This window comes from Canis aureus, chromosome 26 (genome assembly GCF_053574225.1).
Source record: "Canis aureus isolate CA01 chromosome 26, VMU_Caureus_v.1.0, whole genome shotgun sequence".
NCBI classification, from domain to species: Eukaryota; Metazoa; Chordata; class Mammalia; order Carnivora; family Canidae; genus Canis; species Canis aureus.
The window spans coordinates 10,378,634-10,511,752 of NC_135636.1; the positions used below are offsets into that span (position 1 = coordinate 10,378,634).

At 44.5% G+C, this 133,119-nt stretch overlaps 3 protein-coding genes and 1 non-coding gene across 8 annotated transcripts; 2 read left to right on the forward strand and 2 right to left on the reverse strand.

Annotated features, from left to right (window-relative positions):
* Nucleotides 1-4,028: 4,028 nt before the first annotated feature.
* On the reverse strand, nucleotides 4,029-39,284 carry KAT14 (lysine acetyltransferase 14). The gene is made up of 10 exons (XM_077872077.1): nucleotides 39,026-39,284; nucleotides 36,961-37,079; nucleotides 32,038-32,159; nucleotides 25,827-26,008; nucleotides 23,162-23,578; nucleotides 22,460-23,028; nucleotides 10,455-10,591; nucleotides 8,764-8,939; nucleotides 7,230-7,420; nucleotides 4,029-4,733 (listed from the first exon to the last, which is right to left on the reverse strand). Exons 1-10 carry the CDS (start codon nucleotides 39,282-39,284, stop codon nucleotides 4,560-4,562), a joined length of 2,346 nt encoding a protein of 781 aa, XP_077728203.1. The 3' UTR covers nucleotides 4,029-4,559.
* Nucleotides 39,285-39,588: 304 nt separating this feature from the next.
* Nucleotides 39,589-42,896, reverse strand: PET117 (PET117 cytochrome c oxidase chaperone). 2 transcript variants are annotated; one of them, XM_077872082.1, is made up of 2 exons: nucleotides 42,691-42,896; nucleotides 39,589-39,738 (listed from the first exon to the last, which is right to left on the reverse strand). In XM_077872082.1, exons 1-2 carry the CDS (start codon nucleotides 42,784-42,786, stop codon nucleotides 39,589-39,591), a joined length of 246 nt encoding a protein of 81 aa, XP_077728208.1. In that variant the 5' UTR covers nucleotides 42,787-42,896. The 2 variants fall into 2 exon arrangements, 1 of the variants encoding a protein (XP_077728208.1); XR_013364771.1 differs by lacking the exon at nucleotides 42,691-42,896 and adding an exon at nucleotides 42,276-42,678 and having other exon boundaries at nucleotides 39,601-39,738.
* Nucleotides 42,897-42,922: 26 nt separating this feature from the next.
* On the forward strand, nucleotides 42,923-121,025 carry OVOL2 (ovo like zinc finger 2). Of its 4 annotated transcripts, XM_077872079.1 has the most exons (7): nucleotides 42,923-44,700; nucleotides 90,004-90,182; nucleotides 90,854-91,681; nucleotides 91,880-92,005; nucleotides 92,325-92,545; nucleotides 105,633-105,822; nucleotides 120,342-121,025. In XM_077872079.1, the coding sequence occupies exons 3-7, from the start codon at nucleotides 91,582-91,584 to the stop codon at nucleotides 120,650-120,652; spliced, it is 948 nt and encodes a 315-aa protein (XP_077728205.1). In that variant the 5' UTR covers nucleotides 42,923-44,700; nucleotides 90,004-90,182; nucleotides 90,854-91,581; the 3' UTR covers nucleotides 120,653-121,025. The 4 variants fall into 4 exon arrangements, with proteins under 4 accessions (XP_077728205.1, XP_077728204.1, XP_077728206.1 ...); XM_077872078.1 differs by lacking the exons at nucleotides 42,923-44,700; nucleotides 90,004-90,182 and having other exon boundaries at nucleotides 90,619-91,681; XM_077872080.1 differs by lacking the exons at nucleotides 42,923-44,700; nucleotides 90,004-90,182; nucleotides 91,880-92,005 and having other exon boundaries at nucleotides 90,626-91,681.
* On the forward strand, nucleotides 106,947-107,078 carry LOC144298959 (small nucleolar RNA SNORA43). Its single transcript, XR_013365791.1, has one exon. It is a non-coding gene; the product is annotated as a small nucleolar RNA SNORA43 (small nucleolar RNA).
* Nucleotides 121,026-133,119: the final 12,094 nt, after the last annotated feature.

Sequence of the window (133,119 nt, forward strand, 5' to 3'; positions counted from 1 at the left end):
TTTCCAGGGATTGTGTGAGCCATTATTAAATGTGGAATTACATGAAGTTAAAATTACATAAATCATGTTAAAAATAAAGCTAATAAATTCTCAAAACTCACCATAGGCTGATTTTACTGCGTGGCTGTTCCCTCTGCTGTCGAGGTGATTTCCATCCATTCTATCTATATGACAGCAATGCTGTACAATGCTGTGTGATGTGCATCTTTCCAACTCTGGGTTCAGTGACATCACACTGGTAGCTTTGGATCGGCCATACCACTGGTAGTGGTTATGCCATGGAAGTCAGCAAATGCTGCAAATCAGTCCTTGACTTACTGCCCCTCTCTCCCTGAACCTCACCCCATCAGTGGTCAAACGTTTATCAGCACACCTTTGGCTGCATGCCACCGGAGACAAACACCTAGGGGCTCCAGCTACCCTAGGGCTGAGGGCATTCCACTGGAACCACTAGAACACTGGCACATGCTGTAATGTCACCCACAGTAAGAAATCATCTAGTGAAGCCAGACGAGAAGGCTGAGCTGCCCTCCTCATACGTGGGCTTGTCCAAAGCCATACCACCCATGGCAGTACAACCATGAGCCCCTGCCAGCTCTTACCTGAGCAACCTTAGTCTTCTCCTTTAGCTCATCAAATCCAAATCTGGTTATGGTCTCTCGTTTCTCTAATAGGACTCCCCTAGCCTGGTGGAAACTATGTAGAGTATTGTGAGGTTCTAAGAGGTAGGAGCCGCCTTTACCCATCCAGGCAGAGAGAAGGGGCCTGTGGCTCACAGACTCTAAGAAGTCAGAAAATTTTATTTTGTGATAAACAGATTCTGTATATGTGAGACTTGGAAAGTGGAAAAAGAAAAAAAAAAAAAGAGGGACGCTTGGGTGGCTCAGTCAGTTAAATGTCTGCTTTCAGCTCAGGGTCAGGATCCCAGGGTCCTGGGATAGAGCCTTGTGTTAGGCTCCCTGCTTGGTGGGGAGCATGCTTCTCCCTCTGCCTCTGCTGCTCCCCCTGCTTGTGCTTGCTCTCTGTCAAATAAATAAAATATTTTTTAAAACACCCCATTATTATTTTTTTTAATTTTTATTTATTTATGATAGTCACACAGAGAGAGAGAGAGGCAGAGACACAGGCCGAGGGAGAAGCAGGCTCCATGCACCGGGAGCCCAACGTGGGATTCGATCCCGGGTCTCCAGGATCGCGCCCTGGGCCAAAGGCAGGCGCCAAACTGCTGCGCCACCCAGGGATCCCAAAACACCCCATTACTGAAGTAAGCCCAGATGCACGCAGAAACACACATTTTCTCCTCACTCACCCAAGCCTCAGGGGATACCAGGCACTGGGGATGGCTGTGAACAGAGCACATGCTGACCCCTCCTGGAACTCCTTAGCTATCACCCCTCATCCCTGGGCGGGGCCCAAGCAGGGAAGGCTGCAGGCTGACACAAGACCACCTGACTTTGAGTTCAGGGTCCTCCATTAGTGATTTTCTTGGCCTGTTGTTGCCTAGTGCTGCAAAGCTGCCAGGTGGGTCTTACAATGGAACAAGCTGAAGTCCAACATTGTATGAGTTAACTTAGGATGTTTCTCAGAGTCCAGTATATGCTATGAAGCTCAAGAATGTAAGTTAAGTGTGTACCAGTTTAGAGTCTTACAACCACTCCATGGCCAACTTCAGTACTGAGATATACTTTTTTATCCCAGTCTCCTGCTAGTAGATACCAGAAGCACATCCTTAGCCACAAAGTGTTCTATGTAAACTGACCCTTGTGGAGTGGACCTGGGATGCTTCCTGCTAGGGCTTAGTGGAGACACCGAGCCCACTAGCAGGAGACAGTTCCAGGGAAGGTCCCAAGAAATATGGCTTTTAGGTGATGAGCATTTTGCATAAAGCATGTTAACTAAATTTTACAAAACTCAAAATTATGGTTTTTGTTCTCAAATATCCTGCTGCAAAGAGCTCAACCTCCCTAGAAAGACTCTGGGTAGATAAGGATATGGTTAATTCTGATCTCACTCCTACCTGCATGGGGGCCCTGAAGGCCCACTCGGCTACCACAGGCCACCTCCCCAGGGGCAGGGAGGCCTGGCTACAGGTCAAGGACAATCCAGACTCCTCAGGAACACACAGCTGAAGTGGGTTTCCTAGGCTTTTTAGTTTTTAAAACTCACACCCACTTTTGGAGAACAAAAAATAGGCCCTTCATCTTACTTGGGAATTTTGAAATTTCAAAATACATTATAACTGAAAGTCCACCAAAACACAGTAATTTGAGAACACTCTTCCACACCTTAACCCCTACCCCATGCATTGTTAAGTAGTTCATTTGGAGGGTGGTTAGAGGTTTCCCATAGCGTTAGCCTGGGGGAAGGCCAATGGCAGATCAAAAACCAGCAGCTGCTTGCTGGACTGGGGCCACTAGGCCCATCTCTGGAAGTAGCCCAGCCCTGATGCCAGAGCAGGACTACAGCGGGACAGGACACATCTACATGAATACACTGTGGAGACAGGGCCATCTGTCACTTGTCACCTATGTGACCCCCACTTGGACGCTGATCTAAACCAACCAACTGTAAAGGCATTTTTGAGACAACCCATAAGTATGACTACATACTGACTACTAGCTAATTCTGAAAATGGGCTCACCTTCTTGTGAGGGGTAATAAGCATTAAAGTTATCTGAGAAGGGGATCCCTGGGTGGCTCAGCGGTTTGGCGCCTGCCTTTGGCCCAGGGCGCGATCCTGGAGACCTGGGATCAAGTCCCACGTCGGGCTCCCGGCGTGGAGCCTGCTTCTCCCTCCTCCTGTGTCTCTGCCTCTCTCTCTCTATCATAAATAAATAAATAAATCTTTAAAAAAAAACAAAAGGTTATCTGAGAAAATATCCCTAATTTTTTAGAAATAGCTCCAAAGTAGGTGTGAAATTATATGATATCTGAGATTTACCTTAAATACTTAGCAAAGGACAGAGGAAGCAACTGGCAAAAACCTTGATAATTACTGAATATGAGTAGTGGGCGAGTGTTGCACCATAATTTAAAAATGTGAGGCACATGGCTGGCTCTGTTGGTAGAGCAAGTGACTCTTGATCTCGGGGTTGAAGTTCGACTCCCACATTGGGTCTACGTAGAGATCACTTAAAAATCAAATCCTTAAATAAATAAAAGCAAAAACGTAAGACAAAAAGTCAATTAAGGCAATCACAGAACTCCTCAGCTCCTTGAAGTTATGGAGACAGTTGCTTCAGCCAGGTTTTGCAGCAAATGCTTGATGTTCATGTACAACAATCACAAGCTAGTTTCCAAGTTTGGAAAATATCACTTCCTCAGTTTTACTTCTTGGGGTCATAATCCCCAAATCTCTAAAAGGTACAAAAGCTCTCAGGAAGAAGGGAAGGAAGAAAAGGAAGGAAGTAACGCTGCTCCTGGCTGTCACCTTCACGGGCGGCAGAGCCTGGGCTGCTTTCCAAGGGCAGAACTCCCAGGCAGCCCTCAGGCAGAAGAGTAGTGCCTACCTCCTGAACAGAGGGATTTGAGCTGGCTCTGAGTACAGCCCCTAGAACAAAGGATCTGACTGTGGTCAGATCTCCGATGCAGATTCTAACTGTGCACACACAGTCTTCTAGAGACTATTAGGCTTCCTTTGGATTCTCACAGGGATCCGCATCCCCACAAGTTAAGAATCATTGCTCTTAATTAGATTGAAGCTCTGGCCATAGATAGTCACAAGGAAAGATTTTTGAGAACATCTGATACTTTTGGAAAAGCTCCTGCTCGATCCAAAAAACCCCACCTGACAGTCCATCTCTAACACTCTCCATAAACCAAAGAGCCTGGTCCTGCAGACCACACAGGCTCTGTCCCCAGCTGGCTCTACTTCCACCACCCACACCTCCAGCCAGGAGCAGAGTCTCACTGGCAGGCAGCTCAGACACTCCAAGCCCAAACCAACTTCCCAGACATGGGAAGGATGGGTCTCCACCCTCCGGCCAAAGCTCCTGACAGGAGATGTAACAGAACAGGTGACACACATGTGGACACACATACTCTGTTTATTTGGACTGTGGCCAAAGTCAGTGAAAGACAGCAGGATCTCAGTGCCCTAGAGAAGTCCTCTTGGGTTCAACAACAGCTCACTCATGGCTGGGAGAGTGCTGGCCTCCCCTCGTGCGCTAACTCTCCCATCGGCCCTGACCGGCTAGAGCATCAATCGTTCATGGCTACCACACTTCCTCATCCTTTCAATGAAGAGATTCTCTCGAGGAGGGTATCAGCTTAGATACTCCTTTGTTCTTGCAAGCTGTCGGATAGACAGCATTGTTCAGTTCCAGTGAACTGTGGAGTCCTGAGACAGGGGCCAAGGCCTGTGCAGAAGGGACAGGTTTGCTGAAGGGCTGCTCGCTTCTTGATTCCACTGCCCCACCACCCATCTAGCCTTGGGTGAGAGATTGAATGGCCGTCTGATGGCAGAGATTAGGGCCCTGGGAGACAGGAGCACCTGCCTGTGGGCCGGAATGAGGAGCCACCTGGAACAGCACCTGCGTCTCTGGAGCGCTGCATTCACCTCAGCGCCGGAGCCTCAGGAAGAATGCGTGTTTACACTCTGTACTCTCCAACGGGTAATATTTATCATAGAAATCTAAGACGTATTCTTCAGTCTTGAATCCAAACTTCTGGTAGAGCAGCATAGCGGGGTTGCTTGCTGAGACGTGAAGGGTCACATCCTTGCCCATGCAGGTCTGCCAAAAGAGTGGAAAAGTACCCGGTGAGAAGGAAAGAGCCTGAGGGAGATGAGTAGGTGAGGGAGTCTGTGAAGTGTAGGTAGGTGGTTATGACAACCGGGGACAGCCGGGACGGCAGCTGGGAGCCACAGCGCTGGGGACAGCTGGGAGCCCAGTCTGTGGCCCAGCCACACACTCACTGAAGTGTTCGAGACTAAGGAAAGGATAGTGTGCTGCGTGTTTTTGCTCTCTGGGACAAAGGGCCCAGAGGGATAGTTTATTGTCAACAGATTATTTTATTTATAATTCAATTACACTTCCAAATACCAATACCTAGCACTGACAATCCTGAAGGAGAGAACAAGACGAGAAGTTCTGCTTTCTAAAACCGATGTTAGCTTGTACTCAAACTTGTAAAAATGCCCTTCCTAGACCCACCAGAAAAGATGCTAAGTATGAGGCTGGATACAAGGTATTAGGACTTTTAATTAGTTATGAAAGCTGAAGACTTGGTATGGACCTTTGGAATCCCACAGGCCCCCTCCCATCCATCCCAAACTAACATTACTGGAGTAATCTTCATTCTATTAATATGAGGCAAGTTCTTAAGATTCTTTAATTAGCTACACAGAAGAAAGAACTCAAAGTCATATAAATATAAACTAAGACCTAGCTTTCTAATGAGGAAGGCACTGAAGTACTGAGGTTGACAGGGTCCTTGAGATTTGGTAACCCACAGTTCCCCCAGGCATAGATTTAAGTAAGGGACTCTCAGGTAGACAACTGCACTCTTTTCTCTGCTTCTCTTACGTTGTGCGCCCAGTGGGACTGCTATGAGTGCATTAAATGAGTTTCATGGAGTGACACTCATGTTCCGATGCATGGTCTAACCATGGCACCATCAAGGACTACTGCCTGACTGAGCAGTACCATCGGGGCCTGGGGCTTACGGTCTGGCTGAGGGCCGAGTCCCACACACAGGATGAACACTTCTGCACCCACCTGCTGAGCCCTCAGTAAGCACTGACCCTGCACCAGACCTTCTATGAGACACAACCTGGGAGTATCACCCCTGCTGATGAAGGGAAAGGTGGCAGTGCTGCTGGTGAGGACGGCAGGATGAACAGGGGGCGGTCGAGCCTGTGAGTGGGGTGGGGAATGGGGTGAGGTACAGATAACTGAGACTCTCAACACAACACAAGGGAGTACATGCTAACTGCTGTATGGAGAGAGAAGAAAGCAATTTCTAGAAAATTGTTCTAGGTTCTTGACGGCACTGGGAAGTGCTGAGCAAGTTTCGTTAATAATTGGAAAAATGATATTTTATCTTCTCCTTCCTCTATTTAAAAAGAATCTTGCCCACATAATACACAATCCTCCATGCCAAATGGTTTCTAAATTAAAGTTAATTAAAGAAATAAATTCCTTACATGTTTTTCGATATTAGTATATAAATTTTCTTCAACAGTCATACAGATATATCAAAGGATGAATTATAATTCAATATTAAAATCAAGTCTCAAAGGCTTACACAGCTTATACAATGACAGTAAAGTCAATAATAATCAGCAGTAATAGAATATGTAGTCCTGGTTGATACAGTTTTGCTAAGATGTTTAAAAATACCAAAACTTTTGCAACAGCATAGGTGGTATCATGCTCAGTGAAAGAAGTCAGACAAGATACTGTATGATCTCACTTATATGTGGAATCTAAAAAACAAACAATGAAAGGCTGAACAGACAGATACAGAGAACAGACTGGTGCGGTTGCCAGAGGCAGGGCTGGGGGGTGGGTGAACTGGCTGAACGGGGGTCAAAAGGTACAGATTTCTAGTTTATAAAAGCAGTCAATCCTGGGGAGGTCACGTACAGCATGCAGACTGCAGCTCACAATACTGTACTGTATATTTGAAAGTTGCTAAGAGAGTAGATCTTAAGAGTTCTCATCCCAAGAAAAAAAATGTTTGTAACTAAGTTTGTAACTGTGTCTGTAACCATGTGTGGTGATGGATGGTAACTAGACTCACCTTGGTGATCACTTTGCAACATAGTCAAATATCAAATCATTACACTGTACAGCTGAAATGAGCATGTTTTGTAGGTCAGTTATACCTCAGTAAGAAAAGACCTCTAGAGATCACAGTTCCACTTCTACTTCTCATAGCCATGGCAGTAGTGTTTCTAAAAGCAGAAACAGTTACCAATATGGGTCATACAAGTGCTTTGGGGTCTCACTTTTGATACTTTCTCATTTTTACTATACATGTTTACAAACTGGTTTCTTTGAAACCTGGGCCTGAACAGTGATCTTATTTTAAAGGGGCAAAGATTTTTTTTGGTGTGTGTGTTAACAGCCTCAGGAGGGAAGGTGACTGGTGTTTTCTCACTGGGTTTCCGAGCCCGCCCATTCGGTCGGGCTGTGCTGGGAAGGCTCAGCTGGCGTCATCCCTCCATCCTTCCTCCAAGTCTTCCAGGGGAGCCCAGAGGTAAGCTGGTAGCACAGATGCCGTACCTGAATCAGATGATAAATCATGAAAGTTGCAATCCCTGCTCTTCTCCATTCAGGATGGACAAACAGAAATGAAATGTAAGCTTCATTGTACTTCACATCAGGTACCATGAAGCCAAAGGCAATGATGACTTTTTTATAAAGGACAACAACACTGAAGTCTGGATACTGTAGGCACTCAGACAGGTCAATGCCTAAGGAAAAGAGATATTTGGAGAGTCAAACTGTGTGCCTTCTGGAATTAAGGAACATCAAGCTGTTCAGTCTGTACTTACAACTACACCTGCATGCTAAAAACTAAACCAAAACAAAAAACCAAAAACAAAACTGAAAACGAAGATATATGCATAGACATACCTTCAGATCATAAAAATAAAAATGAATTTTAGAAAATATCAAAACTAACACCATTTTTTCTAAGTCCACATTTTAAGAGAAGAGAGGCAGGGTACGGTGAGTAGCACAGAGCACACAGGTCTAGAACTGGACATACCTGGCTGTGAACCTAGCCTCCTCTACAACATGTGTCAGCCAGCACTTTTCTAAACGTGGGCCTCAGTGTCTGCACATCTAGACTTCCGAGGGTGGGAGCAAAGACCCCGAGAGCCCATACTGTCCTGTTCTTCACCTTATACATATACAGCTGACAAGCTCTTTTGTACAAATGCTACATTTTACAATAAAGGGGATAAACACAAAATAATTGTATGCATAATGTTGGAGGCACCCAGAGTAAGGTCAGAAGTAGCAGATGCTTCTGGAATGTTCCTTTTGGCCCCCATACCACTCCTAAAAGAATGAGCACAACTCTACCACCACGTGCACTATTACCTGACTATCAGACAAGAAAGATGACACAGCACTAATCCCTATGATATCTTATCTAACATCTAGAAGACATGTAATATTTCTCTTGCGTTTCAAAGCAGCGCAGTAAGGCAGATCCACAAAGAACATGTTTATATTTAGTGACGAAAATGCATTCATTCCTTTACTTGGTGGCTTGGGTCTTCAGAGAGACAACATATTGAGGCTGATAAAATGACAAATCACACTGGGTTTACTCTTATTTTCAAAGTCTGCAATTGGGGTATTTGGCTTTTTAAAAATGCCTTTTGGCTGTACTAACACTCTCCCCAAGGAATAGCTAAATAAACAAAATCACAGAATTATTAAGCAAAAAATCAAAAGTGTCCAGACATGCCCAAGCTACCAGTCAGTGTATCACTGGTAGACATTATTTGGTATCTAAACTTATGTAGAAGCAAAACAGGTTGAAACTTTTATCCTGGAAGCAGAGACAGGGAAGAGAAACATACAAAAACACTATTTATTACTTTAATTGCTTGCTTCTTTTTGATCTCAGAAAAAAAAAAAAAACGTGTTTATATTTTATTATTTCTATCTTAGTAGAGACAAACTAAATGAAATCATGAGTAAAGGTTTTAGAATCACACGACATACATTAATTAAAAAAAAAATCAATAAAGTGAACTACACAAAACACTGATTTGCTTAGTTTCGAAGGGGAACATACCAGGCCAAAAAAACTCCTGACACATAGAGTTTATCGTTGGGATGTGATTTGGCCGGACATAACAGTAATCAAGAGGTGCCTCGGCTTCCGGCATCCAGTGAGGGTCACTCCTGTGCAGGTGGGAACGAATCTGTGACAGGAGCTGCAGTTTGGGTGGCTTTGTTTCATAGTCACGCCTCCAGGATCACAGAAAACAACAAATTCAAGTAAGAAAAATATCCGTTATTATTCCTAGCCAAGATATTCACATAAACTATTCTGCCTGAAAATTTTAAGCTAACTTGTGCTACTTCCTATGGCAGACAGCTTGGTAACTTGATAGCCTGACAGTTTTCTGGAATGAAATTTAAAATTCGCTCTGTTAGGGGTGCCTGGGTTGCTCAGTCAATTACACATCTGCCTTCGGCCCAAGTCATAATTCCAGGGTCCTGAGACAGAGCTCTGCATCCAGCTTCCTGCTCAGTAGGGACTCTGGCTTCTCCTTCCCCCTGCTCCCTGCTTATGTTCTCTCTCACTCTTTTCTATCTCAAATAAAACCTTAAAAATAAAATTCTCTCTATTAACATGCATCAGACCAAAGCACTCTGTACCTGTACTCTGGAACCCTACTTGTGCTGGTGAGCCTTAATGGACAGAATGAAGGAACACACAGCAGCCTGATTCCAGCCTGTGTGCTCTGGCCCAGGAAAGAGCCTGAGGAGGGAGGGTGCAGGTCCAATGGGGCTGCTGGGGCAGGCTTGCATGCGGCCTCTCACAGGCTCTGCCAGGGATGGCGGTGCTGGGCAAAGAGGATCAGGTGATCTAGAGAAAGCATGGTCAACAAGACAACACAACTTTCTCAAGACAGCACTAGGGACCTCTCTAGTTAGCTTAGCTTCCACAGCACTGCCTAGACAATGAGACTCATCATCACCCTCAAATATGAGCCCAACTGAGATGTCTCTCCCATTTTTTTTTTTAATTTCACAGACTACTGAATATATATAACTTTAAAATTTAAAGAAACTCAATAATGAGTATAATACTCATAATGAAGTCTAATGGAGTTAACTTATCCTTGCTTTTTAATTTCTTCTATTTTTATTTTTATTTTTAAAGATTTTATTTGAGGGACGCCTTGGTGGCTCAGTGGTTGAGCATCTGCCTTCAGCTCAGGGCATGATCCTGGGGTCGTGGGATCGAGTCCCACATCAGGCTCTCAGCAGAGAGCCTGCTTCTCCCTCCACCTATGTCTCTGCCTCTCTCCATGTCTCACTCATAAATAAATAAATAAGATCTTAAAAAAAAAAAAAGAAAAGATTTTATTTGAGAGAGAGTGAGTGAGGGAGAGAGCACAGCCAGGGGGAGGGGCCGAGGGAGAGAATCCCAAACAGACTCCCTGCTGAACGTGGTGCCTGATATGGGGCTTGATCCCAGGACTCTGGGATCTTGACCTGAACCAAAGGCAGATGCTTAACCGACTAAGCCACCCAGGCACCCTGCTTTTTATATTTCTTTCAAAGGACCATCATTTCTGCAAAAAACGTATAGTTGAAGCAAACAAAAGACTGAACACAGAACACAGACTCAGTCTGTGTCAATGCCTGCTCACAGGGGTTGGTCTAGACTTGCTCCAATGGGAAACCAGGGCACAGAAGCCACAAATACCATTCCTCACAACACACTCAACATCACAGCTCTTTTCCACATACCTGATATAAGGTTTCAAGATCCGAGAGGTGTAAGGGCTGACAATACTCTGGTCCACAGCCATATCTTCCGATCCCACCAAACGATATAGAAACCTAGTGGTCTGGTGCCGAAATCCTTTCCTGGATGGCAAGGCAGTCTAAGAGAAAGAAACGCTGGTTATGTCAAGATAAAGTCACTGAAAGGATTGGTTTGATTTCAGAGAATTAGTATGTACATATTCTAATGTGTCAGAAAGTAGGCCTTTTTGTGTTACTTATTCGGAACGCTCAGATTTCAATACAAATCTCACAGGTACCACATAAAATTAGATATGAAAAACCAATCTTGGTTCTCACAGTTTAAAATTGAAATAATTAAAAAAATTTTTAAGTTAAAGATCTTAAGTCATTTAAGTGAGTGAAATTCAAGACTGAGCACTGGATTTACGGTTTCTGTAAGTTTCATTCTACCTAATAACATCTCCAATCCACAGTCATCAGATATTAACACACTAAAAACGTGGGTTCTGCTGCAGGAGTATTCTGTTATCCACAGAGCAGCAGGGACCAATTACAGCTGCTCCTGTATACAGATTTATTAAAAAAATGCCTCTATTCCGAGGAGTAAATTTAACAGGTGTAGGACTATCATTCCTATGACAAATCATGAAAGCAGAGAGGCCCTACCAGGGGTTGAATGAGGAGGTGGCTCTGTGTTCCTTAGGTGGGTGTCCTGATAGAACAGGTGGGCTTCACCCTGGAAGCCTGACTAGAGATGCCTGCTTCTGGGAGTGCTGCTCCAGGGCCCTCACCATGTAGTAACAGAACATGTGAAATTAAGGTTTTATAGCAAAGAGCCCAGATGTAAGATTAAAAGGCACATTTATAAAGTGGTTTGCCAAGGCCTGGATGAAGTTTAGAAACTTGAGTTGTTGTGGGAGAGTCAGTTTGCTCTTTACCCTAGAAAATAACTTTGTTGTCAAGAGAGCAAGAATTCCTTCTTTTATAATTTGCTCTCATTACTTTCCCCAACTGGACACCAAAACTTTCAAAGGATGACTCTGAAATTCTTCTAAGACTTTCCAGTTAGTTTCAGAGGGAAATTCAGAGCCAGGCATATAATTTCCAAACACAGCCTCAACACTTCTTCCTGTGCCTGTGGGTTCATATGGCTCATCATGTCAAGCGGCAGAATCTGTTCCCACCCCTTGAATCTGGGTGGGCCTGACCAATCATAAGGCGTCAGAAGCAACACTCTGGGACCTTGAGCCGAGGCCCTAAGAGGACCAGCAGCTTCCACCTTCTGTCTCTTTGAGTCCAACTGCCATGGTGTCCAGGCTGGAGCAATGAATGTCTACAGGCTACAGAGATGGGCTCTGGAGGAAGGGAAGCCATCCTGGTCATTCCAATCCTGACTCAGCTACCTGCTCAAGGCAGCCATGTGAATGACCTCAGCCTTCAGCATATGGGATAGAACCACCCCCCAGTTGAGTCTTAGTCAACCCACAGAATCAGAAGAAAGTTTAAATATTAAACCTCTCAGTTGTAGAGTGGCTTATAATGCAGCAAAAGATAACTGAAACACCAGCCAACAAACCACTTTCCCAGAATAGACAATTTGGTTCATGTCTCAAGGGGAGTTGTGTGGAACTCCATAGACATTATCTAGTACCCTAACTTCTTTCCATCTAGCCCCTCCTCGACTTCAGCTTAGATCACTACCACTGCTTCCCATCAGTCTCCCTGCTCCCACTTTCACCCCTTATTGACCATTTTCCACACAGAGCTAGATGTTTCTTTTAAAAATAAATAATTCCCTTCCCTTCGTCAAAATTCCGACATGGCTTCCTTACAATTCATAGTCCTTACCTGCGACTGCAGGATCTGCCTGTTAACCTCTGTGGCTTCATCTCCCACCCACTTCCTCTGCAGTCACCATGCTCCAGCTCCAGACACCAAACTATCTGGTGCTTTCCAGTGTGCACCTGGGCCTTCTGCCTTGAAACTTCCTCAATCTGGGTCTCCTTGTGGACCAGGATGGGGTCGAGTGAGACCTTCACTGAAAGGCTGTCCTCAAGCACCCTGTCCCAAGTGGTACTACTGCCTTCTGCTCTCCTACCTGTTGCCACATCCACCTTGCAGGAAATGATCCCATTTAGTTAGTCCTGTCATCTCCTGTTCATGGGAGTATCTCCCTGCTCCATCTAGCAGGCACCTTCTGCCCTTATTCACTACAGTGTCCCCAACTAGAGGAGTGTGTGGCACACATCAAGTACTCAACTTATGTTTGCTGAATGATGAAATGGTATGGGGCGAGGAGGAGGGAAGCATCCCAAAGCTAAACAGTTTTGAAAATGTTACATGGGTTTCTTCAAACTTCTAAACAAAATGGAGCAGTAGGTGGGCTGCTGGGTCCCTTTCCCAAACCCATCCTGAAAGATGCCACAAGAGTGAGGGAAGATGGAACAAAAAGGCTGTGAGAAACCCCAGGAGCAACCGAAGATGGCCGGGTAGGTGAGGCAGCAAAGGGCAGCCTGGTGCAGAGAAAGGCTCTCCATCACAGGTAGGGATGGGGGCACTTCCTAGTTAGGCCATTTCCTCTTGCAAGCTCTGCTCTGAATGGATCTCTGCCAATCAACTTGCCAGCAAGTGTCAGCTGAAGGGGTCACAACAGGATAGTGCTAGAGCCTTAAAACTGCCAAGAGGGTGACAAGCTAAGAACCAGACTTTTGCCCTTTCCTCAGGTGTATATACCAGCAAAGGTACCTGGTTATACTAAGGGAATATTCATTCACAAGGGAAAAAAAATCAAGATATGTCAACAAGCAGTGCAAAAGAAAGTAAACAAACTATACTGGAAAAGGGCAGAATTAATTTACAAGTCAACTAAGCATTTTTATTTTTATTTTTATTTTTTTTTTAATTTATTTTTTATTGGTGTTCAATTTACTAATATACAGAATAACCCCCAGTGCCCGTCACCCATTCACTCCCACCCCCCGCCCTCCTCCCCTTCTACCACCCCTAGTTCGTTTCCCAGAGTTAGCAGTCTTTACGTTCTGTCTCCCTTTCTGATATTTCCCACACATTTCTTCTCCCTTCTCTTATATTCCCTTTCACTATTATTTATATTCCCCAAATGAATGAGAACATATAATGTTTGTCCTTCTCTGACTGACTTACTTCACTCAGCAACTAAGCATTTTTAAAAAGCAAATAAACAGTGATCAGGGAAGTGCAAACTAAGACAACAATGAGATACCACTTGACACCCGCTAAGATGGCTATATCAAAAAGATGTATCAAGTCCTGGTAATGACATGTGGAGAAGTCAAGGTCTTCATAAAGTGCTGGAGCAAATATAAGATGGTGCAGCTAATTTGGAAAAGTCTGGCAGTTCTTCAAAATGTTAAATATGTTACCATTTAATTGAGGAATCCCACTCCTAGGTATATACCCAAGAGAAACAAAAACTTATGTCCACAAGAAGACGTTTACACCAATGTTCAAGCAGCACTATTCACAAGAGTCAAAAACTGGAAACAACTAAAGTGTCCATCAATTGATGTGTGGATAGACAAAATGTAGTGCATCCATACAATGGGGTATTATGTAGCCATAAAAAGGAATGGAGTGCTAATATATACTACAACATGGATGAATCTTGAAAACATGCTAAGTGAAAGAATACAGTCAGAAAAGATCATTTATTATGTGATTTTACTTATGCAAAACGTCCAGAATAGGTAAATCCATAGAGGTAAAAAATAGATTAATGGGGGCTGGGTATGGGGGTTGGCCAGTAATAGCTACACCATTCAGGGTGATGAAAATGTTCTAAAATTGATTATGATGATAGTTATACAATTCTGTGAATATAGCAGAAACCACCAAATTGTACACTTTGAATGGGGGGAATTGTATGGTATGGGAGTTGTATCTCAAAAAGGCTGTTAAAAAAAAAAAAGCATAAGTAGACTCCAAGATAATAAAGGAACCTGGGAACAGGAATGAGTATAGTTATGAAGAATCTCTTATTCATTACTGGATATTAAATACATGATCACTGAAATAAAGCACTGAGTGAATGAGTTAGGGATAGATTGAGGAACTCTTCAAAGAGGCAAAGGAAGAGATAAATGAAAGAATTAATGGTGTCGGGATCCCTGGGTGGCGCAGCGGTTTAGCGCCTGCCTTTGGTCCAGGGCGCGATCCTGGAGACCCGGGATCAAATCCCACGTCGGGCTCCCGGTGCATGGAGCCTGCTTCTCCCTCTGCCTGTGTCTCTGCCTCTCTCTCTCTCTCTCTGTGTGACTATCATAAATAAATAAAAAATTAAAAAAAAAAAAGAATTAATGGTGTCAACATCCATATAAGAAGTCCAGAAAAAGAGGGGAAAAGTAAAAGAGGAATATATTTAAAGAAGCAATGATGAAGAATTTCCCAGATTAAAGAACACGTAAAAGGCCTTCTGGTTTCCCATCCAGCATATAAGGAGAATGGAAGTCGTCACTGTATCCTAACAAGTAAAAAGTTGAACAAACTGAAAATCACTCTTCGTAGACCCATCAGAGAATTGGGAGCTCAGAGAAAGACAAACAGGTGAATACAGGGAATCATAACTTAGCAGAGTAGAAACCTCCAGGAACCAGTGCTGGGGTAGGAAAACCTACCCAGCAATGGACAAATTGCTGGAGGCACAGTGTGGATAATGCAGAAAGAAAAAACTTGGGGAAGGGGACACATTTTTGTGACTTTTACCTCCAGGAGCTCTACCAGGTTCTCATTGTAAGGATCAAAGAAAAATCCCCTCGGGCTTCTGGCAGGGAAAAGGTAGCTGTTTTGAAAATATGTCAGAGTCCCTTATTCTTAACAAGGTCTGCCCACAAGAGAAACTATTTTACCAGAGCCTAACCCACTTGTGGAAAGGGAATTAGCCACCTCCAGCTCCCGCCAGACCTTCCATGTCACCTAACTGAGGAGGCAAATCTGAGAATCACTGTGATAGTCACAGCCCAGGGGCACGTGTTCACTAAAAGACTGAGAACTAATCATAGGACCACAGAACCCTTCTCACCCTATACCTCACCACTGTACCACTCAAGGCTGACTTTTCAGTTCCTTTTACCCAAGATATCATATTTGGGAGTTCAATAAAAAATTACAAGGTACACTAAAAGGCAAAACACACCACCTGAAGAGACAGAACCAGACTCAGACATGGCAGAGATGTTGGAATTATCGACTGGGAATATAAAACAATTATGATTAAAATGTTAAGGGCTCTAACGGATAAAGCAGACAATACCCAAGAATAGATGGGCAATTTATGGAAATTCTAAGAAAGAATCAAGAAGAAATGCTAGGGAGCAAAAACATTGTAACAGAAATGAAGAACCGTCTTTGGTGGGCTCATCGGTAGACTAGAGAGGGCTGAAGAAAGAACCTCTGAGCTTGAGAATATGTCAAAAGGAACTTACAAAATTGAAAAGCAAAGAGAAAAAAATGACTAAAAAAAAACAGAACAGGGGGATCCCTGGGTGGCACAGCGGTTTAGCGCCTGCCTTTGGCCCAGGGCGCGATCCTGGAGACCCGGAATCGAGTCCCACGTCAGGCTCCCGGTGCATGGAGCCTGCTTCTCCCTCTGCCTTTGTCTCTGCCTCTCTCTCTCTCTCTCTATCATAAATAAATAAAAATTAAAAAAAAAAACACAGAACAGAATATCAAAAACTGTGTTACAACCACACAAAGTGTAAAATACACTTAAGAGGAATACCAGAAAAAGAGGAGAAAGGAACAGAAGAAATAACTGAAGTAGTAACGATGAAGAATTTCACCAAATTAATCAGACACCACACCAAAATCACAAATCCGGAAAGTTCAAAGAACAAAAGTAGGATAAATGTCAAGATGAGTACGTGGAATATAAGAAATAGTGAAAGGAAGGAAACTGAGTGGGAAAAATTAGGGAGACAAACCCTGAGAGACTCCTAACTCTGGGAAATGAAAAGGGTTGTGGAAGGGGAGGTGGGAAGGGGGTTGGGGTAACTGGGTGATGGGCACTTGATGAGAGGAGCACGGGGTGTTATACTGTATGTTGGCAAATTGAACTTAAATAAAAGCAATGTAAAAAAATGTCAAGATGAAACCGCTTAAAAGCATAAAGTTGAACAAACATCAAAATGGTTGCACTAACGCTTCAGTGAAGCTCGATTTTAAAGTAACCTTCTCCCTCTCTTCCACACACCTCTCCGTCTCCCTTCTCAGCCTTTTGTTTTAGGGACCCAGTATGATCCTGAAGACATGTCCAACAAGGCTGGCAGCACATACACAAATCCTGTCAAAACCAGCTAGATCTTTTCTCTAGGCGGGCTCGCAGTTTTAAAGGCCTTGGCCTGCTGCAACCTCCTTTGCCTAGTAAAGCAACAAAACAATTGTTCCTTTCTTATCCCAAACTCTGTCTTCGTGCTGTACTTGGCTCTGAAGCATAGAGGTTAGTGGTTTTCGTCAACAAATCAGCATATAAGACACTTGTGACTGAAGGTGAAGTGGTGTCAAACAAAATAAAGGAGACCGAAAATACTACTTTAAATGCACAAAAAGAATTAAAGATTAGAAACAAAGACAAAATTCTGAAAGCTTCCAGGGTATGGGAGAATAAAATAGGAGACCACCTACAAAGAAACAAGAATAAGACCAACAGAGGGGCCCGCTCTCAGCAACACTATATATATAATAGAGTAATAATTTCAAAATGTTGAAGGAAAAACCAAAATGATAATTTTATATCCAGCTACACTATCATTTAAATACAAGAGTGAAATGAAGGTATTTTTAGGCATATAGGTATTCAAAATTAACCTCAAAACAACCATATTTTTAAAAATTGTTAAAGGAAGTAGTCTAGCAAGAAATTAATCTAGGCTTATATTCATTTATACTGTGTGTACATATACACATATTTGGGTTATTTTTATTTCATTGATGTATATTGTACTTTCTATGCCAATAACACATTATTTTAATTAATATATTTTATAATGTATTTTGACATATTAGAAGGCAAGTTCCTACTCATGATCGTTGTACTCACATAAGAGTAATAAACAAGTAAGTGAGGTTTACTGTTATTTAAATAAATACAAAAGAAAAAAAAACAGATAAAAGCATGCAAAAATATCCTATTTGGAGGGAAGACTACATGATACTATTAAAAAATCAATAGAGAAAAATATGTCCTGAGTTACAGCCTATTAAGAATAGAAGTAGAGCACGTAACTTTCTTTATAGCAAAGAATCAACATCATATATACTATTTTCTCTGACCACAACATAATTTAATTAGAAATTAAATCAATTACTAAAAGATAGTTTAAAAGTTCTGTATATCTAAAGTCGTAAGTCATAGCTAAATCAGTATTATAGGTACATTTATAGCTATGACTGTATTTATCTGAAAACAAGAAAGGGTATGGGTTGAGCAAATGCATTTATAGCTGTTCTCATGTGTCACCACATTAAAATTATATGAAAATCACAGGTCAGGATGGGGGATTAATCACATAATTTTATTCCCTCCCCAAAACCCACTAAAACTACAGAATCAGACTTAAAAAAAAAAAAAAAAAAAGAGTAGCATACAAAAATAGAAAGATCATGGGAAGAAACATCTGGGAAGCAGATGGACAAATACTACTTTAAAGCCAAAATTCCAAGTTGGCTTTGGGTAAGGTGAGAACCAGACCAATCTGTACTGCAGCACACTCCTAAAACTCTGTAGCAGCGTCAGACTCCTCTGGAGCTAGGGATAAATGGGGAGGTAGAATATGGAGCAGGTAAAAGCTGTGTGCACAGCAGTTCCATCCTCAAATCCTCAACCCCCTACTGCCGGGTGGCTGCCTCCCCAGAGACGTCTGGAGGTCCCTTCTCTAGAGAAGGTGTAACCAACACTACTGAGTGACAAGTGTCACTTGAGGGGCATGCACAATGAGGCCATCATCTTAAGTCCCTGCTGCAGCGCACCACCTTTTATTTAGTTTTGTCATTTTATTTTTTTTCACTGTAAATGCCTTCCTCGCTCCCCATCCTCTATTTCCCCCTCCCCTCTGGCAAGCAGTAGTTTGTTCTCTGTAATTAATAATCTGTTTCTTGGGCACCTGGGTGGCTCAGTCGTTGAGCATCTGTCTTCAGCTCAGGTCATGATCCCAGGCTCCTGGGATCAAGTCTGGCATCAGGCTCCCCACAGGGAGCCTGCTTCTTCCTCTACCTATGTCTCTGCCTCTCTCTGTGTCTCTCATCAATAAATAAAATCATTAAAAAAAAAAGTCTGTTTCTTGATTTACCTTTTTTGCTCCTTCATTTTTCTTAAATTCCACATGAGTGAAATCATATGGTATTTGTCTTTCTCTGACCTATTTTGCTTAGCATTATAACTCTCTATGTTGTTGCAAATGGCAAGATGGCATTCTTATGGCTGAGTAATATTCTACTCTGTGTGTGTGTGTATCTATATACACCTATGTATACCTGTAAAACCCATCTTCTTTACCCACTCATCTATCAATGGACACTTGGGCTGCTTCCATAGTTTGGGTATTGTAAGTAATACTGCAATAAACATCAGGATACACGTAGCCCTTTGAGTTTGCGTATCTGTACTTTCTGGGTAAATACCCAGTAGTATGACTGCTGGATCGTAAGGTATACTGGATCCTCTATTAAACCCAGGGACTTGTAGCTCAGAATATCATCAGTACTCAGCTGGGTTTCACCATGTATTCTAATACTCCTCTATTCCCCCCATGCCCACTCCCTGGATCAGGAGAGGGCCCCACAAATAATCACGTTGGCTTCCTACAAGCTGGAAGGAAGCACATCAGTCCAGAGGCAAGAAAGAGAGGGCCCTGCTGCCCCTGCCCAGATTTCTGCCACATTGTGTGGTACACAGAGCAGCCCTGCCTGATGGTCAGATTGTGAAATGCCTCAAGTTTCCTGGGACTGTCTAATGACCTGGGATACTGACTTCTCTGGAAAGGGGTCAGGGAAGCTGGAGCCAGAGTATGACTATGAGTTTCCCCAGGCTGCTAGGTCAATGGCCCACAAACCAGTAGCTTAAACAACAAACTTCTTCCATAGTTCCAGAGGCCAGAAGTCAGAAATCAAGGTGTCAGCAGGGCGGTGCTCTCTCTGAATTTCTTTTTTTTTTTTTTTTTTTTTTTATTGGTGTTCAATTTACTAACATACAGAATAACACCCAGTGCCCGTCACCCATTCACTCCCACCCCCCGCCCTCCTCCCCTTCTACCACCCCTAGTTCGTTTCCCAGAGTTAGCAGTCTTTACGTTCTGTCTCCCTTTCTGATATTTCCCACACATTTCTTCTCCCTTCCCTTATTTTCCCTTTCACTATTATTTATATTCCCCAAATGAATGAGAACATATAATGTTTGTCCTTCTCCGACTGACTTACTTCACTCAGCTCTCTCTGAATTTCTAAGGGAGATCTGTTCCAAGCTTTCTCTTACCTCCTGGTGATGCCACCAATCCTCAATGTCCCTTAGCTTGTAGCTTCATTGCTCTGCCTCAACCATCACATGGTGGCCTCCCTGGGTCTGTCTCTGTGTCTCTCCTCCTCTTCTTATAAGGACACCAGTCAGATTAGATGAAGGGTCCACCCTGTTCCAATGTGACCTCAACTTAGCTAATTGTGCCTCTCTCTGTGTGTCTCTCACAAATAAAGAAAATCTTTTAAACGAAAAAAAAAAAACCTTAGCTAATTGTATCTGCAAAGGCCCATTTTCCTTTTTTTGTTTGTTTGTTTTTTTAAAGGTATTACTTATTCATGAGAGACACAGAGAGAGGCAGAGACACAGGCAGAGGAAGAAGCAGGCTCCATGCAGGGAGCCTGATGTGGGACTGGATCCTGGGTCTCCAGGATCATGCTCTGAGCTGAAGGCAGACACTCAGCCACTGAGCCACCCAGGTGTCCCAGGGCTGATTTCCAAACAAGGTCACACTCACAGGTACCAGGGGCTGAAATGTCAATATGTCCTTTGGGAGGGCACAATTCCCTCTACAACAATGACCTGGAGGCACTGCTCAGCTTACCCTCTCCTGAAAGCCTTCCTCTAATAGTGGCAAAGTCCTTACACAGCTAGATCAGTGCCTCCTACTTAGTGACATAAAAAACTCAGAGTGGCTCCTCTGAGGAGGGAGTAGGCAGTACACAGAACCTCCAACGTGCTTGTAATGTTCTGTTTAACCCAAGAGATAGACATAGAAGCACTTATTTTATTAATCTATAAATCATACAGATATGTTCTATGTATTCTTCTATTGTCATTGGACACATTTCACAATTTATAAAATTAACTATAGGCATTAAAAAGACAAACCCACAGGAACAAAGAAAAAATGAACAGATGACTGCAACAAAAGACTATGAGTAAGTGGCAAACAGCTGAAACCAGAGAACCAGAGCCTAAGGCAGCAATGAAGACAGACCAGGAACAGCATGATTTACATGAAGGGCCTCAGGAGAGGCAGCAAGGCAGTGGGTCCTGCTAACACTAAGAGTGGGTGAAGGGACTGTGGGTGAGAGTCTCTTTACTTAAGAGGTTAAAGCCTCCGATTACACGCTCACTGCCCACATCCAAAAACGACCTTTTCCTCCATGGGCAGAAGACTAGACTGCCCGATGCCCCAGTGTCCAGAATCTCTTCTGGACACAGCCAAGGGTGGGAGTGAAAACCGGGAGGCTCAGGGAAGTCTGCCAGCTGAATGGTAGGCTCCTGGCCCTCTATACCCACCCCTAGCATGCAGGCAGGCAGGTAGCTAAGTACTTCCCAGGAAAGGAAAGACGCAAAACAGGAGAAAAAAAGAAAATTAAGGGATCCATCTAGAGTAGGGGTTGTCAGCAAACTATACCTCATAGGCCAGATCCAGCCTGTTGTAGAAAATAATGTGTCACTGAGACGCAGCCACGCCCATCCATTTTATCTGGCTTTCACACAAAGCAGAGCTGAGTAGTTACAACTCAGAGTATAATGGCCTGCAAAGCCAGAACCATCTACTGTCTGCCCCCTTACAGAAAGCCTGCTGACCCCTGGTCTAGAGGGTCAAATATCCAAATAATAGGTGTGCTCTAAAAAGACAGGAGAGAGAAAATAGAAGACAGGAAATGAAAACTCCAGAAGAGTTTCAAATTGAAAAGGCCCACACACCACATGCCCAACACAATAGAAGAAAGAGCTCCACACATGGTACATCACAGAATAAGATCAGAACACTGGCAATAACAGCCCACTAGTTTCCAAAGGAGACAGAAAAATGTGCAAATAATCCAAATAGGCAATTCACTGACACAGAAACAACTTGGAAACATGAAAAATGTTTAAACTCATTTGTAAATAAAGACATGTAAATAAAAAATAAGATTTCACTTCACAGCCATGAGATTAACCGAAGTAGTTAAAGGCTGCTTATGAACAAGTGCTAGCAAAGATTCAGGAAAATAAGGCCTCTTGTTTGTGCTGTGGAAAGGTATATTCTTGAAGTTCTGAGTGGAATTAATCATTCTCAGAATATTCCTCTGGATATTCTCAAGCAGCGCTGACATGCACTTATCTACCTCTATGTGTTGTCTCCTACCTATGTAGATGTTTATGTGTCCTCTGATCTTGCTCAGTATATGGAATGGTGTATCATATGTCCTCAAAAAAAAGGTCACTCAGAGCTATGACACAAACCATGTGTAAACTCAGTCCCCGCCAGAAACTAGAGGAGGCAAAGAAAATGTCAAGGCTCTGTCTTGAACACCCAAAAGGAAACAAACAAACCCAGATGTATTAAGGGGTTTTCATAATGAATAATTCAGTTTCAAAAAATAAAGCCCAGTAATTTTTGTATCTTTCTCCCTTGCTGTTTTCCCTCCCTCTCAGAATCACTCAGGATTTTAAGTCCCAGCAGAGCTGTGCACACTTCATGGTGCTGCCTGTCCCACCTCCACTGTGCCCCCAAGAGTCTTACCTGGTATCGGTCAAGGATTCTGAAGTCCTGACAGGTCGTTCTGTATGTGGCTTGTCCAGCTGGAAGCCTAGAAACTCCTCCTTCTTTGGCTCCATAAATCCCATCAACTAACAGAAGAGCAGCATTAACAACCTGATCCAAGTCAAAAAGTGGTAATCCTCTATCTCTTTTTGCTTGTCTGACAATCAATTTCCGCTTCAGTCTGCGAGCTTCTGGTGTCATGGCCACAGCACTGGGACAAGCTTCCAGCCGCTTCAGGAGCAATTTCTCCTCATAGATGCTCACCGGGGTGAACTTGGGCCCTTTAGCTTTCCTCTCCTTTTCCAGCTGAGGCTTCCTCTTCTCTCGAGCCCTGGTTTGCAAAGATGTGTTGGAATCTGTGTCTTCACTGTCAATGTCCATCCTGTCTGGCTTTTCCTCCTCACTCTCAACCTCCTGCTTTATCTGTTCTGGTGCTCTGACCTTCTTCCTGCCCCCGACTACTGCCCCAGAAGCTGCTGCCCCGGCAGGGGGTGGAACGTACTCCATCCCTGGGTCTATGACCCCGTCGCCTTCCATCTCATCATCATCTGTACAGAGGGCAAGACAGTATGATCAAGATTAAGGAAGGAAGGAGTGCAGGGCACACTGCCCACAAGATGAAAACGCATGCATGATATCATGGCCCACATGTAAAGCAAAGGACGCAAGAACAAGTCTTACCATGAAACAAGGCTTGTGGTGGCATCACATCTGGAATCAGATCCGCTTCTGAAAGCAAGCTGGGTGTGGCCGAGTGAGAGGCAGGGGTCCCAGGGGCAGAGAAATCCAGAGATGGAGATGGAGATGGGCTGGTCAGTGGGGTGCGGTCTGAGGAGCTCAAGGATGAGAAGTCAATCACTTCTCCTTTTTCTAGAATCACATCTGGCCTGCGGCCACGGCTTATAAACTTTACAGGAGTTGAAGAAGTACTCCTATCAAGAAAGCCAGCTGCCTCCTTCTGGGCTCTCCTAATGTCCTTTGCTTCCTGAGTACGAGACCTTTTCTCTTTTAATTCCATGGCAGATTCCACCGGATTTCGACTTGCCCGTTTTCGAAGGCCCTCAACAGTAATGATGGGATCTAAAGTTGGCTTTGAGGCTGCCAGGAAAAAATAAATATCTAAATTTTAAAGAATAAATATTTCAACTTCAGTTTCTTTTGCTAATTTATTATTATGAACTTACTATGTTCAAAATAGAGAAATGTCAATGAATGGACCTAAACTAAGTCTTAGAGCTTTCTTAAGAAAAAAGTGATAATGCAAATTTAAATGATAAATATTATCTTGTGCCTATCAAAACTGGTTAATATTAAAAGATTGGTGGGATGCCTGGGTGGCTCAGCAGTTGAGCATCTGCCTTTGGCTCAGGGCATGATCCTGGAGTTCCGGGATTAAGTCCCACATCCGGCTCCCTGCATGGAGTCTGCTTCTCCTCCCTCTGCCTATGTCTCTGCCTCTCTCTCTGTGTCTCTCGTGAATAAATAAATAAAATCTTAAAAAAAAAAAAAAGATTGGTAATGTTAGGCAAGAATATGGGTAAATGGGTACTTTCATGCATTTCTAGTAAGGCAGAAGTCTTATCACAACTTTTTGCAGGATAATTTGGCAATACCAATTAAAATTCTGAATAAATACATCCTTTGATACAGCAACCATTTCCAGGAATTTATCACAAATAATTTACACACAAATGTGTACAATTGTAGTATTATTTAAAATAACAACAGTAAAGCGGAAGAAGTAACCAAAACATCCATCAACAGGGGAATGGCCTATTATATATTACCATATTAAGACCACACAAAGGAACACAATGAGAAAACAAAAAAAAATAAAAATAAAAATAAAAGGAGGTAGATTTACATGTACTGCTTTGGAAAGATGTCCAGGGTATCCAAGTGAGGGGAAGAGGCAACAGAGACAGTATGAGTTTATTTTTTCAAAAAAAATAAAAATAAAAATAAAAAGCTTAAATATGCAGAGATAATTTTTTTTTAATTTTTTATTTATTTATTTATGATAGTCACACACACAGAGAAAGAGAGAGAGAGAGGCAGAGACACAGGCAGAGGGAGAAGCAGGCTCCATGCACCGGGAGCCCGACGTGGGATTCGATCCCGGGTCTCCAGGATCGCGCCCTGGGCCAAAGGCAGGCGCCAAACCACTGCGCCACCCAGGGATCCCTGCAGAGATAATTTTTAACAGCATTCACAAGAGACAGCAGTGGTTACTCTGGGGGAGGGGGACATTGTCAGGCTTTCTACTTTTCAATTCTATTTGATTTTTTTCTCAATTATATTTTTAAAAATTTAAAGCTCACTAAAACCTTTTTTTTTTAAGATTTTATTTTTCATTTATTTGAGAGAGAAGGAGAAATGGAGCATGTGCACACACAAGCAGGGGGAGGGGCAGAGCAAGAGGGAGCCAGACCCACAGCTCCAGGCTCCATCCCTGGATCCTGGGATCATGACTTGAGCCCAAGGCAGATGATCAACAGACTGAGCCACCTAGGCATCCTGCTCTTTAGATTTAAAAAAAAAAAATCAGATCAATGTGTGATTGTAAGGAGTTAATTTTTTTTTTAAGTGTGAGAGTGACATCATGGTTAGGCTACAAGACTCCTTATCTTCTAAAGATAACAGATTGAGATGTTTAAGAATTAAATGTTGATGCCTGGGATCTGCTTCTAAATAATCCAATGGGTGGAGGGTTGAGGGAAGGTACCCAAGAGTCTAAATGAAATGAGACTGGTAGCAGTTAACTGCCAAAGTGAGGTAAAAGGTACATAGGGATTCATTACATTTTTCTATTCATATTGGTATATGTTTAACATTTCCAGAGCACCTGTGTGGCTCAGTGGTTAAGCATCTGCCTCCGGCTCAGGTCGTGATCCCAGGGTCCTGGGATCAAGTTCCACATCAGGTTCCCTGCAGGGAGCCTGCTTCTCCCTCTGCCTATGTCTCTGCCCCTCTCTCTGCATCTCTCATGAATAAAAAAATAAAATCTTAAAAAAAAATTAAAAACCAAACATTTCCATATTAAAAATTGTAAAACAAAATAAGGTTGGAAATAGAGAATCTTTTTGATACCAAAGGAAATTTACAGAACTTGTAACTTGAATGCTCACCTCAGGAGCACATATACAACTAGCCACTTGATTAGGAAATGATAATTTTTTTTAAGAATATTTATAGCATACACAAAACACGCCATAATGAAATGGCCAAATAGAGTAGCTCCAGAGAGGCAGATGGGCTTGCCTAATACAAGCAGGATGTCTCATAAGCTCACACTTGCTTGACTTCAGCCTGGCCAGCACATCCTGTACCACTCTCACAAGAGTACCTTTTACTTTCAGAGTCGAGGCAGACAGCTTCTCTCCTTCAGGCTTCATTGTTGGAGGCTTGTTGTGAACAAGCTTCCACCACCCTGGTTCTCCAAATTCCTGAGCACCTGAACGGAAGAACATCGGACTTCCCACACTGAGGCAACCCGCTACTGTGCTCCACCAGGTCGAAGTCTTTTTCCTGGAAAAGTCCAAAAATTTAAAAATTATTGGCCTTTCCATTCTATCGTTATGTATAACATATATGGAGAATATAACATTCTCCATATACTCTAGGAATCAAAGCCTATGATATGCTACAGAACCTCAAATTTTTTGAAGAAACAAGGCCTAAGAGTCAAGAGAAAGGTTCTAGGGGTGCCTGCGTGGCTCAGTCCATTCAGCCTCTGATTCTTGGTTTCAGTTTGGGTCATGATCTTGGGAGTCATGAGACCAGCCCTGCGTGGGACTCTGCACTGAGCAGGAAGTCTGACTGAGATTCTCTCCCTCCCCCTCTGTCCCCCACTCGGTCCCTTCACTCATGCATGCACTCATACACTTTCAAAATACATAAATAAAATCTTAAAAAAAAAAAAGAGAGAGAGGGTCTGGAGCTTGTCCAGCTTCAAGTCCTTGCTCTACCACCTTCTGGATGCCTCAGTTTCTTCTTTCAAATCAGGATAACAGAACTTACTTCATAAGGTTGCCATGGGGATTAAAATGAAATAATTCAAACAAAGCTCATAAAACACTTATCACAATCATCATGATTATGGAGTTCCACGGGCTAACTAAAATGAACTTGAGTTGCTTTTAAGCTCTCAAGAAAGCAAGCAAGAGAATCCTTAGCCCTGGTAAACAGTTCATTTACCTCAGAAGTTGGATGTACCTCTGTCTGCTCCTATATGCCCGTACGTAGGAGAGTGGAATAAAACTATGTTATGTTCCACAAATAGAGTTGAACTTTGGGGGAATAACCAGCTTGGGGGGGGGGGGGCAAAAAAAGAAGAAATATATAACAAAAAAAAAAAAAGAAGAAATATATAACAAAAATTTTAAATGATACATAAAATGTCAACTATCCAGATTCCTGTTGAAAATTCTTTTAAAGAAAAAAAAAATTCTTTTAAAGGCAACTTTTCTATTTCCACCTTGAAAACATAATTACCAGAAATCCTGAACCAGTCTTTCCTAAGACAACCAGACTTAACTGTTGGAAAATATTGCTAGGGAGGCAAAAAGAAAAAAGCATTCTTAGAGACAAAGAAGTGCTAGAAAACAAAGAAAAACCACAAATATAAACATTAATAGGCAGGACCACTCTTTGACACCTTAGCTTCTGCCCCAGTGTTTTGGTCCCAGAGCACCTGTCTCACATTTGTACCTTTATTATTATTTTTTTTTTAGGACTGAATTTATATATTCATCTGAGACACACAGAGAGAGGCAGAGACATAGGCAGAGGGAGAAGTGGGCTTCCTGTGGGGAGCCCGATGTGGAACTCGATCTCAGGACCCCGGGATCACACCCTGAGCCAAAGGCAATGCTCAACCACTGAATCACCCAGGAGTCCTTGTACCTTTTTCTAACCTTTCCAAGCCCCCTCTTCCCCAAAGGGTTTTGGGGGGGACAGGGCCAGGAGGGGAGGCATGTTCCACTTGCTTCCTCAAACAGTGGGTATGGTAGTCCAGCTGCTTGTGCCCCCTCCTCCTGTCCCTGTCCTGGTCCCTCAGGCTCTGCTAGCTTTTCTTCCAACTTTCTTTCTGTGACTCAGACCACTAGTAACTCCCGCTGTCCTTCCCTCAGATTCGCTTACTCTTTCTTCTGCCCATTCAAACCTGCTTCTGAATCCCTCCCGGGAGATTTTCATTTCAGCTACTGTACTTTTCAGCTTCAGAATTTCTTTCTGGTTTCTTTTTAGGTTTTCAATCTCTCTGTTGATATTTCCATTTTGTTTATACATCATTTTCTTGACTTTTTCCACACCACTTCTCTGGGTATCTTTAACAGTTGTTTAAAAGTCTTTGTCTGACAGATCCACCAGCAGGTGGCTTTCAGGGACGGTTTCTGTTTACTATTTTTTCCTTTGATTGGGCCATACTTTCCTGTTTTTGTATTCCTTATAATTTTTTGTTGAAAACTGGATATTTGAATTTAATAGTGCAGTAACTCTGGAGATCAGATTCTTTTCCTTCTCTGTGGTTTAAAGGTTTTTGTTTTTGATTGTTGTAGGGTGTCTCTGTACCAAAGATCAGCCCGAGGTAAAAATTTAAGTTCTTCTCAGGTCATCTCTAAGCCTGTGCCTTCCCATGGGCATGCATGGTGACTTTCTAATTCCCTCTGTGTGTGTGGTTACTTTTGATTGTCTCAGTTTTCAATGTCTGACTCCAAAAACGGGACAAAGAGAAAAATGAAGGCTGGGAGGAGAGTGTCAGCCTTTCATGTCCCCTCAAGGTCATTTCAGCCAGAGGGAGAAAGGTTTGCAACAATTCAGGGGAGGTGCAACCCACCTCTTTATCTACATTTTGTGATCAGAAGCAGCAATCAGTGATCAGAGCAGATTCCTAATATTTGAAGGACAGGGTCCCTCTGTCTACCCTGATCCCACAAGCTATGTATGAGTTATCTGGGGAACAAGTGCACCGCTGCTGGCTGAGAGGTGCGGAATGGGGAAATGTCACTGTGCTAAGAGATGAAATCCACCAAATCAACTGCAATTTACCTTCCAAGCATCACCCTGGCAGTTGCAAACCTCCAATATAGCTCTGGAGATCCAAGATAGTTACATGAGACAGATTCTACCATTGCAACTACAGTTTAGGTGGGGAAAGACTTCTGGTGCTTCTGACTCTGCCATCCTCCTGAAATCCTTGTCATATCATTTAAAATTTTCTAAATACTATGAATGTGTTTTATCATATTTCATCAACTGTAAGACCCACTGACTTTAAGATATATCATTTTATGTACAACAAAAAAACTAGCCATCAATTATGACACACTACCTCTTGTAAAATTGTATCCAGCTGCCAAAGATGCAAAAATTTAAAATGTGTGCATCTTAAGAATCAATAGAGATTGATAATAATACCAATAATAATTGGTAATAGAGAAAAATATTCAAAGTATTCTTCACTAATCAAAGATATACCTCCTATATGCTATATACCAGAAATTAATAGAACAATGTATGTTAACTACATTAAAAAAAAAAAAAAAAAAAAAAAAAAGTTATACCTGGTGGAAAAATTCAAGGCCAGGATTATAAAAGCAGCTTAAATGATCACACATACAAAGGCAATTAAACAAAAAATAAATAAATAAATAAATAAAACAAAAAAGCAAAGGCAATTAAACTGCACCAATTAATTAAAGCTCTTGTATATGTTTAAATTTGTTTCCACAATAGGTACATAGTAAAATAAATCTTTACATATTTAAACTTCTTAAAGGCATAAAAGAAAAGCCTGATAGAGCCTAAACATCTGAAAGAAAATGTATTCAAATCTTGTACTTCATTACTCAGTATATACTATACTCTTAGATCCTATGGCAAATGAGAAATGCTTATCCTTAAGAATTTAAAGAATGTTCTGTGGATAGCAGAATTAAAATCTTCAGTAGCTATGAAAAAAGTCTAACTGTGCATGTCCTCTGTGGGCTGCTTCCCTGGAGCATAGTGATTCTGTGTATGCTCACAGAGAACCATGAGCACATGGTGACTGCCTCTGGTGAGGGGCTGCAGGTGACTTTTCCAGTCACTGATGTTCACAGCAGTTCCCAAAGTGAAGGACAGTACTGAGGCAGGAAACGGACAAGGAATTACAGGGAATTTTTTTTGAGAAAGTGTGCACGTGTGAGCGTGCAGGCACAAGCACACGGGCTCAAGCAGGCAGGGGAGGAGCAAAGAGAGAATCCACTCCCAGGATGGAGCAGGCAGGGCTGGTTCTTACAACCCTGAGATCATGATCTGAGCTGAAACCAAGAGTCAGAAGCATAACCAACTGAGCCATCTAGGTGCCCCTCACAGAGTAATTTTTAATAATCTTTTTTTCCTCCGTTAGATCAGGGAGTAAGTTTGTTGCTTTAAATTCTCCCTAACACACACTGCTGCCCTTTTAGGTCAAGACAGAGGGCCTCGATTGCCTTTACAGGCCTTGGGATCCAGCTATAATTTAATAGCACTGTTTTATTTTTAGCACATCTATTTTTATAGTGTCATTCTATGTATGGCAAATGATATGGGTTTTCCACTTATGGTAGTATAAAGTTCCTTTTTAAAATGAATGTATTTATTAGGAAAAAAAGTGACTTGATTTAAATAAGTAAATGGTAATTCAAGTGATACACTAACACAGCCAAAATCCACTAGTTTAATGGTTAAACTACATAGGAACTGGAAAGTAATTAATGCCTTTCAGTAAAGTATTAAAAAAAAAGAAAAACGCCTTGGCTGATTCTTCTTAGACGTGCTCTACAAATGAACAAATGAAACTGAACTTATATTAAAATATGACAAAATCCTTAAAAACAGGCAATTTAAATCCAATTTCTTCCAGAAGACAATCTACTAAGCAGAATGGCACTGAGAGATCATGAAAACATTCCAAGATCTAATTTTATCATTTTTTTCCCTTTCTTGTGCCTTATAAATGGGGTATATTAAGCTCCATAAATAGTGCTAAATCATTAAACTAAGACAACAGATTTCCTTTCTTTAAGAAAAGAACCAGTTATACTGTCATTTCTTTTCTTAGTAGCACTAAATAACTCAAGAACAAAAATAACCCCTTTTGTAAAAATGTACTGAATCTCTTCTATTTTCTCCTCACAGCGAGCCTTCAGAAAGCTGCCTCTCTTCTCGTCTGCCCTCCCTGAGCTCCAAACGATGCTGGCAGAGCTGTGACCTCTCAGGGCCCAAGGAAACAGGCTACAATGCCTTCAGAGTAGGGCAGGTACAAACTCCCTCTTCTGATTGTGATCAGAGTCTGTAGCACATCTACACTGACCCTATTAGGCAAGGTTTATGAACCTCACATGGGACTTCAGACGGCAAACTAATAATCAGCATCTCATACAATTCGCCAATGCACTTGCAAACTCACTGATCCCTAATAGCAATAAAAATCTTGTCTGAGCTGCATGGACCTTTAGTTAAAACATGTGGTCTCAATATCTGTGCACTGGAATACATAGGTCTGATGAGCCAAAGCCACCACCAAGGAGACGTGCTCAGCAGTAAGTCAATGCACTATCATGTAGTGGAATGAATGAACAAGGTGTATATGTATTAATGCGCCTAGACTTAGCTAAGTGCTGTGATACTGAAACGTATCTACAGGTTCTACCTTCTGGTTAATAAAAACAAATACTGATAAGAGTCTATTAATAAAGAGCAATTTAAATAGATACAGCCTGTCACTGCCATTGCGTTTCTTCCTCTGACCTTCTGTAAGACACTGATTTCAAAAGGACATAATGATCCTATATCCTTACATTACATGGTTACTCATCCAATTATTAAACAGCCTCGGGCAATCCAACTTTCTGTTTTTTAACTTTCTAAGAATCTCTTCAAATCTCTTCATGCTCAGTAGAAACCAAGATTTTCCTCTAAAGTAGGATGAGAAGGGCATTCTGGGTGGCTCAGCGGTTTAGCGCAGCCTTTGGCCCAGGGCGTGATCCTGGAGACCTGGGATCAAGTCCTATGTCAGGCTCCCTGCATGGAGCCTGCTTCTCCCTCTGCCTGTGTCTCTGCCTCCCCACCCCCCGTGTCTCTCATGAATAAATAAATAATTAAAAAAAAATAAAGTAGGATGAGAAAAGCCTAGAAAGCTATCTTTTTTTTTTTAAAGATCTTATTTATTTGAGAATGAGAGAGCACAAGCAGAAGAGAGGGAGAGGCAGACTCCCAGCTGAGCAGGAAGCCCAATTCGGGGCTCACTCCCAGGACCTCGAGATCATGACCTGAGCGAAGGCAGGCGCTTAACCGACTGAGCCACCCAGGTCCCCCTGGAAACCTATACTTTTATAGTATGTACTTCCACTTCGGTTTTCCATAGTAAACAAGTTATTTAATTTAAAAAATAACAACATTTTCTGGAATTAAAACATTCTTTGTAATTGCCACAAGTACTCATTCCTAAACAGCTTCATCAGACTGTCTCAAATCTCATGTACCTTGTTCTTTACCTGTTCACGCAAGTCTAATATTTTAAAAAATCACATTACCTATTCCCTAGTAAAAAGGTCCAATGTTTCTCAATAAAAGCGCAGATATCTTCTTTCCATCGGAAGTAACCTTGCCGTCCACTTCCTTCCAGGGACAAGTTGTACATTGCCAACATGACAACCTGGAACACAAACACAACAGGGGCTGGGAGAAAAGCATGATTGGGGATGTTGACCTGCAGGGGCATCAGTTCCTTGTTTTTTATTCTGAGTAGAAATGGCAGGGAACACAGGGGGAAAAGGAATATCTTGGAATGGACTCAGTAAAGAATTTTATTTCTTGTTTTGCTTTCATTTGATGAATAGCACTAATCCACTTAAGTACGTGCAGTTGTTGCTGGCATGCTGCACACCCAGAGCTGAGGTGTGGTTGAACTGATGATGATAAACAACCACCATCCTAAGCAACCTGGCCAACACCTCACCCCCCCCCCCCCCAGCTCTGTCCCTGAATCTCTCCATCTTACACGATGCGGCTCTAGATAACCTCCAGCCTGCAGGCCTCTAGACCCACATTTTCTGACTGATGGTGCTGACCTTTATTAAATATTCTGAAAGTCACCCCAGCCTATGTATTTTTCTAAGCTCTTTAGAGAGCAGAAACAACAGACTCTCAGAATTTCAAAGCTGAAAATAATGTTAGTCACCATCTATGCAGTGGTTAGCCATTTTCATATGTGGAAACTTTTCTTCAGACGGTAATAGCATTAGAGAGGGGCCCAGAGGCAAGAGGCCTAGCTGCTCAGCCCACTTTCAAAGGCTCCAAGAGCTCCATGTGAAAACTTCTCATCTGGTTTAGCCTTGCTTGTTTACAGGTAATGAATTCATGGCCCTGAATTGGGAAGCGTTTTCTAGAAATGTAAGTTAACACATGTTCACTGTAAAAGACTTCAATAATGAGAGAAGAACCAAGAAGGTAAAAATCACTTTAGATATACCTTCAAGAAACAATCACTTCGGGCAGCCTGGGTGGCTCAGCAGTTTAGTGCCGCCTTCAGTCCAGGGCCTGATCCTGGAGACCCAGGATCGAGTACCACATCAGGCTCCCCACATGGAGCCTGCTTCTCCCTCTGCCTGTGTCTCTGCCTCTGTATCTCTCATGAATAAATAAATAAAACCTTAAAAAAAAAGAAAGAATGAATCACTTCTGACATATTTAATTACTATCTTTTCAGGAATTTCTTCTTACATCTATATGCAATTCTTTTTTTAAGATTTTATTTATTCATGAGAGACAGAGAGAGAGAGAGAGAGAGAGAGAGAGAGGCAGAGACACAGGCATAGGGAGTAGCAGCCCCACACAGAGAGCCCAACGCGGGACTCTATCCCGGGCCCCCAGGATTACACCCCAGGCTGAAGGCAGCGCTAAACCGCTGAGCCACCAGGGCTGCCCGCAATTTTGAATTACATTATGTCATGTAGATGGACAAAACTATATCACCTATTCAAAACTACGTTTCAACCTAATAAAAACAATGATTGATTTGGGGCCCCTGAAATCACAAAGGGGACAGAGAATCCATGAAAAAGAATCTAACTTGATTCCTCTTTCCAGAAGGAGGATTCTGAAAGTGTAAGGGGGCTAGTAAGCTGCAACTCAGGCTCCCCAGCACCTATACCCACAGCTTAAGAACCCTGATGAACCTCTGACTCCGAGGGCCTGGTAATGCTAACACTTCCAGTAATTCCACTCCCTAGACTCAGGAATCCTCCAGATGGCCAACCAAACAATTAATCCCATCAACAGAGTTTTCAAGTTCTTCCATGCACTCTAGCAACAGGTTCGTATCAGCCAACAAACATCTTCCTTAAAAGAGGTACTGTCCATAGGGACTTACTACTTAACAGATACTGAATTTCAGCTTGGGAAGATAAAAATGTTCTGGAAATGGATGGCGGTGATGGTTGCAAAACAACATGAATGTACATAATGCCACTGAATTAAATGCTTAAAAATAGATAAAATGGGAATGCCTGGGTGGCTCAATCAGCTAAGCGTCTGCCTTCGGCTCAGGTCATGATTGCAGGGTCCTGGAATCGAGTCCCATGTTGGGTTTCTTGCTCCATGGGGAGCCTGCTTCTCCCTCTGCCTCTGCCTACTGCTCCCCCTACTTGTGCTGGGTCATATAAATAAAAAAAAATCTTTAAAAAAATAGATAAAATGGTAAACTCATGTTATTTATATTTTACTACAACTTAAAACAGTTACTATTCAAGAAATACTTTAATGACAGACTGAAATGAGCTGCTTCTGCCTACTCCCAGACCCCTAGAGTACGGGAAGACACATGGAAGACACACGTATTAGCAGCTAATCTCAGGGGTAGAAACATTGTCTGCTACTTTATTTTGTATGTTTGAAATATCTCGTGACTTTAAAAAGTGGAAATTCACATATTTACTTGAAAATAACTTCTTCTATAATGACTTAATATTTATGAGCAAACTGCAAACTCAATATATGAAAGACCTGGTTTTCCTCCTCTCCTGGAATCTATAATCTTAAAGAAATGAATCCTACTTCAGTTTTCTGCTCTCATACTTTGTTTTTTACCAGCCCAATCCCATCAGTAACAGTGTATCTCCAGGGCTGCTGAGCCCAGGGCTGACACAGCCTCAGTAGCTACTTCACAAGTCCCTACTGGAAAACACCTAGAAAAAGGAGTACAGATCATGGTACATTCTTCACCTGCCATGTAAGAATAAGTGTCCAAGATGAGAATGTAACAAGTACCCTATCTTTCCCAAACACAGGATAAAGTTCCTCCTGAATTTCCAACTGTTGTTCACAAGTCACTAAGGTGGAAAGGACACAAAGAAAGGGCATGGAAGAAAGTTCAGGAGACCAGACCTATTTACAAATGGTATTTTGTGATCAAATATGCATTTCTATTTATTACTTTGATAAATCAACAAATACAAAATTTAAGATTTAAAAAAGACAGAAAACCCACATCCCAGTACACCGTTTGCTGACATCAATAGACTCTAACCAAAAGCATCTGATTTTTCTTTCAGCTCTTTCTTGAGAGGCTGGCTTTTTTAGGTGCAACTAGAAAATATGGTCAGTAGTTTACCAAGAACCAGATGTGTCTGATCTACCACTTTATCATACCAGGGTATTATCTCCCATCAATCTGTCTTCTGGTAATGAAAACATAATTTTCAAGTGATGTTGGCCTAATTAAATATACAAACTAAACCAACATTACATCTTCTGAACAATATAACCAAAAGCCAGTTGTCCTTTTCAAAAGAACTTCCACAGACAGAAAACTCATATTCTTGCAAGTGAACTATACATATTTGCTATTTTTCCATTTTACAGCTTTTTGAGAAGCTACTTGCAGATCAAAAGCAAATGTGCCATGGGTATATGCCTCAGAATAATCTGTTAATATCAATCTGACCTTGCCTAGAAATATCCCATGTACATGATGGGAAAAACATCACATTTATAAAATTTGAGACTATATCCTCAGTACAAACTCCCCTTCATTTTCCACTTGCATATTTTCAACTAAGTCAAAAAATCCTCCCTAAATTCACCCCTGACAGATTTCATTAGCACATCTCCCAGTGAAGCACTGATAATTGAGATAACAGTCAAAGCTGCTACAGCAATTGCAGTTTATAAGGAATATCTTAAGTGGCTAAGATCATTTCATCTAATCTCTCTTCCTCATTACCCTGTTTATTTCCTTCATGGCAAAAAAAAGTGCTATGGGTAATTAACGTGTTTGTCTGCTTATTGTCTAAAATAAATGCTTAGAAGGCCAGCTACCTAGCTGCTTCGCTCAGCACAGCAGTTTCCAGGCCTAAGCAGCACCGGGTTTGTTGTAGGCACTATTTGTTAAAGTGAATAAACATAAATACTGAGAAAGTAACATATAATTCGTTCATTTTTAGAACTTACTGTTGACATTGGTACCCTGTTATAAACATAGTAATTTAAGAAAAAAAAAAATTAAGGCAATCTGGGGATCACGAAAAAGCTATCGTTCAGGCTATAGTTGGGTTGGATTAGGGTGCGGGTACTAGAGATGGTTAAAAGGTGGACAAAGGTATACCTCAAACAAAAAATATTCAAGGATATCAGAAAGGGAGACAGAACATGAGAGACTCCTAACTCTGGGAAACGAACTAGGGGTGGTGGAAGGGGAGGTGGGCAGGGGGTGGGGGTGACTGGGTGACGGGCACTGAGGGGGGCACTTGATGGGATGAGCACTGGGTGTTATTCTATATGTAGGCAAATTGAACACCAATAAAAAATAAATTAAAAAAAATATATATATATATTCAAGGGCAGCCTGGGTGGCTCAGCGGTTTAGCGCCGCCTTCAGCCCAGAGCATGATCCTGGAGACCCAAGATTCAGTCCCACGTCGGGCTCCCTGCATGAAGCCTGCTTCTCCCTCTGCCTGTGTCTCTGCCTCTCTCTCTGTCTCTCATGAATAAGTAAAATCTTAAAAAAAAAAAAAAAAAAAAAAATCACGCATGTCTGGGTTTAAATACAGAAAACCTGGATTTATGTCAGTTTCTGCAATTGAGCCACATTATACCTCCCAAAACTATTTCTAATGTGGCAATTTTATATTTTTTAAACGGTTTTATTGTTCTAAACATGGCTGCCAGAAACATGTGGACCTCCTTTTCAATTCCAATATGAAATTCTGTGTCTGAGGTTTTCAAGAATCTCAAACCTAATTCACTAAGTTAGCATTGAGTATTTTTACAAAGAAGTCCTTTCTCCATGTATTTGAAGTGTCTAACTTCATTACACGGTCATTGTGAAATAAACAGCTCAACGACCCCAAAACAGCTCAAGAGCCTAGAAGTAAGCTCCTCATTCTCTGAATATTCATTCCACTAAATTCTTTGGGGGATCGAATTCATAAATTTGAGGGGAAAAGCTTTCTACTCACTTGCTGCCACGTGAGCTTCAGCCTTTCATACTGCTCCTTGCCATCTTCCGAGCAATCAGAACAAGTGAACCTAAAAAAATTATCACCCTTAAGGTAACTGAGCTGTTCCCTCAGCTGACCTAGGAGAAAAACAAAAAGGCACATCATAGGTTTATCTACAGCAGTATTTATCAGTTTATCAACCAGATTTTCCACACTTTCCATGTTTTTCTTCTTTTTCAGCCAACCCATGATAGCAGGATAAGAATAGGGAAGGCAGAAGAAAAGATTTTTATTTTTCTAACATAGTGTATGCCTGTTGAGATCGTGGTTCCCTAATTTTAAGGAGAAAGATACTGGAAAAGCAAGTTTTTATTGCTGTCATTGGATTTTCCAACTGTTAACATTCCTGACTCCTATGGATGTCTTTATACATTCTTTCAAGCAGTATCTGAGTTCCCACTGCATGGCAGGCACTGGTGCAGGAACTGGAATACGAAAGCCTGCTCTTGGCATTTTATAAATTCTAAGGGCCACAGATGAGAAAATAGGTCATCAGAATAGCACAATGGTTCTCCATCCTCACTGTGCATCAGAATCACCCAGGGAGTGTTTTTTTGTTTTGTTTTGTTTTTAAGTGCCTGGGCCTATCCCACACAGAATGAATCAATCTCTGAAAGAGGAGTCTGAGTCTCTGAATTTTTTGTTCCCCAGGTGATGCTGATGCTCTGGGAGACAGGGTAACCTCTGGAACAGAATGTGGTGTGGGCTTAGGGAAACGAGAGGGCACACAGAAGGGAGACCCAAACCATGCTGGGAAGATGGTAGAGCTAGAAAAAGTGGGGTCTACAGGAATCCTGAAGGATGACTAGAATTGGCCAGGTGAAGAGGGGTGCCTGTGTGTATGGCAGGGAGGCCACAGGGGCTGGAGAGACACATATTCCAGAGAAGAAATTAAGAGATGCTAAGATCTTAGGATAAGAAAAGAGTTGTTTGTGGAGAATTAAAAGCTTACTCTAATACAAAGTTCTGGTTGTGTGGGGAAAGGACACCACACAGAGAAGCTGAAGAAGTTAGCAGGGAGACAACTGTGAAGGACAGTTTAAAATACATCCTTAGAGGACAAGGGGAATGTCACTGATATCTTCAGGCAGGTGCATGAATCAATAATCAGAAACTGCTCAGAAACAAACACTAGCTAATGCATAGCAAGTTCTAGAAGGTTTCCTATGACAATGTTAATTTATTATTAGTAACTTAATCTGAATAGTTAAATTCATGTTAGACACATTTCCACGTACCAGAAAATGACCCCCTTCACATCAACATGTGTATACATGTGTGTATGTATATGTGTATGTATATGTACATACATATACATACATACACAGAAATTTCTCTGACCAGTTACAAACTCTATTACACAAAGAATTCTTCTGGTACATATGTCTTTACTAGTCTCTGCCTAATGGGAAAATCCTGTTTTGGTAAGACTCATGATGGCTGGCAAAGCATACTCCTTGAGAGCCAAGAAGCTGGCAGATGCAAAGATTAAGCTGAAAGAGTGTGGTATCAGGGGAATGTGTGTGCATGTATCTCTTGCCAGCAGATCGAGGAGGCCGGCAAGTGGAAAACAAGAATGGTCCCAGAAAAAGAGCACAAAATACTTTTAATCAGCTAACTCTGATTTCAGCATTTAACAATAGCTTTCCATGGGAGTTAAATATTACCAGAGTAACTTGAACTTTAATTCTATACTGGGCCTATTATTTGGTCCCAAATCCATAACATGATCTTGTTAGAACAATGTGGCTAATTCTTTAAATAACGCAGAATTTCCAATTTTCTGATTTTTATTGGATTGCCATCAAAAATGTTAATTTAACATGAGGTTGATAGTAATTTTTATTAATACAAATGTTATCTACGTTTTATATAAATCTGTCATTAGCCAACTAAACTGATGATAAATATAATAATTATCTTTTTATTTAGGTCCATTTTACATTCATGTTTTGTTCACAGGTTAAAAAAACAAACCTTCACATAGTAATTGACAAATCAAAGGAATTAAGAAGCTTCTTACTGGCCGGTATCCATTTTTGGCACTTGTCACAGAAGTAGGACAGCTGCTCCTCCATCCACGACACATCTCCTTCATCACTGTTGAGGGAATCCCCACTCTGATCATGAGACAAGTCCACTGAAGCCTGGTCCTCCGATTCCACGATCAGGAGAGTCTCCCCCTCCACCTCCCCCTCCTCCAGCCCTTCTGAGGTAGATGTTCTGGTGGCTTCATCATCATGCCGGCTTATCAAACTACTCAGGTGGATGTTACTATCCATCCCTTCCTCTCACAGGTTCCAAGGTGCTTTTCACTAATAATCCTAAACTCTAGACACCAAGCTTACAAAGAGGCTTCTATCAGGATCACACAAACTGACAGAAATTCTTCAGAAGAGTGTCTGCCTGATTTACTGACTTTTAAAGCAATAATTTAGAATATATGATCCACTGTCCTTTTCTTTGGCCAAGCTTGAAAGGACTGTGACCAAAGCAAACTTGGAAGACCTCACTAAGCTATTCTCCATCCACAGTGGCACAACCACTCTCAACACTGTCCCATTAATATGTGACATTCATTTCAAGTCATGTTTTTTGAGATCCTTTTGCCAATAACATCTTCTCTCTTTCTGCTTCAAGTTGCTCAGTCAAAATAATCTGTTCTCCCAAAAGACGAATGTTTTCTTTTTTCCGATTTTGTCTCTCAATGTCTCTGATCACTCCATCGTGAAGCCTCTAAAAACGTAAGAAACAGATTTTAGTAACACCCTAAACAGGTGGTTCCCATCCTTGTGCCATTCAATCGGAATAACAGTGCTACCAAAAACCACTAAAACTTTCAGACTCCAAATGCCCAATTACTATTTCAACTTTCTGTATAAATATAAAATGTAATAAACCATCAGATTAATTTGGTAGTGTGTTCCACCAGTAGAAATGATTTCTTACATTTTAAGAAATTCCTGAACTGGACATTCAGTATAGAATTTAATGGGAAATAACATTAATTTAAAAAGAAAAAAACTGCTCCTGTGTTGAACTTTAAAAGTTTAATTGGTATTCTAGGTTTTAAAAAGACTTGGTGAGATTTACTATAGTAACTGTATGAACTACTTTCCTGTCATCAATTATTGTAGCTGAATAATAAAACATCAAAGAAAGAAAAAGAAAAGATTACAGAAACTTAAATAGTCAGGATACAAGAAAGGAAAGATCTTGGCTTCTTCTAGTGTGTAAAGAGAAGTAGTAAAAAATTATACAGAATTACTATCCAATTATATAACCGAGAGAGATGGAAAAAAATACAATGCTACTGGCAGAGGAAAAAATAAAGACCCATCAGTGATACTTTGATAAGCACTAAAGACTGGTAAAAAAATTCCAGAACATGGACCTAGCGCCTAAGGTGAGACTTTTCAAAGCAAAAATCCAGTCATTACTAATAACTACCATTTTATAGTCTTTTAGGTCACAAACTGATGTCTTTAACAGTGGCCTTGTGAGGTAGAATTAATGAGAGTGGGGTCCAGGGCCTGGGTTTTCGTTTTTTTGTTTTAAATTATTAGGTCTATTTAAAAAACTCACAGAATACCTACTTGCCAGACCTCCTTCAGACCTAGAGGTTCATTCATTATTACGGAGGAGTTGGGGAATTTAAGCGTGCTGGAACAGACAACACAACCAAAAATCAACTTTCTGGAACACCGCTCCTTGGCTAGATGTGCAAAGACATTTGCCTCCTCCCTCTCCAGTTCTTGGGTCCTGTGTTCCTTATACCATGACACACCCACCCACACACCCCACCCTGCCCCCCAAAGCGCAGGCCATCCGCTGGAATCATTCTTTCCGTACCTGCCTCTGAGAGCCTACCCTTCCTTTCTCAGACTCCAGCATATAGCTTAGGAACCTGCTTTCCTGCCACCATTTGCTATCTTCCTCCAAGTTTTAATATACGCTGATTGCCTGTGACTTCCCCTTAACGGCCTTACTAACCACCAAGAAGACCTCTTCACCATTACTCATGTACTACTCGTTTCACAGGGTTCCCGTAAGGATCAATGTCGGTGCCTGGTACGTAGTAGGCAGTCAAAAAAAATGAGAGAAAACTATGGTCATTATTTTATTTCTTGTTTCCTTGAACCTTCCAACACACCCACCATGTCAATCATCTGTTTTACTCCTTCCCAGGCAGGCTAGAGAGAAAGTCCACAGTGAATGAATGACCAGACGTAAAATAAACACAGGTTGTTCTGGTCAATCGTTTCTTCATCTGACTTCCAAATATCTTAATCTTTCTGTTCTTCCACTCTCTAGCATAGTGATACTCCACTCTGGCTGCATGTCAGAATTCTCTAGGTAGCTTTTAAAACATACCTAAGCCTCCCCCCATTCCATCTCCAAGAGATTCTGATTTAAAAGATCTGGAGAAGGTTATGTTGTAAAAACTTCCCAGGAACATGAGATGCACAGCTAGTTCAGAACCAAGGTCTCACCCACGCTACCCACACTCTGAAAATTCCTGCCTTCTCTGACCTCAGCGCTACATTGGACACACCATTCTCTGCTCCATCTCAAATTTCTTTTGATAACCCTCATTTCCTTTCACTTCTTAGAAGAGGACTCTCCTGCCTCTACTCCAAAAGCTACCCCCCTAGAAGTCATACTTTATTCCCAAATCTCTAACCTCTTTCATGCTGTCGTCATTCACCTCAATATCCCCTCCCCAAAGTTCTTACACCATCACACCTTTCTCGGATTTCCAGACTTCGGAGGAGGACAAAGACCTCTTCTGCTTCATCTCTGTATACTAAGCACACTGACCAGCTCGATGCAAGAAAAGACCGTTTACTAGTGATTCACCCCGTTCATTACTTTCACCCCGGGCGAACTCGGCTCAACCCTGACAGACGCGCTGGCCTAGGTGCCTGTGCCCAGCCAGCGTTCAGCTCTGCTGTGAATCACTGACAGACTCAGGAAGGCCGGTCCTTATCTTTGTTTCCCCACGTGCCTAGTGTGGTGCCCGACACACAGAGATCGGTCATTACACATCTGCCAGCCAGAGTAAAGAAAATATGACCTGAGAGACACAGAATGGACGGGCGGTCTACCCATCAGGAGGCCACGGCTATTTCCAGAAGGAAGGGCACGGAAAAAAGAAAATACGGAGGCTGGCATCTCTAGTTCCCAGAACAGGATTTCCATCGCAAACTGCTCCTTAAAACACCGAGGGCGGGGGGGGGGGGGCGGGGGGGGGCGGGAATCCACCAAATTACCTTGGGCAAAGGCACGGAAAGTGGATGCGGGAAGCCTCGTTAATCCTGGGATAAAATCTCACTGGCACGGAAACACATTAGGATGGCGCCTCAACCTCGGGGCTGGGGCTGGGGCTGGGGCTGGGGCGAAGCCGACCCCCGGCTGAGGGAACCCACGCAAACCCCTTCCCCGCCGCGACTCCGCAGCGGCCCGGGGGAGACGCCGCAGATGCGCGCCGCTGCAGGCTGGCGGGGGGCGCCGGGGCTCCGGGCGCGGGCCAGGACGCGGCGGCCCGGCCGCGGGGGCGAGAGCGCGGGAGGGAGAGACGAAGAGCGGCGGAGAAGCACGCGGAGACAGACCCGAGGGCCCGAGGCCGCCGCCGCCGCCGCCGCCGCCCCGCGCGGGCCCCGGAAGAGGCGGTCACGTGACACCGACCTGCCGGTCCAGCCGCTGCTTCAGATGCACGCCGGCCACGGTGGCCGCCGTCAGCACCACCGAGAGGCCCAGCACCGCCTTCGAGCTCCTCGACATCCCCGCGCCCGCCGCTGCGGCCTCCTCCTCCCCGCCGGGGGCCCGGGGCCGCGGCCGAGCTAGTCTCCGCGGGTGCGGGTGCGGGTCAGGCTCGACCGCTCGAGCGCAGAGCCCCGGCCGCCCGGTGCGCCGCCGACGTGCCAGGCGCGAGCAATCGAGAGCCGAGCGGCGTCTGCTCCGCGGAAAGCGTGCCTGCGGGCGCGGGCCTGGGACCCGACCGAGAGCCGCTCCCCCGCCCCCCTGCCCCGCCTCCTCCGAGCGCGACGCGGACCCGCGGGGCCTTCGCTCCACAGCAGCCTGGTTGCCCCTTTGGCGGGGCTGGTGCCGCCGGAGGATGTAGTTTTTGCTTGAAGATTCGTAACAAAACGTCGTAGGAACGGCCGCCTGATTTCCTCCTGGTGCTGTGCGCTGGCGGATCAGTCTCTGATTTTCCTTGAAACCTTCCTTAAAAGCCTAAAGAGCATCCGAACGGCCACGGCGCGTGTGATCTTCAGGAGGTCGCCCGTCCACCTTCGCTGCCTCAGCCCTGCGCCGGCAGGACGGGGCTCCCGATTCCCACGTTTCTCGGAAAATGAATGAATGAATGATAGGGTGCGCCATTTTCACTTTTCCTTGTGGTAGAAAGAAGTGTGGCTTTCCAGAAGCTGTGAAGTACCTGGCAGCGCAGGCAATGGAGTGTTGGAGTTAGTGGAATACTCCCGCTGGGGTCCACACGCAGCAGGCTGCTTCCTGTGGAAACAACCGTGGACGGCGTTGAGGGCCGGGGCTCGCTTAGCATCACCCGGGGCTTCTCGGTCGTTCACTGCTGTGGGGCTTCGCTATTCCAGTTTCTGTTATTCCAGCGTAAATGGCACGAGGGGATTATCACTTTTAAGAACTGTAATGAAACAAAAAAATGTAAATACTCTTTTCAAATCACATTTTGTCCATGTCATTTTTCTCAGCCAGAGAAAGATGTACCATTGAATTGGAAACCTGGGTTCCTGCCTTAATGGACTATGGAACGGGAAGCGCTTTAATTCAAGTATATTTGTATACTTTCCAAATAGAAGAAAAAAACAAAACAAACTGCATTAGACTGCTTTTTACTTGTGATGGACTCCAGGTATTTTTCTCTGTAAGCCAGTGAGCCTTCAGCAGACAGACCTACATGGCCTTAGAATTTGTCAGAATTAGATGGCCTTCCGTTCTATCGTGACTGATTTTTCAATTTGTCTTCTTGAAGTGTAGTTTTATTCTACTTTTAAAAATCATTTATATGTTAACAGTGTCAAAACGTGGATTATCTGTTTAATTATTTATGAACCTCAGCAGGATATTTTGTGTGGTCATTGTCACATAAATGACTGGTATGTGAGAAAATGACTGCAGACTCCTATATCCAAAAATCACAACAAAAAAAGACAGGAAAAGTAGGCAAGTAGCAGTAGTTATGGACTCCATGTTTGTGCCCCCTGCTGAGACTCTTAGGTTGAAATCCTAACCCCCTAGTGGGGTGGTATAGGAGATGGGGCTTTTGGGAGGTAGTTAGGTTTAGATAAGGTCATAAAGGTAGAGCCCGCAGAATGGATTAATGTCCTTATAAGAAGAGCAAGAGACTAGAGCTTGCTCTCCACCACATGAAGACATAGCGAGAAGATGGCCATCCGTAAACCAGGAAGGGCCCTCCCTGGAACCCACCCAGGCTGGCACCCTGATCTCAGACTTCCCAGCCTCCATAACGACAATTTTCTGTTGTTTAAGCTATGCAGTCTTCGGTATTTTTGTTACAGCAACCCAAGCTAAAACAGCAATGAACTGTTCCCCAAGGTCAAGTGTGGGTGTGGAATCCTGCTCCAGAGTCACATCTAACATACAAGATTCAAGACCCAGTTTTCTGTCAGAACCTTCTAGCAACTCTCCTCCAGGAGCCAGGTACTTAGTGGTCTTGAATTCCTTGCTTTCTTTTTCTCAGTGGTAAACTAGATGGAAGAGTCCTGCTTAACCATCAGAGAATCTCAGCAAGAGGTGCTCCTGAAATAATCACAGAGGTAAGGAGGGGCAGAGCTCCTACGACAAGTGAGAGGGCGTAAAATTGAGACCCACGGACCCACTGGGAGGGTTAAAGAAAATCACTTCGTAATGTTGAAGGACACTTAGGACATCAGTGTGCTGTGTGCATTTCAAAGCTGTTTATCCCTTTCTCAGCATCTCCATTCCCCCCATTCTACTCTCTCTTCTGTGACTTTGACTTTTGTAGGTTCCACATAGAAGTGAGATCAGATGGTATTTGTCTTTCTGTGTCTGGCTTATTTCACTTAGCATAATACCCTCCAGGTTCATCCATGTTGTTGAAAATGGATTCCGCCCCCCAAAAAAAGAAAAGAAAAAAAGAAAATGGATTTCCCTCTTTTTCGTGGCAGAATAATATTCCTGTGTGTGTGTGAGAGAGAGAGAGAATGACATACTCCTTATCCATTCATCTGTCAGTGGTCACAGTGTTAACATATCTTGGCTATTTTGAGTAATGTTGCAACTAACATGGGAGTACAGATAGCTCCTCAAAATCCTGATTTTATTTCCTATGGATGTATACCCCAGAAGTGCAACTGCTGAATCAAATGGTAGTTCTATTTTTAATTTCTCGAGGAATCTGCATACTGTTTTTCATAATGGCTGTACCACTTTATATTCCTACCAACAGTGTACAAGGGTTCCCTTTACTCCACATCCTCACCATTGCCAATACTTGTGACTTCTTGTCTTTCTGATGACAGCCACTCTAACAGGTGTAAGGTGATACCTCTTTGTGGTTATAATTTGTGTTTTCCTGACAATTAGTGATGTCGAGAACCTTGTCATCTACCTATTGGCCGTTTCAGTTATAAGACAAATGAGTTCTAGGGACCTTAAAGTACAGCATGCTGACTATAGTAAATAACACTGTGTTGTATACTTGAAATTTCCTTAGAGAGTAGTTCTTAAGTGTTCTCACCACACACCAAAAAGATAACCATGTGAAGTCATGGGTGTATTAAAGAGCTTGAGGCTAGCCCCGGTGGCGCAGCGGTTTCACCACCTGCAGCCTGGGGTGTGATCCTGGAGACCCGGGATCGAGTCCCACATCGGGCTCCCTGCATGGAGCCTGCTTCTCCCTCTGCCTGTGTCTCTGCCTCTCTCTCTCTGTGTCTATGAATAAATAAATAAAATCTTAAAAAAAAAAAAAGAGTTTGATTGCAGTAATTGTTTCATAATGTATAGGTATATCAAATCATCACATTGTATACTGTAAATATAAACTATTTTTATTTGTGAATTATGCCTCAATAAAGTTAGGAAGAAAATAAATTGTAGGAAAATTTTAGAATTAAAAATTTTTAAGCACCAAGGTGAAAAAATATATTATGTATACATGAAAAGAAAAGAAGTATTGATACATGCTGCAACATAGATGAACTTTGAAGCGTTGAAAACAGTATGCTAAGTAAAAGAAACATAAAAGACCAGGTATTGTATGATTCCATTTATAGGAAAGTGTCCAAATCTGTAGACATAAAGCAGATTACTGTTTGCCAAAGGCTGGGGGATTTGGGAGATAGAGAGTGTGACTGCAAATGAGTTTCCTATTGGGGATAATAATTATGTTCTAGAATTAGATCATGATGATGGGTGCACAACTCTGACTCTACTAAAACCCCTGAATTGGGCACCTTAAAAGAGTAAATTCTATGGCACATTAATTATTTCACTGAAGCTGTTCAAGTAAGTGAAAAAAGCTGTTTATAAGTATCAACTCATTTCATCTTCACAACAACTCTACAAAATAGGTGCTGTTTGCGTTCCTGTTTTACAGATGAGGAAACTGAGGCACAGAGTGGTACATAAAGCACCCAGAATCCACAGCCAGAAAGTTACAGAGCAACCTAATTGGTTTTTAATTTTATTTTCGAAGACATAAAAGATTAAATGTGCCTGGTTTAAAGTTTAAAACAGAGAACATATATCTTCTGTCAATAGATACAAGGAGAACACGTGTGTCTAGAATCTTCCAATCCTGTATTTTAGCTACTTAAAAAATAGGAGGAGAGAGCTAGGCTGGAGAGGGGGGAGAGGAAAGAGAGAGGAAGACCGGACTAGGCACCTGATGGGAGAGGGGGCAGAGAGAGAGAATGGAAGAGAACAGGGAAACTGACAGGAACTCTCCGTGGTTCTGGGACAATAGCATTCGCCTCCCTGGGATGTTCACTGGAAAATGGACTTCTGAGAAATGTGCCCCATTCATGTAGCCCCTTGGAGTTCTGTTTTTGGGTCTTCTACTCCTCCCTTTGATAAGAGAGCCTTGCAGCATCCAACAGAATATTGTTCTCAGAAGATGGACACTGTGAGCACGGCTCTGCAGGAATAAACGGTGGGGGTGGAGGGGGTGGGAAGCAGGGATTCTGGCTTCACTCAGGGGACAATCCTTTACCTTTGGGGCCTCAGTTTCCTCCTCTGTACTGTGGTGACAATGATATATCTGCTACCTCCATGGCTTTCTGACCGAGACAGTGAATTAGTATCATGGCTGCACCAAAGACAGGCATGTGGCCATAATGCAAGTTGGGGCATTCCTGCTAGGGAGCCTGAAGATGGGAACCCCTCGGCCCTGGAGGGAGGGGGCGGGCTCCTGTCACTACTACTGCTGAGAGTGGCCCCGAATCCTTGCCTCATATATTTGGGCAATATCTCTTTGTTTGTAGCTGAGTGGGCCTTTCGGTGACATCTTAGCTGGGGTGGCAGGGAGGGCTCCCACCCAGCTTGCCCAAACTATGCATTAGTTTCATCATTTCCAAATACTTGGTGTGACTGAGTTCCTTTGGATTCAAAATCCCGTCCCATTATCAGAAAAAAAAAAAAAAAAAGTTAACATTACCGTTGTTAATGGAAGAAAAGAGCTATTAGAGCCTTTATTTATTTATTTATAGCCTTTAAATATAATTTCGACTGCTGTAAATTTGTAAATCGTTGTTAAAAAAATAATGACTTTAACTGACATTACCACATGTTGGCAAAGACCTGGAACGGCTGGAACGCTCTGTACTCCTGTGGGTTGGAAGCACTTCAACTATCTCTGCTGGAGCTGAACAGATGTGAACGCCATGACCCAGCATCTTCATCCCCAGATATAGGCTCAACGGAACCGCATACACATGTGCACCAAAAGACAGGGGCACAAGCATATCTGTATAAATTACACTTCCAGAAGTCTGCATGGTGGTTACCCTCCTGGGAGGGCAGAGGGAGTATCTGCTGTGAGAAGCATGTGTGGGGCTTCTGGGATGCTGATATCATTCTTTAAAAAAAAAAAAAAAAAGATTTTATTTATTTATTTATTTATTTATTTATTTATTTATTTATTTATTTATTCATGAGAGACACAGAGGGAAAGAGGCATAGACACAGGCAGAGGGAGAAGCAGGCTCCCTGCGGGGAGCCCAATGCAGGACTCAATCCCGGAATCCCAGGATCATGACCTGAGCCAAAGGCAGATGCTAAACTACTGAGCCACTCAGGTGCCCCGGTATCATTCTGTTTCTTCATCTGCTTGTGGTACTGGGAGTTCATGAAAATTAATCAAGTGGCACATAGATTTTACTATATGACCTACTTCTATACAAGTCTTACATAAAAGTACGAAATGATAGAAAAAATGGCTTTATGTCTTATCATCGTTGCTTCTTGTGCCAAGGAAATTTTTTTCTCGTAACTATCAAGAACAGAAAAGATTATCATTTAAAATGTCTTAATCAGGATTTATGTGCAGACGTTTTTTCATTTCCTTATTTTTATTTTTTTAAGGCTTATTTATTTTTTAGTAATCTCTACACCCAACATGGGGCTTGAGTTCATGACCCTGAGATCAAGAGTCACACACCCTCTTCTGACTGAGCCAGCCAGCCACCCCTCTGTGCAGGTTTAAACATAAAAATTGGTATAAAAACGACACAGAGAAACAAGCTATAGTTTCATTTAAAAACAACAACAAAAAAATAAAAATAAAAATAAAAACAACAACAACAACACAGAGTTGTTATCAGGAAATTTTACATGGATTCAATATTTAAATCTGCCCCAACATTTTGTTTTCATTTTTCTTCTCATAGAATACCATAGATTTTTTGTTTTTATTTTTATAAGAATATATATAAAGACTATGTAAATAATTATTATCTGTGAGGTTGCATTTAAGAGTCCCATGCTCTACAAACTGAGCTAGCCAGGCTCCCTTCCATGAAGCTCTGTTTAGAATTATCCAAGCTCCCTCAAGTTGATCCCAGTGCGCTATGCAAATATCCCTTTTTTATGTATATCAGGATGGGACAAAGATTTGGAAACATGGCTAGTTTAGTACAGTTTGTTTCGTGGACCAGAATGTCTGAACCTCATGTCTCTGCCTTTCTTCTAGTGTCCTGGTATCCTGAGCTCACATGAGCTCCCACCTCTCACAACTTTCGACTGACCCAGATATGACCAGAGTGACCACTGCTCTCTATTCCTCTCACCATAGAAGGACAACGGTGCTCCATTCACAATTCCTGTCCCTTCAATGTTAGTTTTGATTGAAAAAAGGGGGCTAGTGATGATATTAAAACAGGAAGCCTCAGAAGTATATCTGCTCAAACTCAGGTGTACTGGAGCCTGTGGGTTTCAGGATACTCTACCCTCGCTGGGTTTTCAACCCTTGACGTCCCTTTGAGATTGATTGCTTGCATGATAATTCTTCCTATGTAAAATCACTGGGAGACACAACAACTGCCATCAGAGTGAGCTTGATTTCTAACACAAAAATATAAATCTGACCTCCTTAAAGACCTCTCACTGGCTCTGCATTCCTAGGGGATGAAGCCCCACACTGCCTTCTACCCTCCCCTCTGGCCTCTTCTAAGAAAGAGGGGGCATCAAAAAGAAGTATAGTTGCAAATCAGGGGGTTGGAGAAGAACCAAGAAATGCAAACAAAGTTGGGGAGGGGAGTACAATCATCTCCCTATATTTGAACAATGTGGTCACATAATGCTTGTTCCACCTTAATTCATACAAGGGCGAGATTTGAAAAAAAAAAAATGCCTTCACCACTCAGTGTGTAATTTGGCTCGTGTTTTGTGGGCTTGAATCGGGGCCAGGTCTTTGCAGCTATTATGGGAAAGCCAGGTTTCCAAGTCACTTCTGTTTTAGGGACTATTAATCATCAGTCCTCTAGTGGGAAGTGTTCACAGGAAGACATAGGTATAAAGTGGGATAGATGGGTGGGCACAAATGTAACATGCGAGGCTGGACACCTAAGGCAATGAATGAGAAGGTTGTATGGGGCAGGGCTCTGATAGAGAAAGGAGGCAGCCAGGGGCTGATTTGTTTAGGAAGAAGGTGGAGGCTGTCAGCTGAATTGGTACCAGCATCTGATTTTGGGGTCAATGTTCCAGTCTCAGCACCAAATGACTGTAGAAACATCACATCACATGATACCCCATAAAGCACCCTTAGAACTATTTAAAAAGCAAACGTGGAGTCCTGCCTCGAGTATGGCCCTGTAGTGGGCTTTAACAGGCAGTGTTTATAATAGGGCCCGATCTTCTTCAGATTTAACTTCTAAAGTCAGCCCTCAGCATGGAAAGCATGGAAAGCAAAAATCACCATTGAAAGTGCCCTTGAAAATCCCTTAGGAGGGAATATGTTGGAGACAATAGACTTCATTTCAATAAGCCCAACCCAGTGTTTCCTCTAGCACTGAAACTGATTGCTGTGAATTCAGTAAAGGAGCTGTTTTAATTTATTTGGAATTCTGTGTAGGAGATTTGTCTCTTCTCTCCCATTTAGTAACATATTCAATCATTTATTTATATCAGTATGGATTCACACACATATTTATTTTACACTTTGAGCCATAACGCAGCATCACCTTATCTTGTGGCTCAAATTATTCCAGTTTTGACCACTGAGAGCTCCTTCAGCTGGCTCCTGTACTCGTGACACATCCCTACCAATGTGGGTTTTCCTTTTTTTTACACTTGCTTACTTTCTGGCACAAGATGCTCCAGCATTGGGCAGCCCGGGTGGCTCAGGGGTTTAGCGCTGCCTTCAGCCCAGGGCGGGATCCTGGAGACCTGGGATGGAGTCCCACGTCGGGCTCCCTGCATGGAGCCTGCTTCTCCCTCTGCCTGTGTCTCTGTCTCTCTCTCTCTCTGTGTCTCTCATGAATAAATAAATAAAATATTTTTTAAAAAAGATGCTCCAGAATCATTTGTTGAAAAGACTCCCCTTTCCCCCAATTTCACCCAGCATCATTTGTTATGAATTATTATTAAAATTCACACCCTTATTAAAAATTGACCATACATGTGAGGGGTTACTCCTGGGGTCTCTATTCCATCCCATTGGTCTGTATGTCTGTCTTAATGTCAGACGGAACAATACTGTTTTGTTACTGTAGGTTTATAAGTTTTGAAATCAAATCTGAATCCTCCAACTTTGATATTTTTCAAGATTGCTTTGGCAATTTGTGGTCCCTTGAGATTGCATAGGGATATTAGAACTGGCTTTTCTATTTCTGCAAGGAGTACCAGTTGGATTTTGGTAAGGATTGCATAGGATCTGTAAATCACGTAGGGGAATATTGTCACCATCAGTGCTAAGTCTTTCAATTCATCAGGAAATCTTTTTCCATTGGTTTCTCTCTTTCTGTAATTTGAGGGGGGGGTAATATTTTGCATTTCCAATGTACAAGTCTTTCTTCTCCTTTGTTAAATTCATTCCTAAGTATTTTATTACTTTTGATGCTGTTTTAAACAGAATTGTTTTCTTAATTCCTTTCTTGGATTGTTCATTTTTCATGTATAGAATTGCAGCGAGCAGTGCCCAGGTGACCCATTCAGTTAAGCGTTCGACTAAGCGTTCGACTCCTGCTTTTGGCTCAGGTCATGAACTTGGGATCTTGAGATCAAGCCCTGCATGGGGCTCTGTGCTCAGTGGGGAGTCTGCTTGAGACTCCCTTCCTCTCCCTCTGCCCCTCCCCCACACTCATGCTTTCTCTCTCTCTCAAATAAATAAATTTTTTTTAAAAATGCACATGATTTTTTTTTAAATTTGTATTTATTTATGATAGTCACACAGAGAGAGAGAGAGAGGCAGAGACATAGGCAGAGGGAGAAGCAGGCTTCATGCTCCGGGAGCCCGACGTGGGATTCGATCCCGGGTCTCCAGGATCGCGCCCTGGGCCAAAGGCAGGCACCAAACTGCTGCGCCACCCAGGGATCCCTAAAAATGCACATGATTTTTTACATTGATCTTGTATCTGCGACTTTGCAGAATTTATTAGCTCTGTTTTATTGTGTATAACTTCTACAGAAGGGTCTGCATATAAAAGTATGTTATATGTGAATAGAAATCATTTCACTTCTTCCTTTCCAATGTAGGTGACTTTTCTTGTTCTTGCCTGGTTGCCCTGGCTAGGACTTCAGTATCATGTTGAGTAGAAGTGGCAAAAAGGCATCCTTGTCTTGTCCTGGATCTTAGGGGAAAACTTTTAGTCTTTTACCATTGCGGGTGATGTTAGCTATTGGTTTTTCATACATGGCCTTTATCTTGTTGAGGAAGCTTCCTTCCGTTCCTAGTTTATTAAGTGTGGTTTTCTTTTTTTATTAAAAAGTGTGTTAAATTTTGTCAAATTTTTTTTTGTATCAACTGACATAATCATGTGGGTTCCTCCTCCATTCTATTAATGTGATGTGTTATACTGATTGATTTTCGTGTATTGAACCAGGCTTGCATTCCAGAAATAAATCCTACTTGGTCAAGATGGATAATCTTTTTTTAATATGTTGCTGAATTTGGTTTGCTGGTATGTTTTCTTTAACATATCCAACTTTTTATTTGCATGGCTAAGTATCATTTGTACTCAGTTTGCTAGTATTTTATTGGGGATTTTTGCATCAATTTTCATCAGGGATATTGGTCTGTAAATTTCTTTTCTTTTCTTTTTTTCTTTTTACGCCTGTAAATTTCTTTTCTTATAGTGTCTTTGCTTTTGGTATCAGGGTAACACTGGTCTCATAGAATGAGTGAGATAGTATTCCCTCTTCTTCAATTTTTAAAAGAGTCGGGGAAGGATTAGTGTTCATTCTTTAAATATCTGGTAAAATTCATCAGTGAAGTCATCTGACCCAGGACCTTACTTTGTTGGGAGTTTTTGATTAGTGGTTCAATCTCAATAATATAGATATATTCAGATTTTCTATTTCTTCATGATTTAGTTTTGTTAGATTGTTTCCAGAAATTTGTCCATTTCCTCTAGGTTATCCTGTCTACTGGCATATAAACATTCATAATATTCTCTTACAATCATTTTTATATCCACAAAATTTGTAATAATGTCCACACTTCCATTTATGATTCTGATGATTTGAGTCTTTTATATCCTTTCTTCCCAGTCAATTGAACTAAAAGTTTGTTTAGGGGCTCCTGTCCAGCTCAGGTGGTGGAGCATGCAACTCTCAACTCAGGGTTGTAAGTTTAAGCCCCACATTGAGGGTAGAGATTACTTAAAATAAAATAGATATTTTTATTTATTTATTTTTTAAGATTTATTTATTTATGATAGACATAGAGAGAGAGAGAGGCAGAGACACAGGAGGAGGGAGAAGCAGGCTCCATGCCGGGAGCCCGACGTGGGACTCGATCCCGGGGCTCCAGGATCATGCCCTGGGCCAAAGGCAGGCGCCAAACCGCTGGGCCACTCAGAGATCCCCTAGATATTTTTTAAAGTTTGTTTACTTCATTGATTTTTTTTGAAGAAATTTTAGTTTTAGTGGTTTTTTTTCCTGTTTCTTTCTATTGTTTTTCTATTCTCTATTTCATTTCTATCTCTGCTTTAATCTTTATTATTTTCTTCTTTCTGCTAGATTTGAGTTTAGTTTGCTCTCCTTTTCAGTGTAGGTTAGGTTATTGATCTGAGATATGTGTTCTTTTTCAATGTATGCGTTTATCACTATAAATTTCCCTCTTAGCACTGCTTTCACTGAATCCCATACATTTTGGTATGTTGTGTCTTTGTTTTCATTTGTCTCAAGGTATTTTCTAATTTTCCTTGTCATTATTCCTTTGATCCATTGTTTATATAAAAGCATGCTGTTTATTTTTTCTTTTTTCAAGTTTTTCTTTAAATTCCAGTTAATTAACATACAGTGTAATGTTAGTTTCAGGTGTGGAATTTAATGTAAAAGCATGATGATTAATTTGCAATTATTTCTGACTTTTCCAGTTTTCCTTCTGTCATTGATTTCTTGGGTCATTACATCATGATCAGAAAAGATACTTCAATTTTAATCCTTTAAGATTCATTAAGACTTGTTTTTCAGCCTAACATATGGTCTTTCTGGAAAGTGTTCAGGAAGTCAGTTGAGAAAAATGTATATGCTATTGTTGGGAGGAGTGTTCTATATATGTTTGTTTAATGGCGTTGTTAAAGTCCTCTATTTCCTTATTGAGTGTCTATTACTATTGAAAGTAGTATGTGGAAGTCTTCTACTATTATTATAGAAATGTCTATTTCTCCCTGCAATTCTGCCAATGTTTCCTTCTATTTTGATGTTCTAATGTTTGATGTACATATGTTTATAATTGTTATATCCTTTTGGTGAATTGGCCCTTTTATCAACATATTATGTCCTTCTTTGTCTCTTATAACAGTTTTTTTTTAAGATTTTATTTATTTATTCATGAGAGACACAGAGCACGAGAGAGAGAGAGGCAGAGACACAGGCAGAGGGAGAAGCAGGCTCCATTCAGGGAGCCTGACACGGGACTCGATCCTGGGTCTCCAGGATCACAACCTGGGCTGAAGGCGGTGCTAAACCGCTGAGCCACCCCGGCTGCCCTATTCTGCATCTTTAAATCAAAAGTGAGTCTGTTGTAGATAGCATATAGTTTGATCATGTTTTAAATTCATTCTGCTAATCTATGCCTTTTGATTGGAGAGTTTAATCTGTTTCATTTAAAGTAATTATTGATAAGGGGTACCTGGCTGGTTCAGTTGGTAAAATATGTGACTCTTGATCTCAGGGTTGCAAGTTTGACCCTCATGTTGGGTGTGGAGAGTACTTAAAAATAAGATCTTTTTTTTTTTTTTTTTAAGATTTTATTTATTTATTCATGTGAAACATAGAGAGACAAAGACATAGGCAGAGGGAGAAGCAGGCTCCCTGGAAGGAGCCTGATGCAGGACTCAATTCCAGGACCCTAGGATCACAGCCTGAGCCAAAGGCAGATGCTCAACCACTCAGCCACCCAGGTGCCCCCCAAAATAAAGTCTTTAAAAAATGAATTACTGATAAAGAATGACTTCTGCCATTTTGCTATTCATTTTCTGTAGGTCTTATAACCTTTTTGTCCTTCATTTCTTCCATTACTACTTTCTTTTGTGTTTAGTTAATTTTTTATGTCCTTCTCATTTACTTTGATGTATATTCTATAGATATTTTTTGTGATACCCTGGGGATTACATACAACATCTTATAGTTATTATTATTTAATTGGAATTGATACCACTTACCCCAATTACACACAAAAATTCTATTCCTGGGATCCCTGGGTGGCGCAGCGGTTTGGCGCCTGCCTTTGGCCCAGGGCGCGATCCTAGAGACCCGGGATCGAATCCCACATCGGGCTCCCGGTGCATGGAGCCTGCTTCTCCCTCTGCCTGTGTCTCTACCTCTCTCTCTCTCACTGTGTGCCTATCATAAATAAATAAATAAATAAAAAATAAAAAAAAAATTCTATTCCTATAAAGCTTTATTCTTCTTTATGTTCTTATGCCTTAATGTCACAAATTACATCTTTATGTAATTTTGTGCACTCTAACATAATTATTTTTATGCGTTTGTCTTTTAAGTCCTGCAGGAAATAAAAAGTGGAGTTACATGAGATTCTGGGTGGCTCAGCGGTTGAGCATATGTCTTCAGCTCAGGGCACGATTCTGGGGTCTGGGATCAAGTCCCACATCGGGCTCCCCCCAGGGAGCCTGCTTCTCCCTCTTCCTATGTCTCTGCCTCTCTCTCTCTGTGTGTCTCTCATGAATAAATAAATAAAACCTTAAAAAAAAGTGGAGTTACAGTGTTGCAATTATAAAATGTAAAATGTTAAAGTTTAATATATTATAAAATATGAAATACTATCATGATATGGATTTTATTTTTATTTATGTATTTACCTTTACCATAAAACTTTCTCACCATTGAGAAGGTGTTTTTGCTTGATAGAATATTTGGTTCGTTGCTGAAAATCTTCTGTTGGTTTCTAGAGCTCCTATAATGTTTATTCAGACAGCATTTGGTTGTTTTCTCAATGTTTCTGTAGGTAAATGAGATTCCTTGAAGTAGGGCTTTCTAGTCCATCATTTTACCCATGTCACTCCCTTCATTTCCTTTTGTTGTCTCATTATAGCTTACTTAATCTTGTGGAGCTCTAATTTATGCTCTTGAGCTTACATATGGTCAAATTTTGGTCTACTCCTGGAAGAGCAAAAGCTCTTCATCTACCATTTTTTCCTGTTTTTTTCTCCTTTTTAAAAAAATTTATTTATTTATTTTGAGAGAGAGGCAGAGAGACAGAGCATGAGCACAAGCAGGGGGAAGGGCAGAGGGAAAAAAACCTTTCAAGCAGACTCCCTGCTGAGCAAGGAGCCCACTATACTATGGCTCATAGGGCTAGATACCACAACCCATGAGATCATGACCTGAGCTGAAACCAAGAGTCAGATGCTCAACCGACTGAGCCGCCCCTCTCCTTTTTTATTTCTTTGTGCGTATCTGTATACATCCTTTACCATTTCTTCTTCTTCTCCTGCAATTATTATCATCATCATTTAATCTTTGAAGGAAGTGAGTTCTCTGTGGTGCTATTTGCAGGAGAAATGTATGGAAGAAAGGTCAGGACATAATATAAGACATGAAGAGTTCTACTCATAACATAGGGTTCATGGTTAGTGAATTATTTTAGCCTTTACCTCTCCTCAACCAACCAAGACTGACTACTCACAGTCAGAAATCTCTCTCTATCCCCTCATCCTCCCCAACCTTACTGATAGATTGAATCTGCAAATAAGAATTCTCTGGTGATTTCTTATTCATCTCTGTTCTTATTCTTCATTCATTCACTCCTTCACTCAACAAGTATTTTTTTATTGAAGGAATATTGATATATAACATCCTATTTCAGATGTATATTGATATTTTTATACACTATGAAATGATCCCCACAATAAGTCTAGTTAGTATCTATCACCCTACAAAATTATTACAATACTATTGGCTATATTCCCATGCTGTACATTACATGTCCCTGACGTTTCTTTTGTAACTGAAAATTTGTTCCTCTTAATCCCTTTCACCTATTTTGCTGCCCACACCCCCACTCTGTGTTCATTGGTTTATTTCCTGTATCTATGAGTCTAAATTCATCCAACAAATATTTATTTGGTGCCTACCAAGTGTCAGGTACTGCTTTAGGTACTTGGAATATATGTATATAAACAAAACTGATAAATATCTAAACTTAAGAGATTCTTGTGGAGAAAACAGATAATGTAACATAGCGTATCTGTTGGAATGTAGTAAGAGAAACCAAGCAGTGTAGGAAGACTAGGAGTGCCAGTGGGGAGAAGTCTGATTACAATTACAAATATGATGATCTGTGTTGACCTCACTGACAGTATGATATTAAGCAAAGATGGGAAGAAGCTGACAGAAGAACCAGGTGGCCCTTTGAGAGAAGAGTGTTCCAGACAGAGGGAAGAGTAGGTGTGAAGGCTCTGAGGAGGGGCCATGCCTGACATGTTTGCAGCACAACAAAGAGAGTAGTGTGGTGAGGGTGAAATGATCAAGGTAGAGAATGATAAGAGAGGGAATTAGAAAGGTAATGGTGGAGCCAAATCATTTAGTGCCCTGTAGAACATGGGAAAGATTTTGGTTTTTACTCTGAATGAAATGAGTGCCATTGCAGGATTCTCAGAAGAGAATTGACACAGTCAGATTTACCACTGGAAAGCATCACTCTGGCAGCTGAGTAGATAATAGACTATAAGAGTAGAAGCAAAAGGCCAGTCGTAAGTCATCTTGTTAATCCTAACGAGAAGTGGTGGTATCTTACTCCTGGAAGGCAGCTGCAAGGATGATGAGAAGTAGGTTAATTCTAGATGTGCTTTGAAGATGGAATCTACCAGATTTGCTGATGTATTGAGTGTGGGGTTTAAGAGAAGGAGACCATCAAGAATGACTCCAAAGTTTTCATCTTAATTGGAATGATGAGTTCACCATGGGAAAGGCTGTGGATACAGGACCTTATGGGCAGAGATCAATGGTTCAGTTTGTGCATGGTTATTGTGAGGTGTGTACTAGACATTCAAATAGAGATGTTGGGTAAGCATTTGAGTACATAATCTGGAATTTGAGACTGAAGTCTATTTAGATATATAAATTTGGGGGGTTTTATACACCTGGAATTTGAGGTCATATGATTGGATGACATCACTGCAGAAATAAGCATAAATAGAGGAGACCAAGGAAAGAATCTTCGGACACCCAGCATGAGGTGGTTGAAGATGAAGAACCAGCAAAGGTGACTGAGAATGACCAATGAGTAGAAAGAAAACCAAGAGACCAGATGTCCTAAGGTCCAGTGAAGTAGAAGAGTGATCAACTGTGTCAACTGCTAATAGTTTAAGGAAGAAGAGGACTAAGACTGTATTTCTCTATGTGAAAGTTACTGGTGATCATAAAAAGAACCACTTCAAGAATTTTTTATGTGAGTGTGAAAGCCAGAGTAGAGAGGATTTCAGAGAGAATGTAGAAAAAAACCAAGACAGTTACACAGACGACCCTTCAGAAGAATTTGGCTACAAAGTAAAGAGATAGAGTGGTAGATGATCATTAAAGTAAAATTAAGATAACTTTTTGTTTTATATTGTTTTTTTAAGGTATGAGCAACAACACCTTACTTATGTCCAGATGAGAATGATCTAGTAGTAGAGAGGGAAACACTGATGGTGTGGGAAAGGAAGGAGAGAATCACCGGAGTGATTTCTTTGAATGAACAAGAGAGGATGGGATCTAATGTTCAAGAGGAGGGATTTATTTTAGATAAGGGCATGAATAGTGATTGCAGCATCCATGGCAACAGTATATGAGTGCCAATGGTAAGGGTGGGTAGATGGGGTAGTGGGAGATGTAGAAGCTACATGCTAAGATTTTAAGATCCCTGCAGTAGGAAGCAAGGCCATCGGTTAAGAGTGAAGACAGAGAGGGAGGTGTCAGATATTTGAGGACCAAGGAGAATGTGTGCAATGGCCATCTAGAATAGGGGAGTGAATGGACAAGTGAAATATAGTTTGAATCCTGGGCAGCATCAGGGATCCAACTAAAGCTCTTGACATGCATTTAAAGTGTTTTTCTCCAGCTTGTTCAGCTCCATGGGCACATGGCCAGAACAAGTGGAGAGGTGGATTTAATCAGTTTTGAGGCTTTGCCAAGTGAGTATGTTGAAATTAAAGAGGGATAAGCAAGGGGAGGGTGTGATGATAATTACTGGTCATGGAAAGTAAGCTGGGTGGGGATGGAACAAAAGGCAAGAGGGAAGGTGAACAAGTGGCCAGATTAATGGATTGGGGGTTCTAGTGGGTCAAATGATTGTTGGAGATACAATAAGGGATGGTAGTAAGAAGTGGAATGCATGAAAAGGGATATTATGTCACACTTAAAGAAAAAAAAATGCAGGTGCCTGGGTGGCTCAATCAGTTAAGCATCTGACTTCAGCTCAGGTCATGACCTCAGGGTCTTGGGATTGAGCCCCACAACTGGCTCCCTGCTCAGCAGGATGTCTGCTTGGGATTCTCTCTTCCTCTCCCTCTGCCCCTCCTCCTCCTGTTCTTTCTCTCTCTCTCTCTCTCTCAAATAAATAAATAAAATCTTAAAAAGAAAAAAAAAGAGTGAGATTATGTCACAGAAGCGGTTATTGGTAGTGACAAGGTCTAGGCAGGGTATCTCAAGCCAGCTAGCCAGCTGCAGTGATACAGCGAATGTTTTTCTTTCTTCTCCTTCATGCAATCCATCACAACCCCACCCACCCACCTGATACACACAGCTGGAACAGATGTAGTTTTTTTAAAAGATATTTTATAAAATACACTGACTAAAAAAGCACTGGTCACATGGTTGTATGTCACAGCAATGTCAAATTGCTATGTAAGTATCTAAATGCTTCTTCTAGAATTTCTGGCTTACCTCTTGAGAACTACTGATAAGAATTCCTTCACTAGCACTTGCCCATGGCCCACACTAAGTAGCACTGGTCTAGTGTGTGGTCATAGAAATGAGTGGCTGAGGTTAGATAAAGACCAAAGTTGTTGGAGAAGTTCAGAAAAGTGAAAGACCAGAGGTTGGAAAGATCACCTCCATGTATATTGAAGTCACTCAGAGTTAAAAGTTTTAGAGAGAGTGATTTTGAGCCAAGGTCTAAGATTGTCAAGAGATGTCAAGGGATGGGGGTACACCCAGGGAAATAGGTGATAGCCATAGTGGATAGTGGGTAATACAAGGTGATAGAGGATATTTAAAGCTGAGATTTGAGGAAGAAAGAGGAAGAATGATCTGGAAGCAGCAATGAGGAGCAAGGAGGACACCTACCTTACCTCCTCCCCAGTGTGGGAGAAAAAACAGCCACCCTTAAAAGGGATGAAGGGGATACAGTGACAAAGGGATTACAATGTCCTCAGGGGAAAGTCAGACTTCCACTAGAGCATGAATGAAGGAACTGTTGAGAGAAATTAAGGATACAGGGGGTTTTGTTTTTGTGCAGTAGAAGAGAGGTTTGAGTAGGCAGTAGAGGGGAAAAGGACAGAACAAAGAATGTGCAGAGCTTTTCAGGGACAGAAGTGTGGGTGATGAGGGGTGAGCTAGGCCTCCAGGGCTTCTGAGACATGAGTGAAGATAATGATGTAAGTCCTGGATTCAAGACATGTTGTAAAAGCATGTTGTAAAAGTTGGACATAGATAGAAATGGGGGTTTGGGGATCTTTCCTGATCCTCAGCCCTGATCTTTCCTGAGCCCTGGAGGAAAGGAGAGCTAAGGATGCTAGGTTCTCTCTTGATGCCAACAATGGGGATAAAAAGCCTGAGGAGGAGTGTGTCTCAAGACTTCTAGCTGAAGGGTCCAGGGAAGGTGCTACCAACAGCCTATAGAACTTTTTCCTGCTGTTACAACAGGAGGTTGTTGGTTTTAGAGTCTCAAGATGCAACACTTATTTTAGAGAAGTGTTCAAGGCTGATTATTTTCTAATCTCTGCAGTTGTAAATATTCTTTCTCCGTATCTTTTCTGCACTTTGGCTGTTATAACCTCAAATTTTGGTTTAAGGCTTCAGAGTAGTCTAATCTTTCCTGACAATGAGTTTGCATTTCTGTTTCTTAGCCTCATAGTTGACTTGGGATATTTCACATCAGAAAGAAGAAATGTTGACTTTACTTCATCATTTTTGGACGGGAAGATCCCTTTTTTTCATTTACAAGCAATCCTTTTTTTTTTTTTTTTTTAAGATTTTATTTATTTATTCATGAGAGAGACACACACACACACACACACACAGAGACAGAGGGAGAGACAGGCTCCATGCAGGAAGCCTGACGAGAGAGAGAGAGAGAGAGAGAGAGAGAGAGAGAGAGAGAGGGAGAAACAGGCTCCATGGAGGAAGCCTGACGTGGGACACGATCCCTCGGCTGAAGGCGGCGCTAAACCGCTGAGCCATCTGGGCTGCCGCCCCCCCCCCCTTTTTTAAACAAGATTTCATTTTTCACTTCAATGGGGAACCCTGAATGTTTATATCTATAGGTCTTTTCTCTTATGTTGAGAAATTCTTCAGAAAAAAATCTTCTAATGTCCTGATTGGGAGGTAATAGGTCTGGAAGTCAACATCCTAGGAGCCCAGTAGGAGAAGGATGCCAGGAATCCCCCATTCATAGGTAGACTTTTGTTCAAGTCTGCTATTTTCAGTAAGGCCTCATCTGTGCCTGGTGTCCCTGAGTGATTCAAGTTCTTCATTCTCAGGGCAGGGCAAAACAAGATGGTGGACAGCATGGGACAGGGGAGAGGCCTTATGGTTCTTTTATTATTATTTTTTTTTTTTATTTATTTATGATAGTCACACACAGAGAGACAGGCAGAGACACAGGCAGAGGGAGAAGCAGGCTCCCTGCACCGGGAGCCCAACGTGGGATTTGATCCCGGGTCTCCAGGATCGCGCCCTGGGTCAAAGGCAGGTGCCAAACCGCTGCGCCACCCAGGGATCCCGAGGCCTTATGGTTCTAACAGCACCTTCCTTATATAGATATCCATGTGATATGTCTTATCTCTTATCCCTATGGCAGATTCAATTGCCCCAAATGGCCACATAAATATATATCCCACTCCATACTTTTTACAAACTGATGTTGACTCACCTCCATTGAGAGGTGGGGGGTCTATATTCCCTCCTCTTGAGTCTGTATGGATCTTTATAACTACCTTGACTGACAACAGAATGCATGCAAAAGTAATGCTCTGTGGCTTCCAAGCTAGGTCACAGAAAGTAATATGACTTTATCCTGGAGTTTCTTCTTTCTTGGGATATTTACCATGGAACCCAGATTGAAGGAGCCTGAGCCATGTGGAAAGGCCACTTGTGGGTGTTCTAACTAGCTAAGATCCCAACCAACAGCCAGCATTAATTGCCAGTGCATAAATGCTCAGATGACTCCAGCCCCCACCTTTTAGTCTTTTGGCTGAGTCCCAGACACTATAGAGCACAGACCAGTTGTCCTCACAGTTTGCTGTGTGAATTCCTGACCCACTGGAACCATGACAAATGATATTCTATTTGTTTTAAGCCACTAAGCTTTAGGGATAAATTTGTTACTCAGCAGTAGATAACTAATATACCCCTATCCGGCAATCTCTTGTAGTTCTAATTTGCAGGTTTTTCCAGTGTTCTGATGTTTCTTGCTTGTCCATCTACTTTCCATCTTTCAAAACCGTGTTGACATCTCTTGTCTGCATGTTGTTGCTTCTGTTCTCTGTGTCCTCGTAGGGTTTGCTTAGTTTGGTTTTGTTTTGATTTGGTTTGGTTTCATTTAAATCCTTATGTCATTACTTCAGTGTACTCAGGGATGAATGGGGATAAATATATATGTTCATATATTTAACTTATGTGTTCACATGTTTAATTTACGATCACCCCTCTTTGATTGGGTTAATCCTTTTCTAAGCACTCACAGCATCATATCATTTAATTTTGTGGCAAGAAATAGAAATGAACTCCAGCTAGTCTATACACATAGATATATGAAGCGTGTGAGCTTTTCACATAATTGAAGAGTTGAATGACCAAAATAGGGGAAGGGAAGATGAAAGAAATTTTTCACTGGATAATAAAAAGAAAAAAAAATCCACTGAATGTTCACAGATCTCCCTTTGTCTAAAGCAATGATGTCCAGGAGACAGAACATGAGTCATAGATAACATTTTACATTTTCTAGTCCTACATATATATATTTAAAACAGGTGAAATTAATTTTTATATATTTTATTGACTCAATATATCCTAAAATATTATCCTTTGAACATATAATAATATAAAAATTTATTAATGAGATATTTTGCATTCTGCTTTTGTACTAGGTCTTCAAAATCTGATGCACTTACAGTATATCTCAACTCAGACTAGCCACATTTTAAGTACTTAATAGGCACATGTGGCTAGTGGCTACCATATTGGGCAGTTAGGTATGGAAAATAGTTGTTATTGTCCTTGAAAAAGCTCAGCTCCAGAATTTTTTTTGCCTGCCTCTCTGTTTCAAGCATCAGATTCCAGAAGAGAGACTCTCATTGGTCCATCATGAGCTTCCTCTGGACCAATCAGCCATGGCCAGGCACCATCATGTAATATTGAAGACACTACCGCTAGGGGCCATCTTGGGTATCAGAGAAGGTGGAGCTGTATGCCAGACAGCTATCACAAGAAGGAGCAAATTCATTCACATTAATGATTATCTAATCATTTCACACATTGTGGGAAACGTGTTTTTTTATTTTTTATATTTCTTGATGATTTGACATCTTGCTGAACCCAGAGATACTTCTCCTCCCAGAGCTAGCCATTCCTAGAGCTAGTGAAGGACTTATCAGCAAGTGTGCCTTTCACATGTAAACCACCAATCCAGAGTCCATACCCCAACCACCTCTTTGTCAGGTTTTTACACTCTAACCAGGTAATAGGAAAGTAGGGACAGCCCCTAGGCCCCAGAGCCCACTGAAATAATCAAAGCCAATATCAAGCCTGCTGATCCTACCTCACTGGTTCCTTAGAAACCACAGTAAAGATGCTTGCCCACATTTTCCTCTTGTCTCCCTCTGCGTTTTGACCAACTCTGGTGCTTCCCCGAGTGCTTCCCCTACATGCTGTTCTTCCTGTTTCTAGGGGACTACTAGTACAAATTTCTTCCTCTGTGGAAGTCATTTCCATGTCTGTGTGTCCTACAATAACTGATTCAAACAAATTTCATGTACAAAAATATTTGTTTAAGAAAAATTAAGAAAAAACAAAAAAAAATTCTGTGTACATTTTAAAACACCCTTGTTCATTTCACAAGATTTCCAAGTATAAGAGGACCCTCTGTGAATGAAAGCTATTCTTCCCATTTGTTCAGTTCTCTTTCTGCCCCAGGATAACCTCTGTTTTAGTTTTTCATGAATCTTTCCAGAGTAAATGTATGTAAGCAACTACAAATATTTTCCCTCCTTTTTACCAAAAAGGCAATAAAATAAACCTAGCGCAATCGCTTTTAATCATTTTATATCTTCCGGTATCACCTCTGTTTCTGATGTTCTTGTAGGAGTCTTAAAAAATTCCTATATATTCCTGTGTAGTTTGCATAATTCTTGTATTATTATTATGATTGAATTAGCCACACTTATAGATTTCTTCACTGGTGTTGCATTTTAAATTCCTGGAGGCGAAAGCTGTGTTTTATTTATTTTTGGCAATGTATCATTTATTACAGAATTTACCACATGGTCAGTAAAAGCAAATGAAATTTAAAACGATGATGAAAAAAATAAAAAAAAAAATAAAAGGATGAACCAATCTTTGTGGAATAAATGAATTAATATTAGGAAAATGCATGCAATAATCTATCCTTTTCTAATAGTAACCAATTTCATAAATGTGCTTTTTAAATCATTTAAAAATATAATTGTCGGGGCAGCCCGGGTGGCTTAGTGGTTTAGCGCCACCTTCGGTCCAGGGTGTGATCCTGGAGACCCTGGACGGAGTCTGCATCAGGCTCCCTGCATGGAGCCTGCTCCTCCCTCTGCCTGTGTCTCTGCCTCTCTCTGTCTCTGTCTCTCATGAATAAATAAATAAAATATTTAAAAATATATATATAATTGTCGAAAACATATAATTGTCTTTGGTTCTTTCTGTTTGGAATGACTTTTTGCATTTTAAGGATAGGCTATATTTGGAAGTATTTGGGAGCTTGAAAAAATAAGTGTAAAAATTATATCATCATACAAACCTAACATATGTAAATAACCTCCTCAAATAAAGGATTTGAGGTTTAGTATTTTTCTTACATTTTTATTTGGAAACTTTTTGTGAGGAACATGAATGCATAAGACAAAGAAAGTATAAGTCAGACAAACATGGGGACAAAGAGAAAGAGCAGTATGTTTTCAGGAAGCTCCACTAGAAGCTAAATGGCACACAAAAACCCCTGCTCCTCTCATCATTCTGGTATGAATTCTGATCAGTACTTTATTACACTCTGCGGAAAGTTTTTCCTTTAGAAGTGGTCTGTAGTAAGTATGGTCTAATCCCCTCCAACCCCCAGGGAGGTATTATAGGTACTTTTAAAAACCTTTTCCTCTTGAGGAAAATGGTCATTTGTTCTTCTCCTGCAGCTGTGTTTTCACCAAGAGGGACAAAATGTCATCCTGAATTTGGGGGATTCCAAATATCAGCATTTTCCCCTTTGTTATCAACAGCAAATACTTATCGAGGGCAGGGATGGCATTTTCACTCTGCTGTGTCCCTGGAGCCTAGCAAAGTGCCTGTCCATGCTTGTTAAGTTACCGTAAGAAGTCTCAGGAGTATACGGCTGGCTCAGTTGGTGGATCATGCAACTCTTAGATCTTGGGGTCATGAGTTCAAGCCTCATATTGGGTGTAGAGTTTACTTAAAAAAAAAAAAAAAAAAAAGAGGGATGCCTGGGTGGCTCAGTAGTTGGGTGCCTGCCTTTGGCTCAGAGCGTGATCCCGGAGTCCCAGGATCGAGTCCTACATCAGGCTCCCTGCGTGGAGCCTGCTTCTCCCTCTGCCTATGTCTCTGCCTCTCTTTTGCTTTGTGTCTCTCATGAATAAATAAATAAAATCTTTTAAAAAATAAAAAGAGACATGCCCACAAAGAACCAACAGCCAACAGTGAAGTTTAGCACTTTGTACAATACCACCTAGACATGGACAAATCAGATTAAAATAGTCTAAATCTTTTAAGCAATTAAAAACATATATACTGGGATACCTGGGTGACTCAGCGGTTGGGGGTCTGCCTTCTGCTCAGGGCATGAGCTTGAGGTTAGGAGTCCCTCATCGGGCTCCCTGCGAGGGGTCTGCTTCTCTCTCTGCCTGTGTCTCTGCCTCTCTCTGTGTGTCTCTCATGAATAAATAAAAATATTTTTAAAAAAAACACATATACCAGTAAAAGTAAAAATCTTGATTATATAGCTTAATGACCTTTTACAAGTGAATAAGTTCTTGAAGCCGCCATCCAGGTCAAGATGGTACACAGCATTAGCTCCCTAGACTACTCCCATGTTATATTGTGTATATAAGTGTCCCCTTCCAATGACGTTCCTGACTTAGCTCGTCTTAGATGGATTTTGCTTATTTGTGATCATTATACAAATGGGATTATACAATGTGTTCTGTTTTGTATCTATTAATATTATATGAGATTCACCCACACTGTTGTGCATGCCAGTAGTTTCTTCTTTTTCAGCTCTTGGTAGTATTTTGTCATACAAACATACTATGATTTACATTTCTGTTCTCCTGAATGGACACTTGGGAGGCTCCCAGTTTAGGCTGTCATAAATAAAGTGCTATGACACTCTTATACACATTTTTAAAAAATTCAATTTGTTGATTGATTTTGGGTGGAAGGTGTCATTTTATGAACTTTAACATGTGTGTAGATTTATACAATTGCCAAATAATCAAGGTACAGTCCCATCACCCCAGGGAACTCCTTGCTCTCCCTCATCCCTAGTTCCTGGCAATGACCACCCTACTCTCTCCATCACTATAGTTTTATCTTTTTGAGGATATCCTATAGATGAAGTTATATAGTATGTAACTGTTGAAGGCTGGCTTCTTTCACTCGAATAATTCCTTTGATATCCATCAACATTCCTTTGTATTGTTGACATGATTACATGCCTTTTGTTTTTTTTGTGGTTTTTAAATTTATTTTTTATTTTTTTGATTACATGCCTTTTGATGGGCATAAGCACTCACTTCTCTTGGGTACATGTAACAGAAGAATTCTTGATCTTTGTTTAAGTACAGTCAAGTATTTTCCCAAAGTGATTAAACCAACAATGTAAGAGAGTTCCAATTGTTCCCTGTCTTCACCAGCGTTTGGGAAACATTCTGGTCAGTGTGTATGTGACCTATTAGCCATTCTTATAGGTATGTATGGCATGTATTAGATTTTAAGGTTTGTCATAAATCATGGAAAGAATTAGTCACCTTCTGTAGCAGTTGCTGTTGGTGCCTTGCTGGAATACCCTGGGATCCCTTTTACTCTCCCATAGCTGCTGCAGGTGCTATTGCTAACAGCTCACACCTGCAACTTTATCCAACATTGCCCTTGGGCCATTAGAGCTGCCACATGGATGATGGTCCGAAACACAGGGTGGTCCCAGCCTATGGCTGGCTATAATGGGGTGCTAAAACCCAGTTCCCTTGCCTCAAGGCAGACAGATTCAAAATGTTGCAATTTATACTTCAGAGCTCCCCATGGGATCAAGCGAGGCCAGCTTCACCTGAAACTACATCTGTGTTTGGCTTTTCCTCCTGCCAGGTCCCATTCTCCTTATTTCCTTACAAGATTTTCCTGTGAGCACCCAGACAAGAACCCCTGTTTTCAGCTCTCCTTCGAGGGAACCTGCCCCAAGACAGCTTACAGCTTTGCAGCATCCATGTCTCTATCTTCCCTGCCCAACCGCTCCACTTTCTGTGTACATGCTGAGTTAATAAAAAAAAAAAAAAAAAAACTTGACATTTGACCGAGACTGACAAAAAACCTGATAAGCGGTAGCTTAGACAAACAAATGTTTGTTTCCTCAAACAATATTAACCTCAAAGTGACAAGTGCCAGTTAAATTGTGGGGCTTGCAGGCAGAACTATGAGCTAAATGAAATTCCCCTTGACCATCCCACTGGGTCTTCAGGCCCCTGTGCCTGTATTGATCCTTCCTTCTGCTTGCTTCCCCTACAATGTGTCCTCATGATCTTGGGATGCTCGAGCCAGTCTTTTCCAAACAGTACCCCCTGAGAATTTTCAGGTTCCTGGGGTGCTTCAGCAATTCAGGACACATAAATTAATATTTTATGTTGAATGATAGAAACATTTAAATCCTGAGATTTTATCACTTGGCAAATTAATAACTGGACAGTTAATGTCATTAAGCTTTCCAAGGTGTCCCTCTAGTTATTTCTCTTCATAGGAAGTAATCAAATAAACTTGTTACCCAGGTGTTGATGACATTCATTAATTACTTTGTTCAATTAGTATTTACAGAGGTTCTGATCCAGACTCCTTAATTAGATGGGTTATAAACATAAATAATATATTGGCCTCTCTTTTGAAGACCATGTGTGGGGGGGTGCCTGGCTGGCTCAGTCAAAAGACCATTTGGCTCTTGATTTCAGGGTTGTGAGTTCAAAGCACATGTTAGGTGTAGAGATTACTTAAATAAATAAAATAAAATAAAATAAAATAAAATTAAATTAAATTAAATTAAAAAGACCATATATGTACACATATTATATTTTTCACTCTATTGTAGTTATCAGTTTGTGGTTTGCCTTGTTCATTAGATTATAAGCTTCTTGAGGTCAAGGACCATGTGTTATCCCTGTACTTCTACAACTAGCATGATGGCTAGGAAAGTTCCACACACCTATGTGGAAAGCAGAGTGGCTGGGATGGCTGGTGGAGGATAGAGAAAGAGAGCAGGTAAGGGAGTGGGGTAGATTAAAGATGGCCACCAATTCTTGGTGATTTTCCAACTGGGGAGCAGAGTCTATTTCTGCTCCTCTTGAATCTGGACTGATTTTGTGACTTGCTTTGATCAATAGAACGTGACAGACATGATGCAATTTCAGGCCTAAGCTTTAAGAAGTTCTGGCAGCTTTTGCTTTTGCCCCCAAGGGAAGCCAGCCCCTGTAGGCAATCCAACTATCCTGAGACAACCAAGTCAGTTGCTTAACTGACTGAGCCACCCAGCACCCCTAGAACATTAATACAAAGTTAAAGCTGTAAAAGTGAGATTTGGGGGGCAGAGAAGATATATTTGACACATTCCTCATATCCTAGGAAAGGTACAGCATGCCTCAGTTGGTCGTGTTAGATGCCATGATCAGAGCTAGGAAGGAAGCTCAGGAATTCACTGCATGTGTTGAAACTCAATTATCGGGGTGCCTGGGTGGCTCAGTCGGTTAGGCATCTGCCTTCAGCTCAGGTCATGATCGCAAGGTCCCAGAATCGAGCTATGCGTTGGGCTCCTTGCTCAGAGGGGAGCCTGCTTCTCCCTCTCCTCTGTTGCTATCTCTGTCACTATCTCTGTCTCTCTCAAATAAATAGATAATTTTTTTTTTTTTAAAGAAACTCAATGATTTACTGTGGTCAGGAGGCTAAGGTAATTGAATGAAATGGATCAGTCACAGTAGGTGTAGGGAAAGGTGGGAATGTTGGGTTGGGAGCCACCAGCATTCAACTGCAGCCAGTTATAGTCATGAGGGAGCATGGAACCTTGTATTGCTGGATCTTCCACTTTTTTCTAGAAGCAAAGTAGCCATATTTTTATGTGAAATCTCCAGATTTCATACCCAGGCTACAAAATATGTCAGATTGCCAATTTGAGCTCCCTAATGCTGTGAATGAGAACACTGGATGAAATGTCATATTTGTCATTCATTGCACGTGTGTCTCTCCAAGCATCCTGAGGCTTTTGAAAGTGAATGATGGTCTGTCTATGGTTTGTTTCCAGCAAAGTCCAAATGGATCAGAGTCCATGCTTGAAGTTGTAAGTGTTGGTGGGGATATGGAGCAACCCCAATTCCCACACACTGCTAATGGGTGTGTGAACTGGTACAAGCATTCGGAGAACTCTCTGGCAATAAGCACCAAGACTGAGCATATACCTACCCTGTCCCTATGACCCAGAAATGCCACTCAAGGTAAATGTCCAAAAGAAATGCAATATATATTCACCAAGAGACATGCATTAGAATGTGCATAGAAGCGCTACTAGTAATAGTCAAATACTGGAATACAATGTCCATCAATGGTAGAATGGACAAACAAGGCATTCATCAATGGAGTATTTCCCAGCAGTACAACAAAACAAAACAAAACCCCAAGCAATAAACATTTATTGCTTGTTTGCTACATGCAATAACTAGATAAATCTCACAAATAAAATATTACGAAGGAATATTTTCCAAATGAAAATATTCCAAATGAAGGAATTGAACATGGAAGAGTCCATACAGTATGATATACAGCGTATGAGGGTCCTGGCTGTTGCACATCTCCAGCAACACTTGGTATATAAAGTTCAATCATAGGCAAAACTAATCTATGTTTAGGCATGACAGTGGTTAGTCTTGACAGGGTGGTGGTAAAGACTGAAGCATAAGGGGGTTTCCAGTGCACTTTTAAAAATATTTATTTATTTTATTTTTAATTTTTTAAAAGATGCTATTTATTTATTCATGAGAGACACAGAGAGAGAGGCAGAGACACAGGTAGAGGGAGAAGCAGGCTTCCTGCGAGGAGCCCGACACGGGACTCGATCCCAGGACCCCGGGATCATGACCTGAACCAAAGGTAGACTCAACCACTGAGCCACCCAGGTGCTCCTTATTATAGATAGATACATAGAGAGAGAGAGAGAGAGAGAGAGAGAAAGACAGAGAGAGAGAGGCAGGGGTAGAGGAAGAGAGAGAATCCCAGGCAGACTCCCCTTGGGTGCCTGGAGCCCTACACCTGGCTTAATCCCACGGCCCTGAGCCAAAAACAAGAGTTAGATGCTCTACCATCTGAGCCACCCAGGCACCCACAGTGCCCTTTTTTTGATTTGTGCATTTTTCTTTATGCATGCTATGTTTTAAAAATATTATTTGGGGGCGCCTGGCTGGCTCAGTGATCAGAGCATGCGACTCTTAATCTCAGAGTTGTGAATTTGAGACCCATGTTGGGTAGTGAGATCACTTAAAAAGAAAATCTTAACAGAAAGTATTTTTTAAAAAGCAAAATTTGAAAAATGTAGCACTTCTTCAACCTGGATCCAAAAGGACAGCATTAACCTGGAACATGTCTCTGGGTGCTGACCACAAAGCCTTTGTTTTCTTAAATCATAGAGAATAGGGCAGTGCTCTGGGCAGCCTGCTGGTCCTTCTCTGGGATCTTTCCTCCATCTCCCCAAGTAGGGCTGTCAGACAAGGAGATGCAGTCCTTCAGAACGGCCATGTGGTCTGGGCCTCTGCAGCCGTTACTGTAGAATGGAGCACTGAAAGAAATGACATCATATTCAGTGTGGATGTGGTGAGGTCAAAGCAGTGGTTCTCAGAGTAGGGCCCAAGAACAGCAGCAGTAGCAACAGCACAGGGAGCTTGTTAGAAATGCAAATTCTTGGGCCCTCCCCCAAGATGGAATGACTGGAGACTCTGGCACAAGGCTCTGGCAGTGAGTTTGCTAGCAAACCCTCTGGGGGATTCTGACACATGCTCAAATTTGAGAGCCATTGGCTTAGAAGGGTCGGCAAACTTTATCTGTAGAATGCCAGATAGTAAATATTTTAGGTTCTACAGGTCATATGGTCCCTGTGGCAATGATTCAGCATGCCACTGTAGAGCCTAAGCAGGCATAGGCGATCTGTAAACGAGGGGGCATGACTTGACGATTTGACTTAAGTTGGGTATTAGAGAATCAGGTGAATGCTTGGAGCAAAGGCTTTATTTTATTTTATTTTATTTTATTTTTTAATTTTGGAGAAAGAGAATGTTCCCTGAGTCTCCATCTTCCCTATGGTCAGTCTGAAGTCTACACTAGGCACCCTCTGGCTCTTAGTTATGAGTTCTTTATCGTCTTTGGCTGAGCCCTTCCTTCCAGGTTCCTCATCTTACCTCCTGCATGCTATCTTGACAATCTGTGAAATTGTGTAATAAATTTTCTTTACGTATTAAAGTCTGATAGTAGGTAATAGAGCCACCTATCCTAGGTTGCCTCTGCATTTTGACTTGGGATAGTATTTGTTGGAGCCAGGGGGAAAGTATTGCATCCCAATATCAGCCTGGGCCGATCGGTGGGTGGATGTTTTTGGAGTAGGGGAAGGCTTCCAGTTTCCCTGAAGTCACCTTCAGGGGACAGACTGCTTTCGTGTAAATCCTGATCTGCCTGTTTGGGCTCAGATATTCCTGGAAGGAAAGTAGAAATCTGTTGCCTTTAATTTTACCTGGGTTTAATTGCAGTATTCAGTGGGAGCTGCTGGTAGCTTGTTTTATTTTGGGTTCAGAGAGTCTGGAGGGAGGAGCTTCAGCTGAACAAACTGGCCATCCCTCTTTCCCCTAGGCTGCCGCCCTGGGCTTGGGGGTGCCTGGCCCCTTAGGGACCAGAGCAGCCTATACGGCTTTCCCTGCTATGTAAGCAGAGAATAATCCCCACTATGTCTCTGAGCATTCAGGTACTAGTGCCATAGAGCCAAGGTCAGCAAGCACCTCCTCTCTCTGTTCTATTCAGCACCCCTCCCCCAACCCCTGCCTCCACCAGCCATGGATTGGACGATGCTGCGATGCTGCGATGCTGCCCGCAGTGGTGAGGGCAGACCTCTCAGTCTACTGAATCAAATCCCAATCTCTTCCAGAAACCCCCTCACAGACATACCTAGAAATAATGTTTTACCACCCCTCTGGGCACCCTGAGCCCAGTCAAATTGACACATTACATTGAACTTCAGAATTCTCCCAGGCTCAGTCAGTGAAATGAAAATCTCATCACATCTCATTGGCTCTGAATGGGTAACATGCTACCCTGTGTGACTAGTGAAAGATTAATGCTAATTGGCTAGGTCTGATCCATCCATTGTGTTGGAGCTGGAGTGGGACCATTATGGAAACTGAGGGAGAGAGAGAGGGAATGAGGGAGGTGGTGTTTTTTTCTATTTATATATTGTTTTCATTTGTTTTTTTAATAATAAATTTATTTTTTATTGGTGTTCAATTTACCAACATACAGAATAACACCCAGTGTTCATCCCATCAAGTGCCCCCCTCAGTGCCCGTCACCCATTCACCCCCACCCCCGCCCTCCTCCCCTTCCATCACCCCTAGTTCGTTTCCCAGAGTTAGGAGTCTTTATGTTGTCTCCCTTTCTGATATTTCCCACACATTTCTTCTCCCTTCCCTTATATTCCCTTTCACTATTATTTATATTCCCCAAATGAATGAGAACATACAATGTTTGTCCTTCTCCAATTGACTTACTTCACTCAGCATAATACCTTCCAGTTCCATCCGCGTGGAAGCAAATGTGGGTATTTGTCGTTTCTAATGGCTGAGTAATATTCCATTGTATACATAGACCACACCTTCTTTATCCATTCATCTTTTGATGGACACCGAGGCTCCTTCCACAGTTTGGCTATTGCGGCCATTGCTGCTATAAACATCGGGGTGCAGGTGTCCCGGCGTTTCATTGCATCTGAATCTTTAGGGTATATCCCCAACAGTGCTATTCAACATAGTACTGGAAGTCCTAGCCTCAGCAATCAGACAACAAAAAGACATTAAAGGCATTCAAATTGGCAAAGAAGAAGTCAAACTCTCCCTCTTCGCCGATGACATGATACTCTACATAGAAAACCCAAAAGCCTCCACCCCAAGATTGAGGGAGGTGTTTTAAGGAAATCCAAACCCGGGTGCTGTTCCTGAGAGAGTGACCTGGATGTATCTTAGTTTGTGTTCCCCCAGGACCTGACCCTGAGCTGAGTATTCAAACGCAAGCAGTTTATTTGGGAGATGATTCCAGGGGAGTGGGGAAGCAAGGTAAGAAAGAAGAGAGCCAATAAAGAAAGAACGTGCTATCAAACAAATTCCTTCTGGGGGCAGCTGAAGCCCAATCCCACTGGGGAACTCTGGATACCGTGTAGAGCCTGCCTCAAAGCTATCCCAACAGAGGGGCAAGGAAACTGGAGTAGTTATCCAGCTTGTCTATCATGGATATAGAGCTTCTTCTAGGGTATTAATTCTCCAGAACTTCAGCTTGTCCTACATACCAGCTAACCTTGCTCTTATAAAGCCCACCTCCCACACAAAAAAGTCCTCAGGCAAGAGAATTTTTTTTAAAGATGTATTTATTTATTTATGAGAGAGAGAGAGAGAGAGAGAGAGAGAGAGAGAGGCAGAGACACAGGAGGAGGGAAAAGCAGTCTCCATGCTGGGAGCCCAATGCGGGACTCGATCCCGGGACTCCAGGATCGCACCCTGGGCCAAAGGCAGGCGCCAAACCACTGAGCCACCCAGGGATCCCAGGCAAGAGAATTTGGAGGTGTTTGCAGCAAGCAGCCACAATGTGTAGAGGTGAATGCCAAGGGGATGTGTGTGATGTGGCAGCAGCGTCTGCCACAGGATGCCAGGACAACGGATCTGCCAACCTTCCCCCATCCCATGCTAGGGATCCTTTCCCATAGCAGGTGTTGGGTCCTTCTCGGGATCCCCTGGGCAGGACACATTCTTCCTTCTGACAAATGAAAGAGAACATCAAGCCCATACCATAGAAATAAGAGAGTACCCAGGCTCCCCTGAACATTCAGCACACCTGATTTCAGAGGTACTGCCCTGTACAAGGGAAAAAGTTTGCAGGAAGGCACAGTGTTCTGGGCCACAAGCTAAAGATCTCAGAGTGGCATGGTGGACTCAGTTGACAGGAACAGATAAGCTGAGTTTGAGACATCTCCAACCTAAAGCACATGGACCAGGATTGGGAAGTGTGGACATCCAAACAGAACTCAGCACTGCTCCTGGAATGGGGCTTGAGCTCACACCCTGAAGCTTAAATGAAGAGTCAGATGCTTAACTAACTGAGCCATCCAGGTGCCCCCAAAATAATCTTTATTTTTAGAGCAACTTTAGGTCTACATCAAAATTACAGAGATAGTACAGATACCCTACACCCATTTTCCTTATTATTACCATCTTAAATGTGTAGTACATTTGTTATAATTAATCAATATTGACACATTATTATTAACTAAAATCTATGCTTTATTCACATCTCCTAGGTTTTTACTTAATGCCCTTTTTTCTATTCCAAGATCTATCCAGGACACTGCATTACATCTAGTGATCATGTCTCCTTAAGCTCTTTTTTTTTTTTTAAGATTTTGTTTTTTTATTTGAAAGATAGAAAGTGTGAGAGAGTGCACATATGCGGGAGTAGGGGCAGAGGGAGAAGTAGGCTTCTCTGGGCAGGGAGCCTGATGTGGGACTCGATCCAGAACCCTAAGATCATGACCTGAGTTGAAGACAAATGCTTAACTAAGCCACCCAGGTGCCCCTCTTAAGATCCTCTAGACTGTGACAGTTTCTCAGACTTTACTTGTTTTTGATGGCTTTGTCAGTCTTGAGGGGTAAAAACAGGTATTACGTAGAATGCTCCTTGTTGGACTTTACCTGAGATTTTTCTCATGATTAGGCTGGGGCTATATGGGTTTTGGGGGGAAAGATAATGGAGGTAAATTGCCATTCTCATCACGTTTTACTATTATCAGCACATATTATCCTCATGACTTATCACTGTTGATGCTGATCTTGACCACCTGGTTGTGACAGTGTTTGTCAGATTTCTCCACTATAAAGTTAATCTTTTCTATACTGTCCCCTTTGGAAGGAAATCACACTTGAGGAGTGGAGAGTGATGCTTCATTTTCTAGAAAATGGTGCAGAAGGCAGAATAAACACCCTTCCCAGAACAAGAGGTCTATGTCCTCCTCCCCAGAACTTGCCAGTGGGTTACACAGTGCAGAGCAAATAAAGATGTGCAGGGGTGGTCAGGGAAAGGAGGAATCAAGGATGACTTTGAGGTTCCTGGCTGAGGATGCCGAATGAATGCCATTTATCGAGACGGGGCAGCCTGGGGTAGGGACACCAGGAAGGAGAGGTAGAGGGGGAACAGCAAGATTTTTTCCAACTAACTAGGATATTTTGGGGACATTCAGATGGAATTAGCAAATAAACAACTGGATCTGGGGAAATGGGGAGCTCTAAGGAAGGCGGAGGTTGCACTTATGACTTTGAAGGTCATGAGATTTAACATTAAGGATTAGGTGAGATTTCCTTAGAGAAGAATAGGGAAGATGAAAACAGCCAGGATCAAGCTCTCAGGAAGAGCTGAGAATAGAGGCCAGGCTGGAGGGGGTTCCACGGGAGGAGGAATGAGCACAAAGTGAAAAAGTGTAGGCACTTATTGTAGAATATGGATTGTGGTTCTTGAAATTAAGCAAACATCTGCAGGGGTTTATAAAACTGATATGCTGGGGCCCAGAGTTTCTGACTCAGTAGGTCTACAATGGTGCCTGGGAACCTGCATTCTAACAAATTCCCGGGGTGATGCTGATGCCACTAGCCTGAGAATCACCGTCAGCATGAACTATGCTTGGGTATGAATGGGCGTGAAAGAACCAGCAGGGAGTGGGAGTAAAGGAGAACTTTTAAAAAAAAGATTTTATTTATTTATTTGAGAGAGAGCATGCATGAGAGAGCACAAGCAGGGGGAATAGCAAAAGGAGAGGGAGAAGCAGGCTCCCCATTGAGCAGGGAGCCTGATGGGAGACTTGATCCCAGGACCCTGGGATCACGACCTGGGCCGAAGGCAGACTTTCAACCAGCTGAGCCACCCAGGCATCCCTAAAGAACTTCTAAGGATTAGAGGTAACAGCATATTTGCTTGCTAGTGGGAGCAGCCAATAGGGTGGGGGAGATGGATGGTGCAGACCAGAAGGGGACAAATGAAGGGACAGTCCTTGGCAACGATTTGGATCATTGTAGAGACTTGGCCTCTGGTAGGCCTTGCTTCCTTTACCCCAAGGGAGCAAGTGTGCTGATTTTGAAGATTAGCAGTGGGAGATTGAGCAAGTTTGCTTGTAGTCTTGATAAAGAATGGAGATTTTATCTGCAAGCTTCTGTACTCTATATTCTCAAGGAAGAATGAAGGGAGAGTACAGTAAACGTTAGAGAGTTGAGGCAAAGGGAGAAGGTATGAACAAGTCATTTTAGGGGACAGGATTTCAACTTTCCTAGACTGGCCTAATAGAACTTTCTGTAATCAGGTATTGTTCTATAACCTGTGCTGTTCAATATAATAGCTGCCAGCCACATGACACAATTTGTACTTAATTAAAATCAAATAAAAATATAAATATAGTTCCTCGGCTCGCTAGTTACATCTTAAGGATCAATGGTGTGTTCTTAGAGAGACATAGTTGAGCTGTGGAGCTGTGCGGAGGGGTGCTTGAAGTTTGAGAAATCAGCAGCCCTGGTTTGTGATTTTTTCTCCATCAACATTCACCAGTTCAGCAACAGGCCCAGAGAATGTAGGTGATACGGGCATTTGGGATGAGCTTTTCTCAGATAGGTAGGACGAAGGGAGAGAGGGCTGAAGCATCAAAGGTATTAGGGATGGAGTGATTATAACAGAATTGTTGAATGTCTGCTTTTGGACTCCAGACAAGAGGAGCCATGAAGCCAGAAGGACTCTCAGATGTGTCCTTAAATGTAGAAATGACCCTAACAGAATAAAACACTTATCTTAGATTTTCTATAAATTCCATCCCAGGGATCCCTGGGTGGCACAGCGGTTTGGCGCCTGCCTTTGGCCCAGGGCGCGATCCTGGAGACCCGGGATCGAATCCCACGTCGGGCTCCCGGTGCATGGAGCCTGCTTCTCCCTCTGCCTTTGTCTCTGCCTCTCTCTCTCTCTCTCTGTGACTATCATAAATAAATAAAAAATTAAAAAAAAAACATTTAAAAAAATAAAAATAAAAATAAATTCCATCCCAGAGATAAATTGTTGACAAGGGGAAGTTTCTCTTTATACAGCACTCCAGCTAGAGAATGATAGAATTAGAGCATCAACAATCTTTAAGTCACTGATGAAATAATGCTCAGATAAGCCATGCTCATTAACAGCTGCTAAAACCACAAAAAAGGACAGGATATTTTGTGTCTCTTGCTGGAAGAACCCAATACCACCTGATGTGTCCTTGGGGAAAAAAATCAATGCTGAATCTGATCAAGCTTCTAGATCCAACAACCAACCTACAGAACATGTTAGCATGAAGAAGATAGAATCAGTAAAATCTAGACTGGAAAATTCTACTAAGTAAACAACTTGCTTTCTTCAACAAATTAATTGCATAGAGAGAAAAAGAGATGGAAAGGCACATGTACAATAATGATACAGTGGTTATGTATGTTAGGTATTGTTATATTTTAGGAACACATACTGAAATATTATCAGCTGAAACTATATATCTGGGATGTATTTTAAAATAATCTCAGTAGTGGGAGCATAATGAAGGAAGAGGGTGGGGTGCCGGTTGGCTCAGTCAATGGAGCATGTAACTCTTGATCTCAGGGTTGTGAGTTCAAGCTCCATGTTTGAACATCGCTAAAAAAAATGCTCCATTCTAGACATTACTTAAAAAAAGAAAAAGAAAAGAAAAGAAAAGAAAAGAAAGAAAAGAAAAGAAAAGGGGTGCCTGAGTAGTGAAGTTAGTTAAGCATCTGACTCTTGGTTTCAGTTTCAGTTCTGATCTCAGAGTTGTGAAACTGAGCCCCACACCGACTCCTCATTCAGCAGGGAGTCTGCTTGAGATTCTCTCTGCCTCTCCCCCACCATTCTCTCTCTCTATCTCAAACAAATAAATAACTCTTTAAATAAGAAAGAAAGAAAGAAAGAAAGAAAGAAAGAAAGAAAGAAAGAAAGAAAGAAAGAAAGAAGAAAGAAAGAAAGAAAGAAAAGAAAGAAAGAAAGAAAGAAAGAAAGAAAGAAAGAAAGAAAGAAAGAAAGAAAGAAAGAAAGAAAGAAAGAAAGAAAGAAAGAAAGAAAGAAAGAAAGAGAAAGAAAGGGGGCCATCTGATGATTAGTATAGCTGGTGATGGGTACCTGTGGCTTCATTATACTATTCTTTTCACTTTATGAATATTTGAAGTTTTCCATAATAAAAACATTAAATAAAAATAACCCCTTCTATACTGGATACTCTTTCTAGATCTAAATATGCATCCCTCCTTCATTTAGTAGCCAAGAATCTTGAATTCTCTCTGCTGGTTTTCTTGCATCCTTACTTTCTGCTCATGCCTTTAGCCATGCAGTCCTCCCTCTGCCTGTGTACCTTCCCCAGACCTGCTCAGACCAAGATCCCTGGGACCTGCACTCCCTTGACCCTGTCGGCCACATCCACCTTCCTAAACCTCTGCCAACCAGGATGACTGGAGTCAGACAATGGCTCACACCCAGGCTGTCCACATCCTGGCTTGATTTTACCAGAGAATCCCTTTTATTCTCCATCTTCCCACCTCTAAGATGATGATAATAGTAGTATATACCTTCTTCAGTATTTATTCCTATGGAACAATCCACCCCCAAATTGAGGAATTTGAAACACTGTTTATTATCTCCTATGGTTCTGAGGATTGATGGTCTCAGGTGGGTGGCTATTGTTGGGGTCCCTCAAGAGGCCACAGTTAGATGGTGCCCAGGGCTTGGGTTGCCTTCACTTAACTGGCCCTAAACTGGGGTGGCTGGAGTAGCTAGAACTGGTCAGGTATTTCTCTCTCTTTCTTCATGTGGCCTCCTCTGTAGCTAGCCTGAGTTTCTTCTCAGGATACTCGGACTTTTTATCTGACAGCTTGCTTCCCCCAGAGTGAGCATTCAAGAAGACAGGAAGTGGAAAGCTTAAACTGTAGCAGATATTTTTCTCTCATTATAAAAAATATGAAAAGGAAAAGTTGTAGGAATTACTTTGGTTGCTCAAGTTTGTCTTCAAAGGCCATGCTCTTTCTTTTTGCTCTGCTAACATTGGCATCTGGGCTTTCAACATCATGTTGGTATCCTCATGGTCACAAAATAGCTGCCACACCTCCAGACATCAAATCTGAGCAGGGTTCTATTTAGCACTCATTGGATGAAACTATATGTCACATGGCCAGAATTACCTGAAAGGGAGCCTAAGAAAGAGATAATGGAGCTTGGTACGTTACTGTGCCACACAATATTGGAGGTCCATTATCAAGGAAAAGTAGGGAATGGATATTTAGTTGACAAAAATGGTGCCAGATTATATCGCCCACATTTATGTGTGTAGGTCATTGTTGGGTACATGGTGGGTGGTAGATGTGAGATGGTGGCCATCAAGGATTGGGAAGTCAGGACTCCAGGTCACCTCTACTAAGGGACGTTTCTTACTCTTCATCTTGTAACAGAATTAACAACCACCTCCTCTGCCCAACAATACCCAGTACAGACTTTTATCAAAGCACTGAGGGTACCTGGCTGGCTCAGTGAGAAGACCATGTAATTCTTGATCTCAGGGTCATGAGTTCAAGCCCCATGTTGGTCATAGAGATTACTTAAAAAAATAATAATAATTTGGAAGGCACTAGGACTCAGTTTTTCTGTCTCCTTTTTCTAGATTGTGACCCTTTGAAGTCAGGAACCAGGGTTTGTTCACTTTGGGTCCTCATCACCTAACACAGGTTAGGGAAATGGATGTGATACTGAGTTACAGGTTTGAGGAAAGTTTTGAGGGCAGAAGGCCTACTTAGGAAGAGTGAGGGAAGTCAGAGAAAGAGAAAACAAATCAGAAGAAACAATCAGGATGAGTCAAAGTTTTCTTGAAAAACAGGAACATAAGGGATATTAGCACATAAAATTACTTTTGCTGATTCTGTAAAAAGAATAATAAAAAAAGATACAGAAAGTGGTTAAAGAAAATCGAAATGAGGAGTAAGCACAAAAGGAAGGGAGGAAAGAGAGGGAAGAAGAAAAGGAGGGGAGGTATTTGTTTCATGGGGCGGCTATAACAAATTACCACAAATTTGGTGGCTTAAAACAATAGAAATTTATTCTTTCATAGTTCTGGAGTCCAGAAGTCTGAAATCAGTATCCATTGGCTAAAATCAGAGTGTTGGCCGGGCTATGCTCCCTCAGGAGACTCTAGCCCTCTTGGAGGGTCTGGTGGCCATTGGCATTACTCAGCTGTGACCACATCACTCCAGACCCTGCCTCTCTGGTCACATGGCTTCTGCCTCTCTTTCTGTGTGACATCTCTCTGTCACTCTCCTATAGGGACACTTGTGATGGCATTTAGGCCCCCACTCCAGATAACCTAAGATAATCTCCTCATCTTAATATCCTTAATGTAATTACATCTGCAAAGTCCCTTTTTCCAATAGTATCTCATTCTGGCTTCCCGGGATCAGGGCATGAATTTCTTTAGGGTCGGGAACATTTTTCAGCCTGCTGCAATTGAAGAGACAAAGGAAGAGGAGAGAACATGACTGTGTCATCCTCCCTCCCCCACTTGAAAGGCCACCTTCTTTCAGAACAGTATTGCCCCCAAATCATTCTTTCTGCCATTATCTGTAGGATTTTAGCTCTACGTATGCCACACCTATGTCATCATATGGTGGCCACTAGAATGGGCTACTCACATCTCCGACTACAGGGAGGTGGTCAGCCTTGGGTTCCCACTGCTGCTCTCTGAAATCCATCACTGCATTGGGGGTTTGGCCATGCTTCCCATGGCTTGTTCCAGCTGGTGTCACATGCAACTGCATGAAGGGAGAAGAGGGGTCACTCAGGTTAGAGAGGAGGGCAGAGGTCCAGGATCCAGAGAACAGTGAGGACCCTCTGCTAGAGGTAAGGGAGGGAGAATAAGATGGCTTTGTGGCAAACCCCTCACATTGGGATGGACCTTTGAGTCAAAATAAAGACAATAAAATCATGTCACATCGTCTTCCACCCTGGTTTGTGGATCTGGATTTATATATACCTATAAGCATCTTAAGAATATTACATTGGTAATTTTTAAAAAGAATATTATTTATTTGTTTATTTATTTGAGAGAGAATGAGAGTAGAAGCAGAGGAAGAAGGAGAAGCAGGCTCCCCACTGAGCAGGGAGCCCAGATATGAGGCTCAATCCCAGGACCCTGAGATCGTGAACTGAGCTGAAGGCAGTCGCTTAACCAACTGAGCCACCCAGGCATCCCTAGATCAGTAACTTTTATAGTGATAGTCAATTCACTCCCAAGTCATCCATTTACATTTATATTTTTGTGGTACCCAAAATGATAGAGATTGGTTGTTTCACATGTATGCAATTAATTTACTTGCCCTCTGTCTCACAGAAGTAAGCTGAAAAGTGACTGTGGTCTGGTGACTTGGAAAACCAGCTTGCAGTTTATTGGGAAAGAACACATTGCCTTTTCCATGAATCACGGGAGTATAGAGAAGGAAGGCAGTGTCATTTAAAAAAATGTTTAGTTGAAATTCTTGGCAGCAAGTGAGAATGCATAATTCTAACCGGCTTAAGCAAAAGAAAGAGACCAAGATAGAAGAATTTACTTGACCATTAGACTTGCTCCAGGCAGGCATAGGGCCAGGACTATCATGAGAAACTCGGTCTCTCTCCCATCTCATTGCTTTGCTCTCTCTGTGTTGGCTTCAACGTCAGGCAGCTGCTGGTGGCAAAGGTGGCTGGCTGTCCTGGGCTCCTATCCCATCCTCTCTCAACCTCAGGGAAAGGGTCTCAGTTTGGATCTCTTATGTCTGCCCTTGAAGCAATCACTGTGGCCAAGGTGAAGGTTCTAATTAGCCAGGTTAGATTCCCGCCTCCCACAGAAAGGGTGGAGTCAGCCTGCCCAGAACTGCATGTTCAGTTACTTGAAGAAGGCAGGTGAAAACACCAGGTGTCCTCCTTAGGTTGACTCTTCCCTTCCCCACACTCACAGATGTGCCTGGGACCAGGGAGAACTCAATAGTGTGAAAGATACACTGAGACCTTGTTCTCAGAAAACTCAGTGTGTTTACAAATTGAGTAACCCACAGGCAAGGGGGTGCCTGCCCCAACGGCACATCCCAAACCGACTGGGAGCCCTGATGGGTGGACTCACTGCTGGTTTCTGCTGAGCTCAGGATGCACATTCTTGGCATCATAGTGCATCCCTAATGAGGGGCTTAAGACCAGGGGTTCCTGACTTTTCTAAACCTTTGTTTTCTCTCTTGTGAAATGGGTACAAAATGAGCATTTCTCTCTCACAAAAGATTGTCTAGTGAAACAATATGTCTAGGGCATATTACCCAGTGTGTTGATCAGAGAAGGCATTTGATTAACGTTGGCCATTCTTATTTGAACAATAGGCAAACACTTCCTACAAACACATTCGCAAATCTGATTCCATTAGATTCTCATAGTAACCCTGTGCAGTAAGTGAGAGACACATTATTTTCCCATTTTAGGGATGCTCAAAGAATTTTAGGGAGGCTCAAAGAATTTAAATGATTTTGCCATATCCTTAGGGCTTCTCAGTGGCAGAGCCAGTTAAAGCCAAGTTGTTGGCTTCTCCATGCTACCCCCGTTACCCTCAAATCACAATGCTGACCAAGAGAAAGTAGGGATGCCTAAGGACAGCCTTCCAGAACAACACAGGCTATTCATGCCAGTCATCGTAGTCTAGACCAACCCTGACCAACAGAAATACAAAAAGAACCACAGATGTAATGTTAAATTTTCAAGTTGCCGCACAAGAGTCAAAGCAAAACAAAACAAAAACCCCAAATAATAAACAAACAAACAAAATAAGTGGAAGTTGATCTAACACTAATATTTTATTTAACCCAATATATCCATGATATATCATTTCAATGTGTAAATCAGTATACAAAACTTTTTTTTTTTTTAATCTGGGACTTCTCTATTACATGCATTACATGCATGTCCTTTTTTTTTTTTTTTAAGATTTTATTCACCCATTTCATGAGGGACACACAGAGAGAAAGAGATGCAGAGACACAGGCAGAGGTTAGAAGCAGGCCCCATGCAGGGAGCCCGATGTAGGACTCGATCCCAGGACTCCAGGATCACGCCCTGGACTGAAGGCAGTGCTAAACCAGTGAGCCACCGGGCTGCCCAGTATACAAAACTATTAACGAAATATTTTAGATTTTTTTTCACAGTAAGTTTTCAAGATCTGGTGTGCATTTAACACTTACAGCACGTCTTTGTTCAGATCAGCTACCTACATGTGACCAAAGGGTGGTTTTGTTTTGGACAGAGGCAGACAAGGCATACACTAGAGTTCCAGAAAAGCAGGAGTATGAAAGACAGGGAACTAGGGGGAGAGAGATGTGGATTTTGCCTTAATGGGTTTAACAAGTACCTTGCAAATTAGACATTTAAAATAAGCACACGTATTTTGTGCATTAGTGTTGTTTTTATTCTGAATTACAGTGAAGCGGGGATGATGAGACACCATAATCCTGTCCTGGATTAGAGGACGACCAACCAAAGGTCCTTTTTTTTTTTTTTTTTTTTAAGATTATTTATTTATTTATTCATGAGAGACACAGAGACAGAGAGAGAGAGAGGCAGAGACAGAAGCAGGCTCCACGCAGGGAGCCCGACGTGGGACTTGATCCCGGGCCTCCAGGACCACACCCTGAGCCGAAGGCGGGGCTAAACCGCTGAGCCACCCGGGCTGCCCCAACCAAAGGTCTTAATGCTGTCCGGGGGACAATGCCAATTACAGAATAGATGAGCCAATATGTGGCAACAGAACCCACTGTAGCTAGTTGAATCAGAAAAACAGTTCATTAAAGGATGTTAGGTGGCTCTTGGAACCTCCAGGGCACCAGAGAATCCATCAGTCTCGGAAAGGAGAAGCCTGAAACAGTTCCTGGCTTCTCCAGTAGGGGCTCTGTCGTTGCCATTTGTAGCCCAGAGCACCTGAGCTCCTACCATCCTCCCCGAGCACCCCAGCACAGAGCACTGGACATGGCCACACAGACCTTCCTTCCTAAATGGAGTCTGTGGGTATATCCCAGTTGTAGAAACTGAGTCACATTCTTGTAGCCCGTAGCAAGGGGGTCTGGAAAAGCTATTTTCTGGCAAGTGAGACTCGTAACAGAGAACTACCCAGAAGTCAAGGTGAACAAAGAATATTGGGTTTCCTCAAGCACGGTGCTTGTCCACCACGCCAGTTACTCTGGTTTTCTCTTTTATTTTTATTTATTTATTTATTTAAAGTAGGCTCCATGCCCAACATGGGGCTTGAACCCTGAGATTGAGAGTTGCATGCTCTACCTACTGAGCCAGCCAGGAGCCCCTGGTTTTCTCTTTTAAAAATTATTGTGAAATACATCACACAGACAAGAGTGATTATAATATATGTACATGGTTAAATAATAATAATGATTATTCTTATCCTCCCGGTTGAGGAAAACAGCATTATTAGTACTATGGAACCGCTGTCCCTATTTGTCCCTCCCTAATTTTATCTCTCTTTCCAAGTGACCACCACTATCCTGACTTTTGTATCATTTTCTTGCTTTGCCTGTTGTTTTTTTGAGATTGAGATATAATCGACATATGACAGTTTATTAGTTTTAGGTGTTTAATGTCATGATTTGATACACGTATATTTTGCAAAATGATCACCATAATAAGCTCAGTTAATAGCGCCACACATAAATATATATCTTTTTCCTTGTGATAACTTTTAAGATTTACTCTCCCAGCAACTTTTGACTTTTTTTAAATTAAGCTTTTTATTTTGAGATCATGTAGATTTACATGCAATTGTGTACCTTTCATTCAATGTCCCTCAGTAGTAAATTTTATAGCACTAGAGTAGAGTATCACCAACCAGCAGGATATTGACATTGAGACAATCCACAGGTCTTTCTCAGATTGATAGTTTGACTTATACTCATTTGTGTGTGTGTATGTGTAGTTCTATACACTTTATCACGTGTGCAAGCTTAGGTATCGACTGCCACAGATCCTGAACACTTCCAGCACAAGGGTCCCTTATGTTGCCCTTTTATAAATCCTTAATTTCTGACAACTAACCAGTAATCTTTTCCCCAATTTTATTACATAAATGGAATCAGATAATACATAACCTTGGGATTGCTTTTTTTAACTCAGCATACCTCTCTAGAGACTCTTCCAGGTGGCTGGTTGGTGCTTAATGGTTTTAATGGGTGCGTTTGAATTCCTATATCAAGATATTGTTTACTTTCACTTTTAAAAATATTTTATTTATTTATTCATGAGAGACACAGAGAGAGGCAGAGACATAGGCAGAGGGAGAAGGAGGCTCCCTGTGGGGAGCCCAATGTGGAACTCGATCCCTGGACTCCAGGATCACGCCCTGAGCCGAAGGCAGAAGTTCAACCACTGAGCCACCCAGGCGTCCCTACTTTGATTCATTTTTAATAATAATTTGAATCTTATAGCACAATTCTTCTGTAACTTGCTTTTTAAAAAAAATATTTAATTTATTTATTCATGAGAGACACACAGAGAGAGGAGAGACATTGGCAGAGAGAGACGCAGGCTCCACTCAGGGATCCCTATGCGGGACTTGATCCCAGGACTCCAGGATCATGCCCTGGGCCAACTGCAGATGCTCAATAGCTCAACGGCTGAGCCACCCAGGCATCCTTGTAATTTGCTTTTTTTCATTCAACAATATGTTTTTGAGATTTACCTTTGTTAATGTGTGGGCCACTCATTTCCACTGGATGCATTTATCACAATATATTAATCCAATGGGTTATGGATGGGCATTCCAGTTGTATTCAGATTTTTATTTCCAGTTGTATTCAGATTCATCATTCACATGAATGATGCTACTGTGAATATTCTTGCCTGTAATTCTAGGGGCAAAAGTGCAAGACTTTTTCTAAATTTAAAAAGTTGGAGTTTCTGGCTTATTCAATATGTGCATGTCTAATTTTACCAGATAAAAATCCAACTCTTTCCCAAAATGTTTGAATCAATCTCTACACCTATTAGCAATGCATTAATTTATTGTTCTTACATCCAAAGCGACACTTAGCAGGAATGGCAAACCTTTTAATTTTGGCAGTCTGGTAAACATGAAATAGAATTTCATTATCATTTTAATTTGCATTTCCCTGTTTACTAATGAGATTGAGCATCTTTTTATATGTTGATGGTCATTCATGTTTTCTCTTCTGAAAAATGCCTGTTCATGTCTTTTGCCATTTTTCAAAAATGTTTCTTTTTCTGACATTTGAATTCTTTGTTATCTGAATTCTGATCATTTATATGCCAAATGTGTTGCAAAATTTCTCTCAATTTATGATTTAGTTTGTCATTCTCCTTACTGTGTCTTTTGATAAATGGTCATTCTTAATTTTTCCACAGACAGATTTATAAATTTGTGTGTGTGTGTGTGTGTGTGTGGTTTGTTCTTTGTGTCTTAAGAAATTCTGCTCCAGGGTAGGGGGATGGGTAACTGGGTGATGGGCATTAAGGAGGGCACTGATGTAACAAGCCCTGAGTTGTTATATGCAACTAATCAATTACCGGACTCTACCTCTGAAACTAATAATATGGCTATATGTTAATTAATTGAATTTAAATAAAATAAGTTTTAAAAAATAAAAAATTCTCCATGTGCATCAATTGTACTTCAATAAAAATAAAATTCTGCTCTAAGTTATGATCATAACGTTATTCTCCGTTACCTATCTATCTATGCATATGTATACACATACACATTTAAACATTTAATCCACTGGAACTTGGTATGTGTGTGCATTATTCAATTTCCTTTATTTTTCCCCAAATGGATAATCTATCATTTCCATTCCACATCTCTCCCCACCCTTCTGCAATGCCCTGTCTCATAAATCAAAAGTCCACATGTGTGTAGTGTGTTCCTGGGCTCTCTACTCTTGTGCGGTGGTCTAGCTGTGCACGCTATTTTAATTACTATTGATATCTGATAGAGTGAATCTATACACCTTGTCCTTCAGGAGTCTTTTGGCTATTCTTTCACATAAGCTTTAGAACAAGTTTGTCAGATCTCCGAAAAAGATCTTTTTTTCAAGTATTAAATCCACAGATGACTTTGGAATGTTGTTGACATTCAGAAATGCAATTGACACACAGATTTTCTATAAAACAACCTTACAAAACTCTCTTATTAATTCTAATAATTTGTCTCTAGATTCTTCTGTTCCCCATAAAGCTAATCATACTGACTACAAATGAGGAGAGTTTTGCTTTTTCCTTTATGATCTTTATATTTTTATTTCTTTTTCTGTCTTCCTCTATCCATAAAAAACTCGGTCGGTCTCATGCGAAGTGGAGTGTTGAGAGTAGGTAGCTTGGTCTTGTCCTGGGGTGCTGCCTCCTACAATTTTTGTAAAAATTGATCAAGCTGTGTACTTATGATTTGTACATTTTTAAAAACACTGTTATATTTTGGTAAAAACTAAAAAACAAAACAAAACAAAACTTTTTTAGGACCATTTCCCCATCATCCTAACCTCTACTTACCCACTAAAGATACCACTGAGCAGGTTTGTACCTGTCTATTTTCAATCTGACTACACATTACTGGAGAAAAGAAGTCTTAAGTGAGAACACCCATACCTATTTCCATGCATTTGAAGACCTGCCAGGGGGAGGGGGCACAGGCAGAGTCTCAGCACCCCCAGAGGGAAGAATGCAGAGGAGAGATGGAAGTGCAGGCAAACAGACTTCCACAAAGCAGAAGGAAAAGCTTTCTAACAGAACTGTTGCCTAACCAGAATAGATTTCTTTTTGAAAAAGTAAGCTCCCGGCACTGTAGGTATTCAAAGAGGGCCGGACACATCCCCACTAAGGACTCTAGAGAGGGCCCCCCCACACACAACTGGTGGAGAGGTGAGGGACAGGCTGTGGGCCAGATCAGGACTGCTGTCTCTTTCAACCACCAGCTTTGAGGTTTTTAAAGAATTGAGCTTATTTCTTAATCTACTTTTAGGGAATGCTCTGTTAGCTCCCCATAACACTTAGAAAAGTAACCCTAAAATAAAGAAGAGTCAACAAAAGCAAAACATAGAAAATATTAATACTGATAAATCCCTCTCGAGTCCGATCAAGGAAAAAAAAAAAAAGAAAAAAAGAAAGAAAGCTAACACATTAGAATTCCTTTCTCCCAAAGAAACAGCCAGCAAATATCAAGGTAAGCGTGCAAACAACCGTCGTAGAAAAAAGTGTAGTTATTTTTTTCATCCCGAATATCCTAAACGATGCACTGCTTCTTGATTTTCTAGCCTTATATCCTGTCATTTTATACTTTTTTCAGATAAAGGACAAAGTGGTCAGGCATTCATTGATTTGAAATCCAATAAAAGAAAAAAAAATCTGTTAATGGGGTTGACTGCCTTTTTCACAACATGAGCAATTTTGAAGAAGGCAAGTCTTAAAGATTTTTATGAGATGGGAGTTACTTCTGTGATTTCGTAGTTTTCTCTATTTTACTTTCACTCAACCAATTTCTAGAAATTCTTCAGTTTGTTGGTAGATAAAAATACGTTCTGATTCTCCCATAAGCTGCGCCATCAGCCTCATAGACTAGAAAGAAGCCTCGCTTCCTCGTGCCGCTAGAGAAATGTCTTCCTTCACCGGATCAAAGTCTGTTTTCTTCTTCGTTGATTGTTCTCAGAAAATCTGGAGTCCAGACAGGCTTGAGCCAGGAGAGGGTGACCCCTTGAGGGCGGACCCCGCGGCAGGGCGCTTCTCTTCCCTTCTCAGACCCAGGAGAGCTGCGCCCCCTCTCCGCGCGCGGGGAGAGGACTGAGCTGAGCCGAGAAATCCGTTACCAGGCTGCTGTGTCCCCAAGGGCCATTCCAGCGCGGAAGAGGACCGGGCGAACCGCTGTGTTGATCCTCGGCCCTGTGGGCTGGGCGCGCGGCGGGTCAGGTTACAGACAGGTGAGTCCGGCGGCAGGGCGAGCCGCGGGCCCCGGGGAACTCCGGGCTGGACGTGCCCCGCAGTCCCCGCAGTCCCCGGAGGGGTGCGCCCCCCGCCACGGCGGGGTCACAGCTGCGCGTCCCCGGGCGCACCCGAGCAGGGGCCGAGAGGGACCGCGCGCGCGCCCCACGAGCCGGCTCTGCGGCTCTGGGAAACTTGGCATCTTTCTCTTACCAACTCCTCTTCCTTCTCTCCCAACTCCCCCTCCAGGTATAAAGACGGAGAGGAAAGCCAAAGCCAAAAATAAATAGAAAGCTCTGCAGCCACCTCCCCAGTAGCAGCCCATCTTCACTTTATTGGGAAACGGATTCCCAGCCTCGGGATTTGGGGAGCGGGCGGTTAGGGGGGGAGACCCTAATGGGAGGGGGTAAGGGTGAGAGATTTGTGACGAAGCCGCGTTTGTATAACATGCCCTTGGCTTTTGTTTCCATTGTGTGTTTATTTGGGGGTCGGTGGGGCTCTTGGGGTGGTAGGTCTTGGGGTGGCAGCTGCTTTTTCCTAGATTGTATGGCACAAATCGGTAATAACGACGTGTTCTAAAGCTGCCGAACTTTAAATCTTATTGTGTTTATTTGGGGGAGTGTTGTAAATGATGGTAAGCTGAAGCCCCCCAATACCCCCCCTTTACCAGATCAGAGTCCTGGAGAGTCTCTCTGCCGCCTCCACCTTCCGCCTGCCGAGCTTTCAACTAGCCGGGGAAACCATCTACCAAGTCCGGAGGGACTGAGCCATTTTCTTGATTGCCTGTCGGAGACAAATCCACCTGGGGGCGGGGAGGGGGGTGCCACTGGCAGGAAGCTCCAACTCTTCGGATGGATGCCCCGGGAGGCGGGCCTGGGGACTCACCTCTAAGAATTTGCCCTGGGGTTCCTGTGAGGGGGACCGGAGCAAGAGGCTGATTTAAAAAAACGTTCTTCCCTTTTTAAAAAGGGGAGGGGGGGAAGAATCAGACGTTAAATTCTTTTGCAAACATTCATGCCTAAGGAAGGGCTGGAACAGGCAGCCCCGGCCGCCGGAACCGGTCGGACAGGTAGCGAGCTTGTTGACACCGTTATGTTGCAGGGCGCATGCTCACTCCCAAGTTTCCTGGTGCCTTTTCTATTCCACCTTATGAAACTTTTTCCTCGGCGTGGTCTCACCCGCGATTTAAGGCATAGGTGTCGCCGAGCCTGGAGGCTGGGAGTCGCCGGGCGTGCGGGGGAGAGGCCTGGGCCGCGGCGCGGCGGGGGCTGGAGGGAGAGGGCCAGCGAGGCGGGAAGGTGGGCTCTGGCCGCCGGGAGCCGGGCACCGAGCCCCCGCCGCAGCCTGTAGCGGGGAGCAGGGGAGGAGGGGGCCGCCGGCCGCGGAGGGGGCCGCACGATGCCCAAAGTCTTCCTGGTGAAGAGGAGGAGCCCGGGGGTCTCCGTCCGCAGCTGGGATGAGCTCCCAGACGAGGAAAGGGCAGACACCTACATCCCAGGTGAGCGCCGCGCGGGGGCCGGGCCTGGGCGCGGGAGTCCCGGGGTGGGGGCAGGGGGCGCCGGGTCCCCTCGGCTCCTCGGCGAGGGCTGGGCTCCCCACCGCAAGCCCCCCTTTTGGGGTGGGGGAGGTCCCAGGCGCGGGAAGACCGAGTGAGGGGCTGGAGAACCCGCGACGCCCTGCGCCCCCTTCCCCCTAGTGGGCGCCGGTAATTGCCCGGCGGCGGGACCGTTGACTGCCGCGCGGGCCCAGGTGGCCCAGGACGGGAGACTCAGCCCCGCGTCCTCACGGGGGTGCACCAGGATCCGCCAGGCCCGCGGGCTAGGTGGGTGAGTCAGACCCCGGCCCCCCAGCCCAGGGAGAGGAAACTTGGCGCGCGGGGTCCCCCGCCGCCCCGGGCCCTCGGTTCCTGGTGGGCGCGGGGACTGGGGCCGCGGGGCCGCGGGGCCGCGGGGCCGCCCCTCCCACCCGGAGGCCGAGCCGGGATTCGCTCGCCCACTCCCGCGTGTTGCCCACTTGGCCGGGTGCCCAGGTCCAGGGCGGGGCGGGGCGGCGGCGGCGGCACCGCCCGCAGGTCAAACTGCCGCGGACGCCGGGGCCTGACGCCGCGTGTCTGTGTCGGGGCGCCGCCCCTCCCTCCGCAGTGGGCCTGGGCCGTCTGCTCCACGACCCCCCCGAGGACTGCCGCAGCGACGGCGGCAGCAGCAGCGGCGGCGGCAGCAGCAGCGCGGGGGAGCCTGGAGGCGCAGAGAGCAGCTCGTCCCCGCGCGCCCCCGAGCGCGAGATCCCCGAACCCGGCGACGCCGAGGGCCCCGGCGGACACCTGGCGGCGACGCAGCGCCCGGGCGCCAGGTCGAAAATCAAGGTACGGTGTCGACTCTGCCCGCCGCCACCTCGTGCCACGCCCTGGCGTCGGGCTCCCGGAGCGCGCGCCCCTCCCCTCCCCTCCCCTCCCCTCCCCGCCGCGCCCCCGCCGCCCGCGCCCCCCGCGCCCAGCGCACCCTCCGCGCCGCTCCTGCACCTGCTTCTGGGTCTCGGGCGGGGCGGCTCCGCGCGTCCTCCCGCCCGCTGGGTGGCGGCGGCCCGCGCCGCTGGGCCTGGAGGCCGCCTGCCCCGAGGACCCGGGCCCGGCTTCCTGCCTCCGGCAGCCCCTGTCCTGCGTGCGGGGCCGGAGGAATCACCAGGCCGTCGGGGTTCCCGGGTGCGGGCAGGAAGGACCAGGCTCTCCGGGATTCCGGCCCCCGCGGCGCCTTTCCCAGCGCTCGGCGGAGTCGGTGCACACACCTCCTGGCGTTCTGGGGCCGGGGGCGGGGGCGGCAGTTCAGGTCGGCACACGGTGGACCCCCCCCCCCCCGGAACAGCGGTCCCCACTGACGAGCACCGAGTGCCCGTTACGCTGGAGGTCTGTGCGGGGCACTTTGAATTGGTCACATCTCTCGACTTCTTGAAGTGAATTGATGGATAAAGGGGCTCAACCGCAACTGCCTCTGCGCCGCCCCAGGTGGTGTTTGTTACCCTCCATGATCATTCCTTCGTACCCCGCCCCCCGCCCCTCCTAGAATTGTAGGCGACATCTTATGGGACATCACCTGGCTTTACTGGGGAGAACTTCCGTGTTCGTCTGCTCAAGTGAATCCGCTACCCGCAAGATTAAGGAATCCCATTCCACTGATTTAGTCAGCTGGAGCCGGGCCGGGGTGTTTTAGGAATCACATGATCCCATTTCCTAGCCTGGCGGGACTCCGCGGGCTCCAGGCCCTGGGTGGGGGGCGATCATTCCTGCGCGCGCCGGGACGGCCCTGGAGCCCTGCCGCCGGGGCGGGGGGCGGGGGGTGGGTGGAGGAACTCTGGTGTTTGCTGTGGATTGGGTAAGACTAGGTTACTTTTCCTGGGCGAGGCTATCCCTCCCTGTGCATATTCCTGGTTCCCGGGGTTTGGCTTGGGGGCGGACTAAAGGTGCATTTGGTTTTGAATTGAGGCTAAAGGCTGGAGCAGAAATCCCCAGGAAAGACCTCTTTAAAGGTTGCTGCGGCGCACGGTGCTTGGTGTTAAGTGTGCTGCTGAGGTTCAAAGTCAGCTGGCCTGAGGCTTTTCTGGGCCAGATGGGGTTAAGTGGGAGGGGACAGTTTGCCCGGGGCTGGTAGCTCTCCCCTCCAGGAAATTCTACAAAGTGTCCCACTTGCATATTTATCACCAGGCTGGAAGGACAATTGCAACGTTGTTTTGGGATTGACTGTTAGTCGTTTTGCTCCTCTGTCCCCCAACTTCCCAGATTACCCCGGGAAGAAAGCGGCAGGAGAGAAAGATCCAGTCCCTTAATTAACGTTTTAGAAGCTCTCTCGTCCCAGGCAAACAGTGCCATTGGAGCCCTGGATTAAAGGAATAAATAAACCACGACCTTATTTCTAGGATCTTGCCTACATGCTGCCCCCAGGACCAGGGGTGGGGGGCGTTTGCTCTGTGACCCTATTAGCACAGCTTCCGGAGAAGTTTTATTTTGTTCACAGAGGATGTTTAGATTCCTTTTCCCTCTCAGCCTTCATCCATAAATGGGAGACATCTTGGTATTAAGATGCTCCAAGCTTCCAGAATTATCATCTATGGTATTGGCTGTTTTCAAATGATTGTCCAAATTGCCTGTGACTTAGCACATTGTGTAATTTTAGAGTTCTATACAAAACCTGCTGTTCTCAAGAATTAGTTTCTTGAGGCACCTGGGTGGCTTAGTTAGGCGGCTGCCTTCCGCCTGGCCCGGATTGTGATCCTCGGGTCCTGGGATGGAGCCCTGCACTGGGCTCCTTGCCGCCGAGTGGAGAGTCTGCTCTCTCTGCCTGCAGCTCCCTCTGCTTGTTCTCTCTCTCTCTCTCTCTCTCTGTCAAATAAATAAATACAACCTTAAGAAAAGAACATTAGTTTCTTAACTGGAAGAAAAGGAATACCACTCCAGGATGAGGCCCATATATTGATGCATAATGACTAAGTTGGAATGACTTCAAGACACTCACTGAGCTGTTAGTTCAGGGGACTAGGGGAGGAGCAGGTTTGAGCCAGTGCCCCCCCAGAGAGAGGCATCCTCCCATCTAACTATTCTGGAGCATCTGCTGTGTTCAAGGAGATAACGTTCCCAGCCTGGTCGGTCTAGAATCATCTGACTGTAGCAGTTAAGCCCCTAGGCTCTGGCTTTGTCACTTAGCTGCATGACCTTGGGCAAGTTGCTAATCCCGCTGGGCCTCAGTTTCTTTGTCTGTGAAATGGGAATAATAATGACACCTACCTCATAGAGTGGTGAACATAATAAATGAATGAAGAAGGGAACGTAGTAGGTGCTCATTAACTCTAGCTAGAATTTTCCGGCTTGGTGGGGAGACACAAATATTAATTATTAACTCTGTTACAGCAAAGGGGATGGATGCTAAAGCACACACAAAGATGTAATAAATTATGAGCTAGGGAAGATTTCTTGGTGTAGATTTGAGGGCAGTGGAGAAGGGGGGAGAGGCAGGCTTTGCCCAAAGGTTAAGTAAGTAAAGGGCTTCAAACTCTGGTGTCTGAAGATGGAAAATCCACCTGCTGGAGTTAGAGGGAAGTGTGAAAGGTGGGGAACTAGGACAGGACAAGATGGTGAAGGGGCTAAGCCAAGAGGTGTGGCTGCCCCTTCATAGGCAGAACAGGGATTCTGGAAAGGTTTGAAGAAGGAGGACCTCAGTTGGGTCCATTCTCCCAGCTGTGTTAGGGATACATTATCGGTCCCGAGTCTTAGTTCCTGGACCTGTTGCATGGAAAAGCAATGGAACTGACCTCTCAGAAGGGTTGGTTAGGTGAAATAAGGGGTGCAGAGTGTCTCGCACTTCTGTGCATGTGTAAACCGCCAGGAGGGAATTAGCTAACAGTGATGTATGACAGGTTTCCGTAATGTCCAATATGTTGTTGCCTATGGTAGGGACACGGGATTTGCCAATCTGGCTGTGCTGGTGAGTGGATCTAGGAAGGAGTTGTAGGTGCTGGTTAGGAAACTGGCCTTTTCGAGACTATCTGCCTTTTGACTGCCTCAGGGCAGTTTGCAAAATCGCCTCTTTACTCCTGAGAACTCCGTAATTTTCCAAACAGATTGAGGTGGAGAGATTGTGTATATCTAAGAAGGCAGTAGTGACAGGTCCAGGTGGCTCTAAGCCTTTCTTGTGCTGGTACCATTTGCAGGACTCCAGCTGTGGGGTAGAGACCCCCCAGAAAATCTGATCACCATTGCCCTGCCTTTGAAGATTTATTAGAAACTAACTCTGAAGTTAAATTAGGTAGTTGATGGATATTTTTTCCTTCCTGTCTCCCTTTTTCCCCTTCTATTCTCTTCCTTTGGCCTCTCCCAAGGATGCTTCAAAAGGAACTGAGTATAGAATTCCTTCTAAAATAGTTTTGGTCTTCTACCTGGCTCTGTAGTCCAGGTCTTTGAGTCATGCCAGACATAAGAACGTGCAGTAGTCTTTTTTTTCTTTCTTTCCGTCACTTATCACTCAGCCCCAACAACCATTTAAACCGTGGCTGTTCCTGCCCATCCACCCGGCACCCATCCCAGACACATGATTTTGAGGTACATCTCAGTTATCATATTATTGCAACCATAAATACCTCAGAATGTGCCTGTAATAGGTAAAGGCCAAAATACCTGATCATACATTCACAGCGATGTTCACATTGCTAATCGTCTCGTAAATTTGTTTTTTTTTTTTTTCTTTCAGTTTGCTGAATCAGGTCCACACAGTGTCTAATATTGTAATTGATTGACATGTCTTTCAGGTCTCTTGTAATTTGTCCATGTTTCCTCCATCTCTTTTCTGTGTCCTTACAAGCTAATTATTAAAGAGATGAGTAATTTTGCCTGGAGAGTTGCTAACAATCTGGATTTTGAGGAATGCATCACATCAGAATCTAATGCTCCTTGATCTTCTGTGTTTTCTCTAAATGGGTAGTTGGTTCTGCAGCTGCACTACCCACTATGGCAGCCAAAATTACATGTGACTATTTAAATTTAAACTAAGCAAAATTAAAAATTAAGTTCCTCAGTTGCACAAGCCACATTTCAGGTGCCCAGTGACCATGTGTGACCAGTGGCTTACTGTATTGGACAGTACAGATTAGAACATTTCTATCAATGCAGAAAGTTAAATTGGACAACACTGCTTTAGATATTTGATCAGGTATATTCATTTTAGTTCAAAAGTGTGTCGAGGGGGGAAGGTCAACTATTAACATCAAGAAGAAAACAATATTTGGGTGTCTCCTTGTGATTGCAGCTATTGATACTCGGTCTAATTATTTTAGGTTATTAGGGGTTGTGATATTCTGTCCTTCATTTCTGAGCTGATAATCTTGTTTAGAGATATACTTCCCCTCATCTGTTGTTTGGTTCCCAGTAAGACAGTTCATTTAGGAAAGGCCAAATAAGATTCCCTGTTTACCAGTTTTCAAGCTAACCTGTTGATTCACCAGAATTCTACAGCAGTGGCCAACTTGTTTATTTTTAAAACATTGTTGCGAATCACGGATTTAAGCAGTTTTTAAAAACTCATCCATTTGATATTTGGAGGAGAATATAAGCTCTGTCCCTAAGTCCTTGCCTATTGTCTTTTTTCTCCTGAGACTGAATTGGATGCCCCTCACCCCCACCCCCATTATAACTCACTGACCATGTGCCTGACATTTGGCTGACCAGACTCTTCTTCTTGACTCTAGACCTACCGACGGCAGGGAACATTCCTACCGGGCTTGTATCCCCAGCACCTGGTACAGTAATGTCTGACTCATAGGAGGACATAGGTCAACATAGAACAGAAGTATAGGCGGAGGAGCCAGCACTCCCTGGATGTCAATAACACATTTGGAGGAAAGTGGGAAGTAAGAAGAGAACATAGGGGATCCCTCGGTGGCTCAGTGGTTTGGCCCCTGCCTTTGGCCCAGGGCACGATCCTGGAGTCCCGGGATCAAGTCCTGCATCAGGCTCCCGGCATGGGGCCTGCTTCTCCCTCTGCCTCTCTCTCGCTGTGTCTATCATAAATAAATAAATCTTTAAAAAAAAAAAAAAAAGAAGAGAACATAGATCTGGGAAATATCTAGAATAGGTGCTCAAAAAAGACTAAATTAATTAATAAAAGGGGGAAAAGGAATAGGAGAACTATGTAACTGAATTGCACTGGCTTTTCATTTGAACACAGGTGAAGTAGGTTTAGTGGCAGACAACAGAATCCATTGTAGTTAGCTCCAGCTGAGCCTGGTTAATGATAGGTTAATAAATGGACTAAAGATAGACCAGAATATAATCCCAGAGCCACACTGCAGAACCGGCCCACCAAGGAAGCTACACTTACAGCCTCTCTGGCTGCCTGCTCCTGCATCACACTGCTGCCGCCAATGCAGAGTATAGAGTAATTGCCATGCATCTGCCTCTGCCCTATTAACTCAGGCCCAAATACAAATCTCCTGATAGTGCACCCAAGTCACATCTAAAACCTATAGCTACAGGGGAGTCTGGGAAATGTAGTTTGTAGCTTTTTAGCCTCTGTAGTACAAGAAGGTCTACCAGAAGAAGTAGGAATAGATGCCTTGAAGAGTGTTCATCCAGCGGACCGTTAAAGCTTGTGTGGTCCAATCCCTTCATTTTCAAGGAATGAAGGGGAAAACCCAGAGAGGTTTCATTGAATTTGGCACAGTTTTTAGTAGCAAAACCCCACCCAAGGATCCTCACTGTTTTAGGGTTGTTGTATTACACTGTGGGGGAGGTATCTTTGACTATTTAGCCATTAGCCTTGACAGTCTGACTTGAAGCTGTTTCTCACCATGATATGAGAAACAGTAGGATTTATCCCCTCTCTCTCCCCCATATCATGTCCAGACCCATGGACCTGTCCAGGGGGGTGTAGGCCCGAGTTCTGTGGACAATAGGCCACACCCAAAATTTCAGTGTGGGCACCTACAAGTCATGTAACCTACAAGGGTAGGTTAGATCTCTTGGAGCCTCATTTATTTTCTGGATTATAGGGACATGTTCTCTTCATTATCTCTGCATTTGAGAAGGTTCTCCATTCTACCCTATAGTAGAGTTGTGAATCCCAAAGAAGTGGCACATGGAGCAAGAGGGGATTTTTTTTTCCCAAGGGAATCGGGCAATATGCTTAGCATGTTTGTTTGTTTGTTTTAAGTAATCTCTGTGCCCACCATGGGGCTCCAACTCATGACCCCAAGATCAAGAGTCCCGTGCTCTACCAACTGAGCCAGCTAGGTGCCCCTAGCTTAGCATGTTTTAATGCTGAAGCATACAAATGTGTCAGTGGAAATCTTATCCAAGGGGGATCCCTGGGTGGCGCAGCGGTTTGGCGCCTGCCTTTGGCCCAGGGCGCGATCCTGGAGACCCGGGATCGAATCCCACGTCGGGCTCCCGGTGCATGGAGCCTGCTTCTCCTTCTGCCTATGTCTCTGCCTCTCTCTCTCTCTCTCTCTCTCTCTGTGTGACTATCATAAATAATAAATAAAAAAATTAAAAAAAAAAAAAAAAAGAAATCTTATCCAAATGGCCACCACCTTCACAGTACTCTCCCACAGGAAATAGGACCATTAATAATTTAATAAACTTGTCTGGTGGAAGCATCAACAGAAAATAAAGGATTATTTTTTTCTTTAGAAGTTTGATAGGTAAGTGACCTTAGCCAGCTTGGAAGTTGGTCAGAGGGCCAGCTAAGGTCCCTACCTCCCCAGACACTCCTGCAGTTTTTGGCAGCCCTGATACAATGATTGTTTTGTTTTTGCTGCAAAGACCTGTTTTTTTGGAAGAACTAGAGGGGAACCTTGTGTGTTTTTTAAAATGAAAGTCAAGATCCTGCAGAAAACAGAATAGCAAGCAAGAAAGCACAAGCCATGTAGTTAGATAATCACTCGGTCTCTCTTCATCTTTCCTGCCCTGAATTAATCTCCAGACCTATGTCACCTCCCACCATCCATTTCATTAATAAGCTTCTTTCGAAGTGTTAATTTTGGATTAACGGTGAAGCTTTTCCAGAAGGTAGCGTGGTGTCTATACCACCCCCAGTAGGTCTGGAACAGTACCCTATAATTAAACACATTAGTAATTTCCATATCAAAACACACGAATATTGACACCAAATGGGATGAAATCTGCATAGCTCCACGTCTGCTCGCGTCCAGTTTTATCTCCAAAGGGAGATACGTGAGACTGTTGGTTTTCAGAGCTCTTTGGATTTCAGGGTCATGGGTGAAGGACTGGGGGTTGTCCGCTCATACTGAAGATCAGTTCCCCTTTTTTCCATCAGAGAGAGAAAACTCAAAAGGCCAACAGAGAAACAAGGGATTCAAGGGATTTTGACCAATTATATTTTATTAGGATCACAGAACTTTGGAGGTGGTCGAACTCTAAGAGTTATTGACCTCCAGGTCCTTTTTTTTTTTTTAAAGAAAAGATTTATTTATTTTATTTGAGAGAGAAAGAGAGAGAATGAGTGGGAGGGGTAGAACGAGCTATAAGCAGACTGCACTGAGCATGGAGTCTGGCTCCTGGTGACCTCAGGACCCTGAGATGGTGACCCTGCCTGAAAGCCGAAAGGGAGTTCGCTGCTTAGTTGATTGTGCCACCCAGGCGCCCCCTTGAGGTCCTTTTAAAGTAGCCTTTCTTTCTTTCCTTCTTTCTTTCTTTCTTTCTTTCTTTTTCTTTCTTTCTTTCTTTCTTTCTTTCTTTCTTTCTTTCTTTCTTTCTTTTTTCTTTCTTCTTTCTTTCTTTCTTTCTTTCTTTCTTTCTTTCTTTCTTTTTTCTTTCTTCTTTCTTTCTTTCTTTCTTTTTCTTTCTTTCTTTTTCTTTCTTTCTTCTTTTCTTTCTTTCCTTCTTTCTTTCTTTCTTCTTTCTTTTTTCTTTCTTTTTCTTTTTTTAAGGTTTTATTTATTTATTCATGAGAGACACAGGCAGAGACACAGGCAGGGGAGAAGCAGGCTCCATGCAGGGAGCCCGATGTGGGACTCTATATCGGATCCCGGGATCATACCCTGAGCCAAAGGCAAACGCTCAACCGCTGAGCCACCCAGGCATCCCCCATTTTATCATTTTTTAACAAAGTAATCTCTACACCCAATGTGGGTCTCGAACTCATGTTCCTGAGATCAAGAGTCTCATGCTCCACTGACTGAGCCAGCCACGCACCCTGCCATTTTATCCTATTTATATGTGGGAAATTGTGGCTCAGGGATATTCCATGACATCACGCAAATCGGTGATGGCAGGTGTAGGTTTTACTTGATCCTCAGCATCCCTTGTCTGTTCATTCCATTCTCATTTTGTAACTAAGATGCCCAAGATGTAACTAGTTTGGGTCTACTACTTGGAAAGTAGTATAACAAGGTAAGATTGGTTAACCTTATTTTGAACTTTTAGGGGGTCCGGTGTTAAGTATAAACCTCTGTAGACATTGCAGAACTGGCCCAGTGAGCCAACTTGTGACCCGGGGAGGGATTGCTGGTGCTCTGACCCGTGGGATGTCATTCCAGACATCAGATGTGCTGTCTGTATCCTTTGGCCCATCCTGGAAGAGAACCTTAGGAAACGTGGCAGGTCTGGTGCTCTGGAGAGAATGTAATACATTTCTTATTATTCAGTTCCCTATGGCTCTTTCACAAATAACCCCACATTTCGCAGCTTAATTTATCATTCTGTATTCCAGCTCTGTGGAATGACTGGGCTTAGCTGGGCCATTCTTGCCTGCTGTTTCTCTTGTGGTTGTGGTCAGATGGCAGCCGATTGGAACCCTCTGGGGGTTTGACTGGCCTGGATCACGTGTCTGACAGCTGATAACTGTTTCCTTTTGCTAGCTGCTTTAATGATATGGTTCTACCGTCTTGATAAAGCCCCTATTCATGGACATAGAGGTAGTTCCTGGTCTTTTGCTATTATAGACAGAATTTTTGCCATTACAGATATGTGAAATACACTCTGGAATAAATCTCACATTTAGGAATTTGTCCTATAAATATTCCTTCCTTTCCGAGAATTGAAATAGTCTGGCAGAAGCTGACTTCATCAGCCATGGTCTTTTGCCATGTAATTAACCTTATGTCTTTCAATACGGCCCTTTTAAGGCTTCAAATATAGTTTGTTGATGTCTGGATGCTGGATTGTCATAGAGAGAGGGACGTGGCAAACAGTCCTTCATGGGTTGGAGGGTGCACCTTGGGGAAATTCCCTAATGAGCCCCCTGGTGCTGGCTCAGTTTTCTATTCTGTGCAATGGAGATATACACGAAGGTGGAGAAATGGAAAAATTGCCTTTGTTGAAGCACACGTGGGGAGTTTCTATTTTTGTTCCGAGAAAACCAGAGGAAAACTCTCCCTGGGACCGGGGTGGGGGTGGGGGGGAGGCTTAGTTCCCAGTCTCCTCCCCTGTTCTCATGTTCTCCCCTGTGTAAAAAGACTTTGTGTATCATCTTGGTCAGATGATCCATTGGCCCTGCACCTCCCTTAAATTGTCACTAACCTCCTTTCTTTTCTTTTCTTTCTTTTCTTTTCTCTTTTTTTTTTTTTTTTTTTTTTAAGATTTTACTTATTTATTCATGAGAGACACACACACACACACAGAGGCAGAGACACAGGCAGAGGGAGAAGCAGGCTCCATGCAGGGAGCCCGACATGGGACTTGATCCCGGGACTCCAGGATCACGCCCTGAGCTGAAGGCAGATGCTCAACCGCTTGAGCCACCCAGGCGTCCCATCTCTTTTCTCTCTACCCTTCAAGATGTTTCTTTTCAAACAAAATAGTGCCAGTGATTGGAGGTTTTCATCTGGGGCTGTAATAGAAGGTATCCATTTTACGTGTAGAGCATTTTAAAAATAGGAATTGACCAAAAGGCTTCAAGTCAACAGGAGTTCGGGTTTGGACTGCAAGTTTGCAAGTCCTTGAGAATGTTCTGCAGGAGTACAGGTCTAGCTTTCTCCATGATCGTAATCAAATTACCTGAGTCGGTTGTCTATGTTCTGTTTTATTAGGCACTCACCAGCTCTCAGTGACCTTTCTCCTGTGTAGACTGGCCTTGAGAAGCTCCGGGTATATTCAGTTGCCAAGACTTGGATCATATTTAGTCTTATTTATTTATTTATTTATTTATTTATTTAAGAGAGAGAGAGAGAGCGAGCACGAGCACGATCAGTGGGGAGGTGCAGAGGGAGTGGAAGAAGCAGACTCCCTGATGAGCAGGGAGCCTGATGCAGGGCTGGATCCCAGGATTCTGGAATCAGGACCTTAGCCAAAGGCAGACACTTAGCCAGCTGAGCCACCCAGGTGCCCTGGGTCTTATTTAGTCTTTTCACATCCTTTAAAGGGCTTCAGTCCCCAAAATGGGGACTTTTGGGCAAGGCGAAGACCTGCCCTGACCTGGTGACAGAAATAGGAAAGCCTTGGGCTCATCTGGGTCTCCCTCAGGATGAGTGCCAGGCCCTACACCTGTGGGCTTGCAGGGCAGAGGTGGGACGTGAGCAGTTGGAGGCCGAGGATATCTAGCTACCACTCAACAACCCAACTCCTCTGTGCCTTCTCATGCCCACTCTGCCTTTTGAATAGAGCTGAGTTTCTTTAGAGCCCTGAGGTAGAGCCCCACAGAGGATACTACCCTCTCTTCCTTAACTACTTTCTTGGGCTCAGGCTAGCCCTATGGAACCACGCACAGTCCTCCGTTTCCCACTGCCCTTTTCTGGAATTACTCTTTGCCATTGTCATTCTCTTCCTCCTCATCTTTGCCTGGCTAAGGGGCTCACTTCCTTGGAAGCACCTGCCCTCACACCCTCTACATGTGCAGTAGGTCCCTCTCTGAGTTGTCCATTGTCCAGATGTCGGTGGCCTTTTGACCAGTCTGCTACCCCAATAGACTGGCAGTGTCTTGGGGACAAGTCATCCTCGTGACTGTACTGCCTCCAGCTCTGAGCACAGGGCCTGCTGCCGATTGGGCACTCCATATGCCACCTGAGACACGTTAAGCTCCATGCAGATGAAGAGGCCGACTGAGTAACTGTGTTCTGGGGTCTTTTGCCTTCCCTGAGTCTCTTTGTATTTTGCCACTTGTGAGCCACTGCCCATCAACGTTCTTTTATGCACCAGCCCAAGTCTGAGCTTGGGGCATGGGGAGCAGGAATGTGCACAAACACTTGCTAACTTCTGCAAAAGGCATTTAGTTGAGGAAACAAGAAGAATGCTGAGGAAACATCTGTGCATGATGGAACCCTCTGGAACGAGTGGAATAAAGTACCAAACTGTGTGTGGGCCAGTACTTGAGCCTCACGTCTTCAGTACCATCCATGCCATAGTGGCCCCTCCTGGGAGCTGGTTAGAGACACAGCATCTAGACTCCAGCACACCTCCTGAATCAGAACCTGCATTTTAACAAGACCCCCAGGGAATTCATGCACACACCAGGGTTTGAGGGCCCTCATCTGAGGGATACAGACAACAGTTTGGGCAAGAAGCTGCAGTAGTTGGAGAAGCTGCATCAGGGAGGGAACAGTTGAGCTGGGTCTTAGTGGGGGGGGAATACTGAGGGGGAAGGGAAGCAGAAGGGTGTTGGTGGTGATGGAGGTGTTGAGGCAGGCAATGACCAACTCTTTCTGTTAATGATGTGTGTATGAAAATAAGGTTATTAGGCCCTTTTGTAAATAGCAGAGCAATTGGATCAAGCTTCTAAAGGATTTGATTTGGTAGCTTGGAAACCTTTGATGAATATATAAGATCTGGTGTTTTCACCACTTACTTATAGATTCCTTTTTCTTCCTTAGAGGCCGCTAACATGGTCGAGGGAACATGGGACCAGAAGCCCAGGGCCTGGGGTTTGGAAGCTGTGGGATGCTGACCAAGGCTCTTTCCAAAATGATCATTTTGTTTGTTCATACTCCGGTGGGTTAGAAGCTGAAGCATGGCCCGGCAAGGCAGTTCTACCCTGGGAGGAGTGGCCGGAGCCACTTAGGGGCTGGCAGCCATGGGCTAGGTTTTAGCTGGCTCCTCAGTGCCTCTCTGAGTGGCCTTGCCCTCCACATGGCTGCTTGGACTTCCTCGAAGCATCGGATGCCTTACATGGCAGCTGGCTTCCAAGAGGGAATGTGTGGAAACTTTAAAGTCTTTTTTGTGTTGGTTTTGGTTTTACAGAGAGAGCAGAATGTGCATGAGCTGGGGGAGGGGGCAGAGAGAGAAGGAGAGAGAATCCCAAGGAGGCCCCATGTTTGCTCAGCAGGGGGCCACAAGGAGCCGTCTCAATCTCACAACCCTGAGATCATGACCTGAACTGAGATCAAGTCGAATGCTCCACTGACTAAGCCACCCGGGTGCCCCAGCTGCTAAGTCTCTTAAGACCTAGAATTTACACAGGCCCTGCCCAGATCCCAGGGGAGAGGAAATGGTTTCCATCTCTTGATGGATGGAGCAGCATGCAGGCAGGGAGGAGGGAATTGACTGTGTCTGTCTTTGGGGACTCTGTAGGACAGGCTCCCCGACGTCTCCAGGACCTGGACTCCTTTCTGCTCTTCCTCCTCAGCCCTGCCTCCTCTCAGTCGTCCAGGCTGGCTGCTGGAGCTCTAGCCAGCAGGAAGGAGTAAAGGAGAATGAGGGCACCACCTTCCCCCATGGAAGGAGTATATTTCATTAGGGACTTGCTGTCAGGCTGGCAAGTGTAGACATTTAGCTGGGGGCTGTTGGACCCAGAAATCAGAAGTCTATTCTGAGGAAGAAGGGGAGAATCAATGCTGGGGAAAGCTGCCGGTTGTTTCTCTCGCCTTCCCCAAAGCCAAGAAGACCCTCTGGGAAGTGTTAGGAGTCAGGAACCCCAGGCTGGGCAAGCCTGGAGACATAGGGAGGTGCACTCCCAGGCTGAGCCCACCTGGTGTGCTCACTCTGCACCAGGACCCTCACCCTCTCTCTCTCCCTGTTCCAGTTCACCACAGGCACGTGCAGCGACCCAGCGGCCCACAACTGTGAGCTGTGCGGCAAGGGCTTCCGCCTGCAGCGCATGCTCAACCGCCACCTCAAGTGCCACAACCAGGTGAAGAGGCACCTGTGCACCTTCTGTGGCAAGGGCTTCAATGACACCTTTGACCTGAAGAGGCACGTCCGCACGCATACAGGTGAGGAAGGGGGCGTGTACTCCGCGGTTGCTTTTGTCCTCCTGGCCAATGGAGTTCCTGCTCCTTCACCACCAAAGAACCAGATGGAGAGCATGGGGCGGTATCGAATTTCAGGAAAGATTGAAGGCTGGGGGCATTTGAGGCCAGCACCTCTGGGCTCACCTCCTGGTTGTGTCAGCACCAGCTGAGTCACCTTGTGCCCGGCAAGCCTCTTTTCTGACAGTTTTCACCTCTGTAAGATGTGGTAATGGTCCAAGTTCTAGGACCACTCAAGACAGATCACTGGCTGGGAGTGTTCTGAGGATTTGTGAAGTTGGACGCAAGGCTGGGGGCATAGCTCAGCCCTCATCCAACTGACTGCTAGTGTGGGTTCTCATGCCACTGGTGGTGTCTTCTGCCCCTTTGTTGGGATGCAAGCCTGTCTCAGAATGATTTCCTAAGAGCTCAAAAAGAGAAGGAAATGTTCGGCTCGTATGTGAGGCTGGCAAGTGTCTTCCTCCCTTCATTCCTTGCTCAGTTTCCTGACTTACAAAGCGTGGATCTGGGTCCTTACCAGCTCAGTTCACAGAGAATCCTAGAGGTGCCCATTGATCTCTCTCCCAGCCCTCTGACTAGCCTCTTTAGCTGTCATTTGGAAACATCTGGCCTCTAGGCTGCCCTTTGAGGTCCACAGTTCCTCAAAGGCTCTCCTTTGAGGTCCACTTGAAAAGAGGGCTCTTTGGAGGATAATTCTAAGGATGCCATTTCCTTGCTGAAAATCTCCAACTCTGGGCGAGATGAAATCCAGACTCCTCATCTTGATGGGCTTCATGTAAAGCTCCTTACAATCTGAGTTGCATCTTCAAATCCCCGTCCTGTCCTGTCCCATCCTATCCTATCCCATTTCGTCTCATTTAAACCCATCCCTTGGGGATCCCTGGGTGGCGCAGCGGTTTGGCGCCTGCCTTTGGCCCAGGGCGCGATCCTGGAGACCCGGGATCGAGTCCCACATCGGGCTCCTGGTGCATGGAGCCTGCTTCTCCCTCTGCCTGTGTCTCTGCCTCTCTCTCTCTCTCTCTCTCTCTCTCTGTGACTATCATAAATAAATAAAAATTAAAAAAATAAAAAATAAAAAAAAATAAACCCATCCCTTCTACTAGCACCACAGATACAGCTGCTTTGCTGCACCTGGGATGTCAGGGCAAAGAGGAAGTGGCTATTTCTACGCTCAGTGCTCAGAACAGTGGGCACTAAGAATGGTTTGTAGCCAAACATGCCTCAGCTGCCGTGGACGCGGTTGCTACTACGTGCGCTCGGCAGGCACACCTACCCCGGGCTTCTGCCTGGGAATGTGGAGCCTGGCACCAAACGCTTTTTCTGATTTGTCTGTAAAGAGACCCTTTATGGGAATTGAGTGCACCATGCATGTATATGAGCTTTTGGCACAGTGGGATTGACCGGGAGGAGGTCTCTTTCCTGAAAACAGTCCCTCTGTAGGTCTGTCTGCAGAGGGCTTTCTGGAAGTCCTTGGGCAAGTGTGTTGTGCATCCCTGGCTGAGAGCTGCTATGAGTGGCCTGTTGTCCCTCCCTGTGCCTCCAGACCCCTGCTTTAAGGACCCTTTGAGAGGAGAGGATGTCTCGTCAGGCTGGGGATGGGAGGGAGGCCAGAGGGCCGCACCTGGCTTTGTAAAGGTCAGGCCTGTGTGGAGCCCAGTGAGCCATGGTCCAAACCAGGACGCTGGTGAGTGGAGGGATGTGACTGGGGCTGAAAAAAAAAAAAAAAAAAAAATAAACCCATCCCTTCCTAACCATTCAACCCCGTCCTGGTCATGACCCGTTCTCCCGATAGTCCCATAGCATTTATTATCTATAGTCTCCTGATCCTCAAACCCTTTCAGAGTTTGGGGTTTCCTTTGGCATCTTAGGATAGGAAAGTGTCCACTCCTCCCTCCAGATGGAGTTCCCTGTTCTTTAATTCTCACACAGGGCCCCCCTCTCTGATCCTCCGTATTCAGATTTCTTTTATAGCTCTTATCACACTGCTTTGTGCTGGCCAGGAGCTGTTTCCCAGGCCAGAGTGTCATCCACCTGAGAGAGTGGGCTGGCACACCCAAGAGTTTCTTTTTCCTTTTAAGAAACCTTTTCTCAAGTGGATTTTTCATTTAAATGTAGCATGCAGCCAGAGGAGCACACAGATCATAAATGTACAGTTTGACAAGTTTAGGAATTTTCACAAAATGAACACACCCACGTAACTAGCACTGAGATCCAGAAACAGAATACAGCAGTCCCCCTTATCCACGGGGATACATTCCAAGACTTCGGTGGATGTCTGAAAACCCAGGTAGTGCCAAACCCTATATATTCTATGCTTTTTCATATATATATATTCGTATATATATACACACACCTATGATCAAGTTTAATTTACATATTAGGCATAGCAAGCGATGAACAACAATAACTGGTAATAAAATAGAACAATTATAGCAGTATACTGTAATAAAAGTTAAGTGAATGTGGTCTCTCTTTCTCAAAATATCTTATTATACCAAACTCCCCCTTCTTCTTGTGATGATGTGAGGTGATAAAATGCCTGCAAGATGAGATGAAGCGGGGTGAGTGACGCAGACATTGTGATGTAATGCTAGGCTACTGACCTTCTAATGGTATGTTAGAAGGAGGATCATCTGCTTCTGGGCTGCGGTTGACCATGGATAACTGAAATCGCTGAAAACAAAGCCACTGATAAGGGGGACTGCCATACTTCCAGCCCCCAGAAGTCACGGCTTCTCCCTCTGTCGCTGTCACCTTTCCTCCAAGAGGCACCACTAGTGTGACTTGTAACAGCATGGATGACTGTCTGGTTTTGAGCATGGTAGAAATGGAATCATATAGTGTGTACTCTTCTGGGTCTGGCTGTAAAGCTTCTTTATTAGTCCCTAGCACCAGGGAATCCGTAAAAGTTTGATCTCTGTGTGGCCAGGCAAGCTCCTTAGGGTGGCACAAGGAGAATACTTAGTGGTGGGCCAGGGGTCCTGTGGGTGGTAGAGCATCCTGAGGGGGGCAGGTGGAGCGTTCTGTAGGATGTGGGGAGTCCTGTATGTGGTGGAAGGTCCAAGGCTATCAGTGGACCCATCAAGTGGCTGGGCTCGAAGACAGCCGACCCAAGGGGCTGGAGGAAGTTGGGGACTCCTCACTCAGTCATCTGTCACTGGCTGTCCTGGAGTGTTTCTTGGCTTTCCATCTCTGTCTGAAGATGTTCTTGAGGACGTGGCCTGCTTCTCCTGAAACTCTTTGCCTGGTGGGCGCAGTGATTACCCCCTGACCCTGACCTTTAAGACAAAGTGAAGTGGGCTCAGGGGTCATTGCCGGCTGATTGGAGTAAAGCACTGAGCCCATGGGGTTGCCTCATCTGTGACTGAGTTGACTGTTAATGGAAATATCAGGGACTGACTGCTTCTCTGAGAAGAGTTTGCAGGTTGAGTCAGTTGCACTGTGCTTTAAAACTACAGATCAGAGCTAGCTGATTGTGCAACCTTGTCTCAATTTTTTAAATCTTTTTTTTGGGGGGCGGGTATCTTAGTTTGTCCATTTCTTTTTTTTAAATTTTATTTATTTATTTATTTTTTAGTTTGTCCATTTCTAAAGTGGGCATAGGTTTAGTACCGATCCGAAAATAATGGTTGTGTGGTTTCAGGATAATAATTGCATATAAAGTGCTTCATACATCATAAGCACTTAGTAAATATTAACTATCATTAGTAGTAAACGTTCAAATAATTAGCAGAGGTTTCCTGAGACCCTGCTATGTGACAGGCCCTAGGATTCCCCTCTGTGCTCATGGAGAGCTCAGCTGGCATGGGGTGAAATAACTCAGACATCCGACTGTCACAGGAGAAAAAACTGCAGAGGTGTTAAGCAAGAAAAAGTAGCCCAAGCCTGTGGGGGGCCTGGCAGGTGCATTGTTTCTGCCAGGGCTCCAGGGAGACTTCTTGGAGGTGTCCTTTTGGCCGGTCTTAAAGGATGAGCCAGATCTCCACAGCTAGACAGAAGGAGGAAGGGCCTCGCAAATGCCAAGTGTCTGAGTTTGGGTTGCAGACCCTGACCTAAGGATTTGATTGTAAGCAGTTTATTTGGGAGGTGATCTCAGGAGGCCCTGTGAGGGGTTACAGAGGGGAGGGGGGAAGGGGGAGACAGCCAATAGGAGCAAGCTAATGAGCAGGTTATCACTGTGAGTAACTGGGGCTCAACCCCACTGGGGATGCCCTGGAGAACCACATAGAATGCACCAGAGAATTGCTCCAGGGATGAAGAAGCTGGGGTATTTATCCAGCAACTCCCATCCCTCCTTGATGGGCATCCATCCTGGGGCCTCATTTCCTAGGCAGCTCTTCCCTCCAGCAGCGAGATGCAGGAAGCCACTGACTTTCCTGGAACTGAGGTGACCCAGTGGAAGGCTGGGGAGTGAGCAAGTGAGGGAGATGGCTTGGCAGAGACTGGGAGTCTCTGCAGAGGGTGACACAGCTTCTTCAGATGGCAGCAAGCTGTGAGTAGTCACTTGCCTTCATGCCAGGCCCTCAGCATTTATCCTGCTATCTCAACCCCAAGGAGTTCACAAGCCCCACCTCACAGATAAGGAGACCAGGCTCAGGGTGGTCAAATAACCATAGGTGGTGGAGTTGAGAACCAGACCAGCTCCGTGCTGGAGTTCACGGTTTTCCATTTTGTCAGTCCCCTTCTCTGTCCCCTTCACCTCCCAGTGTCTTCCTCACTCAGTTTTCTCCCTGAGGCTGGGGGCTCACCAGCCCGCCCCATTCCAGTTACTAGAAGCTTACTTGCTCTGCAAGAATGTGAGGTGAGGGGACACTCAGGTGTGGCACAGACTTCGCACTGCAGCCTGGCAGTGAGCAGGTTGCACAGAAGCCCAAGTGTGCATGTTTGGTGGCGCCAACATACCCATTCAGTGAGCGAGGAAGACTCAGACTCCTGACTGAGCTCCTCCATCTCTTTCTCCTCAAAGGTGACATTCCTAGTGACTCATAGAGCGGTTGAAAGTTACTGAAGTTGATGAATCATAATGTCTTCCACCTAGTGTTTTCCACAGTTTACCCATGAAGGGGGGCATCTAAGAGGGGGAAAATGCAGCCATCCCAGCCACAGCAGGCCCCGGCCACAGGTAGCCTCCAAGTCCCCAACCTGCGGCTGGTCTGGCCGAGATGTGCTGTTACGCGTAAAACCGACACCAGATTTTGAAGATTGAATGCAAATTAAGAATGTAAAACACCTCAGTATTTAATGTTGATTCCACGCTGGAATGCTAATATTTTGAATACGGTGGGTTAAACAAAATATATCATTAAAATTGCATCTGTTTTCTTTTTACTTAACTTTTTTTTTTTTTTTAATTTATTTATGATAGTCACACACACACACACACACACACAGAGAGAGAGAGAGAGGCAGAGACACAGGCAGAGGGAGAAGCAGGCTCCATGCACCGGGAGCCCGACGTGGGATTTGATCCCGGGTCTCCAGGATCCCGCCCTGGGCCAAAGGCAGGTGCCAAACCGCTGCGCCACCCAGGGATCCCTTACTTAACTGTTTTAAAAAAGATTTTACTTATGTATTCATAAGAGACAGAGAGAGAGAGAGAGGGAGAAGCAGAAGGGGGGGGACTTGATCCCAGGATACGCCCTGAGCCAAAGGCAGATGCTCAACTGCTGAGCCACCCAGGAGTCCTTCTTTTTACCTCTTTTTAGAGAGAGAAAATGCATGCATAAAGGGGGTGAGGAGTGGGGAGGGAGGGGCAGAGGCAGAGGGAGAATCTTAAGCAGGTTCTACACCCACCTTGAAGTCCCGATGCGGGGCTTGGACCCCGAGATCATGACCTGAGTCAAAATCAAAAGTCGGATACTTAACCAGCTGAGCCACCCAGGTGCTCCGCTTTTTACTTATTTTAATAAGGCTATTGGGCATTGTGAGATTACAAAATGGCTTGCATTTTAATTTCTGTTGGATAGCATAGCCTGTAAGATCTAATCTAGAGAAAAAAAGAGATCGAATCTAGAGATAACGATTTAAAAATTTTTCAATCATAGTTTTGACTTTTAAAGTGATCAACAAGTAGAATTACAGAAATATCTTGAACCTGTTTTTCCTGCCCTGGGCTTATTTGCTGCTGGAGATGTGCCTCCAGGTAATAAGGGACCAAAATGAGGAGCAAAGGGCTTACTTCAGCAAACTGAAAAAGGAGTCCTGGCTCTGGGGGTGTGGTCATGCCAGCAGCTGGAGGACCCACCACAGCATCCTGGGGAGCTCTACACAAAACAGTTAATCAGTTAAAAGGTCAAAAATTTGGGATTCTCAACATTTTTAAAGTTTGTGCAAACAACCTCACTGGTTCCAAAGATCTTACCAGAATTCTGCGAATTGGGTCTTGATTAAGCTATGAAGGTTGGATTTTTTGCTATTGACGATAACAAGTAAATGTATTTAGAGCAGAAGCAAAGATGTGTGAACACAAATACGGTAGACACAGTTGAGTGAAGGCTACGTTTGTTTACAGTCTGATTAGACCAGTCATGACTGATTGAAAGCCTGACCTGAGATCAGTATCCATGCAGTGGGCAAAGTGAGTGGCACAGAGAGCCAGGATGAAGCTCTCCTCCCCCACATCTCCTGTCCTGTGCTGAGAGGGACAGGGCATCTAAGGAAAGACTCAGAATACCAGGAGATCTCTTGAAAGAGACCCAGGGAAACCAGAGCCTGTAAATGTCTTACCTTAATATCCAAGTGGATGAAAGAAAAGATTAAGATTTTTTTTTTTGGATGACTTCACGGAAAAAAGTAACTCAGAGGGTGTGTGTTTGTGTGTGTGTGTGTGAGAGAGAGAGAGAGAGAGAGAGAGATGGGGAGAGGAGATGTTAGTCAAATGACATCTGATTCAAGGTTGGAAAACAGAAACTGATGCACCAAAAACACTTAATGATTTGTGAAAATAGATCAGCGAGCAAACAAGGGGCTTTTTTCAATCCAGACTGTCTTGGATCTGGTTCCCTAGAAGCAGCTTCTGAGCTGGTGATTCTTATAAAATGATTTCTTGGGGGAGGGCTGTCAGAGGAAACCTGTGAATGGGGTGGGGGAGGGGAGCAGGATAGAGCAGGGGCAGGGGGTGAGCAGAGATGTGGCCTTAGTCTGGTCCCCTGGGGGTTCTCTAGTGTGAATGGCACTATAGGCAAGTGGGGGACATTTCGATGCCATCAGATATTGGCTGAGGGAAGCCACTCCCCTGGGCTGGGAGGTCAGTTGCCCGTGCTCATTCCTTGGAGAAGGGGACAGCCGGGAACTGTTAGCAACACACACGGTAGATGCAGAATGAAGTGCCTCAGAAACAGGGTCTGCAAAGGGACTGGCAGCAGCCACCACACACATAGTGGAGGAAACTGCTGTATTTGAGTGGGATTGACAGGTCCACTAAGGCTAGTGTGGGAGATTATGGTCAAAATAGAGAGAGGCAAAAAAAAAAAAAAAAAAAATAGAGAGAGGCGGGGATGCCTGGCTGGCTCAGTGGTTGAGGAACTAACTGCCTTGGGCTCAGGACGTTATCCCAGGGTCCTGGGATCGAGTTCCACTTCGGGATCCCTGTGGGGAGCCTGCTTCTCCCTCTGCCTGTGTCTCTGCCTCTTTCATAAATAAATAAATAAAATATTTAAAAAAAATAGAGAGAGGGGGCCATGAGCTTTAAAGAAACAAATGGATATTCAGTTTGCTGCCCGGGAAAAACATCATGGGCCTGTTTTTTTAGAGGCAGTTCTTTTGGATTTGTTTAAATGTTTAGGTTGAACCAACCAGGATGCATCCTAGGATTGGCCACCCATGGAAGGAAATGATTTGTTTCTTAGGGGGAGAGCTGTAAAGGGCACACACACCTGTGGGGTCCCCAGCTCAGACTTTATGGGGTTGTGCCATGAGGTAGCACCCACGTTAGTCATAACTTTATGACTCTGGAATAAAGAAGCCCGTTCAAGGCGCCTGCCATACCTGTGCTAGCTTCTAGGCTCCAGAGAGAGAAGCTGAGGAATGTAGATTCGAGGGCCGGGAAGTGGGGAGGGGGCGCGGGTCAAAGCTGATGTTAGTATCTGCCCCACCCCTGAGACGCCCTCTGGCCTGATCTTCCATCGGCCACCTTGAGAGGGCCAGGAAGGCAAACAAATCCCATCTTGATTGAAGAAGAGGAAACAATGGTGTCTTTGTTTGGAGCCACCAGGTAGGATTGACTGGTAGGGGGGAAGGGGGGAAATGCAGATTGGGAGAATTTTGGAGTGGGGCAGATGGCAGGAAAAAAAGAAAGTAAACTCCACCCCTAGGGAAGGGTTGTGTGGTGGGATCACCTCCTTCACTCATCAGGCTGTCCCTGCTCTATTTCATTCTGGCTTCCCTTTTAGCTAAAAAAGTAATATGAAAGGGAAAAGAAGTAAGCCTTCCTCCCCTGCCAAGCCCCAGTTCCACACTGAAAGCAAACCACCATTTAAGTTTTCCCCCAGAAGTTGTTAATACACACTGCTTTTTTCATGTCATATATATCTTGGACACTGTATTATATCTGCACGGGTAGACACACCTCTTAAATAATTGTCAGAGCATTTTTTAATACGAGATTATGACAATTTCAAATGTGGAGGCACCATCATTTCCCCTTGTCCCAACTAAGCAACTTGTTTCCATTCTCAGACTTTTCTTTCCTCCCTCCCCTCCCCTCCCTCCCTCCCTCCCTCCCTCCCTCCCTTTTTAAAATGTCAGACTGCCATGAATATTCTTATACATCTTTTGTCTACCTGTGTGAGTCTTTCTGTAGATAATTTCCCTAAAGTGGGCCAGAGGGTAGACAAACAACAGTCTTTGATGGGCATGGCCACATTGCCTCCCAAGGAGGCTGCCCTAAATACTCACTCCCACAAGGAGCTTCTTGCTAAAGTTCATGTTTGTATCAATAATAGAGCACTTAGCTAAGGCATGGAAAGCAAGCAGAAAGCACCAGTAGCAAAGAATTTTCTTTGGAGGTGTGTGATTTGAAGCTTGATTTTGGTAATAGGAAAGACAATTTGAGGAGAAGAAACGCTTTTGGATAACCCAATGCAGTATTTTTTGGATGAGGTCAGAGCACATAGGGTACAATGTTCAAAAGGGTTGCTGGCGAAGGAGGTCTCTCCACCCTTCTTCCCGCCAGACACCTAATGACTACATTGAAAACAATGATCCCCTTTTTCTTTCAATGTGAAATAAGCAACATACCCCAAAGTGCATGCAAATACAAGTGTATGTACAGATCCTACGTAAAGACAAATACTATGTATGTCCCCACCAACCAGTTTATGAATAGGACGTATTTGTGTCCTGTAAACTCTCAGAGCTCTATTCCACTGGGTGCTTAATATGTGCTGGGCCCTTTGCAGGTGATGGGTCCATTAATCCTCAGAGCAACCTAACAAGGGGGTATGAATGTTATCCCCATTTATTTATTTACTCAGGAGAGACGCTGAGGTTTGGAGGGGTTCAGCCATATCTATCCAGTGCTCATGGAACAAGTAGCTGATGTGTGATGTGTGGGTTTTCAGAGGCCTCCTGCTGTGTGGGTGTCTGTAGGTTACTGATGGTTGGTGTGGGCTTGATGTTTTCCCGTTCCTGGTATCCCACTGCAGGCTGAGCAAGGTTGGCCTTTCCTCCAGAGCACTAAGGTGGGTGAGACTCCAAAGTTGGGGAGGCCTTGGCGTCTGTCCTCTTTGCCCAGGCATTCTCTCTGGCCACCTTTGTCTCCCACCCACCCCCGAGTTCATGGGGGGATGGGTGCTGCAGGAGGAAGGGGTTTGTTTTCAAGCCCAGAAAGGATCACCCTGGAGGCTGCTGCATGACAGCGTCTGTTTGCACCAGTGAGCGAGGGATGAATGTAGTATTTCCAGAGAGGGGAGGTGAAGCAGGTGTGCCAAAGCCAGAATTGCCCCAACTGGAACTTTTGGTGCCTGCTCTCTTCCATACGTCTTGGTGTCTGCAAGTCCCCTATCCACCCAGCCAGGCTCACATCCCACCCTCCCTGAGAAAAGCCATCCTGCAGCAGTCATCCTCAAGCTATTGTCTGGACGATGCAAGGCTCTGGAATCTCTAGCCTTTGCTGTCTGGGCCTTGCTGGGTGCTCTGCCCGTGGAAGGTGCTCAGCTGACCTGTTGATGCAGGAGAAGCAGGTGTGCTCCTGGCATGCTCGCCTCTGCCAGGGGGCAGGGATCCAGCAGAGTCCTGGTCCACAGTCACTTCCCATGACCTTTTTGTGTCCCCAAGGGGGTGGGGTCTCCTAGAGCAGGACTGGAAGCCTCATCTTCCCTGGGGCCTGGGAGTTTGCGGCGGCGGGGGTTGGGGGGGTGTGTGTAAATGTGCCACTCTCACATGTTTAGTTTGATGGGTTTTTTTGTTTTGTTTTTAAAGATTTTATTTATTTACTCACGAGAGACACACACAGAGAGGCAGAGACACAGGCAGAAGGAGAAGCAGGCTCCCTGCAGGAAGCTTGATGCGGGACTCATCCCAGGACCCTGGGATCACGACCTGGGCCCAAGGCAGACGCTCAACCACTGAGCCACCCAGGCGTCCCTAGTTTGATGTTTTTGTTTTTTTTAAAGATTTATTTTTAAAAAAAGATTTATTGATTTATTCATGATAGAGAGAGAGAGAGAGAGGCAGAGACACAGGCAGAGGGAGAAGCAGGCTCCATGCACCAGGAGCCCGACGTGGGATTCGATCCCGGGACTCCAGGATCATGCCCTGGGCCAAAGGCAGGTGCTAAACTGCTGAGCCACCCAGGGATCCCCCCTAGTTTGATGTTTTAAGACAGTAGTGGGTTATTTCCAATAACTGCTGAAAGGAGTAACTGGTCTCTGGGTGAATTTCTGTTGTGATGAGCTGTGGGTTTGAAATCAGGTTTGTTGCTTGATCTGCCAGAGATTGGGGGAGCCCGCTGCTGGCATGGCGCAGAAGGCCTGAAGAGATACAAAGCCCTCTAACAGGCCTGAGCATGAAACCCAAAGCAGCCCTTTTCCTTACATTTGTTTCTTGAATCTTTTTCTGCAGGCCAGGGCCGGTAGGGGTTCATTCATTCATTCCTTCATTTAAAAATTATTTACTGAGCACCTATTATGTGCTGAATGCCGAGGCTTGTAAAAGAATTTCTTACGTTCTGGCAGTTTTTCTAGAATGTGTGGAATATAATATAGACTTGCATTCTGCTTGAGTAGAATTTCATTGACCCAACACACTTTTCACCTGAATGTTACGGGATATGTTTCATGTGTGTACTTCTGGATGTGGACTGGATGAAAAATGAAAGCAATTTGGTTTGTTCAGTTGGTTGGATGGGGGTGGGGAGTGGATATTTTTTCATTTCAACTTCCTTTATCATCTGTGTACTTCGTGAACAGGAGGGGCTCTCTTGCCCAATTCCGTGAGCCACCATTAAGAAAGTGAGGACTTTTAACCTTGGAGAGAAAATATTGGGACCAGGACTGCTTGCAGACCCCCCGAAGTGCTGTCTTCATGCCTCACTTGGTAGAGTTTGCCTGTGAAGCCCTCTGGTCCCAGACATTTGTTTGTTGGGAGTTTTTTGTTTATTGATTCAATCTCCTTGCTGGTAATTGGTGTATTCAGATGTTCTGTTTTCTTCCTGTTCAGTATCGGTCATGCCTAATTTGGTGTGTCTTTAGACCTGTGACTCCCAAAGAGGTCCCGGGACAAGCAAGCCTCTGCATCACCTGGGAATGTGCTAGGAACCTGGGAGTCCCAGCCCTATCCATTCCAGAATGAGAACCACCAGGGCTGGGGCCAGGAATCTGTGTTTTGGCAAACGCTCACCCACCCTGCCCCCCTATCCCCCCCACCCTGGGTTGGAGGACCACAGCACCACGTCCAATTCGGGCTGGGGTGGGACCTGGTGGGACTCTGCATTTACTACAAGCTCCCAAGTGGTGCAGTTCGATTATCCGTCTGAGGAGTACATGTTAGGACCCGGTTGTACAAGGCAGTCGGTCTATCTCTGGCTTGTGAAAGATGGCATTTGGGTATAGCAGTACAACAAAACACCCTGGTGCTGTTGAAAAGGAATGAAACCCAGCTGTAAGCACCAACATGGATAAATCCTCCAGATTATTGTGGAGCTAAAAAAGTAGATTTTGAAAATATCTTAGGATAAGTTTGCTTCCACTAAAGCCAGGATAGTAAAAGCATGATAAATCCTATGTTTGTGTACAAAAATATTTAAACATTTTTAAATGGAAGTTTTAATACAGCTCCTTTTCAATTTTTCAGTGTATTTATTTCAACAATCAGAACAGGATGGAGATAAAGAATAACCACTTAAAAAATACATGTAAACATCTCCCTGAAGTGCACATCTTTCCTTTCGTTGCAAGCTCCAGGAGGATATTGTCGGGTCTTGTCCTTGTTTAAGATTTTGATAACTTGTTCTTAGGGATTTTTTTTTTCAGTGTGTTTCAATTTTTGAAACATTATCTAACTTGATTGATGAGTTTTTGGCCTGCCCTTAAATTTTGCTTTGGTGATTCCTGCGCAGGATGACTCTGCTGGCCTCTGGGCTCTAAGATGGTCTGATGGTGGTGGCTGCCCCCCACCTGTTCCTGGTACCCCTGGCATGACACTCATCCCTTACAGCCTACATTAGGCCTTACACACATCAGTTTATGTGGCACTCTAACCTCAGAGTCAGAATGAGTGCCCTCCGTGAAATGGGCAGGTCTGTGCTTTCATGAGGCTGAGCTCCCTGGTGTGGATGGCACATGGGAACTATCCATCTAGAAGGCAATCCCCACGAATATTAGCCGGATGCTGAGGCCAGCATGAGATCTCGTTTGGAAATGCTTTCATAACTGTGGCAGATGCCACCCATGTCCAGCCCACGCCCCTGGCTCCTGCCGTTTCTGGGCACACCCATTGACGTTGTGACTGCCCACACCTGCAACTCTGCCTGACAGTGTTCTTGCTGGCACAAGCCGGGGAGGGAGAATCAGCACCTCCCAGGGGCGGCCCCTGACAGTGCTGCTGGGGGTGGGGGTACCCTAGCTGTAAGGGGCAGGATGACTCAGAGGTCAGTGTCCTAACTTGTCCAGGGGAACTGGACTCTGGTTGCCCACAGCAGTGACCGCCTTGCTGTCCATACCTCATAGGGCTCCTTCCTCTCCCAGCCCCCATGTCTTCGCTCACTTATAGGCGCTGCTGGAATCTTTGTCAGAGGGTCTGTTTCCGGAAAACCACAACTAAACTAAAAACAAGTTTTGCTTTGCCCATTATAAAACCAAAACATTAAGGCATACAAGTGGGAAGACCAAAACCCTTCCTCCCAAAGCCAGGTGGTGTTTCTTTGCGAGGTTGGCATCCCTTTTTATGTTTGCTCATGGGGATGTTGTGAACCTTTGTAGACGTCTACACCTTGTTTCCTGTCTTAATCATTTTCCTCACGTCAAATCCCTGGTCGTGCGGATATTTTTTCCTCCCTATTTTTCCTACCCCTCCTACAACCGTTTATCCACTCTGTTCCACAGGTTTGACTTTTCCATGTACAGGTAGTACCATGCTGTATTTATCATTCTCTGTAGGTTTATTTCATATAATGCCCTCACTGTTCATCCACGATGTTGTAAATAGTAGGATTTCCTTTCTCATGGCAGAATAATATTCCATTGTATAAATACACCACATCTTCTTTATCCATTCATTTGTTGATGGACACTTAGATTATGTGCATGTCTTGGCTGTTGTGAATAATGCTGCGGTGAACACAGGTGTGCAGATGTCTCTTTGAGATCCTGTTTTCCTTTTCTTTGGATATGTATCCTAGTCGTGGGATTTCTGATCATATGGTAGTGCTCTTCCTTTTTTTTTTTTTTTTTTTAGATTTTATTTATTTACTCATGAGAGACACAGAGAGAGAGAGAGAGGCAGAGACTTAGGCAGAGGGAGAAGCAGGCTCCCTGCGGGGAGCTGGATACGGGACTCGATCTCGGGACTCCAGGATCACGACCTGAGCCAGACAGACGCTCAACCATTGAGCAACCGAGGCGTCCTTGGTAGTGCTATTCTTAATTTTTTGGGAAACCTCCATACTGATTTCCATAATGGCTGTGCCAGTTTACATTTCCACCACCAGTGTACAAGGGTTCCCTTTCCCCCACATCCTCAAGGACCCTTGCTATCTTTTGTCTTTGATGATAATCATTCTAACAGGTGCGAGGTGATATTTCATGGCAGTTGTGACTCACATTCTCCTGATGATCAATGGTGTTGAGCACCTTGTCATGTACCTGTTGGCTCTTTGCCTGCCTTCTTTGGAAGAGGGTCCGTTTAGTTCCTCTGCCCGGTTTTGAATCAGGCCATTTGGTTTTCTGCTATTGGGTTGTGCATCATGATTTTAAATGGCTTCATGGTTGGGAGGCTCTGGCTTGGTGGTGACCAACTGGTGATGTGTCCACCCATCAACCTTGCAGGCATTCGCCCCTACAAATGTGACATCTGCAACAAAGCCTTCACCCAGCGCTGCTCCTTGGAGTCGCACCTGAAGAAGATCCACGGGGTGCAGCAGCAGTACGCCTACAAACAACGTCGGGACAAGCTTTATGTCTGTGAGGATTGTGGCTACACGGGGCCCACCCAGGAGGACCTGTACCTGCACGTGAACAGTGCCCACCCGGGCAGCGCCTTTCTCAAAAAGACATCCAAAAAACTAGCGGCTCTTTTGCAGACCAAGCTGATGTCCACACGCCAGGGGAATGCCAACCTGAGCGAGGAGGAGAAGTGAAGAGGAGGAGGAGCTGGGAGAAACTCCAGAGCTGGCACGTTGATAGGAGTTTGGGGTTTGGAATGTCCCCCACCTTATGTGGGTTTCGTTCATTCCCCTGTCCTTCCAGGGCCTGAGCTGGGGGATCTGTTCTAATAAGGGTTGTCAATGATCATAGAGGAGCCAGGCCCCCCGTAACCCACATCCTGTTGAACAGTCACATTAACAAAAGTTTGTGTTGATCATGATTGCTGTGAGGTGTTTTCCTTTTTTCTTTCTTTCTTTCTTTTTTTTTTTTTTTTTAAAGGATTTTCATATGTGGAGGCAGAGGTGTTCTTAGAGAGACTATCATTTATGGTGCCTTGAAATAAAAGTACTTCTACTTGCAGTGCTACTCAAGTAAGGAAAATGAATTTTATTATTCTGAAAGAGTTTAAAGGAATTATTTTAATAAATGAAATGTTCTCATGGAACTTCCCTTATAAAAACAAAACAGAGCACTGAGGGCTAGCTCCCTGTTTAGGGCTTCTTGTGACATTCGCTTGAGGTTGTTTGGGGTGGATGCTTGTGTATTGGCGGGTGAGTTCAAAGAAGCAACTCTTGAGCCCTGGGTAGCAGAGCAGATGAACAGGTGCCTCAAGGCTGATGAGCAGAGATGCCTGGGGTGGACGGGGAAGGTCACTCACCAACGCTTTCGTCACTTTTTGAGATCCTGGGGTTACTGTGGAGATGCTTCTGGGTTTTTGGGGCTGGGACTTGCTGGCTGTAAGTACTTGTCCCTTTGTTGAGTCTGGCAGTGGTGGAGAAGTGGCAAACGCTGGAGCGTGAGGAATGCTCGCTGGCCTGGTGCACACTGTGCTCTTGTGGGAGGGACAGCAGTCTCCTTTGGGGCATGTGACTGCTGAGTGCTGTGACCTTTGGCCACCTGCATCTCCTCACCTGGGAGGTCTGGCCCCAGAGGCCCAGGAGGTTAATGATAAAGCAGACCTGAGCCCAAGATAGGGTAAAAGAGAGGCAGCAGCCTATGGGGATGAGAGGTGGTTTCCAGGGTCCTTCTGTGATTGGGGGGTGGGGATAGCAGGAAGGACCCAAACCGTCAGGGGGAATCATGGTGGCTGAGAGAGAGATTTTCCTCAGTCCCAGGTGCTGCCCAAACTGAGTGCTCATCTGCCCCACCCTGTGGCCCTTTGGCTGCTTTCCTCTGGTGCCCTGGGTCTGAGTTCCCCAGCCTCCTCTTCACCCTAGAAGTGGAAGGAAATCTTGCGTTAGGACCAGGCTGCTTCTTGGTCTGGGGGACATGTGGGTGATGGGGCCATTTCCAATTTCCTCCCTCCTCCTCCTCTGTTCCTTTCCTTCTTCTGCTTGCTTCCACCTCTCTCCTGGTTTCTCATTGCCCCCTCCTTTCCCACACCGTGGGCCAGGCATTCTGCCAAGACCTGGACAATTTCAGTGGCATGTCCTATAACTTGAGTTAGCATTTCTCTTGCAGGTCAGCTTTTTCTTTCTGAAGGAGGAAATAAACCCTTCTGTTGAGCACCTATGATGTTGGGCACCCAGCTGGGCACTGCCGTCTGCATAGTGTTCTCTGGAACAATTCTCAGAGCACACCTGGGGGGGTCAGCATCCCAGTGCCCAGGAGCAGATGAGGCAGCCGCTGGGGCCATCCATTGGTGGCCAGAAGAGAGGGCCAGCTAAATCTGGCCAAAATCCCTTTTCCCTCTCCTCATCCTTAAGAAAGGAAAGAAAACTCCCCAGGTTCAATTTGGACTACACAAGAGGCAGACATGAGACTAGGGCAGGCTTTGGGATCCTCAGTCCTCATCCTCAGAAAACCTCAGGGTTTTTCTGAATGGCAATGCTCAGTGGCACAGAGCCATCCTGAAGGGTCGACGTGGTCCTGCTCTGCCTCGAGTAAAGGTCCAGGTGCTTGGGCCAAGGCCACAGCACCCTGTGGTCTACATGGCCACGTTCAAGAATCTGCAGTGGCTGAGGATGGACTTGGGACCCATAGCAGCAGAGTGGGATGGCATGGTGGCTACTTGGTGAAGCCTCCTGGGACAGCTGGCATGGAGGGCTTGGCCCTGGCAGCAGCGGGCCAATTGCTGACATCACGTTGTGTCTCCTAGCACTTGATACAGAGGAGAGAGTCTAGAAAGCATTTGATTTGCTTTCCTCAGTTATCTGGGTAATTGTGACAACAAAAATGAGTATTCCTATAAGGGAATTATCTAAACGACTAGCAGCTGGCCCGTAGCCTGTTTTGCACAGAGAGTTATGAACTAACGGACATGGTGTTCTCTTTAGGGATAGAGTTTTATTTATTTATTTTTGAGACTTTTTTTTTTTTTTTTTTTAAAGTAAGCTCTATGCCCAAAATGGGGCTTGAACTCATGACCCTGGGATCAAGAGGCTTATGCTCCACTGATTGAGCCAGCCAGGCACCCTGGAGCAGATTTTTATTAAATAGAATTCTTGGTTGCGAATGTATTGGCTGACAAATCTAGGGTTGTCCAGCTTCACGGATAGCTGGATCTAGGTGCCTAAATAATGTTATCACTCATCTTTCTCTCTGTCTTATATATCTAGTTTTCCCACAGGTGACTTCTTCCCCAGGCAGGCTCAAGTGCAGGTTCATTGCTCTGGACTTCTGTCCTATTGGACAGCAGCTCAGCAGCAGAAGGGTTTGTCTTTCAGCTAAAGATCTTGGCTGATGCTTCTTGTCTCTGATTGGCCTGATTTGGCTCTTGGGTCCTCCCCTAAGCCTTTCACTATGGTCTGGGAGACAGGGGCTTTGTGGGCCTAGGCCTGAGCCATATGTTCCTGCCTCCCCTGAAGCCGGGGTGGCATGAGCAGGTCAGCTATATCTGGGAGGGGAGTAGGAAAGTGGTTCCTGAGCAGAAAAGCCATGCCGTGACCAGAGAGGAAATGGATGTTGGGCAGGTTTCCTAACTAGCACAAGCCACAGCTACCGTAACAAAGATTCCCCACCAATTCTGTGGCTTAAAGAAGAGAGAAGATTGTTTCTCACCTAGCAGTTCTGGATTGGCGGTGGCTCTCCTCATGCCATCACTCAGAGACCTGGACTTCTTTCCTTCATTGCTCTACCATGCCCCAGGGTGCTTTTAACATATGCATGGTTGAAACTGGATCTCTGTGTAGATCCGCTGGTAGAAGCGTTTTGGTTTGGATTTCTCCACAGATTCTGAGGCAAGGTTTCAAGTTCAAGGCAGCTGCTTAGGAGGCAATCCCAGGACGCATCTGTAGTGAGAGTAGGGAAGCATGATGAGAAAGAGCAGATAGCTGATAAGGGGAATATAATCAAGGAAGTTACTACTGTGGCAACTGGAGCTTGACCGTACTGGGGATTTCTGGGAAACAGTTAGACATGCCTTGGCGTTACCCCACTTGAGAGCATAGGAAACCATCTGTCCACTACCTTCCCGTCCTTTGGGATTTAGTTGAGGGAGCTTCCGGGCCCTTCCAACTTGCCCTGGTCAAGCATGCTTCACATGACTGGAAAAGCTCTGCTGAGTCACGGGGATTGGCTGTAAGTAGTCTCCAGCGCATAGAGCTGAATGCTGAGACCTGAGTAGGGTGTATGGGATGTGGCAAGGGTCTGGTGTAGGTGTGAAAGGGTCACACCCACTATCCGAGGCTGCTGGCCCAGACACGGCATTTAGCCCTTCCATTCCCATTCCACGGTGAGGATTTTGCTGTATTACCTAAGCGGGGGGGGGGGGGGGGGGGGGGGGGGGAATGCAGCCTTCTCAGAGATTACGCTCTTGTGTGCCAGGACCAGGGAATCAATTGGGGTGGACATCTCGAAGTCTGCGACGGCAGGCAAAGCCAGCTGACATCCACCCTAGCCTCCTCCCAATCCTGTTTGCCTTTCCTGCTCTCAGCCAGTGGTCAGGAAATCCAGCTAATATGTCTGGAATCATGATTTAGCCAGAACGAGCTCTCAGGCTGGGGGGTCTCAGGACCTTAGGTCCATGGGTGGTGGGGATAAAAATACAGTCAACATTTTATATCCCTTCTTAGAAACTGTGTATTAACTTGTATGAAGTCCCGCCAGCAGTATCTTTGCTTTTGATTGGTATTAGGCCAGCACAGTGTGGAAAATTATGCATGTGCTGGTCAGAAGTGCTGACTGATGGTGCATTTTGGAGGAAGGGATCTGTTATCAGTTAATGTGGTTTATTTGGTTGATATCTTAGGTTGGGTTTCTAGGAGCAGAGCCTGAGACAGGGATTCTGCGTTGAGTGATTTCTTGGGGGAGGTTCTCAGGAGAAGCCAGTAGGGACGAAATGGAAACCAGTTACAACAGGAAGAAACCAGGCAAACATGTGGGCTCAGCTGGAGTCTGGCCTCAGCCTGATCTCATGGGGACTTGGAGGGTAAATGGCACCATAGACGCTGGTCCTTCTTGAGGCTGGGAGACCAGTCCTTGCCTTTGGGTAATCCCTGGTGGGGAGGGGGTAAAGGACATGACCACTGGGCTATTTAGCTGCCAGTGCTCTAACCAACTGGGGGCTTAATCACAGGAATGGATTTTTAGGGGTGAAAAAGCTTGAAGTCTGTAGGCTCTGGCTGTTTCTCCATGGATTATTTATTTATTTATTTATTTATTTAAGTAATCTTTGCAACCAACATGGGGCTTGAACTCAATCCCAAGATCAAGTCGCACACTTGTCCTACTGAGCCAGCCAGGTGCCCCTTGCGTGACTTTCTTGAATTTCTTTACTCGTATATGAGCAAACAGGAATATGAGTATTGTTGTTCTCTTGTTTTTTTTTTTTAATTAGCAGATAGCATTATGCATACTGTTTGGAACCTTGCATTTTCCTTTTTTATGATGCATCTGTTGGCTCTTTCTATAATAGGACAACAAAGCTCTCATTCTTCTTTACAGCTCTCTGGTGTTGTGTTGTATGCACACATGTATCATCATGTAGGCTATCAATCTTCTACTGATGGACGTTTATGCTGTTTCTGTGTTTGCCTACTATGAAGAATGCTAGATGAGTGATTTCATATATATGTCATTTCACATATGCGCAAACTGATCTGGGATAAATTCCCAGAAATGTCATTGCTAGGCCACAGGGCATACCCACCGTCCCACCAGCAACACGTGAGACCAGCCCTCTCCTCACTACCCTGCCAGCATCGTTTGCCATGATTTGGATTTTGGGCCAATGTGTTAGGTGAGAAATAATTTCTCAGGGTAGTTTTACTTCATATTTCGCTCATTATATGTGAGAGAAAGGATGTTGAGTATTTTTCCCTACGATTAAGGGTCATCTGTCGTTCCCTTTCCTGTGAACTGCCTCGAACGGCCATGTTTCTACTGATTTATTGGCCTCCTTTTCTGTCCAACTTCTAGGAGTCTGTTTGTTTGTTTAAATACATCAGGAAGTTTAGCTCTTTGTGATGGAAGCTACTGGCTTTCCTCCCAGATTGTCATTTATCTTTCGATTTTGCTCATGCTGCTTTTCCTCGGCCAAACAGAAGTTTTGTGGTTTTTATGTACTTTGAATTGATCCATCTTTTTCCTTTATGGCTGTGAGAGAGTCGTCGTTAGAAAGGCCTTCCCACTCCAAGGTTATATCGGAATTTTGTCGTGCCTTTTTTTCTAGGATTTTAATGGTTTCGTTTTATCACGTATAAATCTTTGATCCGTTTGGACTGTTTCCTGGCGTATAGTGGGAGGTATAGATCCAACTTTATCATTTTCCAGATGGCTGACAAGAGATATTTTTTAACAGGGAGCTGGTCCAAAACACACCAGAGAACGCTTTCTTCAGGAAAAGGTCGCGTGCTTCAGCAGAAGGTGTTGCAATTATAGTACGGAGCAGTTTTCTTTAATTAGCAAAGATTCATTTGTTCAACAAGTATTTACCGAGGGCCCACTGTGTGCCAGGTACTTTTATAGATACTGAGGTGAGGGGAAAATAGACACAAGTACCTGCCCTCCAGGAGTTCCCATTCTCTTCCGGGGAGACATGAGAAATCAGCAAGCAAATATATAGAGCGATAGCTAATAGAGAGAAAAATCAAGTTTGATGTTTCGGTTACTAGGACTGTGTAACAAATAGTGTGAAGACTTAGGAGTTCTGTGGGTCACGGATTTGGATTGGAGGCATAGAACAGGGCAAGGGTGTAGCTTTTCTCTGCTCTATGATGTCCAGGACCTGAGCTGGAAGACTTGAGGCCTGGGGCCTGTGAACCATCTAAAGGCTTGTTCGCTCATGCAGCTGGTGGTTAATGGTGGCTGTTGTCTGGGGCCTTGATTCGTCCCCTTCTGGGCTCTCTGTGTGCACTAGTTTGGGCTTCCTCTGGCGTCGTGGGTTCCTGGGGAGAAGGTCCCAAGAGACAGAGTCAGGAGGAGGATGAGCACCTGTGAGGAGCCCACCTCCGGAGGCTTGTAGTGTCACATTTTATCTGTTTAGAAGGGAGTTCCTAAGGCTGGTTCATATCAAAGGGGAGGGGAATAAGACTCCCTTTTGATGAGAGAAGTGGTTCTAGAAGAGTTTGTAGGACCATACAAATTTCTATGGCCATTTTTAGAAAATGCAGTGTGTTGCATCAGGCAAGGAGAGCTGGGTTAGGGATGCATAAGTGATGTTGGTGGAGATTATTGACATTTTATATAGAGAGTGAGTACGCGTGGCTGGAAGAAGTGAGGGAGCATGCCTAGTGGTTACCTGGTGGAGGCGTTCCAGGCAGAAGGAACAGAAAAGGCAAAGCTATTGTATAAGGACCTAGGCTTTTCCTCTGAATGAACTGGGAAACCATTGAGACTTTTGAGCAGAGGAGTAACGTGATCTCACTCATGTTTTAATGGGCTTGCTGTGGTTGCTGAGAGAACAGATTTGGAGGTGGGAGGCATGGGTGGAAGTGGGGAGACCAGTTAGGAGGCCATTGTAAAAATCAAGGCAGGACAGGATGAATGCCTGGACCAAGGGCAATAAAGTAGGAGGTGGGACAATGGCCGGATGCTAGATACATACTTAAAAATAGAGCCAACTGGGTTTGCTGATGAATTGGATGTGGGTTAATGGACAGACTACACATCCTGGTTTGTCTCGGACAGTGCTAGTTTATATAATGAATGACCTGGCACTCTAGTTAGGAAAAGAGAGAAGAGTCAAGAATGGCTTTAAAGTGTATGGCCTAGGGCCTGGGTGGCTCAGTTGGGCATCTGCCTTTGGCTCAGGTCCTGGTCCCAGGGTCCTGGGATTGAGTCCCACATAGGGCTCCCCTCAGGGAGCCTGTGTCTCCCTCTGCCTATGTCTCTGCTTCTCTCTCTGTGTCTCTCATGAATAAATAAATCCTAAAAAAAAAAAAAAAAAGTTTTTGGCCTGAGCAACTGGAAGCATCATGGTGCCATTTACTGAGACGGAGTGACCACAAATTGCTGGTCAGAGAGGGGTGGCATCAGGAGGAATCAGAGATGTCCAAGTGTCCTGTGAGCACAAGGACTAGGTGAGTAGGTGGTGGGGTGTCTGAGGTAGAGATGCAATGTGAGTGTTACTGGACTAGAGGAAGATGAATAAAGATGAATCCAGGAGGCTGCCATGGTCGTCCTCTGGCCATGAGAAGAACCCTGGGCACGGCAGTGCAGAAGTTGGGGTGTGAAGAACTCCCATGGAGAATAAGAAGGGGCTGCCTAGGAAAGGGGGGATGCGGTGAGAGGCAGTAGGGGTGCTATGAATGAACATCTTGCTCAGGTGTACCCCCTCATCTTGAACAAAAGACTGAGCACAAGCTGATCCTCTGAAAATGACTTAGTCGTCATTATGCATGTGGCCTGTTGTCATACCATGTGTAGACTCGGCTCCTGCAGCCCGCAGGCCTGCGGTGGGACTGCTTGGCTCCGAACCTTCTGTGTGCATTTGCATTTTCCTGCTTCCCCTTGTTGGCAGGTGTCCCTTTCCTTCTTGTCCTGTCATAGGCCCTCCCTCTTCAATCCAGATCTTGCCAGGCCACAATTGCTCGATAACTGGCTTATCATTCAGCGCACCAGAATCATAAAATGAGGGGCTGTCCTGTGACCTTTGGTCACCAGTGAGGCTGCTTTGAAGGCTTTCTTCCTTTCTTCTTCATTTTCCCTGGATAATTGCTTACTGGAAGGTAACTTCTAGATAAGTGCAGTTGAACTATAAAAGTTGGTGCCAAATTAATTCAGTAGTCCAGTACTTACCAGGCACACGGTCCCCTCAGGACCCATGCACCAGAGCCAGCTGATTATCGTTCATACAGCAAATATTGGCAGCAGGCCTGCAGGTAGAACAGATAAAAATCCCAGCCTGTGTTGAGTGTGCACGCTAGAGGGAAAGGCTAGATCACAGTAGACAATAGCTAAGATAAATGAGTAAACGTCAAGTACGCAGTTGGTGCTCAGTGCTGGGGAGGAATCAGCAGGCAGAGAAGGTGCCGGGAGGGGAGGGAGGTCGCAGTTTAAATAGGGTGACCCGGGGTACCTGGTGGCTCAGTCGGTTCAGCATCTGCCTTCCGTTCAGGCCATGATCTTGAGGTCCTGGGATCGAGCCCCATGTCGGGCTCCCTGCTCAGCGGTCGGCCTCTCCCTCTCCATCTGCCTCTCCCCTCACTCATGCTCTCTCTCACTCTCTCTCTCAAATAAATACATAAAATCTTTAAATACATACATACATACATACATACATAAATAAGGTGATCCTAGGAGGCCAGGGTGAGAAGCTGAGGGGGAGTCGTGACCCAGGGATCAGGTGACACTGCACCACAGCCGGCCCGTGCTTCCAGGCAGATTGCTCCCGGGTCCCTCCGCTTGGCCTGTGCTGCCGAGGTGGTCCAGCCTCCAGCTGCCTCTTGGCCCCGCGGTGCCCCGCCCGGCTCCCCCATGGTGGACTCTGCTCTTGTCACACAGCCCAGGCACACTCCTGTCTCCGGGCACTGGTACGCCCTCGGGTCGCTGCATGTCTCGCTCGTTGACTTATTGTGGTGTCTGCTCAAATGGCAGGTGGTCAGTGAGGCCTTCCGGGTGACTGGCCCCCAGGGATCCATGCCTCCCTGCGCCCGGTGCCCTGTGCAGCCCCCTGCGCGCGTGCATGCACAACACACACACACACACACACACAGACACACGAATCCCTGCCGCTGGCCCTGTGACCCACTTGAACCAACACAGTGTGTCAGAGGTGAGGCTGCGCCAGCTCTGGGCCAGAGCCGTGAGAGGCCTGGCAGCTTCTTTTGAATCTGGGGAGCCTTGGGCTGCCGTGGAGGAAGTCTGGTCACCCTGCTGGAAAGGCCGAAGGGAAGGGCTGTCCGGATAGGCCACCTGGGCAGGGGCAGACCCCGAGGTGACCAAGGAGAGGGGCCCAGCCGTGCTGTCATTCCCCGTCAGGGTGTCGAATACGTGAGTGGGTCCCCTCAGATGCTCTGACTCAGTGAGGCCTCGGGGGACGAGAGCCCAGTGCAAATCTATGGGGAGTGGAGGAGCCCCCCGGCTGGGCCCACTCAGTCCACGGAATTCTGGGAGATGATAAAAAAAATAGTTGTTTCAAGCACTTAGCTCTGAGGCGGTTCGTCACGCGGCGGTAGTTGCCGGCAACACTCCGTGACCATCCGACTCCAGCTGTGGCCTCTGTCCCGTTCGCCCTGTTTTCCCTTCACCCCACTTCACATTTCCTGACGTTGCTACGTGCGTTTGTTGACTGCATCTCTCCCGCCCAACTATGATCTCTGCAAGGTGGGGAAGCTCGGCTTCGCTCACTGCTTTTTTATTCCCGGAGCTCGGGACCGGGTCTAGCTGGTGAGACGCAGCCCCATGAACGAATAACCGGGAACGGATGACAGTGAACGAATGTGTTGAATGAACGTAAGAAGTCTCCGCCCTTCCGAGGTCAGGATGGCCTTGCCTTCAGAAGGGCCCTCTTGCCCCGAGAGAGAACGTCCGACGCCCGGCACGTAGGGGCACAAGGGCACGCCCGGTTCTGGGAGACGTATCTGGCGGCGGCCCCTGGGCCTGCGATCTACACATCTTTACCGAATGAACTTTTTCTCCGTGGAACTCTGAAAGACTAACATGAACGTCTGAGAAATAAGCAGCAACTTTAAACAAATCCAGTTCTGTGTTTGGGGACCCCCCCCAGCCCCTCCCTTGCTGTACCCGTGGCCCCCAAGAGGGGGCAAGAAGCAGGAGCTGACCCAAAGCCGGGCTTAGGAAGGAGCAGAGAGCACCCGGGGGCCATGTGGAGGACCCAGTGACCTGCCCCTGCTCCCCGTGGTTCTCAGGGCCCGCCCTGTACCCCAACCCCGTAACAGCCCCCCAGGAGAGGCCTCTGAGCTCCAGGAGTCCCGCCTGCTGGGCGAAGGGGCAGACTTGCGCCGTCCCCACGGTCCGTGCAGTTGCTATTTCGGTTCTCTCTCCTCTGTTCCGTCGGCCTGACATTTTCTCAACTGATTCCAAGCACAGTGCACCATTTTAGCTGACGTGGGTGAGCGTTTCGTGGGGACAGCAGATGGATGGGATGACAAATAGCAGGATGGTGGGGACAGCTGAGAAGTGCTTTTTCCTGTGCCAGAGCTGTTGGCTGTGCGCGTGCTCCGGCGTAGTCTAGACGCTGCGGAAGCAGCCGCATGTGCTTGGGGACATTGGGCAAGCTGGCTTCCATTTCTTCCTTTGCTGCTACATCCTCTACATTCCATCAACCAACTCACCAACTGTCCCAGAAGCAGACCCCGAGACAAGTGGCAAGGAGGGGAAACAGGAGGGAAGCAAGGCAACATGGGCCGGGATGTGGGGGGGGTGCGGGCGGACGTGTCGGCGGGCAAGTGACCACTGGGGGCGGCTGTGCACAGCACGCACAGGGCTGTCCCATCCAAATGTGTTCATCCACCAACTCCTGTTTCTCCTGTTGGCCAAGGGTGGCCTGGAGGACCTTAGTTCATGGCACTTTGGCCTCCCCTGCAGCCAGACCAAACCTGCAGGCAGTTGTCACGTTCTCAGAAGAAGGCTGCTAGGACCATGCACCATAGCCTGGGCAGCTTGTAAACCGCGGAGCTGTATCTCTCACAGTCCTGGGGCCTGGAAGGCTGAAAGACGGAGCCACCACGGTCAGGTTCTAGGGAGCACCCACCTCCAGGCTACAGATTTCTGTTGACTTCTGGTATTCTGATGGAAAGAGGGCAAGCTAGCTGTCTGGCTTCTTTCTAGAAGCGCACTGATAGGGGACACCTGGGTGGTTCAGCAGTTGAGCATCTGCCTTCGGCTCAGGGCATGATCCTGGAGTCTCCGGATTGAGTTCCACATCGGGCTCCCTGCACGGAGCCTGCTTCTCCCTCTTCCTATGTCTCTGCCTCTGTGTGTGTGTGTGTGTGTCTCATGAATAAATAAATAAAATCTTTAAAAAGTTTTTAAAGTAGAAGAGCACTGATAATTCCACTCACGGGGCTCCACCCTCACGACCTAATCACCTCCCAAAGGCCCCATGTCCAAATCCCATCACGTCGGGATTTCTACATATGAATCTGGGGGGACAGAAACCCTCAGTGCCTTGCACCATCATTTGGAACAGTGAGTGCCAAGGGCCTACTGTCGCCTGTCCTGGTCAGGTGCTACGCATATTAAGCTGGACCCTGGCTCGTGGTCTAGTGGGGGAGATGGATATACAGTGGATCTGGTGACTGACGCAGACGCCTGGGTCAAATGCTGTGGGGGGCAGATCACCACTGAGGGTCCCGGAACCTCTGCAGAGCAGGGAACGTGGGTGGCATCTTGAGAGCCGGATATGAATTTGGGGTTACACACGGTTAGTACTGCACTCAGGTGGTGGCTGCCTTCTGTGATGTCGGACACCTGGAGTTCCTAACCAGTAAACTGTTCCTGGACATTCAGCACAGAAGGCTACCAAGGCCTACTTGGTCACCACCATGTCCTCTGGTAACATCCAAGATGCCAGGCTACAAGGGACAGCTGGCTGATGGCCCCGGTGATGAATCAGAGGGTTCCAGAGTTGAGAGGTGGCTGGGGAGGCCCCTGCCCTCTCCCACCACCCCTGCTCTACAACTGGCTGGCTCCTTGATTTTGAGACCATGTCGGAGGGGAATGTGCCAACACGTGGTAATCTGCCCTGTTGGTGGCTGATAACCTCTCCCTTCCTCTACAACCCTCCTCTTCGTGCCCACGTCATGCCTTGCCTCAGGGAATAGGCTTATCATCTGCTGTATTTATATGGTACTTTGTAGACTGAGAAGCACCATGACACAGAGGCTCATGATTGAGCCTCACAGCAGTGCTATGAGGCAGGTATGATGTTCCTACTGCGTTTTTCAGTTGAGGAAACCAATGTTCCCCAAATGCCCATAGGTTATATGGGTGGGAAGTGGCAGGTCCATGAAGCAGACCTGGGTCTTTGCCCCAGATCCCTTTTGTCTCCCTCCTCTTACTATGCCTCAGAGGCCTATGGGCCTTCATGAGGGTGGGAAACAATTCTCTCCTCTTG

Bases quoted from the DNA above. Each gene is read 5' to 3' on its own strand.
- KAT14 (XM_077872077.1), bottom strand. From the start codon at position 39,284: ATGGATAGTAACATCCACCTGAGTAGTTTGATAAGCCGGCATGATGAT. The intron at 37,080-39,025 runs GTAAGAAGCTTC...TTTTTCTCCTAG, and splicing joins CCAAAAATGGATACCGGCCA to GTCAGCTGAGGGAACAGCTC. The intron at 7,421-8,763 runs GTATGTTCCCCT...TCTTTTCCTTAG, and splicing joins TCAGGAGTTTTTTTGGCCTG to GCATTGACCTGTCTGAGTGC.
- PET117 (XM_077872082.1), bottom strand. From the start codon at position 42,786: ATGTCGAGGAGCTCGAAGGCGGTGCTGGGCCTCTCGGTGGTGCTGACG. The intron at 39,739-42,690 runs GTCGGTGTCACG...TTACGTTTTTAG, and splicing joins AGCAGCGGCTGGACCGGCAG to AGGCTTCACGATGGAGTGAT.
- OVOL2 (XM_077872079.1), top strand. From the start codon at position 91,582: ATGCCCAAAGTCTTCCTGGTGAAGAGGAGGAGCCCGGGGGTCTCCGTC. The intron at 92,546-105,632 runs GTACGGTGTCGA...TCCCTGTTCCAG, and splicing joins GCGCCAGGTCGAAAATCAAG to TTCACCACAGGCACGTGCAG. The intron at 105,823-120,341 runs GTGAGGAAGGGG...TCAACCTTGCAG, and splicing joins GCACGTCCGCACGCATACAG to GCATTCGCCCCTACAAATGT.